Below are 142435 nucleotides of genomic sequence, written 5' to 3'. Positions count from 1 at the left end.
GGGAGGAAGACACTGGACAATAAGAGCTGCTACTGGAATTTCCAGGAAATTCTTCCTTAAGTGTGCTGAGAGGAAGGTAATGAGGAAAGTCTCTGGACATCTTTGTGTGCATCCTTGTCATTCTGTAGCGTTTTCCATCAGACACATTTCAGAGCTCCTCAGAATGGAAGTGTCATAATCTCCACATACCAAATGAGAAATCAAGGCACAAAGCTATGCAGGAGATGAGAAAAGACATCCAGGTCCCCCAAGACTTCAGTGCTTTGTCAACTACATTCTGTGTTGACCTTAAACTGTGTCTTGCTGTTATTCCACCCTTTCTCTCTTCAGTCTAGGGAAGTACTGGGGAGAAGGCAGTGAATTCATATCTTCTTTGTCACTGTCTTAAAACACATTTTATGAAATAACATTTATAACATTATAATAGTATTCTTTTAATTCTTGATATGAGTTTACGTTAGAGCTCTGTAGAAATAATTGATTAAATTTCAATTTATACTCAGAATGGTAAGTGACATGGTAGTAAATGTGCTCATTGATATCTAATTTGGTGTGGCTAATTTCCTCAATGCCAGCTAAATGCCTGGGTATTTCTTATCACATTAATGTATTATCTGAATCTTGTTGCACATTTGTTCAGTGATTCTGTAACTATGACTTAATTACATGGCAACTGAGCTTACACCCTGGCATGGAAGGATTGCTCCTCAGACAGCTTCCTCAGATAAACAATAGATAATTGCCACGTTCCTGATTTAATTAATGTAAATTATAAGATTATTTGAATGATCTTGGGTAAGACACAGGTCACTTCTCCAGTCACACTGAGCTCCCACAGCGCCCACAGTCCATCAGGAGGGGCTTTCTTCCAGCTCTACAGAAATTAGGGCTTTTGCATAAGAAAATACTGTCCCTCACTATGAGGGAATGGCACATGCATAGCAATGTTTAAAATTTTGCTCCTTGTGGTAAGAATTCCCTCTCCCCAAGCCTCAGAGGACGTGCAACACGATCCTGCTCTGTGTGACCCACGTAAAGCAAGTGGGAGTCAATATCTATTAACTTCCCTCTGTTCCATCTGTCAATACTTTGTCCTTAAAGCAGTTGTTTCCCCCTCCCTGTTGCACAGCTCATGACCAGAGGAAAAAAAGAACTTTTCTCACCTTCATCCCCCTACACTTTTTCCCATTAATACAGTCAAGTGAGCGCTGATTTCCAAAAACACCCGGGAAAGAGCAGACAAGCAGGAGGGGGACCATGGACACCCTTGCCCTCTGAGGGAACAACTCCAGGTGTGCCAAAAACTTGTGTGAGGATTCAGCTGTGGGTGTGTGGTGCAGCCCAGGAGCACTCAGAGGGCTGGCAGGAGCCGCCGTGCAGGGCTGATTCCTGGGACGGCGGAGGGAACGCGCCTGGAGTCGGAAATACCGGGAGAAAACCTGAGTGATCCTTCAAGATACTTGAGTGACGTTTCACAGCTCAAGTGAAATGCTCTCGTTAGGCCCTCTGGAGGAGAATTTGACATTTTCTGTGCCACCTGCAATATTAAAAGAAAATGCTGTTGGCTTCTGCATTGTCTCCTGAAAGGCACAGGGGCTGACAGAAATGTAATTAAATTACCTGCAGCATTCATCTGTTGTCATAGCAGCCCTTGCAATGAATATAACAATAATTTCATCTATAGCTTAGCTTGATGTAGCTTTGCCTGAACCAACCAGAAAACAGTTTTCTGTTCTGTATCTGACAGGGAGAGTTCAAGAGTTTCCATTTCAGTTCCACCAACACTGGTCTACAATGGTGTAAAATCACAGACTGTGCCTTTGCTGCACTTCTCCAAAATCAGACAGCACCCACTACCTGTGGGTGATCTTCTGGGGTTCAGAAGGTCAGATCAGATGATTTTATTTTTTTCTAGCCTTAAAAGTCCCAGAATCACTGCACCAATTTATATGCACGTAATAGAAGTGCAGTGCTGTGGTTTTCCCATCTTGATTGAGTCCACCAGGAAGTTCTGGCTGTGCTGTAAACATATGCCCTCGATTTTCCTGGAGCTGTGTTTGAGTTTGGATATGTGGAGCACGGGGAGGACACAGCAGTTTTGGCACTGATGGAGTGCACGGGAGACAGGGTAGAATTCATCTTTTTTTTTTTGCTTTAACTTGGCAAGAAGTACATTTCAAACTGAGAGGTTATTGATGGACCCAGGTGGCTCCAAGTGTCTCCTGACTGTCCTTTGTTACATGTGGAATGAGCTCCCTGGCTCAGTCCAATATCCCGTGGGTGAGTGATCCCTGTTGCTGTGCTTAGGGGACAGCAGACTGTCTCTGCCCAAAGGCTAAAGGATTGAATAATTCTGAACACCTGGATGATGTCTAATACCTAAAGGTGGATCATCCATTAAATCTAAGAAAGGCTAACGAGCAACTCCTAATTTTCACCACTTACCCTTCTTTGCATATGAAGGACTTTGTCATTGATTTATCACCACAAGGCATTTCAGAAAACCTCTTGCTGATATTCAATTTTATTTTACTTTTACTGCTATTTATCTACTACTTTCTTCTAGAAATGACTACTTTTCTGAATTAAACAGCCCCAGAATTCAGATATGTAGGAATATCTGAATATTTCAAGAGAACAATTAAAAACAAGTCAAGAATAGAAGAATATGATAAATGAGACATACGACATCTGCAAGAAATATGTGGCTCCACCTAATACACCTGGGAAATATCTCCTCCTTTTTGCTTCTATCCATTCCTGTTTGGGAGATTTAGGGAACCGAGGTTCGTCCTGTAATGACTTGTTTTTATCTCACACATTCAGGAATGCACAAGCTGAAGGGTGTTTAAATACCGTGTGAAAAAAGGGTGACTTGTGCATGGCCAAGATAAGCTGATTTGTAAGCTGAGTCTTGCCTGAGCCTGGTGTATGGAGTGTTCTTCCTTCGGGCATGCTCTGCTCAGAGCAGTGGAGTTTTCTCTCCCTGGAGCAACTGTGCATAATGACCTTCCCAGGCTAAACAGTTCTAAAAGGAGTTGTTGCAAATTGCTTATGCGTTGTCATTTTACTTCTCCATGTATGAACAGACCTAATAATACAGCCACGTGCACTGTACCTTTCCTCTGGTGCTCTCAAATGCTTTGCAGAGGTGCATAAAGAGCATTTATTGCTGTTTTTCAGATGAGGTCAGAGGGATGGCAGTAGCAGGAGAGCTGAGTCTCACACAGGGGTAGCAAGAGTCAGATGTGCCTTTGCTGTGCAGGATTGTACCAATTAGGGCTGTCTGAGATTTTGGTATGTATCAAATTAATATCAAAGGCAGGTCTTGCATCAGGTTATAGTCTGGAAATGTCCATCCCTTTGGACTGACCCAGAGGCAGGTAGAGAACCTCTGTATTCCTTGTGCTCGAGAGCAGGGGAGAAATGTCCCCGACCTCTGCTGTGCTCCCACCTGCAACTAAGAAAAAGCTAAAGTATTTTTCAGAAAGGCATTGGGAGATGAAGAATCCATCATTTTCCTCAGTGCTGTGTTCCCCTGCTTTTCCCCTCATTTTCTTGTGGCTTGAAATCTGGGAATCATAGTCATGGAACTCTCACACCCTCCTACTAAGGGAGAAAGTGAGCAGGAGGGATAGGCATGAGCACCCCTCTGTCCTTTGTCCCCTGCTTGAATTGTTGTTCATATACAAAACTTTCCTTTTTGGAGTTCAGATATGAGCTGGTTGTTGGACAACTCCAGTTCCCATTTGGGCCAAATATGGTTAATTCAGAGCTGTACATGATTTTGAGATGCTCTCAAGTGAGCTTGGATCTGGGCTTGCTGGCTGGGAAACCCTTCTGGGTGCCATCAGTCAGTGCCTACAGTAGAGGGCCATGAAACCCAACCTCTGGCACACAGGATTTGCTCTGAATTGTGTTGCAGAGGCTGCAGGAAATAATGAAAATATCGAGTGGCTCAGCTATCGTGGCCTGGCTCACCTACAGATGACTGATTTTCCTGTGATTCGCACGTTCCTTTGAAAAAGCTCCAGTTTATCCTTCAGAGAATATTACAGCTTTAAATCAATTAAATTTGACTTAAGTAACCTGCCCCTGAGAGGCACCAGCTCCAGTGGTTCCACAGCTTGCAGAAGCTGCTCTCAGTGGCTCCTGGGTTTGTGTCCTGTGGGGCTGCAACCACGATGCCTTGGAGCACCACCCTACGCCAGGGAATGTGGGGAAAGGAAAGAGCTGGCTTCCCACACCTCCTTCCCAGTCCCAAGATTCCTTGTCTATTTGGTTTATAACCTATTAGGGAGCACTGGAAACGGAGAGCAGATTTCAGGGTTTAACGAGAGGAGCTGCTGATGAAAATCAAGACCTGAGGAAGGATTGAATGCCACCAGTATTTCTTATCTGACACAAAAATGAGGTCGGTTGTGAAGGAGTAAATTAAAGAAAGACACGATTTTAAAGATCCAACAGTAAATATGCTGAAGGTCATGGGACATAACAAGTTAATAAACTCGACTGGATAATTTAATTCAGCACAAAGAATGCATCTGTGTGCACTGAATAGTAGGTAAGAGTTTGACATGACGAGATGGAAAAGCTTTGTTATCCTCTTGTCTTGCCAGGATTTGCTTCAATTACGCCAAAGAATGTTACTTCATTCTTGCCCTAATAACACTATAGAGGAAATTAAATTACTCATATATAACAAAAGTGAACTGATTTTGACATCTCTTCTAGGCAGACCTCCTGCTGTATTAGCTCCTAAGCACATTCTCCCTCACTTAAGGTCTCATGCATATGTATGATTATCACTCATAGTAAATATAAGCACTTTGTGAGAACTCAAATTAACTGCAGGATGTAATGGGGGTTGCCAAGGGTGGTTTTTATTGTTGACTGTAACATGAAATCCACAAAACAGGTGCAATAATGGATGGATTGTGAGGCGTGGAGAAATAATCCCATCACAGGGTGCTCTGACATCAGAAGACACAACAGCAAACCCACTGTCACTCAACCTTGGGTTACTTTTGTTATGTCTGTATTTAATTTCATTTTTAAAGGGACTTCTGGTTTAGCTTGAATTTTTTTCTTTATATTTTTATAACTCATTGATTGGTGAAAATAATTAAAGGCTGTAGAGCTAAGAAGGAATTAATTTTATTTTTAAGGCTGACAGACCTTAACCTTTGATTTTAACTGGATTCATAATTTTGGGTTGTCTCTGGTGCGACAGTTATTTCTTAAAGTTTGACTGGTTTTTCATTGCATTAGCTAGGCTTTGGAAAGTTTTTATATAGAAAATTTAGCCTCTAGAAATAAACCTCACAACCTGGAAACTAGGGTTGAGCCCTACAAGGCACAACTGTTGCATCAGTGATTGGCTCTTGCAGGCTCTCAATAGGAGGAAGGTGGCACATCCCAAACAACACAGCATTGAAAACAATGGAACCTTATTTTAAAAACCCACTGTTTCTTCCAGGCCTCTCCAAATGCAGCTTACAGCCTTTGAATCAGAATTCCAGACACCAAGAGTTATATAAGACACAGTTACAAAATAAATGAAATACAGAAACTAATAGAGAATGGAATTTCTGCTTAATTTACCCATCATCATTTTTGTTCCTAAAGCGAAATGATTCTGGCACGGAGACGAAGGGAAACACAGTGTTTTAATGGCACTTACAGCATCCCAGAGGACCATTCAAAGCAGCGAAAAAAACCTGATATGTCCTTAAAGACGGCAGATGGTTTCTTCAAGGTGAATAATTTTATTGTTTATTGCCTGCTCTGTGTACTGCGAGGAGTGACATTTAAGAAACTGCTCAAAGATGGTTTTTTCCAAAGCACAAAGCAAACATTTAGGAGCCAAATTATCCATACCAGTGACTGTGTCATCTCCAGAGCTTGGAGTTTGACTTAGAGGCACGTAATAGATTTAGGGCTGTGTGCTTTTAGAAAACATTGAATAGAGGTCAGATTTGGGCTTCTGCCCACGTCACTGTCTTTGCAGTGACCTCTGGAATGGGCTTAAAATCTAAAGAAGAGGGCTGTCAGTCCCTTTAGTGTCACTCACTGGAATCCAGCTTGGCTGAGGAAGCATTTTTAAAGGCTGTGACCAGGTCTTTGTCCATGGAGGGCGCAGTGGCTGAGCTGATGTGTGTGACACTGGCCTCTGTTGGGACAGGCATGATGGGCTCACTCAGGTGGGATGCTCCTTCCCAACTCTTGGAACGTGGTGGGGTACCCCAAAATGCATCCAGGTAAGTCCATCATCTGGGTTTAAATGGAAATAGGCCCTGAGATTCAGGTAGTGATAAAAAAATACCCAAAGCTTCAGAGAAAATGCCTGAACTGGAATGCTTTTACATGGCATATGAAAATACAACCTGTGAGGAAAAAGTGCTGCTCTAAAAGCAGGAGCCTTTTATCATACAACTTTTTTATTTTTTTAGGAGAATGAAATACCATTCACGAGCTTTCCTTATTCAAGACATTTCAAAGCTTCCAGATCTGACCAAAAAGACACTATAAAGTGTAATTACACCTGGAAAGTATCCTTAAATCTCCTGTAAGCTTGTGTTCAAAATTTCATCAGTAGTGAAGATATTAATACATTTATATTTGGCCAAACATTCCACTTCATTTTCAGGATTGGGTTGTTTAATTTTTATTCACTTTTCCTCTTCATATTCATACTCTCCCTTCAGACCCTGTCCCAACAGATATTTGTCACTTCTTCAGGGAGTATTAACACCAAATAGAAACTCAAGAGTGACTTTTTCCACAGGTAAAAAACTTACTGCTCATTAGTGCAAACAGGTTTGAGACTGCACCTCCCTGATGCTCAGTCCAAAGCTGTCTGCTGCCATGGCTCTGACCATTTGATCTCATACAGTTGGATTTGAAGCCTGTAAAGCAAGCACATGTTTTGTCAGGAAAAAAAACCCCACTACCTGAAGGAAGAAGAAAGAAAATATCAATTTATAAACCCTTTTGTTTGGCTTTGGGGCTTTTTTTTTCTTTCTTCTTCTTTTTTTTTTTTTTTTAACCAGTTATTTCTGGAAGGATGGTGAAAAGGTCACAGCAGAATTACAGGAGAAAGCTGTCCCTAGATCAGCTGTGCAAGCTGCTTTCAAAGCAACTTCTCGGGACAAAAAGATAGAACATAATCAAAGCAACAACTTTCCTTTGCTTTTACCTGAAAGGCCATGTAAAATTTCAGCCTTTAGAAGGATTGAGGGAGAGACAAGCCCTTGGATCAGGCAGAGCATCGCTCGGTACCTGCCTGTGACAGCTCCAGACTCCTCCTGTGTGCAACCACAGGGACTCACTTGGGGAGAGTGACTGTGTTGTTTGTTCCATTTGGAGACCACTGTTTTTAAATTTAGACCTGTCTTTTTGTTTTTCCAGCACAAAGAGAGAGTTTCTCTTGGAGCCAAAAGTCTGGAGCAATGGCCACATGCTCAGAGAAATCCGTGAGCTGTTAAATGAAGGAGCAGCAGCAGGAAGGCAGAGAAGACATGGGCTTTGGGGATATTGCTTTCCTTCTTGTGCTGGAGGTTTGGAGCAGGGGATTGGCAGCTGGAAATGAGTCAAGCAGAAGGTGGCCCTGCACAGCCTGATGGTGAAAATTAGTTGGGGAAACACTGTTACATCCAATAAGCAGACACAAAATCTAAGCCACAAGCGTCTCACCACAAGAGTTATGTGCAAATTAAAAGACGCTGAAGAGAGGAAACTTTGGACTCAAAGTCAAGAAACACTGTCAGGAATGGTTGGATTCCTGGGATCACTGGGCTGCTGCTGTGAGGGCAGGCTCAGCTCTTCCTTCACATCAATGCTGTCCTGCCCTGGCACTCAGCAGAGTGTGGAGTGTATGACCAAACCTGCCAAGGCATATTTGATTGTATAGTTGGCTTTTTTGTTTGTTTGTTTTTAATGTAAATTTCAGGGCTTTAGCAGTGAGAAAGGAAAGTAGCTGGGAACACTGTTTAGAGATATTAAAATATCGAAGAGAGAGAAAATTCCTTTCACATCACAAGAAGCTCTCCCAACTAGGGCTTTTAATATAATTAAGGATAAGAAGATTTTGGTGTGAGTGCCTGACTGGTGTGATTTAACAGGCTGCAGAAAAAGTAGCCGTGGAAGATAGCAGAATCCCATTGGATTATGGTGTAATTGTGTCTCGTCTCCCATCTGTCTCCCAGATTTGGGCTCCCATATCACAGGGGGAGGAAGGCAGCAGCTTTCCTTCATGGCTCATCTTTCAGATTTAGATGCTGGTCCTCAGCAGAGTTGTTAAACCAGGGCTCCCTTCACCTGAGCACGTATAGTCTAGAAAAGCACACGCTACCTTTGCCTTCTTTAAACCCTTAAAGACATTTTCCTGATTGATTACAGCTCTTGTGGTGTAGTTTTAGCACTGCGAATGAAGATTACATATGATTAGATAAGCAGTTTAAAAGCTCAGAGAGCTGGATAGTTGCATTTCTTAATTGTGCTCGCTCATTTATCCTTGTGCTGTATTTATGGTACAGTCCCTGAAACCTTAATAAAACTGAATAGCAAAGAAAAGCTCATTTCTTGAAAAAAACATGTACGTCACACTTTTAATGAGCTCAGTTTCTGTGACCCTGCACGAAGGGCTCTTGCTGTCACACAGGTGTGGGGCAAAGGTTCTGAGCTGCCTGTGTGCACCTGACCCTCTGGATGCAGCAGATGGATCAACTCAGAGAGGATCACAGGTGTAACTGGATAATTTAAACCGGCAATTTGAATCATCAAATCTGCTAATTTTTTTTTTTTAGACAGTTTCTAGTCTCAAAACACTAAAACCCACTAGTCTAAGCAGAAGCATGGCAGTCTGGCTTTAAATCCGAGGTTAAATCTTCATGTCCTCCCTCTGTGTGAAGGGAAGGGTGAAGTTTTATGCTTTGGTTTGTTCTCCTGGCTAAGACATCACACTAAACTGTAAAGAAAGACTCAGGTTTTGGCCTTGTACATACACATTTTTAAAGAAGTGGCAAATTAAAAGTAACAACTTGGGCATTTTGTGTTTGCTCTTTCAGCTGGGCACAATAAATCTTTACACAGAACTGTCGGAAATACTAAATCACTACAGAGCCTCTTGTCCTTGGTCTTCTCTGCAGCAACAATAGGATTTTAATAAACAATATCTTTGATTAGGTTCAGCAGAAAAGCCAAGGATAACGAGGTATTTGTTTCTGTCAGGGATTCAGCAAGAATCCTTGTAATTCACCTTGACTGCAAAAGCTCTTGCAGTCTCCAGCAAGACTTGATAATAGATTTTGGGTGTTGGTGAGAGGGGGTTTATCTGAGTCTCCACATTTGTACTGCTGGAAATTCACCTGTGTGGTGGCAAAGCCTTTTTTGATTTTTCCCTGGTATGTTGTAGAAAATACAGAAATAATATCCCACCCAAAGCCTGTGAGCTGTAAAATGAAAGCGTCCTTCTAAAAATGATGTCAGCTCACCATCAGTGCACTAAAGCAAAGCAGTGTAAGGGATGCCCATAATTCACAGGGTCACCCAGAGAGCTGTGATCCACCAGGGAAGGGCTACTGGAGGACTGTGGGTCCCTCTGTGCTGTATAGTGGCACAGCTGAGTGCTCAGCTCAAGGACTTGCTGTTTGCTCTCACAACACAACCCCAACAGCCACCTCATGCTGATGTCAAGGAATGACCAAAAAATACAAACAAGAGCTGGTTGATACTCAGCAGATGGCACAGAAGTCCTTATCTTGCTTTCAAATGGGCCTGGGGTGCAGAACAGCACTAATGTGGTGCCCAGATGTTGCTGCTGCCAAAGAAGAAACAGCTCTGGGTTTGTCAAAGCAAGAATAAATATGACACTGCAGCTTTTCAATATCATTACAAACTGGGACTATTTAGGCCCTTTGCCACAGAGTTTGCTTGGTTTGAGGTTGGCTTCCCACTGGATACTAATACTACAGAAGTCTCAAGCAGCTGATGTGAGTCAGTCTTCATCATGAAAAACATTCAGGTTGTAGGAGTGAGGGCAGGACCCAGGGCTGGGAATTCCTCTCCCAGCTGTGTGGGATCACTGTCTGCACAGCCTGGTGCTCACAGTGCACTGATTTTCCTGCTGCCAGGCCAGCCTCAACATCCCTGCTTGTTCCCCTGTCCTTTCACATGTAGATGTCAGATGGTGATTTAAGCCACGGATGTGAGGAGTTGTTGTATTCAAAGCTTCTTGCTAACTGCTCCAGAGTCTGATTCCCAAGGCTCGTGTGCAAAAGTTAAATACAGGGATACATCATGTACAGCAAGGCCATCCCCTCTGGAAAAAAAAGAATTCTTGTCTTAAATACAATGCTTGAGCCTGAGCAGAGAATATGATGATAATAAATGCTTGTTGTGATAGATGGAGTCATATTCTCAGAAGAAGGAACTCACCAAAAAATTAGCCAAGGAAAATCAGAGTTGATGGGCTGAACTGGCTTGATGAACAGTAATTATATATAGCCATCAATACAGATTTGCAAAAAAATGCACTTTGACTTAATTTTAAAGTTGCTTAATATTCCTGTGATATCTGCAAAAGGTTCCAAGACAGACTTCACACTGCTTTAAACATATTATTATTTATGTTCCAGGCACAGTGAAAAGGGATGGAATATGTGGCCAGTACTTAAAATGAAAGAAATGCCCAAAATGAAAGTGGGCAAAGAAAACTGAGAGCTTTTGTTTCAGAACAATGACTGTCCAACATTGGGATAATTAATTTCCCTTAGAGCAGCTTGTTATTTATCAAAGAGATTATACTTATGCAGATTTAACTATAGAAACATTATATTGTTGTAATTTCTCCAGTGTGATGCAGCTCTAATTACTCACTGCTGAGAGCATGAAAAGGAAATGAAAGATGAGCAGCAAGTTAATTTTTATTTTAGAAACAAAGATAAGTTTTAGAAGGAGAAAAACAGACCATTGCATATCAGACTGGAGACATTTCATGGAAACAGGAGCTGCAGTAGTTCCTAGGAGGATGTTGCCAGAGGTGGGACACAGCCTGGAAAGAGCTCGAGGTTATTTACACCCGTGACAGTGGGATGAAAGCAGCAGAGCCTGAAGTACATGCCACCAAGTGCAGGAGCTAATGCTCTGTGCTTCTGTCACCTGTTTCTTTGGATTTACCCTTAATCTGGCTCTATACATCAATTTTGACAAATCTTCAAAACTAAGGATGCTGTGGTGCCTATGGGGGTGTTTGGCTTAAGGCTGTTGGATCAAATGTGCTCCCAGGACACACCACTCAGGCACTTCAGACAGCAAACCCGTGTGCACAGGCTGCTCTTCGTCTGCCACTCCTCTGCTTTGTGTCTGGGGCTTATGCTCTACCCTTTAAGTGATCCAATAATTTTTCCCAGGCTGTGAAAGCCCTTTTCTGCCTCATTTTTCCTTTCCTTTCCAAGGCCTGATGCGACAGAGAGCTCAGTCAGTCCCTGCAGACACGTGAAGCTCCTGAACCCTCTGCGGGTCGGAGCAACAGTGCTCAGGGCAAACAAACTCTCAAGAGCTTCAATACATGTGGGGAACAGCTCAGACACTGCCTCCTGCCAAAGCACAGTCCCAAAGGCATGGGGGTGTGAGCAGGGAGCAGTGGGAGAGCTGCACATCTCCCACAAGAGATGCTGGAGCCTGTTTCCCTCCCGGTTCGCTCCCCCGGGATTGCAGGCACATCGCTGGTGTTCCTACAGCAAAACCCCGGAGCAGGAGGAGCAAACCAGAAAGTCTGACCCTGGAAAGCATCCCTGGTTGCAGCCTGGAGCTGCTCTGAAACACCCAGAGCTGGTGCTGCTGAGGCAGCCCTAAGGAGGGTTGTTCAAGCGCTGGCCATCGGGGGGTCACAGGGCACTGGCTGTTCCCTGCTTTGATGGGAAGTCGTGGCATATGATCATCAGGAATATCTTTAAACTGGGCACGAGAATGGAAACTTGCTATTCCTGGTGAACAGGACATCAAGGTTATGGTTCACACTGCAGTTTAACTCACTGTTCACCCACATAACACAGCCTGAAGCAGGAGCAGAGCCTGTAAGAATGTACAGATTTGGTATTTGAAGACACCAATGAGCCCATGTGGAAATCAAGCACAGTGCAGAATATTCCAACTGTGTCTCACATGAGCTGTAAGCCCTGTTGGACACTGCAGCCCTCTCCAGTGTCCCCAAATGATGCCAGTGTTGCCCAGCAGTGCTCAGTGCCCACCCCACTGTCACCAGTGCTACATGTGGGTTGCCTGGGTCAAGATTATGGGGCTGATGACTTTCCTCCAGTCCTGCCTGGACATCTGCATGGACTCAGACATTTCAGCAGTGTGCAGCCAGGAGGAGGGGTGAGTCTCTGTGTGCCAGCTCTTCCCAATTACCTGTTCTTCTTGAGCTCTAAGTGCAGAGACCCAGCCTGCTCCAGAGTCCATGGTCAGCTGGGTGCTCCCACCAGCTGGCAAATGACTCAGATATTGGCCAGAAATCTCTCCTGGCTCCAAACAGCCCTGCACTGGTGGGCCTGCCAATGCCAGAGCTGTGAGAGGCAGCTTTCCCAGGGAGTTGCTGCACAGTGCTGGTGTTTTGAGGTGCCGCTAATAGGTCAAGGATGTGGCTGCTGCACAAAGGCAGCTAATTAAATGTACAAATCCAATAAAAATAAACATGCCACTTTAATATGCAGGTCCTGCTGTTCCTAAAGATAACAGGATGTGAGGTGGTGGCTGTAGCTACCATGATAAGGGCAATAATTCCCCAAGAAAGCCTGAGGAACAAACAGCATCACCACCGAATCCTGCTCCAACCTGTGCTGCACTTGACTCCCTCAGGCTGCTGCCTTGGCTCTGGCTCTGTGGGCTGAGTGAAGACAGGCAGCATGTCCCTGGCCATTAGCTGTCCCTTGTCTTATTTCCTTTTGTTTTGCCTTCAGCACTGCTCTATTCACAGTGACGGATGGCTTTGCTCCGGAGGTGCAGCAGGACTGATGCTCCCACTGCTCCATCCTGTTGGCCACCACTGCTGTTACTCTCATTTACAAATGACAAGGGGATGGGGCATTGCAGACCCAGAAAGGGACCTGCAGAGCACCAGGTCTGCCTCTGCTTCACACCAGCCCTGCCTGCCCCAAAACCAGCCCTTGCCCACCCCAGCCTTGGCTGCCTGGGGAGGGGAGACAGCTGCCCTGGGCTTTGTCTGCCATGTTAGGAGTCAATACAGAGGAAATAATTCCTTAGAACTCAACACAGAGAAAAAAATACCATCAGCTGGGCTTTGACATTTGGGATTACTGTACCCAGTAAACAATTAAAAAAAAAAAAAAAAAAGCACAAAGTGGTAACTGCACCCAAAATGAAGTTTTTCAAACCAAAGGGATAAAATGCCACCTGTTGGGCTTTCTAACGCTCCAGCCCAAACTGTACCAAGCAGGATTGCTTAAGGAAAATAGCAAAAACGTTATCCTGATGGCAAAGGCGAGGATAAAGCAGGAAGGAGCAGAGCCCTGAAGATGTGCCTCCTCAATGACCAAAGCAATTTGAGCTGCAAACACGTGTCCCGCTCCTGGTTTCTGAATTCCAGGTCTGGGGGGGATTGACACAAACTATGACTTCCACCTTATTTTTTTTTTTGCAAACAAACTCCGTTTCTGAAGATGACCCCTTGTTGTTGCACAGTGAAGCACAGACCTGCCAGGTAGCAGTCTCAGTGTCCTGCAGAGCTGGCAGTGCAGCTGGTGCTCCACATGCTCTGCTGTTTGTTGTGGTCACTTGGACACTTGTGAGCCAAGAATAGCCCCAGCACTCGTCAGCAAGCTCACGGGGAAGCAAAGGCTGCTAAACCCCGTCAGCTAATCAGAATGAAGCCTCAGACACAATTAAAAAAAAAAATAAATAAGTAAACACTTTAAAAAGGAGACAGAGTACAGAGGCTGCCTGTGGGCAAGGCTGATGCTACAGAGTGTGAGTGCTGACTCATGGGCGTGTTGGCACAAATAAAAGGTCTGTCTTTGCCTTGCCTCCCAAGTCAGCTTGGACATTGCCTTTGCAGCTACAGGGTTAGTTAGCAAGGCTGCAGCATCAGGATCTATGAGCAAAGCCCCCCTGGGAGCACCGTGGGGTCATTTTGACTTTGGGCTGCAGCCATGCTCCTGCTTCAGCAACACCTGCATGGTTTAGGTGGGGTCACTGCTGGGGGGGTCAGAGGTACGTTGCTGGTACCCTGGGGCTTCACAGGCCCCCTTAAATAACAGGCACAGCCTGTACTTATTCCTGGCTCCTGGACAGACACCGACACTTCTGGCTGCACCCTGTCCCTGCAGCATCCACACTGCTGTCAGAGCCACCTTCATCACAGCCCCCTGCACATCCCATGCTTTGGCCAAGAGCTGTGCCAGGACAAGCCCCCAGCTCAGCAAACACTAAGGTGCAGCTCCCATAGGTATTTATTTGCCTTTCCACAGCCAAAGCCTCCTGTGTGTGGTCAGGTGGGATGGGGCTGAGCTGATATGTCAGCTGGGTGCATCTGGGGCTGCTGATGCAACAGCAAGGGACTGATGGCCTCACCCCTCAGATCTTCTCACTGCCTCGAGCATATAACAAACAGAAAGTAAAGCTACACTGGAATTTTTAAGCCCAATTAATTCAAGTGGCCAATAAACAAGCAAACGCCTGAGTAGTTTGTAAAAACCCTTCACAGCCTTTCTGCTCCACCATGGGTGAGCCATGAATCAGCAGCATTCTGAGCCTGCATGGTCACACACACAAATCTGGGGGACATGTCACACACCCTGAGCCAGCCCAGTGCTCCCAGGCTCCAGCTGTGTCCTTCAGCCCCTGACAGACAGACAGACAGACAGACAGACAGAGCTGGCTCAGCTTGCTGGTTTTTTTTGACACCCCCACAACTCAGGAGTGCTCCTGGGCTGCTCCTGGTGTCAGGGAGTGTGTTAAAAGCTCATTTACAGTTCTCAAAATAAAGTACCTGAATTCTCTTGTTGTTCACTTTGTCATCACGTTAATGTCACCAAATCCATCAGGAGGGTAAAAAAACCAACAAAAACAAACAAACAAACAAAAGGCAAAACAACACAGATCCTTTCCTGGGAATGGGAAAAACCCGTTCAGATACAGGAAGATGCCAAGTGTTCACGTTTACAGCACCTGAATCAAGTGCAGGGCATGAAATGGAGCACATCCACAGCACAGACAGAAATTAAACGGCGGATTGAATGCCATGATTCAATTCTCACCTAACAAGGGCTGTAACAAAGGCAGGAAAAGGAATTCCTTGACCCAGTTGTCATGACAATACTCTAGAAAAATACGTTCCACAGGACAAACCCTCACTGCCTCTGTGTGACTCGAGCTCACGTTTCTGCTCCTCTCTCCCCCATTAATGCAGCACTTTCTTCAGACCAGTTCCAGGATGGAACAATTACACTCAGCTGCTGGATGTGGAGACAGCAGATACCAACGGTGCAGTTTATAATGCAGTTGCTATAATTAGTTTTTGAAATGAGCACTGCATGGGGAACTCCTCAAGCCACATCATTATACATAAAATGGGCTAACTGCGACGTGGTCTCATTGTATTTCTTTTTTATTCACATTTGTCATTGCTAATGTGCTTGTTAAATAGTGACAAGTACAAATGTTCATAGCAGAAAAATTAAATGCAAATGTTATTGCCATGCTGAACAAAAGGGAAAAAAAAACAACAAAAAAACCCTGCTGGTTTGTTTTTTTTTTTTCACTTACCACTACTTCTGTGCTGGCCTTTGGAATTACACTATTAGGATCAGACTGTAGCATGTTCCTTGGAAAATGAACTTTGGCTAGAGTAAAACAATAGTTTTGGCCTTGTTCTAATTATATATTTTACATATGTATATACATATACACCTATATCTATATAAATATTATCTATATGTTATTATACATACATATTGCATTTATATTGATTTTATATATATAAAATAAAGAGAAAGGGGGAGAAGAAAGAAACAGAGTGTCTCCACTGTTCTGTGTCAACTTAATTTTAAGAGAAATTTAAGAACTAACTAGGCAGCAAGGGAAAAAAATACACACTTTCATCTATGAGCTAATATAATTCCCCTCATTGACTTTATAGCAAATATGTTACTAATATCTCTTCCAAACTACTGATAAACTTCACCAGTGTGTGATTTGGCTATTACTGGTAAATTTATTTCTGAAAACAAATAGAGGGAGGGAAAGAGAGAAAAAAAAGCAAAGTGGAAACACAAGAAAGGGCCCTGTGGGGTGATGGAGAGTTTGTCACAGAAAGAACAGGACTGAGGAGTCTCCAAGAGCAGAGTGTGGCCCAAAGTGTGTAGCAGGCACATTTTCTCCTTGGATCAGCATTTCAAGGGCAAAATGAGGCAGAAAGCCTCAGTGAGTTCAGTTCTGGAAGCGCACCTGACATTCATCTGAGGCAAAGCAGCAGCTTTAACACACAGATCCCCACACTGTGCTCAGAACAGTCCATTATCCTTTGCAAGATCCTTGCCCCTTCCCCGCTCGTTTATGAGCTGGTTTACACCCACCCAGAGGTCACCTTCCCTGCTGTCCCCTAACCCAGCAGCAAACAAATTGCTTTGGAAGAGGGGGCTGCATTTGAATCCTCACTTGACCCCCCAGGGCAGCCCTTGCTCACCAGCTCACCCCCTCTGCCTGCTCAGCACAGAGCAAACATCTTTCTAACCCAGCTCAGCTCAGCTGAGGGATGGGAAACCCACAGCCCCTCTTTCCTGAGCTCCTCTGTGCAAGCAGGGGCTGACTTGGCTGTTAAAATCCTTAACACTGGGGCAAAGAGTGCCTCCTCCTCCTCTTCCTCCTGTGCTTGCAAGGGAATTACCACCTCAGACATGAAGCAGCAAGGGAGGAGCAACATCAGCTGCTCCTGATTTCCACCCACATGCAAGAAGAAGTGAGGGTTCTAGGGCTGGGCAAACCTGTGAGCAGTGTCTGCACTGCCCTCACCCTCACCTTTTACTGTAAAGTTTGGCATAACCATAATTATTAATTGCTGGGAAAGGCATTGACTCTCTCAGCACATCGATGCAAGGTGTCACTGCACACAGTAAATGTCTGGGTTACAGAGGCAAGTACATGGAAAACTTTTGAACTAAGCAGATTTATTTCTGTTTGCACTAGACTAGACTGAAGCAACTTTTGGACAAAACACATGATATAAGCAAGCAGCAGGACTCCACGCTTTTTCCATCTCAAAATCCTGAGAGCCACTTAATTCCTGCTTAAGCCAGACCCACTCCCTGATGGAGTTTCATCACTGTGCTTTGGAGATAAGAGCAGATAGACCTCAGTTGATCTAAATATGTTCCATACAGTAAGCTGAAAGTTCAGAATAAAAATTAAACTGAGACCTAAACAAACAAACAAACAACCTAAAAAATAATCTTGCTCTTATCTAGGATGAGCTGAAACAACCTAGAGGAAAAATGATACCATGCAGTAGCAGTGTGGGGCTCTGTGAGGATGTTCTCATGATTTGGCAATACTCCCTGGGTTCCTTTCCTTGCTGTAAATGAGTCAGGAAGAGCAGTAACCTGAGAGCAAAGCCTTTGCTTCAAATCCAACCAGGACAGGGTTAATGTGGGAATGCTTTCCAAAGACACAGGAAGAAAAACCCACCAGGTTACAAGAGGTGATAACTTATTTCTCCAAGAAACCTCTGGTTTGACTAAGTACAAACTGCAAGACACGGAGTGCTGACCTGCTGCTCCTCAAGGTCTATTTACCATCTTCTGGTCCACCTGGGATGAGCATGAGCTGGCCTAGGATGGTACCCTTGATATTAAAAGTAAACAATTAATTAAATGTGCCTCTTGACATCCTCCAAACCTTGCTGATGATCTGAGGTGACCCAAGCCCACCTCTGCCAGCTCAGGGAATTAGTCATACAAGTGGTCATCAGGGATAGCAGGTTCCTGAAACCCTGCAATTTGCTGGCCATCAAATAGATGTGGATGGCTTGGCAGATCCAAAATTACAGTGCAAGTAGGAACTGAAAGTTTTACAGGGTAAATTATTATTGCCAGGGTTTTATGGAGAAAATAACCCTGTAGAATGTATTTTAAGGTAGTAGTTTAGACAGGAGCATGATAACATCGTAAACCATAAGAGGAAAACTTGAGGCATTTAAAAACATCAGAGGAAAAATGAGACTGAATTACTACTGCCTCTTCTTTCCTTGTCATTTGTTGTCTTAAATGATATGTGTGTGCCTGTGTGTGCATTTGTAAATATATCTCTCTCTTTAGATGGATTTTACAAATGGAACAACTCACAGAGTTGCTGTATTAAGGAGCAAAAATAAAAATCTATGAGTATTTGTAAACACCAGCCAGAGAGAACAGGTAAATAACCACATCCCTCCAGAAGATGAAGGATGCTGTCACACAGCCACAGACACGTCCAACTGCAGCCACCAGAGCCAGCAAACTCCCTTTGGATCCCTCCCACCCCTCCTCCCTTGTGCTTCAGAAGCCACCAGAGCCCTGCCAGAGCAGGCACATGCCCCAGAGAGTAGGTTTGGTTTGTTATGGGTCCTTCTGAGTTGTCCTTCCTGCGTCAGAGCTGTCTCCATAGTGAGCTGCAGGTGCCAGATCGGAGTTCAGGGTGTGCAGTGAGGTCAGGATGCACCAACTTGGTGGATTCTGCTGTCTCTGTGGAGCAACCCAAGTCCTCAGAGCACGTGGGCAGAGCCTGAGTTACCTTAAATTCACCCTAAATTGCCCAGCCCTGTGCCATCCCACACAGGGATGGCCCTGCCCCTGGAGCAGTGTTCCTAGAAAGTGGGAGAGGCAGGCCAGGGCTGTGAGATGTTCATTATGCATTTCAGCATCAGGCAGCCACGTGCTCCACTGAGCCAACAGGGGTTACACTCCATATGTCTTCCATTTATCATAATTGAATGTCATAAACAAATGTCCTCCAGAAAGGAACCAAACGTCAGCACTTCCTCAGCCTCAATAACCAGACACTCATGCTGTGCCAAGGATTTCTAAAGGAAAGCAGAAGAGAACTGCATGGAGAAAGGCAGCGGGATGGGAATCACCTCATCTTTCCGAGGTGGGAGCCTGGGAGGTGAAGGAGCAGCTTATTCTGGGAGCTGTTAGCTGAGCTCTCAGCTCTGCCTACTGGTATATCACTGAGAGTTGGTGTCTGATGAAAGAAGACATGAATGAAAGGCGTTTAAGCAACTTTCTAGGAAGGTTTTTCTCTCTTTTTCAAAAACATAGTGAGGATCACTCTGTTTTGAGACTCTAGTTAAACATTTTCACTGCAAATCACCGATGAAGTGGGAAGCTGATGAATGAAGTGTCTGATTGACACAGAGAGGCATAAAGTGATTTCACCCTTCAAGGAGCTCTCGCAGCTTTCCCCTGGAGTTCAGCTTTGTAACTTCTGGAAGTTCTGAATTACAAAATCCTGCGTGCTACTGCAGGATATGAGGACAAGGCAGAGCTGGGCATCTCCCAAGGATGTGAAGAGCTGTCCCCCATGGACAGGCTGGCTGTGCAGGATGCTCTCCCTGCATCCCATCCCCAGCAGGCCATGTGGGCAGCAGGAGCTGCATGGCACAAGGTGCCAGCCTGGGAGGGTGAAGCTGGAAAGGCTGCAAAACCCCCACATCCAGCTCACCATCCTCCTCCTCTGCCTCCTGCTAAATCCACAGCTCATGGGCTCTGTAAAGCACTGAGCAGCTTTCACAGTCTGGTCCCTCTCAGACTCACAAGCAAACCCCACTGACACGTCGTGGACTGGCTGTCACATATGTCACATGTAAATAAACACAGCACAGCTGGCTGCAGGCACAGTCTGAGAGCAGGCACTTCTAGGTGTATGAGAAAAATAGTTTCTTCACAGAGAACAGATTCCCAGGGGGTGTAAACCAGCCTGGATGCTGCTTTCAGTGGGACAATGCTGTTTTCTATCATTTCAAGATCTGTTCCAGACTATTTAGAAAGTGGGTCTCTGTTAAAGCAGCTCCCGGGGTATCTTCATGTCATAAAATCCCCTTCCTAGGAAATCATCAGCCAGGAGTATGAGTTATTTCAATGGCTACATCACTTCAGACAAAACCTCACCATCTGCTCTACCCTCTAATTACAAATGCAGAAAACATAATTCACAATCAAATCACATATAAAAGGAAAGAAAATGAGCAATTAAAATGCACATTCTGCCAGGCAAATCAACCTTCCCTTCCCAGCCACGCTGTACCCACCACTGCTCTGGCCTGTTACAGGCAGGGTCAGGATTAGTCCCGGACCACTGGAGACCCTGGTCCTGCTGGTTTCTCTGACAGCTGCCTTCCAGGCTTGATCTTCTTGTCTACTGGGAACTCTCTCCAGCTCTAGCCTGCTGCTGTACTTACTGGTGACTTGATAACCCTCAGGATCATTTTTTCTGAGGTAGAATTTTACCTTTCCAGTGTAGAGACATATCTTTGTTATTTCCTGCTCCCTGCCTCTATTCTGGAGTCCTCCTGGCTCACGAGTCAACACAAACTTGAGGGCTTGGGGGGAATAAGCAGGGATTGATGGTGGTGTGTTTGCCAGCCAACACCCCAGGCTGAATTCATCTCTAGTGCAGCGTGGCTGCACTTAGTGAAGTTATCATCCCCTCAGGAATGTGCTGAAATGTACATTAACATTCAGGCATCATTTATACTCTATAAGTAATTCAAGCCTACAGAGGCAATTTCTTGCATGTTCAAAATTCAGTCTCCTTCTCTAACATCAGCCACTTCAGAAGGGCTGAAATGCAGTTTTGAGGCCCGAGAGAAGGGGGGTCCTTGGAGAGGGATGTTCCACTGGGGAGAAGGATTTGACCACTGTGCCTTACTCTCACGTACCTGACCCACGAGACTGGACGACAGACAGCTCTGTCCATCAGTCTGTCCATCACTGATGCAGGGGCTTGTAGGAGCAGCCCATCAGGTCCATCCCAGAGGGATGGGGTCAGCTCTGCAGCAGTGCAGAGCAGGGGGAACAAAACTCTGCTCTATTAACGTCACTCAAGGAATTCAAAGCTCTGCATCTGACATGTCTACAGAGACCTTTCTCATGGCACATCCTCCCACTCCTGGCTTGGGTGAAGGAAAACCCTTTTGTGAGCCGGCACTGCAGTCTGATCCTCCCTTCTCTCCCTGCCCAAAGCCTGCACGAGGCTCGTGTTCATTTTTTGGCAACACTCAGGTTTCCATGTTGGGCCCCAAGGAACACACAGCGATGGTCCCTGCTGTACAGATGCCATACAATGGGAAAGGGATGGGGCTTAGCATGATAGACATGCAGCCAGCACTGCCAGCCCTGCTCTCTGATGGGAGAACCCCACCAAGTGCTGGGGCACTTTGCCATTGCAGGGGTTTGTCGAGCAAAACTCCAGCAACAAGAGGGCTGCTATGGACCCAGGCTGAGGGGGATTCCTGACTGGATCAGATTGCTAAATAATCTCTACTTTTCCTTCTAAAAACCTGCTCCAGGACCCTTCCTTCACTCCTCCCTTCAGAGCTGCTCTGTGAGATGCTCATTGGCACAGAGAGCATGAGGCTCTGATATTATTTCGGAAATGTTTCAGGGCTTCACAACAGTTTTACAATATCTTGCAGCAAAGTGGCAGATGGGATTCTGGACTAATCAATACACCAACAGAGCCAAGTGCCGGATCACTGAGCTGAGCTGAAAAAATAAACACTAAATCCAAAGAACACAAGAATACCATCGGTTCTGTAAAGCCAGATGATCTGTAACTTGTTCAGTGATAAATTCAGTTCCCAGCTTTGCAAGTCTGAACCGTGAGCTCAGCAGATGAAAGGAGGAGGCATCTCTCCTCCTGAACCAGTTGCTGTACCCGAGGAGGAGTCACAGCCCGGATTGCTGCTGTGGGGAATCAGAGCTGCAGCTCTTTTGTAAGGCTGAGCACAGGCAGCCCGAGCTGGGCCCTGGGCCTGGGCAGCTCCTGGTTCCCAACGCTGTGTTCACCTTCCCTGGCCTGAATCTCTTCTTGATGAACCAAAACCATACAATGCTGCATGAGAAGAGCTGGATGAAAGCAGCAAGCCAAGGGCCCTGCAGCTGGCTAGTGCATCACTCCAAAGGCAGCTCCACGGCCTCCTCCCTCAGAGCAAACTGGGCTGTTTCCATCACAGCTCTTTCTCAAGTGCCCTCAGAGCCACGACAAGACCTCAGCCAAAAGCCAAGGGTTACATCATTGTGTCTGGCAGATGGGAACTGGTGGCCAGGAGGCTGATCAGGCCATGGGGCAGCTTGCCATGAAGGGACAGGTGACCAGTTGCCTGGCTGCAAAACCTGGGATACGCAGCTCCATATGTGGGAGACGGGGCACAGGGGAAGTTAGCAGCCTTGGATTGGGCACTGACAGTCCCAGCTGCTCAAAATGTGCCCTGTGACCCCCTGCCTCTCTCCCCTTCACAGCTACACTATGAAAATCAGGATTGAGGGGGTCCCACGATGAATCCAGACAGCCAAAGAGCTCCTGCCATGGGAGAAGGAATCTGTCCTTCCCATTTTCTTAACAGCCTCTGTGCTAAGTCAATACCCATCACCTATTATCACACAAAAAAGCTTTTTTTTTTAAATAATTTAGAGATTTTAAAAGCCAAACAAAAGGCATGCAACAGGCTATAAATTCAAAGGAGATTTTTTAAGGTGCCAATCTGCAGCTGAACTCTAGTTATGGTTATTATACCTAAACAGACATAAAGCTCTAATGTGGATCAACACATTTTATCACAGTCATTCACTGAATACTGAGTCCATGCAGCTTAGCTATTACCTTTCTACAGCTCTGAAAGATTTACCATAGTTTCAGATTAATCTGGAATTTTATTATGTAGTTATTTTAATCTCACTTTATTTCATCACTGCTTGGAGTCCTATTATCAAAGTAAGATCCATTTAAGATATAGCAATGATGGATAGTGTTAGAACCAGCTAAAACAGAAACAGAATCCAAATCTGCTTTGCTATATGCAGAAAAAAACCTGAAGAGAGCCTTTATGAAGCATTATAGAGGGATAAAGGGGTAATTCTTACTGGGTGGCTGGGACGAGTATTTAACTGGGTGCCCCCCTCTCCTCATTATTTATCTGTATGAGCATCTCTCACCCATCATCAGATTGAAAGACAGAAGAGACCATGAGACAACCTTCTCTGAGCTCGTGGCTGAGTATCAGGCACTAACCTGATTTTTACATACTCTTTGCTGAGGTAAAGTACTTGTTCAGGCAGGACAAACTCACTCTGGAAGATCCCTCTCACCTCATTCTCTCCAAAACACTGAAGTGAGGCTGGGGCTCTTGGACTGCCAATCACCATGAAAACATGACTTTGACAAAAGACACCAGACTGACAGAGTGGGAGACTAACCACAGCCCCAGTTCAGAGCTAATGGTGTTGGCAGGGTCCCAGCACACCAGAACCAGCAGCTCGGGGACAGAAGAGCCAGCCAGGTACATTCTCTCCAGCGAGCAGAGCCTCTCTGGCAGATTTCCTGCATGATTTTGCCATAATGTTTTTGGAGATGGAATTACTGCTCAGGTTGAAGGATCTCTGAGACCAAGCCTGGCACTTGGGGCTGCAATCTTTGCCCTGTTGGGATGTTGTTCGGACATTCTCTGGTGGGTGCTTTGCAGCCCGGTTCCTCAGCGAGGAATTCAGGGGAGTGCTAAAGAGAGTCAAACGCTCTAAAGCACAGATTTACATATCATCTGCCGACACCTTTAAAACATATATCTAAATGCTATCCTGAATCAGAACATCTTTCTAAATTGGAACTGAAAATCTCTAGGGCACGGTTAAAAACGCAAGGATGAAACGCCACACGTGGCAACTTCGGGAAGAGCCAGGGGAAGGCTGTTCTCGCAGCAGGGCAGAGCAGCATCAGCCAGCTCAGCGCTCACTGCCAGGGGCTCAGACATCGCAGCGGGTGACACGCGGGTCACCCGGACCGCAGGAGGGCTGGGGTCCAGCTGCTCACAGCCTGTCAGTGCAGTGAGTGTGATCACAGCCTGTCAGCGCAGTGCTGGCAGGAAAGACTGGCACCGTTCACTCAAAGTGTGATCACCTCCCGCCCGACCGTCGAGGCACGCTGCTGCACACCTGAGACCCGACACGGCGGAGGGGAACGGAAGGACAATTGGCCCGGGAACACCCCGAGGCACTTCCCTGCAACCCCCCTGCACCCCAGCACAGCGGGCTGCTCCGCGATATCTGGTTTACCCTCTTCTCTTTTCATCATCCTCAGCCCTGCAAAGCCACCGTGCCCCTGGCACTGCGGGACCCCGTGGTGCTGGGACAGGCCCTTGGGCAGGGCCACCGCAGGTTCCATAACCCCCTCGGCGCTTTGGTTCGCTGCGGGGTTTGCTCTCCTACGTGGTCACACATCCCCGCCGGCGATGCTCCAGCCCGGGGGGCACCTGAATTCCCACGGGAGCTGCAGGAAGAGGTCGATTTAGATCGGATCTAGGGAAGCAGCCGGCAATAGAGCCGAGCCGCGGCAGCACAGCGGGCACAGCCGCCCGGTCTGCACCGTCCTCTAGTGGCCACCGGCCCCGGTTCACTGGTCCCAGGGCAGGGAGAGCGGGCAGAGCCCCCGGGCAGCCCCGGGGCAGAGCTGCCCGCAGCCCCCTCCTCCATCGCACTGTCCCCTCTTCTCCTCCACCTCCCCATCAAGGTAAGCCTGGGACTGTCATCCTTGCCAGAACGACCGCTGCAGCTGCCACACTAATCACCAGCAAGGCTGATCCTGCTCGGGATCTGCAGTTCTTGGCCATCAAGACTCTGTTTCAAATACCACAGCACGTGGTATCTCCCATCTCCAGCCGACATGACTAAAATGTAAATCCTCACTCAGTCTGCAGGAAACTGGTGTAGGCAAAGGGATGTGATTCATTTGCTTTGTATCTCAGAGCCCAACACTCTTTTTCCAAGAGCAACCCAAGAATGCACTTTGTCACTCAGCTAAATATTTGATAAAAGTTAAGCACACCCACCTGTGATTGATGCTTCTCCTCCCACACTCCAGCCTCAATCCGGGTAACTCGTGGCATTATTGAAGCATCAGTTATTTTTAGCACAAGCACAGCTCCATTAGCAGGCCTGCAGTCTGCTCCTTTTGACAAGGCTCACTCTGTGTGTTTATCAACAAAACAGGGATAAACAGCAGGACACAGAGTCTGCAGTTCTTAACTCTGTTAGGACAGAGCTGACGTTCACACCTCTGTGTGCACCATCAGCCAGAGCATCCTGTCTGCTGGGGTTTCTCTCTCTGGAAGAGGAAGTCTGGCACTGCAGCCCCTGAGGAACTCGTGGCCACTGCTGGCAGATACCCCCAGCTATGAAACACGGGGTGAGCTCCCTGGGTTCCACTGGGTGCTCGTGCCTGACAGAGAATGCTCCAGGTACCCAAGGAAAGTGGTCAGAGAGTTCAGGGTTGCTGCTGAGCGGGTGATGCTCTCACCTAACAGCTCAAATTCTGCTCCTCTCATACATACAGGATGGTGGCTTGGAAAATTACAGGAGGTCAAGACAGCTCTCTCTGAAACTGGCCACACACATTGCAGGTACCTTCCACGAGCTCTGAAGAGAAGTTTCCCTCTGTTTTTATCTCTTTTGGCTCTATCTACACAGCTCCAGAACTGCCTTTTTAGAGATGCAAGCATGGCCCAGGGAAAGGGCAAAGAAACTGCAGAAAAGCAATTCTTTTTATTAACAGGTCTCAAACTTCCTTCATAAACTACACAAAGATAGACTCTTGGCTTATTAATAGCGGTAAATCTCCAAGTCCAATAGGCTTCAGTTAATGAATATTGATTATGATAGCGCTGGAAAAGGCTGGTGTCAGTTGAACTGAGATCCTGTAGCCCTCTTTGCCTGAGCTGGGCTGTAAATTAACTGAGAGCTTGTTTGTTTTTCAAAATTAGGCAGTGGAAAACACAGGGGTTATGGCTGCACTGTAGCTTTCACTACCTCAGGGCTGTGAAACCACCTTGATGCACCTGGTCAGACCGGCTAAGCATTTTTTACTGTTTATTTAAGCACCTGGGAACCTGTGGACCTGATCCCTTTGGAGCCAAGACAGGATCCTGTACACTGAGAGGAGCTTACATGCAATCCAGAGGAGCAGGAATGGACTCCAAGGTGGTTAAAACAACAGGCAGGGGATGTGTGTCAAGTAGCTTCTAACACTCCCTTGAGACACCTGAATGTGTGGGGTGAAAAGTGAGTTATTTTACACACACAAGTCTCATTTCTTGGAGGAACACTGCCAGCCTGCAGCCAAGTGTACTTATGTTCCACTGTGCTGGAAGAGGACAGGTACAGAGCAGAGATCCTTTCACTTGAGGCAAGCAAATCTGCTTTTACTCAAGCAGACCTGCTGGTGTTTGTACCTTCCCACCAATTTACAGATGTAAATTTACACTTCCCTTTATCCCCCAGTGAGCATCTTAAAAGTAACAATCTAAGCTGATTAACACAAACACCACAGTCACCTCAACCTTTGACTGCCCAGATAAATCTCATCATGCTCTCAATGAGCAGCTCTATCTTTTCCAACCAGTCTGGGATGACTTTGAATGGCCTTTAAATGAATGGAAGCTTGGGAAAATAAACCAAGGGCAGTCCAAAGTCCACTGCAATAGAGACCTTATCACTATCCTCTGGTGGGGGACCGAGGCAGTGATGGGTGGGGAGGCTGGGGGGCTATGTCAACGTTTTCATAAAACTATCTTTTATGCTCACTGAAATAACCCAACAGCAACAAACCCCAGAACAGCCCTCTCCCTCCTCCCCACATCTGATAAAAATCAAATAATAACAGGAGTGACTTATGCACTCTCTGCCTGGTACTTCTATCTGGCCTTCCAGTTAATACACCCCATGATTAAAGCATCTATAATCTACAGTCTGTGGAGACCTGTAGAGCAGGAGCAGCAGCAGGTGTGCAGCCTGATAAGGGCTGTTCACTCTGTGCAGATGAAACTTTTAATATTTATAACTGCTGATTTTTTTCCTGATGCCTCCCTATTGAGGGGAAAGGGGTGAAAGTTTAAAGATAAAAGCTTGATGAAAGACCCGGTGGAATGTTTTTCCAAGGACAGGCAGGGGCTTAAAGCTATCTCCACCAAAGAGCTGGTTTAAGAATGCTGCTCAGGCAAGTGCAGCATCAGAGATGGGGGATGAAGTCTCTGGAAGACCTTCAAGGCTTGTCTAAAGTGCACCCAGGCTTCAAGCTGTAAGCTCCTCTGAGCTGTCTGGTTTGCTTGTCTGCACCAAGCACAGTGGGACTGTGCTGGGACTGCCAACCATCACCACAAAAATAATTAAGTCACTCCAGGTCAGCTGCACATGCTTCAAGTAAAGTGCTAAGAGCATTTCCAGCTCAGCACTGGAATATGCTGAGATCTGAAAACACACAGCGTCAGCCCAACCCTCTGTCTCAGCTGCTGTGGGCAGCACATGGGGCACTGGGAACGAACTGGAAAACATAAATTGCATCCTGCTCCAATCAATCACCATCTGCAGTGTGGTACTCAGGATCCATGGCTGGTAAAACACTGAGGATGCTGTTGCCTTTGCAGCTTTCCTCCTGGGAAAGCATCCATTTCCAGTGGCACCCCTTCTCCGGGTGTATGGATATTTTAGTCTGTGGTGATTTGGTGTCAGGGACACAAGGCTCTGCCCATGGGACAGCAGCAGGCCACATCAGAGGGATGCTGCTTTCCTGTACTCCCAACCAATTCAATCTGCCCCAGATGTAGGGTATCCCTGTTTGGTGCCAGGAGACCCCAGGATGACAGGCAGGCCCCCAGCTCACTCAGCCCTCTGGATACCTTGCTGACAGACTCTGCTTACCCTCTGTCCAGATTTAAGAACCCAACCAAACTCCCTCATTTTCAGCACCATGAGAGCCCAGACTTGCCCCATGCCCAAATGGTGTAATATTTGTGCATTCAAACCCCAACACTCCTGAGTGTATTATGACAGATATGAATGATACAGCCCACCAGTAACTACAGACAGATATACCTGGGCTAACCTGAGTAGAATCAAAATATGCAGAGAAAGGTATTCATTCATTTAAATATATTCATTTATTTCATCTGAAAGATGATACACTGACATACTTCTTTCAAAGCAAGCCATGTGGTCCTCATACCTATAGCAGAGCCCTTCAAAATGTTTACCAAACCCATACATACAACACACCCTGACAGAGGGAGATACATCTTAGAGCTGAAATACATGGCTTGGCTGAACCTGAACTGAGGTCTCTCAAGTTGAAAGCTACATCTCAATCATTCTGCCTTCCTACCTCAGATCCCAAAAGTCAAAGAAAAAAGAAAGGCAGGCTGGCCAGGGAGGAGGCAGGGTTGCCTTTTCGCCAGAGAACAAAGAGTGGGACTTCTAAAAAAAAAAAGAGAAAAAAATTCAATCCTCAAAAACACCCCACCTGAATTCAAAAGCACCAGAAAGAAAAAAAAAAAAGAAGAGGTAGAGCTCTGCAGTCTAAGGACACATTCCACTGTTTGGAAAGCATGAGGAAAACTGGCTGAAGAAAATGTGACACTTCAGTGTCTCCAAGACAGCTGCAGTTTTCCTTGACTTAAACAGAGTTCTCTGCCAGAAATTCGATTTCTTCGCCTCCACTTTCTTGACTCCTCCACAAAATATGATTTCAAGTTATACAAGCAAAGTTAAAATCTAAAGAGGTAAAATTAAGTTGCTGAAAACGAGTTTAAAAAAACAGTCCTGACTTTGTTAATAAGGAGTTTATCTCAAACTTAAAACCTGGGGGGGGGGGGGAGAAATCCTATCAGATGGAATTTCTGTGTGAAATCTGGAAGTATATGAAAAATCCAAATTAACAAAAGTACCCAGTGTCAGTGGACTAGTTAAAACTGGATACACACTGGCCAGAGCTCCTACAACACATGCAGGCTGCAAGCAAAACCACACCAAGCTGCTTATCATTCTGAAGCAAAACTCAAGGATTAGCCTCCCACTGCACATCAGCTGGCCTCCCTGGCTACAGCAGTCACCAGGATTATGCTCATTTCCAAAGCTCACGAGCATTTGGAATTAATCACAACCTTAGAGCATGAGATGGATGTACATGCAGGAACACCAGCACCACTCCACAGACGGAATTACTGAGCATCATCTGAGTTGTTTGACAAAGCAGAGCTTTCAGTGCCTCGAACATGGGAGTAGTAAGACAAGTGCAAGGAAGCTAAACACCCCTCTGAAGACTTGAGCTTAAAAATGCATATAAAAATATAATCAGAATATCATCAGGTGTTTACAGCTATGTGCTGAAGTCACTTGCTACAAACAGGTTGTCAGCTCTAGTATAAAAGCAACACATCTGAAAAATAAGAGTAGTCAGAGACTGCAGTTCCTCTCAGTGCCATGGAACAGCAGTGAGATGTCTGTCCATGCAGGCACCAGGCACAGCCAGCACCAGCAGCTCTGGGGGAAGGGCTGGAACCCCAGCCATGAACCAGTCCAGAAAAGCTTGCTCCCAGAAAAAATCCCTCCCAAATACCAAGTGGCAGCAGTTTGCAAGCGTGAGAAACGCAGGGAAGTCCATCCAGGGGTAGTGGCAAAGGTCACCGAGGAAGGCTGCACCTCTGCCAAGCAGTCCAGCTCCATCACAGGGAAGGATTGCAGAGCACATGGGAGCTCTGTGAGTGTCCCTAAGATCAGGGAGTTGCACAGGTGTGTTTGTAAGAGATGGCATCAATCTAAACTGAAGTGCTCTGCAAAAATATCATTTTTCTTCCCAAACAAACCTCGTACTTGCTCAAACTCCAGGGGCACATCGGTAGCCTTTTTCTTTACTTCTTTATCAAAAAGCTACAAAATAAAAAATAGAAAATGTTGTCAAAACTCAGTATAAGCTCTTCACCCTGATACCACTGTTCACTCTCACCTCTTAAAAGATCCAGCAAATAGGGCTTTTTAAAAAAGCCAGCCCTGTCACCACTGCTGCTCATGCTCTGTTATTTAGCACACATTTTCCTGGTTTTCCCTGGTTCTGGGTAACCAAAAGTCAGTTTAGCTCCCTCCCAGCAGCAAGGCAGATGAACAGGACATGGCTACTGTATCCAGAATCTCCTTCCACCTGGTTCCAGTCATTCCCAGAGGCACAGCAACATTACCTCATAACCTGAGAGCTCCAGGAGCCCTGATATGTCATCCTCCATCTCAGACAGTGACTGATTCAGGACAGCAGCTGCTTTGGCCACATCTGGGTGATAATGGTTCTGGAGAGACTGAAAAAGCAAGACAAATAGGAGATGGTCTATTAAGTACAGGGTAACACACATCCATCTGGAGTCCCACACAGGTGTCTGGCCCTTTGCTGGTCAGAGCTTAGTGAACATCCAACTGTGGCAGAGGCAAGTTCACTGTACTGTGCTACTACAGAGCTTCAAGAAATCCTGATTTCAGGCATCTTTCAAACACGTAGAAGGTCCCTCTCCCCTCCAAAGCAAATGAAAAGCCTGGTACATTTGCAGCTATTTAGACTGTTTGAGCTGTTAGCTGCCCACTTTTCAGCTGCATGGTCAGATGTGTGCTCACAAGCCACCTACTAAATAGCATGTACAACTTCTCCAGGGTATGGAATCATTTGCTAGGACAGAAAACGATGCAGACCAAAAGATCAGCCAGGAACTCAACTCATTTGCAGGACACATGTCAGTACGTTCTTTTGAGTGGAGCTGCCCACTGCCAACGTGTGTCAAGGAAGCAGCAGGGGTGGAAGAGACCCATACCAGATGCAGATGTTCATTTTTAGATGACATACCTGAATCTCCCAGAGGGAGCTCTCCAAAGCTCTGCTTTCAGATGGCTCCTCCTCCTCCATAATATATGGATCTTCTGACATATCTAAGAAAACAGGAGATACAGAGCTGATATATCCTGTGTGATGTGCACAAACCCAAAGGGAACACAAGAGGCCCAGAGCAGTGCTGCAGTCAGGATTGCTCTTTCCCAAGACATTTATTGTTCAGGAACAAGCTGGCACATTCCAACATGACCTGAGTTACCCCGGGCAGCACTACAGAACCATGTTACTTTTAGAGAGCATGGGGGGCATTTGTAATAGTCTTGAAATCACAGCAGCAGCCTGCTGACTTTCCCCAAACTCAAGGGATAGAGGGATCCTTCCAAACCTCTAAACTGGGATCTCCCTTCTTCCTCTACAGGAATCCTGCTCTTTATGCTGTCTAAAGGCATGACACAACACTCCCCTCTTACCTGCTGGCCCACCAGGTCTGTGCACCAGCACTCTGCAGGCGGGGTGTCTCCGGAAGAGGTTGCAGATGAAGGGAATGATCATGAGGAGGGACTCGGGAGGAGCCGTGAGGGCCAGCCGGGAGAGCCGCTTTATGAACGCTGCCACCAGGTACGCTGGCAAGTGACTGTGGGAGAACAAGCAGAGGGGAGCAGCTTGGTAAAGTCCTGGCAAGGGAAACAGCAGCTTCACCCCCCTCAAAACAGCGTGGCAGGGTAAAGATCAGTGAGGCTCTTCGGATTTTTTGGGCTATGGAGTAGCCCAAAATGGTTTCAAGCGGCAATACAGGGTCTTGTGCGCTCTCTGGAACAAATCTGGGGGCACTTACACTCAGTGCACGAATAACCTCAAATCACTCAGACTCTGTCCAGAACCATGGCACCACTCCAGGCACTGGCCAAGCACAGCTCCTGTACACAGCCATTCACATGGCAAACTTTATTCAGTCCTTTTATAAACTTTTGAGTGCTTGGCCAGGCAACCTTAATTATATTCTTCTAATGTCATTTTGCTGATTTAATTAATGCACAGACCACGGTGTTAAATTTATGTAATATTTCCAGGACTACAGCAAGCACTGCAGCTGCTAATGGGAACATAAAGCTGCTGTAATGTAAATGTGCAGGATAATTCTTTTTTTTTTTAATGGTAAAAATGCAAATTTCTAACAGCAATCAGCTCATCTAGGCGCCTTCTTCAGGTCAGAAGAACTGGGATGAAAGACGACAATTTTCAGCCACTCAGCCTTCAGCTCAATGGCTCACTACACAAGCAAAGCCACCCCACAGTTCTTGTCACTCTCTCCAAAGCACACCATGAATACAAGGGGTTGGATACTAAGTGCCTAGTGCTGAACTGTAAAGTGTTACTCTTGGTTTATTTTATAACAGATGATGGCAACTATATGACCAGCTGCTTATCTAGTTTCTTCCCTGTGTACAATGAACTGACAGCATCAAGACAGACTGTCAAACACTTTACATCTCAGTGTTCTGTGTCTGCAAAAGGCCATCAATTTATGAACAGCTTTATAATCTATAAAAAGCCTGTAAATTTTACTTTTCCATATTTGCAAAGACAAGACAGAGAATTCATCATTTTCAGCCATAGTGGAACACAGATCAAAATAAATCCATAAGCACTTGTAGCTCAAACTCTGGTAACTAACTGCAATTTTTCCTTTCTGAAACTCTATGGCTGCATGGCAAATCTCCAGAAATAGCACATGAAAAATTACACAACGCTACAATAACACTCTTGGATTCAGTTTTCTTGGTAAAAATGAACCTGATCCAGTAGGCACATTGAATACATTATATCCAGACATGTGGGGGACTGCTCAGAAACAGACTCTGGCCAACAGAAAAGCTGGAGGAAAATATGTGAGCAAACATAATGAAGATGTTACTTACGATGAAGACAAAAACAGATCAGTCAGATGGAAGAAGCGAGCTCGGTACTTCACGTGATATATGGAAGGGTCTAACAGACTGTACAGCTTTTTGTAAAAGTCAGGATACTCCCTGTTAAAAAACAGGCAAATACAACATCCATTAGTGGTGCACAGGGGGACTGCACCGTGTTTAAAGGTTTCTGTGCTTTCATTAATGAAAGACTACTCCAGATCACTGTTGTGCTCTGTTTAGCTCTCTTAGGTTTCTCTCTACAGTCCCCTGAAAACAAGCTGTAAGGTGAATTTATGGTTCTTGCAGTGCCCAGCCATTTTTGGGCTGTGAAGCCATGTCCACTGACTGCAAATGGTACAGGATCCAGTGAAAGGGACACCAAAGATACGGCTTCACTAAGTAATCAAATCAATGGAAATTGATTTTACAGTGCTGAGCAACCACAGTCTGCAGAAGAGGATATTTAGGCTCAGTTGTAAAAGGAGTCAAGACTATCAAAAGAGCTCAGCATCCAAACAGCTGAGCCTCTTGGGCAGAGTTTGGCTTTCTCACTGGGGAATTTCTAAGCCTGAAGGTGTGGTGAATCCATTTCAGTCCCTCTTACATAAAGATATAAATGCAAACCCCCATGTTCCTTTAAACAGTATGCTCTTTTTACTTACAAATTATGCTGATGAATCAGAATAAACAATCCATTTAGGGCTAGAAGACTGATTGCTCCACCTGTAAAGGAAGCAGGCAGGAATCAACACAATAAAAGCAATTAGAAAAAAAATCAGCTTCCAATCGTTTGTATAATAAAACCTTCCCAGAAGGAACACAAAGCTGAGTACCTGAAATTAGAGCCAGCGTGATGGCTGAAAGGTGAAACAATTTCATCTACAACCTTCCAGAGGCTCCCAAGTTTCTTACAGAGATTAAGCTGTAGTTTAGGAGAAAAATCTCCGAATGACTGAGACACAAAAATGTGTTCCTCTAAATCCCAAGCAAAGCCACACTGGGGAGGCAGAGGTCTCCTCAGAGAGGACATTTCTATAGGAATCTGTGCATCTTGTGTCTGGATGCAGCCCAGGTATCAGCAGTGCTGGCTGAACTCTATATTTAAAATAAATCAATTCAGTATTCTACTATTTCCAAAGTCTTAAATAAAATTTTCTTTATGCATAAGGGGCAACAACACTGACAAACACAGGTAAAATCATCTCACTTTCAGGGACAATGGAGTTCACCCTAATTCCTTTGCTACATCCCAGCCAAAAGCACATCTATTCTATCCTCTAGGTCGTGGTGCTGCATCCAGCAGAGTTTCCAAATCCATATGTCCCCTGCTGCAGGTATGTATGACAAAGGATAAAAGCCTGTTGTCACTCACCTATGCCATAGGCCACTGTCAGGAAGTCCATCATGAGAGTAGGTTCGTTCATGTAAGGCAGGACAGAGTCGTGCAGAATGACAAGAACCTTCTTGTAAAGGCCAGTGGGCAGCTGTGAAGGATGAAACAACACAGTGACACAATCACTGCAGGGAGAACTGAGAGTAACAGCGACCTGTGGCTCAAGAAAGCAAGGTACAAGCAAAAGGGAACGTGCCAGGACAATACAGAACTGCTTCCAGCAGCAGTTCCCAAATGGGAGAGTTTACAAGTGACACCTGACAACCAAGTGCATTCAAAGAGGCAAGTGCTCACAATTAACAGTGTCATCACAGCTCAGAAGGGAAAGTCACCACAAAAAGGGCTGTGGAAGCTTCAGCTAGTGCAGAAAAGTTGTTACACTGCAAGTCACCCTTATAAGCAGACAAGTTTAAGGTGGGGAATAAAGGCTGGGAGTAAAGAGAAGAAATGAACCATATACGAGGTCAGGTTTCTTGGCAGAATGATCCAACAGAAATGGTCACTGGGCTGCTCCCATCTGACACTGAAAGCACACTGTGGTCCACCAGGAGCTCCATGCAAGGATGGCCACAATTGCTAAGGATCAGCAATCCTTTAATTAAAGAGTAATACAGATCAGTGGCAGAAGCAACACTCACCTTGTGCTTCAAAAAAGTGAGCCACATTTTCTGAAACACCTGCCTGTGTGCCTTAAAAGAGAATTGCAAACAGTGAGTAAAACATGCTGGTGTAGATAAAGCTCTATTTTAAATAGATACAATTCCAATTCTAAAGCACCAAATGAACAGTTACCTGCAGCTTCGACATTTTCAATTCCTCACGATTTTCTAAGGACAAAGAGAAGACAGATGTTGAACTTGAAATGGATGTTCAAAAAATTAAGATCTGCCTTTTTTTCCTTAGCCCTTTGATAACCTAAAAATTTGGGCTTATGTCCTTGTCTTGATACAAGGCCATGACAGACCCCTCTGTAGATTGAGGAATGTGGATTTTTGATACTGCTCAGAATCATGGTGATCACAGAACCAGACATTCTTCATTAACAAACTTTACACAACGAAAAACTTAAATGTGATTTTCCTTTTCACCCACAGTTCGTCGTGTTGAGCTTACTAACCTTGCTTCACCATAAACTTGACCATGTCAGACTCTTTGTTTGGCATGTTAATGGGTGAAATGAGGGAAAACACGTTCTGCTGGTAAAAGGGCAGCGGCCTCTGAGAAAAAAAGCAAACATATAAACATATCAACCACTAGTGTCTTCCTGCTTCAGGCAAAAAATATACAGTCCAGAGCCACCTCTCCAGTAACAATTTGTTACCTCTTTTGTCTTTTGCATGACTTGTCCAATATTGGCAGTGACTGCCTTCATGACAAAGTACCGAACGTCATCATACTCCATGTACTCTTGGAAGCGAGAGATCAGGAGTGAAGCATCCTCATTTACAGGAAGCAAACCATCAACAACCACCTAACAAAGGGTTTGTAAAGGAAAGCACCGTGTCAGTCTCTTGCAGCACTGGAGCAGAGAGAGAGCTGAGGTGGCTGAGGGCACATGAAGCCATCAGGTCACTGACAGGAGGAACTTTTCAGTTCTGCAGCTTACCTTAAGGAGGTCAAAAGGAAAAGTCAAAGTCCCCTTCCACTCTATTTTGATCAATGGATACTGTGCCTCTAACTCAACAAACTTCATGAGGGTGCAGAGTGACAATTCCTTTTAAAAAAACAACACACAAAACCCCCACTTCAGTGAGGACACCAGGGGTCAGACCCAAAGGAGGTAACTTCAAAAGGAGAAAGAATGAACTAGGATGTTGTTCCCCGAGAAAGCGGCATGCCCGCAGGTGAGCAGAGGTGAGCTGGAACACAAGTGATGTCCTACAGCCCTGCCTGCCCTCCCACACCGAAATATCGGGCGATAATCGCCGGGGACCCCCCGTGCCAGCAGCGGGCTCAGGACCCACCTTGACCTGGAAGGCGTCGTGCCCCATCAGCTCGCCCAGGCAGCCCACGCAGTCCTGGTAGCGGTGCCTCATCCATATCTTGTACTTGTCCTCGGCGCTGTACCGATCTGCGGGTGGGACAGACACGCCTGAGGCTCGGGCAGGGCCCGCCGGCCCGGACACCCCCTGGGCAGCGCCCGCCCGGGCTCACCGGCCAGAGCGGCGTCCTGGGCGGGCAGCGGCCCCACGAACAGCTCCCGGCGCTCCAGCAGCGCCCCGAACAGCCGGCTGCAGGTCCTGGCGGCGCTCACGATGTCCTCCTCCTCCTCCTGGGCCTGGGGAAGAACAGCGTGTCTGAGCCGCGGCCGCGCTCCCCTCACAGCCCCGCTCCCCCCGCTCCCTTCCCGTCCCGTCCCGCACCGCCAGCGGCTCCAGGATCTCGAAGACGCGGTGGCGTTGGCGGCGGCTGCCCAGCACGGCCTCCAGGCTGCGAGGCGAGCGCGGCGGCCCTCGCCATGCTGAGGGTGCCGGGCCGGGAGGAGGAGGAGGAGCCGCGGCCGCTCCGCCCGCAGGCGGGGCCGGGGCCGGCCCGTCCTCCGCCCGCGGGCCCCTCCGTGAGCGGGAAACACCCGAGCCCCCCCTCCCTCCCCCGGTACAGAAGGGCAGGGCGAGGCTGCGGTATAAAAATGTACACTTTATTACACCTTCAGGTAGGATACAGCACTATTCCTTATCATCCTACTGGGTCGAGTACAAATGCTCATCACTTTATGTACAGGTTGACTTTCCTAACACGCTCTCCCGGGAGAAAGACACATCGAAAAGGAAAAAGTAAAATTGAAAGAAAAAAAAAAAGGGGGGGAACAAAAAAAGGTGACTTTTATCTTCATCGACTGACCTAAACAAGAAACGATCGCTTCTTTAGACACAAAATCGGACCAGCACAACGATGCACCCAACAGCTGGAACTGTTCCCCCCCACCGCCCCCCCACGACGTTCATGCACATAATAAAAGCTAAACACTTAAAAGTAAAACTGGGGCTAACTAAGCAATAGTTTTGGATGAGCAAGGCTATACTGTACACAGTGTCACTATCCATTACCACTGCAATTGCTTTGCATTTTAAACTACTCCACTGCCAGCAATCCCAGCTCTGTGGCTCGCCAAGGAGTTCATGGCACCGGTGGTTCGGCAGGGTCAGGAGAATACTACTGCATGCAAAAACAGCTTTAAAAAAAACCAAATGCCCTTGTATTTGCAGACCTGAGGGTCCAAGAAAAAAAAAATGATGCAGGACAAAAGAGGTATAAAATAAAAAAAAAAAAAAATCAGGAACGCTGCCTGAGCCAATGTTTACATTCGCGATGTAAACATCCTAACATTCTTAGGATAGGCTGTACCTATCCTAACACAGAGGAGCTGGTGGGTATTCTTTCCTGTTTAAGCCACGTGGATTGCCAGGTACCAACACGTGTGGACATACAGAGGTAAAAACAAAAGATATGCTTTTCTTGCCCTTAAAATCAGGCTGCCCTCCTAAAAGAGTAAAAAGATCACAGAATGGAAAAAATAATTTTAAAATCATCTCAGAAAAGGAATGTTGTAATTTTGTCTGGATTTTACACATTGAGCAGTCTTCTTGCCAAAGTAAAGTAAATCCCTTCAAGCCACCAAGAGCTTTTTGATTCCTCACTCAGTGCTGTTTGCAAAGTGTTTTTCATTGTAAGCAAGAAAAGTAAAGAAACCCCCCACAGTTCTATGCAGCTTTTTGCTTCTTTTTTTCTCCGTAACAATAAGGCAAACTGATTTGGAGGAAGAGGCCACGCTCTGTTCCCATCCAAAATACCCACCTGAAGTTACATTCATCGTTAGCTTTAGTAAAAGAATAGTACAAAAGTTAGATCTTACTCTTTACACAGTTGAAGAATTAAGTCTTAGATTTAATTTCACTATTCTCCCTTCCCCCAGCCCCCCACCCCCCGAGCTGAAAGCCGAGTAAAAAGTACTGAACATTTAAACATGTTGCAAGAGCAGAATGAAGCTGAGAGATTAAATTTTATCAGTTGGAGATTTTCCATGACAGAAGTCCCATGAGAAACAGCTACATCTGTTTAGCTGTAGCCACTGAACAATTCTTTTACAAAAAAAAAAAAAAAAAAAACAAACAATGGGCTACACTTCAATACACAACTACTATCAACACAGTATTTACTCAATTCATGCCTAAAATATCCATTATCTTAAAGTGAAATATGAGAGTGAGCACACAGGTTGGGTGATTCAATAAACTGTACACAAAACTACTAACAAACATTTTAAAAGACTTACAAAAATGGAGAATGAAACTTTTTTTTTTCCTTTTTAATTACATGTACTTACAGTTTTTCACATTTACTGGCTAAACTTTGCAGGGAGCACTTCAAATCTGTGTTAGGTCTTTCAGAGGAATTTACCTCTGGAATACCACGCAGCTTTTGTACTGATGGAAAATACTGTGCTGTATCAGCCACACTTGGTTCTTTGTGTGGCTTTGCTGTGGATACTGAGCACACACTGAACTACAGCAAAGAGCTGCATATTCCCATGGGTAGGTGTGGTAAGTTAACACAGATGGATTTTACTGACATTTATGGCATATCACCATTTCACTTTGGAGAAGCCGGGCAGAATTTAGACCTAAGTAATGTTTGTCTGGTTTGAATGAGCACAGAGAACACAGGCAGAACACATCTTGTACAGAGTGACACCTTTGAGTGCTAAACAGCTGCTAATACACTGAAGTTATATGAGTTTCCATGTTTAAATGTTCACCAGCAAGAAACCTTCTGCTACAAAAAAAGAATAAAAATAAAGGTGGTTTGTGTTCATTTGGATGTTTGGAGTAGCTTCTCACTTGTTTCAGCAAACGAGAAATGCTGTTTTCCCTGTTATTGCATTATTTCAACTTGGTTTAGTAGGTGCCTTCAATCTGACAGTCGGCGTCCTCATCTGTACTTTCGCCTGCTGGTTCTGGGCCTCGGGTGTTGCTGGTGTCTGGGCTGGGTTCTGTACACCTGGAGCCTGAACCTGGGGAGATGCTGTTGTCACCACTTGCTGCTGGATCAGTTTCTGCTGGACGACCTGAGCAGTAGCAGTTGTTGCAGGGATCACCTGAACCTGCTGTTGACCTGCTGTCGTCTGAGAAAGTGTCACAGTTTGGGGCTGAGCCTGTACCTGGACATGAGGATGACACGGCAATTACAAAAGAATGGTTTGGCATTAAACTGAGCATTCATTACATTTCTGCTCTACAGAGGGAATCCTACTCATTTAGGTATTTTCTCTCTTAACTGACAGACATCTTAAACAAAGCAGGAAGGCTGGGAGGGACTCTGGGAACATAGGCTCTGTGGGATCACTGAGAAACACCATTCTGTCACATTTTCTAGAGCCTTATAAATCAGAACTAAGAGCCAACATGCCTGTAACTCAGACCTCTGCAGTGCAAATCCAATGACATGCCCTCAGATACATTCAGAAGACAGATGGAAGGTATAGAAACCCTACTGCACATACAGGAAAATTTCTGTAATGCAGAAGTGGAAGTGGAGGAACAGGGAAACGATCAGAGGGACAGACAGAGGACCAAAGAGGTTAAAATGCTGACTCTGCACCCATATTGTGACAATAAATAAAGCCACTGAGGCTTCCCACCAGTCCCAGCCATTACCCTTTCAGACTACAGCTGCCAGTCTCTATTCCCAATTTAGGGTAGAACAGTGTGAACTCCATCCAGAAATCTAATTTTTGTAACTCCAGAGCAAGAGAGAAAAAAAAAAATCAACATCTCCTTGTTCAGAGGACAAGGTAATGAAAACTGAGCAGCTTCAGCTGCCTTTGTCAGATGCAGATGCATAACAAAGTTACAAGGGCTTCTCCAGGAGAAAAATTACCTCTTGACTGATCCAAAAGGAATCCAGTGGGAAGCACTAAAAATGCAGTAAAAAGAATGCCACATACACATCAAGACCATAGTTTTAAAAGTACTTATCATGGCCTAATCCTACTGCCACTGATGGCACCGGTGTGTGTGGGAGGGAAACTATTTGTCTTTTTACCACGGACTCCCACAGTCCCAGAGTTATGCCAACATTGATGACTTTTGAAAATGATCTAGGAGCTCTTACTGACTACAAAGGACAACTCAACTTGTGTTGACTGATGAGGTTTCTATGCCCTGCTGTCTCCCTTGCCCTTGAAGCATTCACATCTGAGGTGATTATTAGTCAGCTTATACCACTTTATCATCATTTTAAGATAAACAGTCACAGATTTTATTCTGCACTAAAACACTGCAAAATGAACTGTGAGAGATTAAGAGCTGACTGGCTCAGAGTTTTGTGCACTGAAGGCAATAACTTCATCCACCATCCAAAGTTAAATCATGCCTGTCAATCAACTGCCTGTTGCCAACGATCTGGATGACATTGTTCTGAACAGTGTTAATTAAACTGCCTGGTAATTAGGGGAGGGGAAACCAAACCATCTGACCTTCTCTTGCCCTAGTCCCGTCTGTTACCAGACCACATTTGGAACAGCTACCACACTGTTCTGACTTTTACAAAGCACTTGGCACAGCTTTGTGAACTGGAACAAAACAACTTGTAACCTTCAATTTGTCCTAATTTTTGTAGAAAAGGCTCAGATGGTGCTCATTAGTTCAGTTATTTGCTATTTTGACTATACACCACCAGAAACCAATTTTTAAAAATTTTTTTCAAACTCTAAAAAACATTTTTTAAAATCTGTTTTTTGTCTTATCTACGAATAAGTGATGAACAAACATTGCACCACCTACCAAAGTTTGAGACTAGAGAATATACAGCAGCTGACTCAGTATTGAAGACTCATTTTTATAGAATGGCACTTGCTGTATGCTTTGAAAATACTGCCTATGCCACACATAAGGTGAAAAACACAAACATTCCAAATAAATGAGCTTTCAGTAGGATCACGTTTTAGTGCTATGTTTGACAAGTGCAAAACCCACCTGTTGGGAAACTGAAACCATCTGCTGAATGTTGGCAACAGTAGCCTGTTGCTGGACCACTTGTGGGAGTTTTGCAACCTGTAGTGACATGAAATAAAGAAAGACTGGGTCAAAATAAAAAACTATTAAAAGAACAAAACTGGCAAAACTGCTACCAAGTGAAAACCCTTCCAAAGTCCTGTTCATGATAAGTTGTAGCTTGGCATTTAGAGTAAGATTGAATGTTTGTAAAACATTTGAGATCATTGAATTGAAGAACTTAACTAGGGGAGGAAGAGGAAAAGCCATATTTTCTATGGTTTCCTCCTATCTATAAAATTGAAGGAAGCACATGAGTTCTAATGGGTTACACTATCTGGGATATACTTTTGAAAGAGCAAGGCTTCCAATTTCTAGCCCCCTTCTTTTTCTCCTTGGTTAGACTGATTCGGTTATGCAGAAAAGAAAATAAGTGAACTGTCACCTACACTTGGCTGCCAGAAACAGGAAGAACTCTGGATGAATTTTCCCTAGTAAACACTGTATGGAATCCCTTGCTTAATAAAAAGGAGTGACTTAATTTTTTTTATTTCAAAAAGGAAAGGTGAACTTACAGCTCACAGTTCCTCTGACCTGCTTTAAGGGCACATATTCAGTACCAATGAATTTTATTAAAAAGTCAATTTAAATGAAAGTGTGACTAGAATTAATACGAGTGGGTGCTAAAATGCTACCTCACCTGTCATCTTTACAATTCTCCAGTTCACAGTACAGTTTATGGTGTAAACCTGTGTTACCTGTACCTGAATCTGGGCCTGCACTTGCTGAGTTCCACCTGGTTTCTGGGTTTGGGAAATTGGAGTTGTTAAGAACTGTGTTTTAATGGCAGGTTGTGTAGCATAAGTTACTTTTTGTTGTTGTGAAGTCTGCTGTTGGGTTTGGACCGTAACCTGCTGAGCATTTATCTGCAGAAGAGAAAAAAGAAAAGGCATCAATGACCACAAAAGATTTTAAAAAAACAGGTATGTAGCTAACAAGATTAATTACATTTATTTATTGGAAAAAAAAAAACCCTCCCAGGATTAGAAATAACAAAATGAGCACTAGATGAAAGCTTTCACCCATTCATACAAGTATTCAGAACTAATTAATGTATTTATTGAAAAGGTTCTCTCTTACACAGGGCATTCATACAATAATGCACTTCCAAAAAGCCACATTGAGATGGCCTTCTCATGATCATGATATTCTCATGGCACATGAGAACATGACATTTGAGGAAAAAGTATATTTTGCACAAATTGTATTGTAAGCAGTGAAAATCTCTGGGAATTTTCCACATGTGGTCATACTTGAAGTGACTAAAGGGAATCCTAATCTTTGTTTGGGGCATGAGAAATCAAACCAACCAACTACCTTACTGAAAAAATAATTAAGCACCTTACAAGGCACGTGAGAGCCCTTTCTCTCCAGATATACTGAAGATTCGTCCCTAGAAATCCTGACTGACTCTCTGGGAGTCTCCTCATCATCCAGAGCCAAAATTTCCCAGCCACAGAAGCATTGCATAACTTAATGGGAGAGCAAACAACTGTACCTTTTGCTGCACAGTAGCTTGTCCCTGTGCAACCTGGGGCTGGATCGCTTTCTGCTGCTGTGCTGCTTGATGGTGCTTGAGTTTTAGAAGCTGCTGGACATGAAGTGGCTGTGCAACTACTGTCTGGCCTCCTGAAAATTACAAAAATAATTAGAACTGTAAGAGTATTGCTTTGCTCCAGTAATCACAGCTTGCAAACAGAGATTCTGCTTTTTATAGGCTTATACATCTGCATAGCTTTGAGCACTAATAACCCACTGGTTTTAATGGGAATAAGACATATGGATTTTGACAATGGAGAAAATTTCTTATCTAAGGGCATGAGTAAGCTAACTTCATGTTCTAACAATAATCTTCCTCCTGGAAAAATTCTGTCTATACTATAGGAGACTTATGAAATACAATTCTTCTCATTTCCAATTTGCATTTTAAAAAAATTATAAAATCACCATGTCTTTATTTTTTAAATTCGATCTGTTCATCTACTGTCATATACAGATTTAAAAAAAAAAACCAATCACATCTGGCTAAAGAATCATGCCAACCTCCAGGTTAAATGGAGTAAGAATAACCCTCTTTTCCGAAACAAAGGGGCATGCAACCTCTACAACTTCAGTTTTGAGAAAGTGTGTGTCCCACAGAAAACATTACTTAAAACATTCCACTTTTAGAAAAGAGGGATTTAAAATTTTATTGTTCCAGCAAGCCTGTTCACATACCTGCTGCTTTCTGTGGCTGCCCGATGGCAACACTAATGCCTGCAACAGTAACAGGGAGTGTAGTGACTCCTGCTGATGACACAACAGCAGCTGGAACAGACACCACCGGAGGCTTTGCCAGAGCAACTTGGGCTGCTTGTGGAGTTTGGGCCTGGATCTGTCCTTGTGCTTGAAGCTGGGAAGCAGGAACACGAGTCTAAGCAGTAAGGAATGAAGATTATTGTACCAGCACAAAAATATTTGCTGCATATAACAGATCATAACAAAGTGACAGTTGTAAATGTTTCTAAATATCAGTACAGTAAGACAGCTCAGAGATGGTATCAGTGGGTAACTGCAATGCAAAGCTATTTACATTACAGTTGTCTCTTTTGTACTGCCTAAGCAACGCAAGGGGCACTTGTGTGTGTGAATGATCAGTACCCAGTTCATTTAAAGTCAGGTGTTTAAGGCTGTTTCTGCAAAGTCAAAGCCAACTTACCAGCCGAGCGACCTGCAGGTTGGTCACAGTGGTGCCCGTGAGCACCGCGCCGGGACGAGGGGCTGTCACTGCAGTGAGCTGCTGGGTTTGCTGCTGCTGCTGCACTTGCACTTGTGCTGTTTGCTGCTGTGCCCCTTGCTGTGTCTGCTGCCCTGCCTGCTGCTGGGGGAGCTGCAGCTTCTGCTTCTGCAACTTGATCAGCTGCTCCTGCAAAAATCAAACACTTCCATCATTTTCAAATGTTTACATTAGAGGAAAAAAATGCAGAGGAATCCAAAGCTTAAAAGGAGAAACATTTTATACCAGACTATAGTTAAGACCAAGGAGCTAAGAAAGTAACTCCTTTACACAATGGCTTGCTAGTGAGTAACAATAAGTGCTTTACATCCTGCCCTAGTGGTACTGTGGAAAGGGCTGTCAGACTCACTGCCTGCATGCAATTTTAGTAGGTGAAATTTTAAGAGAGAAATACATTTCACTCTAGCCCAAGAGAACAGGATACAACACACACTGCTAATGATGCTTACAGGAACAATGAGAGCAATGTGCCCCGTTACTTCAGAAGCATTTCCTCACCTGTGACAATTTCCCTACGGTTTTTATTTGAGCTGGAGATTGGGCTTGTGCCTGAGCCTGGATCTGTGGGACCTGCACCTGAGCAGCCTGCTGCTGCTGCTGCCTCAGAAGCTGGAAGTGAGCAGGGGTGATGGTTTTGCCAGACAGCTGGACTGTTGGTGTAGCTGTGAATAAAGAAAAAGCAAAATGCTCTGAAGAAAGCTTTTCAACATTCCATTTAATTCACTGATTTCACCCAAAAAGTCAAGCTGTTAAAATGCATATTTTTCTGCTCCAGCACACTTTGTGGACTTACTACAAATAACAACACATTAGCATAAAAATGATGTGAAAGCAGAGTAAATAATAAAATACATGTGCCTTTCTTCAAAATGGTTTTTAGTCGAGACAGTCAATTCTAACATTTTACTGCTAGACTGTTAATAATCTTTTTAAATTGCAATGCCTAGGGGCTCAGCTGCTGTCCACTGCAACACTTTATCCAGAAACACCTGAGAAAAATGTAATCTGAGCACCGACAATAAAGCAAGTTAAAAATCACAGCCCTGTTTGTGTTCCGGACCTTCAATATTGTGGGACTGTGGTGATCTAACAACACACAGAAACTCTGGGGTCCTTTAGGTACCCTTGGAAAAAGTCCTTTGAACACATGATTGTTACCTGGTGTAACTTGAGTGACCAAGGACCTGGTCTGGGCCTGCACAGGCGTGAGGTTGGTGGTCACCACGGCGGAGGCGGTCACCGAGGTCACTGCCCGCACGCCCTGGGTGGAGGCGATGGTCACCAGCTCGCTGGAGGCGGCGGGCGCTGCCGCCGCTCTCTGCTGCGTGTGAACCACCTGGGCGGTGGCAGTGCCCCCCGAGGTCTGCAAAGGAACACACCTGGCATTGCCCACGGTCTCCAGGGCCTCACAGAAAGCTAGGGAACTTTCTGGAAACAGACCGTACAATTTTATAAACAAACACAGAACAAAAAAGCCCCAAATCCTTCTTATACTTTGATCAGTAGCTGGGTGAATCTTTTTCAAACAGGTTGGTCACCAAACACTTCACTACATTACAGAAATTTGATTTGAATACCTTTCAATATTTTGCTTTATCTTCCAGAGTCCTAAACCATTAAAATAATAATAATAAAGATCATAATTAACAAAGCATAAAACAGTTACAGTCTGAAAATGATCATGACATAATACATTGCTTTTAACAGCACTCATCTATAAACTGTTTTTAATGGTATTAAGTATTTTTTTCTGATAAAGTCTTCCAGTGTGTTCTGATGCTTTGGTAAGGGAGAAGGGTTGGATACAGAACCCCTTGAAATTTGCAAGAAGCAGAATTTCTGACAACGTGGAAAGCTAAAGAAGAAAACAGATATGCTGATAAATCAAGCAACCAAAATCAGCCCAGGGACACAACTAGACACGATCTACTCACAGTCAATGTTCCAGGTATAACAGGTGAAGCCAGACGTTTATTGATGGGCTGAAAGGTGGCAGCAGGGACCCCAGCAACGGTGTTCACGATGACATTTCCACTCACTGTAGCTGAAAGCAAGCCAGGATTAAATGTGAGGTTCTGAAAACGAAAACCCAAATGTCCCAGTATCTCCAGTGCCCCATTATCAAGCCTCCTTACCAGTCTGGATGCTCGTGCCCGTAACTGCTGTTTTGATGGTGCCCGCCTAATCAGAAGACAATTAAAGTAACAGTTCAGAAAAACCACAGAAAAAACCTGAACACAGCTCTCACTCTAACCATGCTGTTTAACACAATGTTGTAGTCCAGAAGTGACAAAATAAGAAAAATGCAACAGAACACACAGATATTTCTGCAGTTGTTCGTTGATTCTACAGATCAACAACAGCTAATACACAGATTAGGATTCTGCCACACTAACAAGCAGTTCCAGACCAGTCAAGTGTGTGGCAAATACTGGTCACTTGACATCCCTGTTGCAGAAAAAGGGAGCAACATCTTACTCTGGCACACCACAGACAACCCCTCACACAGGAACATCACTAAGCACTAGATGCATAGCAATACTTATGGGTCAGAACCCATCCTCTGTGTCTTCCTGCAAAAGCTGTAGTATTCTTGCCCTTTAACAAGCAAAATAAAACCACCACTGCCTGCACACATTAGTGGGAAAACTGGATTGGCTCTAAAAACAAAAGCCTCAGACCAGTCATCAGATTCATTAAAACAAGATTCTAGATTTAAGGAAGACATGGAAAATTTGCACGAATTTGCAGTAAAACCACCATGGTATATCCTGTAGGATGCAACACTCCACTTGCCTTGCAAAAGTTAATAAAGTTGTGGTTTTTAAGCTCCTTTAACAGAGTGTTTCTTACAGCTATATTCTCTTTATTCTCCAAGTTCTCTGTATGAATACTTTTCACTGACTGTGTAAATGTATTCGCTCAGACTTCCTTAAATTAAACTGGAAAAGGAAAAAAACTTTGCATGGTGTTTTTCCACCTTAGAATGCCAACACCTATAGCTACAGTGGCACAAACAGCCTTCATAAAGGAGGAAAACAGAACATATCCAGGGGAAAAAAGCAAGAAATACCTTTTATCTCACTATACTGACCGAAAATTCTCACTTTCCAGAGAAAATCCAACACAAATATGGCACACACAGAAGAGCTGAAGCTACTACATCAGAGACACCAAGCTCTCCCTTTCTTACCAATACTGTTGTGTTGGCCACAGTAGTGACTGCAGTCTGCACCACTGCCTGTGGCTGCTGAACTACCTGTGCCTGTGGCTGTGGCTGAGGCTGGGCCTGTGCCTGCTGCACCGTGGGCTGCTGTGCTGGCTGCTGCCCCGCCTGCTGCTGCTGGGGCTGGGGGCCTGTCTGCTGCTGGGCCCTCTGCTGCTCAGCCAGCGCCTGGAAAGCAAAGAGGAGCTTCAGTTCCCAAGCATGTAACAAGCAGGATGTGTTTTTTTTAAAAAAAGCAAAATAAAGCAACAAACAAAACCCCTTTAATTCTAACCACAAAATCCCTCTAATTCTAACCACATATTACATGTGTGTGTGCAGAGACAGCTCACAAATCTGCCTTCACTCTCCAAGTCCAGGTTACATGACCCGACTAGTTTCAAACCACAAGCTATACTCATGGTTATAGGCTTAGAGCATAGCACAGCAAGCAACTTACCACCCACAAACAAGGACAAGTAGCTCTTCCTGAATAATATAAGAAAGGAGGCTACAGAATGGTCAAGAACAAAACAAGATGTTTACATGTTTTTAATATCTTTTCCCAAAAGATGTTCCTTGTTGTTTAATGAGCCTAAGTGTGACAGCAGGCCCGAGGAAAGGTCCCACTTTAGGCCTTGGATATCTAAACCCCAGTATGTGAAGCAATTTGCAGCTGTTCATAACATCTACTGTATTGCCAAACTTGTCCCAGAAGGCACCTTTGCTCATATCTCCTCTTCTGTCTAATGTTTTAATGACTTCAGTCCCATGTGCAGCTGAGATGGAGCCCATACCTTTTTCTCTTTGGCAATACGTTCTGCTCGGAGGGATGCGACTTGAATTGGAGGAAGTGGCTTATCATAGTTGATTCCACTACAAACAATGATAAGGCAAAGCACACAACAGTTAAAAATAACTGAAACTTAAAAAGCAAAGGAAAGACAGCACTTTTAGACAATTCATAACTCTTGTAAGACGGGGAGTGCCCACCTTTCTGCAAGCACCGATGCGTGCTTTGGATTCTTCTGGAAAGGATTCATGCCAAGCCTGAAATTGAGCAAAACCATGTTACTGGAGACAGAAAAAGCTTAAAACCAGGACTTAATTTCACACTTTTTAGCATATGACACTGCAATTTTGGAGAAGTTTTCATGATACTCCCATCAGTACTGAAGCCTGCATACAGACACACATTTTAAGAAGTACTCAGAAAATACTCTAAATAAATGCAGAAAAAGTGCAGGAAGATACTTAGAAAAGAATGTGCTATTAAACAGCATAGACACTAAAAGTTTACAACTCAGGCAAATGGATATAAAGAAGATTTAAATAAAAACAGCTCAGTGCTGTGCTGCTCTTAACGAGAAAGAGCAAATTCTTGCAGTGAGTAAAGTCTAACCCAAACACATTGGAGGTGTCCAGTAACACAGGACACAGGGAGAGAGATCAAGAACAGAGAAACAGAGTGTAGAATAACTCTTGGTTGTGAGAGCAGTTCTGAGCACAGTTTCCAGGAGACCTGTGGTAGCAGGGAGATCAAATGATCCCAGGTAAACTTACAGAGGTTTGATGGGTGGACTTCTTTTCCCTGCAATCATTTTCATCATCTCAAAATGGTTAGTATAGAGTTGCGTGTGGGTTGCACCCTCGTCTTGAGCATAGATCTGATTGGTACGAAGTGGGCGGCTGTTTTTAGTCTAAAAAAAAGAAAACAAACCAACTTTCAATTGCAAACACACCCACATGGCATTTTGTCTATGTATAAACACAGGGTGCGCTTGTAGATTATTTAAAAACGTACTCCAACATATCTAGCACAGACTGGTTTCTGCCTCGTGTCACTGATAACTTACTGTTACACAAAACTCTACGGGAAATGTATAAAGAAAGAGCAAAATAAGGAGCAGTTCTCACGGTCACACTGGCATCAGCACTTGGGGACATACAAAATGGCAAACTCTAATTTGAAAAAGAATCTTTGCTTTAGTTTAGATTTTGCAAGTTTAATTCAGTACCCAAACCAAGAGCCCATTAGTTTATAGTTATGCACAGCGCACACATAAGATAATAAAACAAAACCATCACTGCACTGCTCTCCCAACAAAGCTATGTTAACATCCACACACCATGCCACTCTAACATTTGGATTCTCCTAAGCAGAAATTGCCAGTCAGGGACAAACCTCCTTATCACTCAGAGAATGGGACTACAGCAGAAGTTCCAGATTCTCTGCCCAGCTCTGTCACTAAATTGCTGTGTGGTTTGGAAGAAGGTGTTCAAGTCACGGAATTGATTTTTGTTTCTGTAGCATCCTATCATCCTCATTTACTAAAAGGTGTTTCAGGCATCAAATTCACTATATATTTGTAATCCACTTAGACTCTAGTATGAAGTTTATTCTTAAGATCCTAAGTACCATCAGGATAAGTTACATGGTGGTTGTTAGGTGGAAAAATACCCACTACAGTTTAAGTGAAATCACAAACTTCTTGCGTGATCTAAAATTTATCTATCAAATCCAAAAGCTGAAGTCTGGTGTCAATCCACTGTATCAACAAAGAAAGGAAAAATAAATTTGGAATTTTAATTGATGTTTCAGAACTCAAGTAACACTCAACATGGATCTCATATGAATTATCTGCCCACCTCCATTGCTGCTAAATACCACAGTGTCTAGATTTGATTTTGAAAGAATACCAATGCACACCTTATAAATACTTTTTGTCTTCTTTTTAGGATTAGCTTCGTACATTAGCTGTAAAATAAGAAGGAAAGTTAGATGATCTTTTGTGGAAGATTTTGTTCAGGTGCTTTTTCTTTTCAAAGAAATCACATAAAATAAGTGGAAATCCTGATGAGAATAATTTAAAAAAATCTTTTAAAAGTTATTTATTTACACTGTTGAAACGTTTAACCAAAAAAAAAAAAACAACACAAGTGTTTATGGAGATAAGGAAAAAAAACTCTACGAACTTAAGGTAAAAAATAGAGACGCATCACTCTGTGTAAACTCACCTTTCCTTCTTCCCGTGGAATAATGACATTTTCGTATCTGTTCCGGCACTGCTTTGGGGAGCGATAGACTCTGCTGCACGAGTTGACAACGTCACTCACAAGGTCCCAGTTGGGAGTGTGTGCTGGCGACACAACAGCAAGATTTAAAGGAAGCTCCAGCAGCTGCTTCACTGCCTGCAACAGATAAAGATGACAAATGGTTACCATCTTCCAAACCTACCCTTATCTGCATGTCCACACACCATTACCACAATGAGACAGATAGCTCAGGGCTAAGGCTCTGTGTTCACCTGCATTGACAGAGAATAAATAAACATAAAGTGCTATTATGCAGATTGATGTGCAAGGAAACCTTTGGAGACTGGTATGAGAGAGACAGAGAGCTGCCATTCAAGTGCTGCCCTCCTCTGAAGAGTGAGGAGAACCTTAGATGTGTTATCCTGTGTCCAGCCAGCACAACTACTCTGAAATGTAACAGTAAGTGGTTTCTAAAACAAAAAAGGCCTTAATCACACATTTTGTAGTTTAACCTTAAATTCCTCCTTAAAGGAACACAAACAGGCAATCTGTCTATGTCAGCAAAATGCCAAACTAGCCATTAAGAATTAGAAATAACCTTGAAGAAATAAAGTACAGGAATAACAACATAATAACAACAGAAACTGCTGGTATCATCTGACCTGCAGAAGTGCCCAGTCTTCGCTGATCAACCACTCTGGATTATCCTGTCCAGCCTCAGTAGCTGGTTTGACAAGTGTTGGCAAAGGCTTTGCAAACTGTGTCTGTTGTTTCAACAAGATGTTCTTCTTTTGCTCTTTGCCCTCTCGGCGCATTTTCAACATTCCCGGAGTTGCTCGATCAAAAAGCGAACGAGGTGGAATAACTGTCTCTCCATGACGTTGCTTCTTCTTCCTACCTGCAGCTAAGACATAAAATAAAACATTACTGGCAAATAGATATTGCCGTTCTTTGATTCCTCTACTTACAGCTGCAAAATGTTCCTACGTGTACAGAGCATTCCACGCTGCCTCTGAAAAGCTTAGTGAGCTACTAAACAGAGCCTGGTATAAAGTAAGACCAGCCTTGTCATAATTCACATAGTAGAATGTCTGTTTTCTAAAACTGTCTTTAAGGACATCTATGTGACTAAAAAGAAGACACATCATAAGAATGGGGCCTTCCAGTGATTCTGTTGCTTCAAGGCCACGGTGAGACAAGAAATTCATCTCTTCAAACCTGCAAATTTGATGTTTACTGGAATAGACATGGAGAAGAGATGAAAAATCCCATTTTTTTTAACTTTCAGCAGTACATCTCAGAACAGTTTTGAGCAAACACTTACCAGATGGATCTGTTTTGTGTCGTTTACGCTCCTTCCTGACATACACTGGAGGCAATTTTGATTCTGGAATAGGGGTGGTGTCATACATCAGGCACATAACAGAATCTATGTAGATATCATTGTCATCCTGTGGTGGAGTGGGAGGAGTCCAAAGCTGTACAGAACAAAACATGTAAGTACTGCAATATTAAATCTCCACTGATCTTTATGCTTCAAGAAAATAAAAAGCCTGTTTAGGTTGCCTGGTGTTATTTTTACTTACCGGCATAATTTCAGTTTGTCCATCTGGACCTTCATAGACATATTCCTACACAGCAAAAAGAGAACACAATTCAAATGATCCAACTGAACCTTGAAGGGAAAAAATATTCTCAGAATAACTGTTAAGAAATACACTTTTAAGAAAAACAAGACTAATCAGGAATTACTTTGTGGTATGCATCCTCCCGAGTGTAGGTTAGAAGTTCCTCTTCATCCTCCCAAAGCATTTTTTGCTCTTTTTCCTTTAACTCCTTCATATGCTGGATTTCCCAAGCTTTCTTTGCACTTTTCAGTTCCATCTAGATGAAAGTAAGACTCCTTAGAAACTATGCAGCAACAGACACTGGATTAGAAGCCATCAATTTGTATTTTTATGGATAAACTCCTTGAACTTTGACATTTTCAGGCATAGAAATCATATAGCAATTTCTTAACACATACTTTCACAATCATTTAGAAGATACTTCTTGTCTCCGTTGAGGGTTTTTAAACCATCAAAATAAAGCCATCAGAGAACTTCAGTTAAACAGTGAAGACAACCAGAACACAGGCTCACTGAAATTAATTCCCCTGTTACAGATGGAGTACAACAAATATTTGCTGAGCCAGGCTGAATGCAATTCCCATTTTATAAAAAAGAAATTAAGAACTGACACCTGGTTAAAACCAGAGAATCCCAAAATAATGAGCTCTCTGTAAGACATTATGCTCTTCATAAAGCACAGGGAGAAAAGATCACAGAAGTGCCAACAATATATTCCACATCATTGACAAAACTTTCATTTCATACTGAAAATATAATAAATGTTGTTCAGTGGCAGAACAACATGGAAAAGATTGGTTGTTTTACCTCATTCAACCGTGGCTCATTGTCCTCAACTGAACCGTGGAAGAGCTCTAGATAATTCAAAGCATACCTCTCAATTGGAGTCAGCTGAGAGAACATATCAAGGGGGAAAAATGTTAGTTTTAGGATAATAAAAGAATTGTTATCCAAAGTATCAAAGCTCTCCTTAAAACTCATCTCCCTCTCTGATGCTTAAAATCTTAAATCAGTAGGAGATCTCCCATTCACTTCATGAGAGTATCAATCCCATAGACAACAAAGTTGCTTTAAGGCCAGACTGCAAAGAAATCGAAATATTTGAACTACACATTACTTTTTAACCAGATATTCATAGAGAGTCATGGTACCTGATCCACAACAGCAACTAACTCCTGCAGCTGTGAGGGCTCTTCATAGTATTTTGTCTCGTAGAGCTCTGAGATTAAAGGTTCAATGCTTGACTCGGATCCTATTTCTCGTATGTGATCATTTGACTCCTCATCCTCTCGTTCAATACTGTTGAGGGCCTTTCAGAAGGACATAATTCAAAAATAATTAAGACTTCAAAAACGTGGAAAGAAATTCCATAGGAAGTTCACTGAAATGCAACACAAATTTCTGGAGTCCCCAGAAAGTATAAAACTCATCTGTGGGCTTCTGGAAGCTTTGCCACAAGGAGAATGACAAAACAATGTACAACTACCAGAAAAAGAGACTGACAGAATTTACATAAATAAAATGAGATTAGACAGCTGTTTAATACTAATGTTGCACATCTGTATTTTTAATGTATGTGTTAATAATTACCTCTATGAAAGGTCTTGCAACTTTAGGTGAAATATTTTCTGCTGGAGATGGCTCTTGAGAAAGTACTACAAATTCTTCTGCTTTCACTCTAAATCCAGAATCCTCCATAGGAGAATGAACCTCAAACAATTCCTGAATTGTTTGCTTCATAAATAGAAGGGAAAAAAAGAAAAATAAATTCAGCTTTTGGGAGCATTCTATTTTTTAATATATTGGCAGTGCCAGGCAGGATGGACTGGCTTCATCAGTGCAGTCACTGTCTTATGCATCTTCAGAGCAGCAGCTGAGAACCTATCTCTCTAAATGCCCAAACTTTATATTTCATATTTTTAAAGCTGTTGAAACCTTCATCCCCACAAGCTCTGCAGAATTTTGCAGCAGGGTGAAGAAATCAGAATATATTAAGTCACAGAGGTGATGTCTGTGCATCACTATGCAAGTAACGGAACAAAAGCAGATGGACAGTATTTGAGAGAATGTGGCCCAAACACTGAGAGTTCAAGCAATCATGAAATCCAATATGCTTGCTATTTAATTCTAGCCCAAACAGACTTCTACTAAACTGTTACTAAACACTCCAGCACAGATGCTTGAATTTATTAAACACTGCAACACAGGTGTTTCAATGTATTCTGAATATTAACTTACCTGTGTTAAAAAGGCCATTGAATAGTCAGTTCCCTGAGCAGCTACTTCTCTGATCAAGTCCTTTGTGCCGTTTTTCAAAAGTTTCTCTTCTACAGAATTACCACTGACAAGCCTAAGAAAAAAGGAAAAAGTATAGCAATCTGATAAGTCATTTCCAAATCAGCTTTCAGAAACAAAAAGATAAATTGTCCTTAGACAGTAACACAGGACTCTTAAAATGTAGAATTTGTGGGTTTTTTTTTAGTTCTGGTACAGACCCAGAAAAAACCACACTACTACCTCCACTGTAAAACTTTCTTTTACTAATTCATGTAATAAAAAAAAAAAAAATCAACAACATAAAGGATCTCACTTGAAAAATTCCATGTAGACTAAGAGACAAAACCCATGCAGGTATTTGGTGTTAAACCTCATACACATTTTCCCATGATATCCTGGCATCTTTTATATTGAAGTCAGGTGAAGTTTTCACATGGTTTCCACTTTATTCCTAATCATACAGGGCAGCACTACCTGGAGTAACCTTACATTAAAGCATGTTAAAGAGCAGACGTTGATTGCAACCATTACCTGTATATATGGATATCTTTACATCTCCCAATTCTGTCACACCACTCCTGAGCTTTTGCATCCATCACTGGGTTTAAATCATTGTCATAGAACACAACAGTGTCTGCCTCAACAAGATTGACTCCAGTGGAACGACTGTGAGAGGAAAGGATGGCACAGAAAATGCGCTTGTCTCTGTTGAAAATTTTCATCAGCTCCTACAAAAATGGAATCAAAGCAAGGAGTAAATAAACACATACACAAAAGAAAATACCAAACAAAATTCACTATAGCCCAATAAAAAACAAAGTTTTTTATTGAAAACTTGGAACAAATCCAAGTGTTTCAAACTGAATAAGGAATTAGGCAGATTTCCTTCCCCTGTTGTAGTGTATAAAAGCCTGAGCAGCAAGTATTGCTGTACCAGTGGCCAACTGTTAGAGCACACTTACCTGCCGTTGTTCCTGGTTAGCATATTCATCAATCCTCACAAACGTGAGGAAATGGAAATTCAGGAACAACTCCAGTATGTCCAACATCAGAATCATCTGCGACAAAATCAGCACACGGCGCCCTTCGGATTTCAACTTCTGAAGCAAGACAGCAAGAGCTTCTAATTTTCCTATAATTCAAACAGAAAAAACAATCGTGGTTTTACACAGGAATTCCACTGCTGTGACACAGGAAATTACTGAAATATTGTCAGCAAATGCCCTCCTTTACCTGAGTCATACTGCACCAGTCGGAGGTCGGGGAACTGCAGCAAGTGAGGAGTTGTCAGCTTTTGCAACTGATGCAAGTGTGGAGCTGCCTTCTGCCTCAGGCTGTGCTTGAGGAGTTTCAGTCTGTGACTATAGGAAGGAGGAGGATTTGCTACATATAAACATGGGGGAGCAGCAACTGCAGCTGGCAACACGAAGAGAGCCCTGTGAAAAGCATCAAAAGAAGGGAATACCAATTTAAAAAGCTACACACAAAATTATCATTTATAATCACAGATGCAGCAATAATTTTCAGCCTGTCAAATGCTATCCACTACACGTTGGTCTTGGCTAAACTAGTTTGTGCCTGCATCTCTGGATCTTAACTCTTGTTAATTGGCTCCAAGAGGTATCTATTCACAAGTAAATCCAAAGTGTACAAATGTAAGCTTAAGTATGGTCAGTTGAATCTGGTTTTGAAATTAGGAATGAGACACTGAAAACTCTTTATTATAAAGATCCTGAATGAAACAGAAGTGACTGTCATTTTTATGTCCATGCTGAACATCATTTACTGCTAAATAAGTCAGTCTAAACCAAACAAGCTCACGAACAGAAACACAGGTTCTTTGAAAAAGTGTTTTAGAAATAACTAGACATGGTAAAGGCTTATAAGGCAGAGTCCCACCTGTCAACAACATCCTTTAGAGATTCTTGTTGCTGAACCAAGCTCAGGATCATTTCTTGCAAAGGGTTACTTGTTCCTCCGGAGGCACTTGAAGAAAGGCAACAGTTGACGAAGCCAGCCCACCTCCAGCTGTTGCCTTCACTGGGAGCCAGCTGGGAGGGCTTCCTTTCCCCAGCCAAAGAGCAAACACTCAGCACGTCTCTGCCGTACACCGGGGCCCGCGAGCAACGGCGCTCGTTGCCAGAAAATATCCTGTCCAGGCGCTCCTTCAGAAGCCGGTTCTTCTCCTCAAACGTCTCCTTTGCCAGGAAAAGTTGGAAAAAAAACACATTTGCTGCTCATCACAATCACTGAGGAATATGAGTTCCTTCAGAAGGAAGCTATGAGGGTCAGAGTGCTGTGTGCTTTATACCACCAGCATCTCACTTTGTAACTGCTACTAAGACCAATCACAAAAGGTATAAATTTCAGACAAAATTTGCAGACTGCAGCTGAATTCAATTCACATTAGAGAGTCAATTCTATCTCAGTTTAGTATCTTCTCATTTTTTTGAAGTACATTTTCATAGCTTTCGAAATAAAACAAAATTAATCATTAATAATTTCAATTAACACATTAATTGATAAGGTGCAGGTCCTTGCACAGTTTGATATATACTTGATGTTCCCTGATGCTTTATAAGTTGCTTGAGTATCTTTTCTAAAAACTTGTTAAGATTAGAAATCTATTAAAATTTACCCGTCTTTGTGTTCAAAACACATAGAAAATCTCATGATTCCTTAATTTATGCATTGCAACATAATTACAATATATTACAGTTAAAAGAACCTGTCTGCTATCACAGCACAAGAAAGCTGTCAGATGCTTTTATACACCAGAATTTATTTTAAACTATGGATTACGGATGAAAATGCATCAGATCTGTCAATCTGAAACACTGACAAAAGTTGGGGTTTTTTTTACCTGCTTGGTAATTATCAAAGTTCCTAATTAATTCCAGTTTTGTAAATTATAGCTTCCAACTATTACATGGACTTAGTATTGACTCTGAAAAGTTGTGTTTCCATAAGAAAATAGAAATGGAGTACCTGTGACTGTCCATGTGTAGGTGCTGGTTTTAACACTGCTCCCATGTCACCAGATGGCAAATTGGCAACTGCAGCTCTACCTGGAATACAAACTGAGGATAAACCTTGTGTTTATATATTTATTCTTCTGAAGATTGCTCTACTTTATTATTTGCAATAAGTAGACATTTCATAGCTATGACATCATCACTGCAGACAAATTTTTAGTCTAAATGTCCATTGGGTATTGCAAATCTGTACTTTGTTAAACATCAGATATCTGACAGGTATTTACACTGATTGTTTTCACAGAAATCCAGGATAGAGCAATGAAATTTTACTTTGCTTTGTACAAAGACCTGCTGCATTTGTACTTGAATCAAAATGTCATGTATAGTGCAATATGTATTAACATTTAGAAGTCATACTCTAATTCAGGAAAAGATTGTTGTAATTTATCTTAAACAAATCATCTAAGATTTTTCAGAAAACATATCAATTCAGTGTATCTACAAATTGATAAAACTATACAATGCAATCTCAGTAGCATTCTACACATTAATATATTGAAATGGAACAGAAAACAGTCTGTTTGAGGGAATGGTTTATATCCACAAAAAATTACAGCAGATGGCCACTTCCAGTGAATGATCTCCTAGTGTTGTATTTAAATTTATATAATTTAAAAATCTGCTGTTCTGTTGCATTAATTTCTCTATTATTTTTGATCAACATCTTGGCTGTGTTTTTAAACAAAGAACTGAGCACATTTGCAGCAAGGTGCCAAACACCTAAGCAACACTTGCAGAGGGAAAAGGAAAACTGTAGCTTGATCAACTAGAGAAGATAATTAGATAAAAGCAAAATCAATGTGGAAAAATGGAGAGAATTGTTGGACATTCTCTCTCAGTATAGAAAATAATCACCCTTGACTTTTCACTGCAAAAATTAGCAAAGTATTTCAAATTCACTTCTTCCCACTAAACTTTGACCTAAAGCAAAACTGGCAAATAAAAATACATCTATAATAAAATTGCAAGCTCTCCCAAGTTTGTACTAAAAATTATCTAAAATCTCCAGTACCCATCATGCACAAATGAGAAGGATTTGCCTCACAGTTTACCTCCTTCTGAACTCCAGTTACGGAATTATGATCTGTAACAATTTGGAGTTATATATCAATGTGATTTTAGTAATTGAATATTTAGACAGAGACAGTTCTTCAGGCTGGAAAACCCACCTTGTTGTGTCACTGCTGTGGAAGTTGGGACACCTGTCTGATGCTGGTTTCCTAAAGCATTCAGAGCATTCTGCACAGTTCCTGCTTGGGACACTGTCTGCATGACAACTGGGCCCTGAGGTCTCAGGTACTGCTGGCCAGGTGCTGACACAATCTGAAGGACACTTCCTGCATGGGAGAATTTTAAAACACATTAGGTTGGATAGAGTGGAAAATAATAAATAGTTTTCTCTAGCAAAACCTATTCCTCTTGCAAACTGATCATTGCTGCTTCAAACTATGTTGAATTTTCCCAGACAAGTTCACTGCACTAATCTGCCACAACATCCAGTAAGAGGGAAACACCCAAGTCTTCATAGTTAATGAGGGGTTTCTTGTCATAGGGATATTATTCTAATCTAGGTGCTTATACAGAATTTAGACAAAATCCAATCAACCAAAAAATCTTCACTTAATATTCCCTCTATTTATTTTGTTGGCCACACAGAATCAAGATATCTAGGTTCTCCTGAATTCCACCAGCAAGAGAAATTTGAGGGTAAAATGTATTGTAGGTAGAGCATTCAGGTCAGGGCAATAGTTGGGTCAAAACTCAGAAGCACATCAACCTTGAAGTATTATTTACACCATTTCAGAACAAATCAAGAATGTCCTCAGTTTTGTCTGTTTCTGTTCACCAGGGAGTTTACATCAAATAATGGTTCACCTTACTGTAGCTGCATTGCATGGATATGAAAACAAATTAAATAATAAAATTTTGGAAAACAATACAGAAAAAGAAAGTACCCATGTCTTTCATTTGATAGGCACTAATTTTTCAAACCAGAGGGATCTCGGCATCCCTGTCTCACACAGAAAATAGGAAGAGCAGAGCAGTACAAGCAGCAGGGATGGAAAAATCTCCTTAACATACAGCAATAAGGAACATGTTGCCCATATCAAAACATGAGCATCCTAAACAATGGAAAACTCCCTGTTTTGAAATAAGTACCTTGTAACTGCAGGGGCTGCCCTGCAGTGAGCTGGCGAAGTTGACTGTGTGACAAAGTGAACTTGTTCCCTTGGAACTGCAGCGTTACCGGGGTCTCTGGCTGAGCGATCCTGCCTTGTGCTCCTGCTATAGAAGCCAGCTGGGCTATTTTTACTACCTCACCACCTGTTAAGGGGGGAAACAGGCATTAAAAAAAAACCCAAAGTGGGAGGCGAGTGGTTCAGTATTCACAATTCTACGCTTTGGTTAGTAAACTGGTGCTGAAGCGCCTTCCATGCATAATTATACTTAGTGCATCAAAAGTGTCATATAAAAGTTAAGCAGGTATTGCTTTCTATATTTGTTGGACAAACTGGAAAGAAGCTGATTGTTTAAAGGGTAAGAACATCGACATTTTAGAAATTACCACTTCCATTAGCAAAAAAAAGTTAAGGGCTACCTGAAAACTCATGTGACACTTTGTAACAGAACGAGTAAAGACATTAAAGTGATTTTCACTGCCTTTTCAAGAGCATGAAGGAAGGTTTAAGGAAGAAATTAAAATAATCACACGTGGCACTGTAAATACACATTTGAAATGGCCTCAAATTTGCAATGAAACATAATTTATATTAAGCGATCTGCATTTAGACAAACCAAAAAGCTTTAAAGTGACAAGGGACAAAGCTTTTTGTGATTTAAATGCAGAAAGGTTAGAGGGATTTAAGCAATAAGTTTTATGATATATCGAGAAAATACTGGTGTGAAAATTCAGCTTTTGTAAAGGCAGTGCATTACCCCAGAGATAAAATTAATACAATCAGTGCTCAGTACTCTCTACACATGCTAATAGGCAGTGCACATACAACCTTAAAGCAAAGCCTCATCGCTTTTCTCTGCCTAACAGTTGCGACGTTCCTCTCCGCGAGAGAGGCCTTTAGCAGATGGATTAGTGTTTAACATGAAAGGAATAATTAGGATAGAGCTAAAACATTTGGTCTGAAGGAAGTCTTGCCAGCAGAAGAAACATGCAGAAATAGGAGATTAAGTTGACACCGCTAATGTATGTCCACAGCAATTCTATTGTTTCTTATCCAATTTTCGATTTTCCTTGGTCATAAAGCAACGTACTGAGCAAGGCTAATCAGAAGAGTGAAAAAAAAACAACGATTCTGTACACATCTTAGGGTGCCTAGTAACTTAACCTCATTGTAGTACAAAGGTGGGAGAAACCTTGAAAGGGGAGGCCACTTACTAGGCAACCGTGCCTGGGCCTGAGAGGTGAGAACCAGCCTCTGAGGCAGCACACTCTGTTGGATGGTGTGCGGGGGGGGCTGTGGCTGGGCCTGGCCTGGCTGAGGGGCCGGCGCAGAGGTCTGGCCCCGCGGTTTCACAGGGTTGGCTGTGCTAGTTGCTGTGGTGAAGGTCGCTGCGGGCTGGTGTCTTGGAGCACTGGTGGAAGCCTGAGTTGTCTGAAACTGTGCTGCTGCGGCTGCAATCAATAAGGGTTGTTTGTGCAAGCTGTTAGAGGTTTTAACTCCGCTCTTTTTAAACAACCTGCATTAAAAAGAAACCTTCCAACAGGATATTAAAACGGCTACAGGAACGGTTTGTCCTTACAGACTGGGATTTCTAGCCACACCTTTTATTCCATCCTATTTTTATAACATTATCTATTTGGAAAGCATTGTTTAAAGGCTAAACAAATATATAAAAGCACTGTAAATTCCCATCTTTGACAGAACACTAGACGCCCTGGGGGTTTAAATACCAACTGTGCCATATTTACTCCATATGCTAACAGGTTACACAAAGCTTAGTTTTGCATTACACTGGCAGATCATACCGTAGAAACTAGTGGGGAAATTTACTGGCAATTAGTCTGTTGGTATTTTTAAGCCATTAGTATTCTAGACCATTAAGCTAGAGGGAAAAGGAATTCTATTAAACAGACTAACTTGTATCTGCCTAGGCAGAGGTGCAGGTGACCAAGGCAGCACTAACTCCCTTACCTTGGTTTGAGGACACCGTGGCTATGGGTGATCTGCCTCGCACTTGTCCCTGCTGAGTCACCGTCGCTGTGGTCACCGTGCGCTGGACTTGAGTGCTTGGGAAAACCACAGTCCTGCCCTCGGGCTTCTGACCGTACTGAACGGGCTGGAACAGCCTGGAAAGGAAATGAAACCTCAAAGTCTATGGGAAGATCACAGTTTGGTCTTTAAAAATAAACTCCGTCCCCCCGAGGAAAGTATAAACTGAGCGTGTCAGATGCAAATCTCCTTCTTGCTAACGGCTGAAGCTGGTGAGACTCTCCACTCCAGCAACTTCCTGAGTGGACATCCTAGAGAGATTTTGCTAAGTCCAAGAAGGAGAACTTTCATTGCCATGCACCCAGTTTAAGGCAGGATGCATCAGAATTACAGCAAACAGTTTAAAGAGGCTGAGTCAATATCTGGAAAAAGAACAGGGCTCTCATATTATTTCCAGAGACATTAACATGCTGCAGGTCACCAGGCAGCTCTTCTGCATCAGAAAAACAGTTCCACCTTACTCTGAGATCACTACTTGATTAGGAGAGAAATACTCTTCAAAAATTTACTGCTACAAAACTCTATATATCTCTTACATAACACTGCAAGCAAAGCTAGCACTGTAGGTCCAAATTAGTCTTGAATTATCTCCATGTTAATTTTGCAAAACAACACTCAGTTGGCATAAACAAGGTCCCCAAGAACAAAACTCATCTGCTGGTGAAGTAAAAACTATGGGAAATCCATCAACAAGCTTCCAATGGAATGGTATGCCTCAAAAAACTATTAAAACAGAATCCTTATTTTCAAGGGTAAACAAGAAAGCAAGAGAATAATAAAACCCAAAGTCAAGCCTGAGGTTTTGTGTGGATCCCATCAGCAGAGATGCAGACAGAACTCTGTAAAGCAACAGAAGTACCTTTTCCTGCTGTAATTCCAGCTTAAAAGGAGTGCAGGAGTACATACCTGCTTGGTTTGAGCTTCACTGGGGTGGGCCTAGCTGGCGGTGGAGGGGAGCTGTAGATTTCTTCAATCAACTTTCTAGTAACCTTTTGTTTTGGCAACATTTGTGCTTCATAACGAGTCATTTTGTTTTCCATTCCAATGAGATCAAAAAGAGACAGGTCTGATTCCTAGAGATATTGTAAAAATAAGGTTTGTTTTATGTGATGACCCAAACAGTTAAGTCCTCTTCATGTTCTCTGCGGAATTACATTTCTATATATTTATTTTTAACTTGAAATAAATGGTGTAAGTTTAAAAAGTAAACTATTAATTATTAGCCAAAACTGTCTAGAAACCTTGGAAATGTATCTTAAATTGACAATCCCATTTCAAGCACTAGAAGAACTGAAATCATTAGCCAGTTACAGAAATCAAAGCAAGGCACATTTAAGAATTCTTCATATATCATAAATTCCAAAGAATTAAGTAGAACTCTTAGGTGTTTGTTAATTATCAAGCTCTAATGCCAAACTATAATTTAGGAGTAGGAAAATATGAAGGATGGAAATAAAATCAAACAAAAAACTTCAGCTGCTCCATCACTCACAGTTCTCTCTAATGCAATTATTTCCTTTGATCATCTCAAAGAAGGGGATAACTTGTTTAACAATAATAGAAATAGTGGTACTTCAAATGCTTTGACAGAAATGTACTAATTTAGTCACTGAAACAGAGCATTTACTCTCATGTGAAAAAGAGAAAGTCTTGCTTTCCTTTAGCTACTGAAAGCAAAAAGAAAATTACAGAATGCCATAAACAAGCACTGTGCTACCCAGAGTGTTTTCAGCATTGCAAAATTCCTGCAAACATGAAAGCAAAGCTAATTTCTCTTTGACCAAGTCGTTAATGAAAAAATACTGTTTACAAACAACTTGAAAAGCTCAAACCACTATTACAAAAGAAGGAGATGCAGCAAGTACTCACCTTCCAAATATCCCTTTCCAGGGCACTCAGTACCAGAGATGCTGTTCTGTATTCCAGTGTTTCTGATACATAAGAGGTGCTTGAAAGCCGGGGGTTAATCAGATCAGGGTGATTACAAATCCGCTGCAGCTGCATCAGGACATGCAGGACACTGATGAAGTGTCCACTTTTGAGGGCTTCTTGGGTTCTATCAATTAAATTATACAGAAATACATTGATTTATGTACACTTTTTATGGAGGTGTCCCTAAATCAGCAAGGTGAGAATGTGCAATGCAGTATGTTAGGCAAAAGTCTTAAAACAAGTTTAGATTTTACCTAGATTTTTCTAGAGCATTTTAAGCAGCACTGTACCAAAAGTAGATTTGGAAACATGAAACTTAAGGACCAGTGCTGCCTTACAAATACAACCTATGCAGCTCCCTATCCTCTACCTGCTTTGTTTCTGTTTCATACCTGCACCTATCAATTGCCACCTGGGTGGGTGTGAGGAAAAACACTTAGGGCTTTAAAAAAAACAAAGAACCACTCATTAGAGACAAGTATCAAAACAAAATAGCAGCAAACCTTACCATTACAACTCGATTTTTAGGTTTTATCATAAGGCCATAGCACCACTTGGCCTGTAATTCTAGTTTACAATGCAATCACGTTCTAGTCCCTGGTCAGAATGGAAAATGTCAGAAGAGCGCTAAAACACTTCCGAGCGCGACAATTTATTTACTCGCTTAAGCAATAAAAGTGACAGCATTTTTTATTTAGTGTTTTAACCCCTTACCCTGGTTGCAATATGACATCTTCATACATGGCTTTCTGTCGGTTGGACAGGCGGCACTTCAGCACGTGCTCGTATTTCTTCGTCAGCTGCTTCTCGACATCTCTCTTTGATCTTCGCAAAATAAAGGGCTGAATCATCTGAAACATTTCATGATTGAGGGGGGAGAAAAAAATTCTCACTTCAAAGATGCAATTTTACAACAGGAAGTTAAACTTATTCACACCCAAGGGATTTGATGTGATAAACTGCATATGCTATATACGATCATGCTGTTGTGCACACAGTTGTATATATTAATTTGTTCTTTAATTTCTGCATGTCATGCTTCAAAATCTGAGCCCTGCATTATTTAAAAAAAAAAAATCTTTATACTCTTGTGGTAGCAGAACCGTCTGCTTTCAGCAAGATTTTCTCTCTGAATTGAAAAAGGTATTAAGGAAGGACAGAAATTTTGAGCTGAACTACATATTTTTATTCCCCTCCCTCCCCAACAGTTTAACTACTGTAATAGGACAGATGAGAAAAAATGACAACATACTCTGTGTAACCTGATGACTAGTTTATGGCAATAATCCTGGTTCTCCTCATTAGGTGCTTTTACTGGAAAATCTAGGTAAGGTCTGGAAATTCCTGGAATCAGAAAATGGACCATCGTCCACAGCTCCATCAGTGTGTTGTGCAAAGGAGTGTCTATCAGAAGCAGACGATGCTGGCTGTAAATTAAAGAAGATTTTTAATTGACACAGCATTTAGTGACTATCATTATGAAAAGGACACCAATGTTCATATTGTTATGAAAAGGACACTGATTACTGTAGTTTTATGTTTCTAAGATACACAGCAGAATTAACTAGAGTTAATAAAATTAAACCTAGGATAAATTATCTTGTTAATCTTGAATATACCACCAAAACAGCTTCCTCATTGCAGAGCATCAGCACATATAAGGGGATCTGTTTCAGAGCACAGAGTATCAGCAAAGAAGAATTATAATGTTATGATAGTGGAAACAAAAACATCCCGAGCATGCCTCTGAATCCTGATTGTTTCAAATAAAGGCACCTCTCTATAGGTGCTCGTTGCACAGGAATTCGGGCAGATGAAGTCAACAGGGGTCTCTTTTTATCAGTTTTCTGTTAAGAACTGTGTGACAAGAAAAGAGAAAAACCCACTGCCAGCAGGAAAACAATTCTCTGCTCCATACCTGCGGAGACTGAACAGTGCCTCCCAGTGCTTCTCAGTCATGTTCTTTATTTGTTGCATCTCATCTACTATTAAGTATTTCCATCGCATTTTCATAAATGCTGGGTGGCCTTTGAACAGCTGTTTGTAGGAAGTGATGCACACATTGAAGCTGTTGGGTTCTGTCCATTCCTACGGAAAAGGAAAGAGAGGATGAGACAGGAAAGTTAAGGCAGAACTCTCGAATATCTTCCAACCCATTTTCTTCTCTAAGAACAGAAAGACACTATGACCCAACACATTCTAAGAGAAAGTCTTGGTCTTTGGATTATAGTCAGTTCAGAAAGCAGGTGAACTATTGCATGTTTTGCTCAATGCCAAGGGGTTCCAAAAATGCCTTTGAAAACCTAGAACTATGAGGTGTGAATGTCTCTGTAAACCAGCTTATAGTGTTAAAGACTTCTCATATTGCATCACCATGTAAGGAATACACAGATAAATGCAAGGTCTTCAACACTTGAAGAGTTGCAAAATACCTGTCTTTTTGCCCTAAGTTCCCTTTGGCTCCCAAAGTAGAGAAGTATTTTCAAGCCCGGGCACCAGCGTTTCAATTCCAGCTCCCATTTCAATATGTTACAGCTCCGTACAACAACAAGGTGAGGGCCCCAGTTCCCTGCAGAAGGGAAACATAGCAGTTAACACTAGAAACAGACTGCTTACAATTCATGTGATTCATATTCTCCCTTGATTTTAAAAGTGCAGTGCACTAAATTCATCACTAAAAATGAGATCCACTAACAACAAATAGAGGTATTTTAATGACTAATCTATTCCTGGGCATTAAACAATTTGTAAGGCTTTTCTATAGTAGTAAGAATTTGGAAGAATTCAGAAGAATTTTGTCCCCTAGAAAGTAACAGCAGATTGATCAAACTCTACTTGATTAGATGGCACCCCTATGTCACACTATGTAACAAAGTTTTTCTGACGTAATCTCACTCTGAGCATGAACTAAAGACTGATATGGTTCACCAGAAGAAAAAGTGACCCTAGGTTACAATTCACAAAGATAATGCTGGCCCAGTACCTGTCTAAAATTGTTAGGCAAATGAACTTACCTTCATTACAAGCCAAGTGGGCAAAAAAGGCAATAATTTGCACCGTTTTCCCAAGCCCAGCCTCATCTGCCAGGATGCCATTGAGATTCTTCCTGTACAGCTTTGCTAGCCAATCAAGCCCAATCTTCTGATATTCTCTGAGAGAGCCATATAGCAGTGATGGAGTGTTGTATTTTACCTGTAATATTAATGATTTGATATTTTTTTCTGAGTTAAATCCACAGAGCGTGGTATCAGGCATAATCATTCTATAGTTTGATAACGAGAAAAAAAATTACTGTAATTTGTTGCTAAAAATCTGCAAAATTATGGAAAAAAGCATACTTTATGTAAACATAAGCACACACACAGTGGCAGAAAACAGGGATTCTTACTGCTGTTGTTATCCTGGAACTGCCTTTAGGTAACAGCATCTCTGCTGCAGCAGCAACCTCTGCTATGTCTCGCATGTGCTTCTTGGGAGGACTTGATCTGTCTATGCCCTTGTACTGGTCAATGCTGAGAAGGGAGTCTATGAGCACAACTTCCTTCTGAGGGCTCTCCCTGTCAGAGAGATGGTCTTCCATTTCTAGGAGAGAGAAAAATTACATTGGCATCTAAAAATAAACTTGAGTAGAAGTTACACAAAGGAACTGAGAGGATTAGAATTCAGACAGGAAGAAAGAAAAGGAGGCAGCTAACTTTTAAAAACAATTCTGTAATTTTCAAGCTAGTCAAGATAAAATTAAAATAGTCTAAGCTCATAATCATATACGTGTTCTGGACATTCACACTAGCTAGGCTAACAACCATTAGCTTTTCACAGCTTCTAGGGAGGTTCTCTTATACTACTTAAAACCTATCCTCAAATATGTAGTTCTATCATCATGTTAGCACAGAACAGATGTTTAATTATAGCTACCTACAGAGTGTACTGTTCCTGAGAATCACACACATCTTGACTTTAAGACAGGCAAACACTACCCTCTTGTCATGAACTGAGAAATTTTAATTGTGACTCACTCAATGTACGTTCTCCCCTAGAACAAAATGTCTTTTCACAGAGACCTGGAGAGTCAAGCAACTTATTTCACCTTGTAAATCAGCACAACTTCTTCTGAAAAAAAATTAACTTACCTTCCTCACTGCTATCCTCTTCACTGTCAGGCTTTGGCTGGGGCCAGTGAAAATTTTCTGCAAAGGCACCTTCATACATCTTTACCAAATCTTCCAGAGGCAATTCAGCTGAAGGTCATTAAAGGATGCAGGCTTATAAATATCAAAACTTGGAACAATTGATACCAATGATTTTAATCTCATTGCATTCTTCACAATTGTATAAAGGTAGTTCTCTAATCAGAAGTCAATTTAAAAGGTAATTACTAGGTGGATGATGGCAGTATTTATTTAATAACCTTGATTAGAGAGAACACTTGGCATTACACCAAGCAGTTTGCTCTCCCAGTTTGCTTTTTACTGTATTACAAACCCACCCTACAACCCTTAGTAAACCCCTAGCTGGGCAGGTAGGGACATCAAATCCAGCTGAGTGGCTGGAAGACAATTCAAGACTTCAGAGCTTCAAAACTGAGTTGTCCCTCAGCCCTTCTGAACAGCAGCTCCACAATCCCTTGTCTGATCTGTTGAAGTAGGAATGAGCATGATGGCAGTGGCCAGTCAATCAGCAAACATCCTCATTAGGAACTTGGCTGACTGGCCAAGAGTTGTAATCCCTCCAACTGGCCAGTTTGCTGCAGCCACTAAGCTGCCAAACAGACCAAACAAACGGATTTGGAAACTGCATATTAACTGCCAGGAGGACTCGGCTTAATGGGAAGCTTGTCTCTAAAAGCAGGGCTTTCATCATGGTAAGTGACACCATCCCTATGGGATGCCTTGCACACATCAAGCTCAGCACAGCAGTTATGCTGCTAATGAAAGAGAGCTGCCAGCCAGAGCACTGTCCCTAAAAGCCCCCTACCTTCATGTATTTATACCCCCCCAAGATCAGCACTTCAGTGCCCTTTCAGACCACAAAACCCTTCTGAGATACTCAAGACAGCTGATGATAAAATGTTCATCTGATGCAATCCTGGTTTTAAGTGTTTATCATGCTCTCCTAGAACTTAGGTTGAGAGTCTTGCTGTAAGGTTTCCATGCAGTGCTTCGGTGGAGAAATACTTTTTCTCAAGCCACCTTGTGTGATAACTGGTTAAGTACATGGACTGTTTTACAAAGTACAGATGTCCATCATCATCCCATAAATGACCTGCTGCAGCTTTCCAAACAGAAAAAAATAAATACTGGCTACATAGGACTGAACATCTGAACACACTCAATTTCTCACCCATAATCCTCTTTACAAATATAATTGCTACACGTTTTCACCTGCTGTTTCAGAGCCCACCACAAAAAATCAAGCCACACACGTACCTTCTTTGGCTAGAGTAGACAATTCAGTTTGATGGTTTATGTTTCCTTCTTTAGCTTCTTGTTCTTCAATTGTTTCTTCTTCATCTTCAACTGCAAGAAAAACAAATGCAAATCTTGGCATTCAAATTACACAATAATTCAGGAGGTCTGTAATTATATACCCCTGAAGTGTACTCGTATAGAACATTATAAGTCAGTAGGATTTAAAAACAATGAAACAGGTATGGAAAAGAAAATCTCAAACCAACTATATGTAAAATGTAAAAGGCAAGTGAAAAGGAGAGAAGCACTTCTGCCTCAGGACAGAAGGTAGTTCAGTGTTGATTAACAATGTTCACCAGGGGCAGGTTATTCTGTAGCTTTAAACAGGGGATTGTCTTTGTCAGAAACACAACACAGTTGTCATCACAAGAAAGGACCTAAAGTAGATGGATATTTCAGTCTGAAATCCTCAAAAGAAGTTTAAGACCACTAGTAAGGTTTGATAAATGAAGGAATGAGGACAGAAGGAGCTAAAATCCACCAAAACCAATGGCAGTGTATTTTCAGGGAAACTTCAATTTTTCACTGAAGCTCTTCTAAGGACAATTTAATATCTAATTGACTATCTCGTCTCCCCATGAAATAGATGAAGGTTGGTATTTGGTTTGTGAAAAGCACTGTAGCCATGCAGTAACAGATTGAAAATCTGTGGTTTTAATACACAATTTATGTATTATGCTATGGATGTCCAATTTTGGGAAGCGACTTACCTTCCTCATCAGTCAAAGATGTGCTTGCCTTTCTTTTCCTTCCAGATGATGAACCCCCCTAGCATTAAATAATTAAAATATTTAAAATCATAGACAAGAAATAGAAGCAGGGGGGTTTGTTTGTCTTTTAAAGAAAGCAAAAAATGCCTTGCAGCCACAACAGCATTTGCTGATTGACCCCTAACACCTCTTAGCACTTTCCAGGTCACACAAAAACAGAAACACTGCTTCTGTATTGAAGGGAGTGTGTAATCAGCCACTTCCAGTGTTTGTGGGTAAATTATTCAGGCCTAGTTGTGCTACAGAGCCATAGTACACTCTTTTTCTTTAAAACATTATTGAGCCACAGAACTTTCACTCAGATTGGAACCAAGGACTAAATTTTTTCACTAGTCAATAGGAAAGGGATATGGCACAGGCCTACAATGGTCTCAGCTGTCCAGTACACTCTCTGGAATAGTTTAGCCTCTGCAAATCAGCTCTCACAGCCAGTGCTGGGCCACAGTCTGGCTGACAACACATGCTAAAGCCTGTTCCTAACAGGAAATTCAGATGCAGGCATTCTGCTTGGTGAAAGGGGAATATTTCAGCATGTGGGCATCAGCTGTGCCATGACAGATGGCTGAGGGCCTCAGAACAATTCCTTGTCCATTTTTTTTCCAACTGCACAGACATAGCCAAGGAGCCCTTGCACACATTTCATCTACAGCAAAAGATATCTAACTTTCATTCAATCTGGTCCATTCTGTAACATGTACCTCCATCTCTCAGCAGATGAATCTTCACTGAACACCTGAAAACACTTTTTTCATGCCCCATAAAGTCTATCCCTGGTTGTAGTAGATGATACTCCTGCCCAAGTATGGCAACTAATTTGTACACCTTTTTTGGTTTTCAATCTTTGAATGATTCAAAGCCACTAAAGACCTGGATCAATCACAATCCACTTCCCTGTTAAAAGCTGGGGTTCCTAACTAGAAAAAAAAATAGTTTTGTGCTTGAGACTGTGTGTTTGTCAGTAAGTACAGTGAAATCTGCTTATCATCATCATGTATTAAAAAAAAAAATCACCTTTACCAGAACTGTTTCACATATGTAGCATCACTTAAATTAATTTGATGGTTTTTTTAAGAAACAGAAGGACTTACCATTTCACTTTCTTTCTCCAAAAAAAGGTCTTCTGCAGCCTTTGTATCCTTACCTGGAAAATTATTATACTTCATGTATGCATTAATCACTTAGCAATTTTACATTTTTTACATGAACTTTTAAATGCATTCAACATAAAACACAGGAATTATTAAAAAAATCTAGCACACAAACATAAAACCCCCATAACTCATCATTCAAATCTATTCACAACCTTTATTAGCAACTCACAATTCTATCACCAACAAGCTTAACCCGCACTGAGTGAAATTTTATAAAACAACAGCATCAGTATTTGGACTGTATTTCTTATGAAAATGGAATACAATTACCTTTCCTTGAAATTCTCTTTAAATTCAAAGCTTTTTTCCTTTTCTCTTGAAATTCAATTTGCAGTTTTATTTCAACAACCTGAAACATAAACCAGGACTAGTAAAGCACTTACATTTCATAAATAAATTACTGAGGATGAAAAAAACCAGCACAACTTGCACAAGTCTGAGTAAGTTGGTACTTTACCTGCTCAATGTTAGACCAGAAATATTCTATTTCTCTGGCAATGGATGCAGCAATTCGCCTCAGTTTGTTCTGTTCTTCCCTTTTAGCTCGCTCTTCATTAAGTTTCTTTTCTTCATGATAACGAGCCACAGTTCTTACCATCTAAAATACCATGAGATACTGAATTAGGTTATCTCAAAATACCTATCACTGCATTCCTTAACATTAGAGTGGTTATCAGCAGCCAGATATTGACCATAGCTTTACACACGTAGCACTTACCTCCAATATTTCTAATTCTTACCATGCCAGTAAAGCAACAGACATGAAACCCAAATGAAAGAAAGAAAATACAAGACCTATAACCAAGCAATCAAGTAGAAAACTCTTAATTCACTCTCTCAAAACAAAAATTACAAAAAACCCTACTGAAAGCAGCAGCAAACACACAAAACTGTTTGTTCAGACAGCACATATGAAGTCACAGAAAACACACCACAAAATGTCAGAGACCAAAGCTAAAATGAGTTCAAAAAGAGTGTACATACATGAGTGAAAGATCAGTCAATGGCTGTTAAGACTGACTTGATTGCAACTTTAGCTCAGGAGGCCCCTAAAACATTGACTTCCAGAAGTCTGAAGCACAGTGCCAGGGGAAGGATCATTTCATATTTGCCCCTCCTGTTTCTCCTATTTTTAAAAACCTACCATTGGCCACAAATGGAAATCCAGATTTAAATTATATGCAAATATACAGATATTTATTGTACAAAAGGATACACCTATTTCAATACTTTGCTTTGAGTTTCCATCATTTCAGAATATACAGTACAAAACATGGCAATTTAAACCTTCAGTTGCTCTCTTCATTATCCTAAACTGGTCACAAATGTATCAAAACAAAGTGCCACATTGCTGGAATCCATAGAAAACTCTTGTTTGTTCTAAACAAACAGATTTTAGATATTTCATCTCACACCATCACAATTTCCATTCCATCACTGTATTCCCACTGTGCTGCTCTCTTCCCCTATGGAAACAGTTCTCTACCACGTTTCCACTGCTGTCTTTAATCTTATTTTTTTTCTGAGATTAGGAAAGAAGAATTAGACAGACAACCCAGTGGAAGTCATTTACAAAATTCTGCATTTACTCCTGAGTGAGAGCACATAACTAATTTGTGAGAGACATGATAGCTCTACTTTTTAAATGTGACCCAGCCAACATATTGAGTGGGTCCCCAAACAATCTATTTGATTTCCAGAGGAATAAAATCCATAAAATCCTTAACTATTACTTGCATCCACAATCCATACAATTATCTAGTCTTTTTCAAATGCTACAATATCCAAAGCTGACAACAAGGTTTCCCATTTGAGTTAAAAACTGGTGCCTCATCTTCCCATCACTTCCATCTGCAGGAAAAGATACTTAAATAGCTTTGCCACCAAGCTGAGTGGTACCAACATTGGTTGTTCTCAGTTAAAGAACGTTTTTCAAGTACCTTCTTAGCAGTTGCCATCTTCCACTTCCTCTCTTGGGCAAAATCAGTTGCCATCCACTGCATTTCTTCCAGCAAATAATCCCAGTGAGATTTTGGTCTTGGAGCCTCCTGGAGTTTAGGCAGTCGCCTCGGGGACCACAAACCTTCCTTTCTCAGTTCTGCTATTCGCTGATGGATTTGATTTTCCTTAAAAAGAAGTACAGGTAGTTACAATGAAGCTGCAGAATGCACCTTAAGTAGCAGAACCACAGAAAAATAGTAATTGCTCCCACTTCATTAAATTAATGGACTAAATTCAACTTACATATAAAGAGAATCATAGCACTTGGACCTGTATTACAAGAGGCATTGTGTTAAGTAACAGGATAAAAAAGGTCTAGTGGACAGCACAAAAAAAATTGTAAGACATATGCAAACTGCAATCAAAAAATCTTTTTTTTTAAATAAACTGGAACTGCATATGTATTTATCCACAGAAGATAAATATATCTTCATTATTAATACTGCTTGATTTTGTGAAAAAAGAAACAAGGTTCCTGTTGAATAAGCAAAACAACACCTCCAGTTAATTATAAAAATAAGTAAGGTTGCAGTCACCTCCAATGAGTAGATAGAACCAACAGAAAGAACATAACAACAGTATGAAGACCAGGAGGTTGTCTTCAACTTCTCTGAATGCCCACAAAAACAAAACTCAGCATGTAAAGCGGTCTGAAAAAAAACCCCAACCACCCTCTGCCACAAAACCCAGCCATTTTCGTAACTCAAAACACATCACTCATGTTAATTGTTACTGTGTGTTAACTGTCCATGAGTTTTGGGGAAAAACTAAGAATATCTTACCAGCTTTACTTGCTCAGCAAGCTTGTCTTGAGAGTTCTCCTGCGGTACCGCTGCTGCATTCTGAGCTGGACTTTGTGTTTTAGGGGCTGCTGCTGCCACTGCCAAGCCTGGGGGTTTGGATGCAATAGGAGACAGGGACTTGTTCGTGGCTGGAGAGGTCCTGTTTGTTTGCACTGGGTATGGAGAAGGGGGTGTTGTGCCTGAGACCGTTGCTGGCGCCGTGGATGAGGTAGGTGGGGCCGTGTTTGCCGTGAGACGCTGAGAAGTCTGAGCAGCATCTGCAGATGGTCGTGTCAGAGTCACAGTCTGCCCAAGAAACACACTGGATGAGTTTAGGATTTGACACTTGGTCTACATTACAGCAGAACATATTTAACTGAATAAAAAATGTACACCTGCAGTTTTATAAGGAAAGGATTTAAGTGTCCAGTAGAATTAAAAAATGAAGATAACATCCTTAGATTTTACAGGACATTGAAACAAACATCTTTTCACCCAATAAAATTCCCATACCTGTTGCTGTGCTGTAGCTTGTGGCTGCGACACTTGGCTTGGTGTCTGTCCTTGCACGTGGATTGCTGGTGGCACCTGCTGCTGGAGTGGTGCTGGAAGCGGAGCGGCCGTCAGGGGCACGCTTTGAGGCTGGATCTTCACCTGAATCTGAGGCTGAGCCGGAGACTCCACGATCTGTGGCTGCTGCTGTGAGAGCTGCAGGGTGGCTGGCAGGGATGTCATGGGCACGTTGGTGGGCTGCAGCCTCCCTGGCAGCTGGGGGGGTGGTGTGTGCAGGCTGGCCGCGTTCTGCACCGGAGGGCCCTTGGAGGGGTCGTACTGCTGCTGGCTCTGCTTCTGCCCCGTCAGCTGCACAGTCTGAGGAGTGGGAGGCATTCCACCTACAAGGCAAGAGGAAACACAGCACAGATGAGACCAAAATGTCCAATTCTCTCTACTGATATAAAGAGGAAATCAACTGCAAATAAGAGCGTTTTGTTACTTACTTTGCCACAAGACACCATCACTTGAAAATACCACATCACAATCACAAAATAAATCACCATTACAATAAACAAAGAAGGACTTCATGCACAGGACTGTAACTAAAATTTGGAGCACAGTAACTATACAAGAGCATGTCATTATAGGTCTTCTAAATCTCGTGTACTCAAAAAAAAAAAAAACAACTGGTGAACTAAAGGAATTTAACCTAAAACAACAGCATCAAGTCTAAATACTACTTAGTTCTCAATGCATTCACTCTAACACATATTCTAAAGCTTGGCATGACTAATGAATAAAAATTTTTCATGGTGTTCAAATTAGGTGGTTTCCTTTTTATAAGTCATTTGGCTCAGTTCCAGAATTCTCAGATTAGCCATTTTGCATCAGCACCTGTGACGTATTTCCATGCCCACATGCACATCTGGAGCCCGTCACTCAGCTCCTTGAACAAACCAGGCATTGCATACCAAGGATTAATTTACATGGAGAAGTGTGTGGTGGGACTAGGATCTTGGAAGGCCGGAAGCCCAAGTTTCTAGTCCCATCACTAACATCTCCTTGTTAAATTAATGTGCAATTGGCATGTGGTGACACAGTACCTTGTGCCGTTGGCATTAGCTGTTGAAGAGGAACTCCTGAAGCCACACCCGGGTGCTGAAAAACCATCCCATGACGGCCCACTTCAATTCGTGGTCTCTTAGACGAATCTGTGATATTCAAATTCCATTTATGGCATGGTACAATGGAATGGATTCAGTTTTACAAAGCAAACTACTACACATGATTCCGACATCAGCTCAGAAAGCTACAACTACTAATACATGTGTAGCATTTATGAAGAACATGCTCCGAGGGCAGTCAAGTCCCTCTGACTTCAAGTTGGCCATCTCCAATCTTCTCAGCCAGAACAATCAACCTAACAAAGTCTCCATGCCTGCCAAATCCAGGCCTATGTACTGTGAGTGGAGTGCACTCTTCACACAGCACCATTCACAGTAGATAGTCCTAAGGATCTGGCAATTCCCGAGGTGAGGCAAAACTGGATTTCAAGAGCTACAGAACAGTGGGCTCCATTCACTGTTTGGAAAAAGGAAAGAATCAGAGTGAAACTGTGCCTGTGGAACCTACCTGCTGGTGCAAGGGCCTGCTGCTGTCTCTTAAAAGCTTCGATCTCTATGGTGCTGACAGTCCCCGTTCCTGCAGTCCCTGTATGCGTTTGCTACGGGGAAGAGAAAACAAACCACACAAGTTCAATCTGTAGATGGTCTGACACCAGGGTATAATTTACAAAGGGATCTAAAGAGGCCAGCACAGAACAAATCCTTCAGAACAGCTGTAGGAAAGGAAACACGACTCATTCAATATCTGCTATCAGGTTTTAGATGTCCACAATGCACAGATACTCTTCGTTGAGGTTAGATTTTAAAATGGGAACTAAACTGATGAAGTTGGTTATATATAATACACACTTACATTTTGTTAAAAGTGACACCAAACCCAGGAAAATGGTATATGCAAAAAAAACCCAAATTTGCCCAGTATTCTTTATTACTTTTTTTTTAATAAATGGAAATTTTCATTAGTGTATTACCTCTGTATGAAACATCAGTAACACACAAATTAACCCTCATCCAGAAAACAATTTAAGTTTATTGAGTCTCTCTCACACTCAGGATAGAGTTCTGTGAGAGTTATCCTTGAAATATTTCAGGAAAAATTGCTGAAGCTCAGAAGATGGAATAAAAGAACCTCAGCTAAGTTACACAAGTTCCAATTCCAGTTTTCCAGATGCTAGACTTGTACCTGTTTGCACAGCTGGCAAAATGAATACCATGAATAAAGTCAATGAGGAGGAACAATATTGCCATAAGGGTAAGGTGACATCAGAGCTCACCAGAAATTACTATTAATTTTATCTGAGCATAAACAGCACACAGACTATGAACTGACAAGCCTGGAAGAGCACCACTGATATTGAGATGCAAAAGGAATCACCGGGATCTGATCCAGCAAGTTTTGAATTTAGCTTCAGTAAGATTACACAGTGCATTCAAACTTCATTTTTAAATCATTACATTTAATATTGGTAATGATGGCACAAATATATCCTAGAGAACCATTTCAGTGGCAAACACAGGTGGCAGCTTACATGCAGGATCACTGAAGCAAACAAGTTTGGGTATATGACAATTTTGTGCTCTTTGAATCCTCAGCATACTGGCAAGTACTTATTAATGTCCCTCAGTGTTTGTGCAAGTCCAATTCCTTTCAGTGAGTTTCCAAGTCATACTTTTAAATTCTCCTCAATATTTTGCCACACTATACCCAATATTCTACTATGAAACTTAATATGAGATAAGTAAGGGTTACCCCAAAAAATGTCTTAAGAGATTCCATCAGAGAACACAAACTTTATGTATGACAGTCTCTAGGTCCTAGGAAATGAGCTAATTTAGCACTCTAGATCTCAAAGCATAATTTTTTGATGATGAGAGTCTTTGTCATGTCGAGGTACAGAAAGGGTTTACAAATGTTGTGAAAATTTTTTATGACAACATAGCAAAGAGTAATTTCCTGTAAGAATCTTCTAGTTTATTTACAGGTATTCTCTTCTCTAATTTTTAATAGAAATTTTACCAATGTAAATTAAACCTACAGAAGCAAACACCAGTCTATATTAAAATAAACTACAGCAGTCACATCCTGCATCTTCAGTGCTTCATCAAATGGTATTAACAGCCATAGACAACGTCACCTAAAATGACTGTGTTTCAAACACTCCTTGAGCTGAATATATCTCATGGCACTCAGACACAATCAATAGATATGAATTAATAACATTTAATCTCTTTGCTGCTGTGAGGGCATTTGTGGCCACTCCAGGGATACAGCTACAGCCTTAAAATGTAAATTTTGGTTTTAAGAATCTCTGACTCATATTCGTCCCTAATGGTCATGGTTCACTGCCATCTCACACTCAATGGGATTAAGTTTTCAAATATTTATCTTCTCACAAGGCTGACATGCAGCATATTTCAAGTCCAACAGCCAGTGTCTGGCAGAGCATCCTACACTTGGACATTTATAGAACTTTCAAAACACGTCACAAGAACTTATTTTGTATAATGCTACTGAATTAACTAACAAATTCAGTTTATGTCCCATTTGCATCAAATGCTTTCTGGGACACCAGTTTAAGAAAGTACATTCTCCAAACTCCCCTTCAAATGCCATTTATCTCACCTGCACTCTCACTCTGGATGATCACATACTCCCAGTTTCAGGCTCTATCTCTACTTTAGGATGTTTGACTGGCATTTTCTTAAGAATATGCCTCCCAGCTGTCTGCATTATCACCATGTAATTTAGGGCAGACACTTCAAAGAGCAGAGATGTTACGCCTTTATAAATTGCAGTCACATACCATACCACTAGTATTAGACTAAAACTGTCCCAGCTTTAATTAAAATACTGTAGCTCTCCAGAGGTCATGATTATGCAGCACAGCCACAATAATCACTCTGAGTGCTGCACTTATGCACTCAGATTTGAATGGTGATGCTGATTGGGACACATTACTTCTCTATAAACAGTTGCAAAGAGAAAGACTGATGGAAAGAGATGCTACTTTCTGTTGGTAGTTTGTGCTGAAAGGTCATTATTGCACAGTTTTGTAGGTTTTTAGCATGAACCAGTTCCTCTGAAACTGGTCTGAAATGGGCCAATACTTCCAGGACTAGTTCACCACTGCTGTAGCTACAGCGTGATGATAACCCTAATCACTACAATAAATAACCTGATGTAATATTACATGTTTTAAACTTAGATGAAGCCTGACTACCTAAGGAGACTTGGAAGATGTGTCAATACTGGCCATAAGGAAGAGCTCTCAGTGCAAGTCCCTTCACTACACGACTCCTTTGTACACCAGCACAGGGAACATGCCTTTGGTTACACACAGGAACACAACCCATTTCATATTTCACTGAACCCTCCTTTTTCCAAAGCCTAGATACAGGCAGTACAGACTGGATAGCTGAGTTAGGGTATATTACTTCTCAGGGTATATAAACAATGGTGTCTGGGTAACACAGAGTTGTAGGCAGCTGCACGCACCCATGCTAGCCTGAACTTAAAAGTTGCATCATCACTGATCCATAAAAATTTGCACTGATTATCACATTTATTTCTTCACTTTCTTCAGCATTCCCTCATAAGAAAAAAAAATCATTAAAAAGAACTTATATAGCAAAAAAAGACCTTCTGTTTCTTCTTCGCAACGTTTACGGCAGAGCTAATGGAAAGCAGTTAATTAGGTAAAACAAATTGTGTCAGAGGGTTAGTATTGTTGTTTAAAACATTTCAGGGAAGGCAAATCCAAAACCTTCTGTAGCCACACTCAAAACCTTTAATACGTAAGGGGAAAAAAAAAGAAAAGAAATTTAGAAGAAATCCACAATTACAATGCCACAGACAAAGAATCCATATTATCACTACGCAGAGTGCACAAATGAACCAAATGCATTAGGGAAACAAAAGACAAACAAACCAAAGTGAAAACATTCAAGCTGAAAGTTAATGAAATAAGCCAGCAACCTGGAGACAAAGCTTTAACTTCCTCAAGGCTTCAGTTATACTGATGCATTTGAAGACTGCAAAGGTTTTTTCGTTTTGTTTAGATGATAAGGGATGGGCTTTTGGGAAAATTCTAATTCATCTAAGAAATATCAAATCTGAATGAAGAAAAAAAATCTGGGATGAAACTACATTTTAGAACCATTGAAAAGTACCTGAAATGGTTGCTGCTGGGATGAAAAAGCAGCAGAAACATTTGGAGGAAGCTGGGTTGCTATAGCGACAGGAGTACCAGTCTGCCCATCCTTTCCTGTCACAACCTTTACCTGAGAGAAATATTTTGGGAAAAAAAAAAGAAGGGAGAATCATTTTCTTTTTAAAAGTTTTTCTTCTTTTTTTTCTTTTTTTTTTTAACTGTTCAACACACTCCTTTGGTACTGATGGCACCTCAGTGAAGAGGGGATAATAACTAAACCACCATCAGTGCAGCTTGGTTTGAGCACAGCCCGTTTTTAGAGTTCTGTCTTACTTTTAATAGCAGAACAGAGCACAGCCTTGACTGTTTGTAGTGACCTCTCGTCACTGGAAACCTTTTCTTCAATGCAGTTAACATAAAAGTGTGTTTTAAATTTAATGATTGCTGCTGCTAACGGACAACAAATTAGCATGACAGACAGTTTGAACGTAAGAGAGCTTCAACATTTATTTAAGCAATGAGCACAGCCACCATTCGCTCTCCCCTCCGGTTCCCAAAGAGATCAACCTTTCCAGGCAAGGGATGAAGCGTTGCTTTAGCAGAAAGTGATAAAGAGAGGGGAGGGGGAAATTAAACAGAAGACGACAAAAAAAAAATACAAAGAAAGAACATACTCAAAAGATGTAATACTGCAGAAGGATTCATCACTTGAAAACACTCAAAGACTTTTGCTGTTGCGTTTTGCAGAATTCTCCAGCAGTTACAGGGACAAGTGGCTTCCACAAACAAAAGAGGATCTACCACGAGAAGGCAGTGAAGTACAGCAAACTCCAAACACCGAGAGGTAGAGCTCAGCTGATCTAAAGTGTAGCAGCACCACTGGCTTCAATGAACCTGGACAATTCACACCCACTAAAGAGCCCTCAAAATGTGCAGACGGGAGTTAAAAATACCTGGTATTTCAGCTGACAAACACGCAACCCAACAAGAACACCTAAACAATTTGACAAAACACAAACCAGGTGAAAAAAAAATACTGAATATCCACTGCCAATAAATTACAGTAACAGGCTAGCTTTTATGTTACTATATATAGGGAAAAATTATTCCTTCAAAATTATCAATAACTACCACAAGCAGAAATATATTTTTCCTAATCAGGAAGTTTAGACAACAAAGCAATGAATAAATTAAACTTCAGCTATTAAACTGTTAAAATTTCCCACTAATTCCAACTGAAGATATGACTGCTAATGAGTCACACCTAACAGTCATCAACTTTCACTTGAGGCACTCATTACTAACAGATATTCAAAGCAATACAAGTTTCTTTACATAACAGGTTTGCTTCTTCTACAGACTGGCAGCTCTATACCCATAGAAATTTTCACAAATTTTAAAAGGTATTTCTGAGTGCCAAGTGATGCAGGGGCATCACTTCTATCTGCCCTGCTGCAACCACTTGCCATGTAGGCTCATGGGCAGGCTCTGCACCACCCACAGGGTGCTGGGGGTCAGCAGCTGCACAAACAGGTACAAACGTGCAGGAAAAGCTGCAGAGCACCTTTCTGTGGCAAGCTTGTTTCAAGTCCTTTGACATTAATAAACAATGGATTCAAGTTAGTTCCTAATTTAAGCACTTGTTAATGACCAGTCTGTAAGTGCTGGTTGTTCAATGGTTCAGACCTGCACAGAGCTCCAGGGTAGCCTCAGTAACCTGATGCACGACCATGGACCCTTACACATTATGATTCACATGTTCTCTCTGATTAATTAGATTAATTCAGATTTTTTTGTTGCCACAGAAACACGGAGCTTCAGTAACACCTATCTAACCACAGTCACATGAGTCAAATACAGGTTAACCTCTTGTAATTCTTTCTGCTTGTTCTTTTTTGGTTTGTGTAAGCCTAGTAAGTGAAATTTAAATGACAATTCCCAGTCATGTCCTCTCTGACAGTTTAAATCAGCTTCCACACTAATACTATCTTTATTAGTGTGCTACTAATCAGGACAATGAAAGCTCCTTTCACCTCTCTACTCTTTTCTTTCAAATACATATATCTAACAGCACACTCAAACTAACCCATCGACCCGCACTACCTAGCAGAACTGCATTCTCTCAGGCCACCTATTAAATGAAAAACTGCCATACTTCATCAAGTAAAAATGATTTTTCAGGTCCTGTCACACTCTTTAATACTCCACAATTAAGATGCTACGACTTCATTTACGATTTTATTCCAAAAACGTTAACTGACAGATTTCTTACCTCATCATTGATGACCTCGGATTGTTCTTCTTCTTCTTCCTCCTCTAGATCCAAGTCATTTTGCCTCAGGTATGCTTGGAGTGGAACACAATGTTTCTTCTTGAAAGCTAAAAAGTCCATCATATTCCCTTGAAGATGTTGCAGGAAAAACAGTTCAATCAAACATTCCTTAAAAGTTTCCTTAAGAATTTCCATCTGCTTATGGTGATGATCCAAACACAGTTTCCTCATTTGAGCAGTCTCTTGGTTGGCAGGAGGAATCTCCTCCAACTTTTTGGGTTGTTTTTTCACTGCTGTATTAGCTGTTGGAGTAAGAGGAAGACTCGACAGCCCCTGTGACACAGTGGCCCGTGAAGGACTTGTGGGAGGAGGAGGTGATGTCATCCCAAACGCACCAGGTCCTCCAACTCCCGCTATCAATCCACCAGAAGTCCTGTCAAATCCAATGGGTCTACCCAGCTGCTGCCCTTGAAGCACTTGCTGCTGCTGTTGCATAAGCTGCCCTTGGATAATATTGCTGATTTGGGGTGGCAAGCTGGTCGTCGTAATGTGGCCCGGGCTAGTCAAGGACTGCATGTTGGCCCCGCTGGCCACGGGGCTCTGAGGGCCCAGATGGTGGATGGTGCCCCCAGACTGCGAGTGGGGCTGCGACAGCCGGCGCTCCCTCACCGTCGCCGGCGCCCCGGAGGATGGAAGCTGTACTTGTGCAGCAGCTCCTTGAGCAATCTGTGCAATTCCCGGTCCTTCCTGGTACACGAAGTGTCCCCCGTTGGAAGGGCTCAAGCTGATTTGTCTCACGAGCACACTGGCGTCCACAAATCCCCTCGTAGGGCTCTGGCTGCACATTCCCAGGCCAGGGCCCGGAGTGCCAGCCCGGACGTTGGGCAGCGTCTGCACCGGCACGGGGTTGGGCTGCGTGGGGCTCTGGGACTGCACTTGCTGGGGCAGCGGGGAAGTAACCTGGATGTAGGATGGGGATCCATGCTCGAACCGCCTCTGCTGGGGGCTGAACTGGAAGCTCGGGGACGTGGGGTTGGGCAGTGGCAGCGGGGTCAGGGTTATCTGCTGGTTTCCCGAGGCCACGGGGCCCACGTTCTGCAGAGTGATGTTCACATTCTGCCCTGCCACCGGGCTCCGGCTCATGATGAACTGCTGGATTTGGTAGCTGGGGGACTGGGGGGCAGATGGACTTGCAGAGGGTGCAAAAGAAGCTGCGGGGGACTGGGGTAGATTGGCCTGTTGTTCTTCTCCCTCACTGCCTGTGAAGGACCTGGACCTCTGGAGCTGGCGCTGGGCATTCTGAGGACCATTACCATGGTGCATTCTCACTGATCTAGGGGTTTACAGTACACTCTAAAGAAATACACAAAAGCAGAAATTCAGGGAAGGTAAAATCACTTCTGTAGCTGAAACTATCTAGTTACCATTAGAAAGACTACCTTACAGCAAGAACTTCTCTTATCCTGGTTTGCCAGTTACTTAAAATGTTTCAAATTATCCAAAACCCTCAGCACAACTAAAGCTCACTTAAATCCCTCATACATGTCTCTAGTTAACAAAGTGCTATTGAATAGTTATGATATAGAATATATTATAACTATAGCATCATCATAACTATGGAATATCATAACTAAAGAATGATATGTTCCCCTTAGCTAGTTAGAATGACTTCAAATAAATAAATAAAAAAAACAACAAAGAAAACTTTTTCCCTTTTCGTGGAACTTCAAGAATCAAGTCTCCAACATAAATACATCTACTCTTTTTTTTTTTGCTTATTATTCCCAATCTTTCAGTGCTTTTAACTCTTAATGCAAAGTTCTTGTAAACATAATTGTTTACAACATATAGTTCATTGCTTCAACGGTAACTAAAAATATAAAAATGGACCAACTATTCAACTCAAAAAATGCATCATGAATAAACTCCCTACCAAATCATCCGGATGCTTGAAAAAGTACTGTACTTGATGCTTAACTCTGCCTTCTCTTTCCCCCAGAACACTTAAGAGATTAAAATTAACCAAACCTGCAATTCTTTTAAAATGCTGTTTATTCGGTCAAGCTACCCAAAACCCCAAAAAAAAAAAGTTCTGGCTTTCTATTTCAACCACAGACAAACAAAAATCCCACAGACAAGCGCAGACAGGCAGATTCAGGCTGGGAGTCGCACAGCAGTGACTAGCAGAAAAATGAAAGCTGGTAATTTTTATTTTTTTTTTAAATCGAAGTCTCTCTCGCATTTTGAAAGCAACAGTTTCGTTTTTGGTATTTCAGCACAAACACACACATAAACAAGCGTGCTGCCTCTGCGTTCCTAACTCCGAGTTGTTTGCAAGTGGCAACAGGCAGCAGCACCGCGGAACTACTGGGAAGCACTGCTGGGAAGTGCGGGATGCAGCGGGAGCTGCCCGTCCTGCCTCCCCGCTGCCCAGGCACGGAACACATCACACCTCTCCGCTCCCCTGTGTCCTGGGCTGTCTGCACAATCTGCTCAAGCCCTGGGGATGGAGATACTCCCTTCCTTGCCGCGGGAAAGTGCCGGCTGCCCGGGAAGGTGCAGCACGGCAGCGCTGTCACACAGCTGACAGCAGGGACAGAAGGGGTCGAGAGCTCGGGACCTCCCGTGACAGGGGCTCATCCCGGTGGGTCCCGCTCTCCTGCCCAAGTGCTCATCCCGGTGGCTTCTCGCCTCTCCCGCTCCCCGGAGCTCAAATCCGAGCGAGCTCCGTCCGCAGAGCGGGAAGGAAAAAAAAAAAAAAAATTCCACTCCTTACAGGCCCTTTTTCCACGAGATTTAACAACAGCGCAATTCTTGGCGGTGTTGTGGCTCTTTCGCAGCGCCGACACCAAATAATTAAGATTCAAACGATACCAACCTACCGCCAGCAACAAGCTCCCATTATTCTAATTACTCGTACCTCGACAACACTCACGGCTCCAGCGAAAACATCTAATTAATTACAGGCCGATAAGGGGAGGTCCCGGAGCAGAGAATCGCCTTTTGTGTGTTATGTTGTTGCGCGGAGCGGGCCGCGCCCGGCCCCGGCGGCGAGCACCGCCCCGCCGCCGCCACCGCTCCCCCCGCCGCGCCCGGCCCTGCCCGCGCCCCCCCCTCGCGGCGCCCCCGAGGGCTCGGAGGGCGGAATCGGGGGAGGCTGTGGGGAACCCGTACGGCCGCGCCGAGGCCCCGCGGGCCTCCACTCACCGCACTCCCCGCGGCCCGGACAGGACGCTGCGGGCGGGGCCGCCCCCACCAGCGCCCCCGCCAACTACACGGAGGCGGGCCCGCCGCGCGCTGCGCACGGCCGCCCACCGCACCGCCCGCGCATGCACCGCGCCCGCTGCGCCTGCGCAGAGGGAGGGTGTGAGGGAGGGCTCTTGTCGCCCGCCCCCTTGCGTGTGTCGCGATAGGAACGAGAGTCGGCGACAGGACGGACAAACTCGTGTTTATTGACAGCGGAGGGGGAAGTAACGTCTGTGCGGGCAGGGCTGTCCTTCAGGATTTGGTGTAAAAGTCCACAACACCTGCGAGCTCCAGAGAAGGGCGACGAGGCTGGTGAGGGGACTGGAGCACAAGTGCTGTGAGGAGAGGCTGGCCTGAGGGAGCTGGGGGGGCTCAGCCTGCAGAGGAGGAGGCTCGGGGGAGACCTCCTCGCTCTCTACAACTCCCTGACAGGAGGGGGGAGCCAGGTGGGGGTCCGGCTCTGCTCCCAGGGAACCAGCAGTAGGACAAGAGGGCACAGTCTGTGCCAGAGGAGGTTTAGGTTGGACATCAGGAAGAAGTTCTTCATAGAGAGAGTGATCAGACATTGGAATGGGCTGCCCAAGGAGTCACCATCCCTGTTTAAGAAGAGACTGGATGTGGCACTCAGTGCCATGGTCCAGTTCACAAGGTGGTGTTGGCTCAAAGGTTGGACTCGATGATCTCAGAGGTCTTTTCCAACTTCGTTGATTCTGTAATTCAGTGATTCTGTGAGCTCACGGGACTTCCACTAGCTCAGAACTTGCTCCACTGTTTGTTCCTCTTCTTGTTGCTGGCTAGGTTGTTGCTCCTGCATCTGAGGACCTATTTGTTCTTCACTCAAGGCCTAAGGCAACAGAAAGACGTGGAAGGAGGGATCACAGGAGGCCTCTTTGTAATTGTTTTAATTCTGAGTAGATAAACCCCACAGTTGCTACTCTGAATTCATGTAAAGATTTATCCTGAAATTAATTCCTAGTTGTCTCTAAACCAATAATTGCAATCAAAAAAGTCTGACTTGACAAAAAAAAATTATTATATACGTCAGGGTTGGCTGCTTCTGACATTGCTGAAATGCTCCAAAAATGAAACAAATGGAATTCACCTGGAAAAACTGAACAGACCTTTTCCTGCACTGTCGAAGGCTCTGCACGGGTGGAAACAACTCCAGATATTGGTAGGAGCTTGTCATAGTTCTCTGCACTGAAAGTAAATGAAGTAGCTTAAGGTAACTGAATTTTGTGCAACTGTTTTAATATTCATGACGTTTTAACTGAAATAATTTTAAAATTCTGGAAGAGGAATCTGCAGTTAAGATCTGACACAGCTGGGGATTAGCAGGGAACTCCAGGCAGTTCTTTACCTGGAAATATGGCAGCTACACTGTCAGACCAGAGCAAAGAGTTGAAAGCCTGGGCTGACCCTCCTGGTGCATCCCATGGAGCAATACTGAAGCACTTCAAGCTTCTCTTTACATCAGCACAAGCAGAGGTTTGATTCTTTGACACTAACTCAAGGCTAAAAGTCAGCACAGAGTTTTTGACAAGAGAAAGGCCCCTGTGAAACACCTCTGTGCTTAAAAAAAAAAAATTCACCAATCAGGCCACCAAAGGGATTTACTGTTAAATCTGGGGAAAAATACTGACAGTAGAATTAAACTTACAAAAACCTCTTTGAGGAACTTCTTTTTCTAGTAGTCATTGTCACCAACTCAAAGTGATTCATATAGATTTGGGTACGCTCAGAATCCCAGTCCTTAGTATAGGCTTGGCTAACACAAAGGGGATAACCACCTGTGTTCTGGAACAAATAAAAATTCAAGGCATAGGTACCAAAAATAAGTAATCATGAGTGCTCTGTCTCAAAAATCATAGTTAACAGTAGTCTTGACTGAAGACTTGCCCCTTAAAAGTTAAAATAAACAGCTCCCCTTCCTTCTTTTTAATGTACTGATAATGCAAAATGATACATCCAAGGTCATGCTGTCATAGCACTGAGGAAATTCATATTTCTAAGTAAAAAACCCTAAGTCTTCACAATGCAAAGCACATTTCAATTGAAACTCACCTTTCCCTCTGGACCTGCAAAGGCTCTCATGTAACGACTTTGGCATTGCTTTGGGGAGCGATAAACATAGTTGGAGGAGTTAACGACATCGCTGACAAAGTCCCAGTTTGCTGTCTGTGCTGGTGACACAACAGCCAGGTTTAAAGGAGGTGTCCGAGACTGCTCCATGGCCTGAGGGGCAGAGGGAAATCCCATCTGTGAAATGTTTCAATTAAACCCTCTTCTTGTGTGCACAAACAATTCCTGTATGAAGCAAGGTCTACGGGTGCTGTAATAAACTCGCAAGTAAAAACTTTCTGAAGTCAATAAAAACTTAAGTACCATCTTACTTTTAACAGTGCCATGTCTTCAGCAATCAGCCATGCAGGGCCATCCTGCCCAGTGTCTGCAGCTAAGCTGGTGAGAGCTGACAAAGGCCTTGCAAAACACGTTTTCTGTGGTACCCTGGGCAGGGCCTTCTGAGCTTGGCTCTTCTGCCGTGTTTTCATTATTCTTGGAGTCACTTGATCAAACAGTGAAGGTGGAGGAACAACCATCCTCCTGTGGCAACGCTTCTTTCTCTGCCCTGAAACTAATTGGCAAAAGTTTTATTATCTCCAGTGAGAAAGGAACTTTGTGCACCAAGATCATGACAGAAAACTGACTGCTGCAAAACACCTGATTAATGATAAGCCTTTTGCAGGTCCCTTCAACCCATGGTGCCCTAGGACAGTATTTGACTTGATCAATCACTTTTAAATAACTTCTCTCTTCACTAGTAAAACAAGCTTAAAAACAGATCAAATGGAGGAAGAGGGGTCTCACTGCTTTACTCCAGCTCATTTAATTCACTTGTATTCCTATTTCTAATTTGCCAGGACAACAGCACATTTTCACATCTCACTCCCCCTGCTCACTCTACAGTCAATCATTTCATCTGAACTCTGTCCATCTTACCTGAGGTAACAGTACATGCATGTCTACATTTGTAAACACAAAGAGATTCTTGCAGAAGGGTTTTCATACTATTTCACACAAAAATGTTACCACGCCCTCCCGTGCGATTCTGAATCCAAACTTACATGACAGCTCCGATCTCTGCTGCTTCCACGCCTTCCTGACAAACACAGGGGGAAGCTCAGACTCTGGAATCGGGGTGCTGCTGTACATCAGGCACAGGACAGAGTCAGTGTAGACATCAGCATGATTCTCAGGTACAACAAAGGGAGTCCAAAGCTTAAAAACAAAAAAAATCCACCCCAACATCAGCAACAGCAAAAAACTCCCCAATCAAACAAAAACCACCAACCCACAACCCACGGTCTGCCAAGAAATAAAGTGTTTTAGGTAAGGTTTCCTTCATATGAAATAAGACCTACTGACTTACAGGCATTATTTCTGTTTCTCCATCTGGTCCTTCACTGACAAATTCCTGTATGAGAAACAATTTTTGATAGCTCATACATTATCCAGCCCAGAGCCCAGCATTTACAAACATAACCTTTTTCACAATAACTACAATTTAAAAATGACAGTAGAGAAAAAGAAATATTTTAAGGAATGACTCTCAATTTTCAGCATATTTCTCAGTCTCTTCCTTCAGTTATTATTACCTTGATACATAACTGTGAACTTCCAACTGAAGGCAACCTACCAACCCACAGAATTTACAGAATTAAAACTGCTCACAGAGTGACAGCTTTCATTTCAAGAGCACAATAATTGTGCAAAGACTCAAGCCCAGTGCAATACAAACCCAACAGACATAAAGACGTGGTTCATAGTGACAATAAGTAAACTTCTTGGAAAAGCAGAGGTTGGAGACTGATGTTACCGTGTTATAAGCGTCCTGTCTGGTATAGGTTAAGAGTTCTTCTCTCACTTCCTGCTGAAATTTTTGTTCTGCCTTTTCCAGCTCCTTGGCATGCTGATATTCCCATTTTATATTTGCAATTTTCAACTCCTTTTAGGAAGAAAATTTGTACATTTTAAAATATTACTATTTTTCACACTAAATATGCTAACAGCAGTAAATTGCCACTGATTTGAGTCTCACCTTTCACAGGCTAACAGTCATAGCAAAGTTAGTTAAAATGAGATTTTATTCTTGGGTAAGGCCCTCATAGCAGTAAAGAGAAAGGGAAATATGTCTCCCTTTTAATTAGGAACCAGTGTGTTTTCAGACCACAGTCACTTAGAGCAAAATTTCAGTGCTCATAACAAAACAAAACAAAAAATTCTGACAGCAGTTAGAGTTTTATATTTTGTTGTTATTAGTACTCAGAAAATGAAATATAGTTACTTATCTCGTTGGCTTTCTGGCTCTTTTGATCATCCAAAGTATGACACAATTCCAAGAAATTTAATGCATACTTTTCAATTGGGTTAAGCTGTTAAGAAAAAAAAAAAACATTTTGACACATTGGTAGTTCTTTAGCTTTTGAATTGGAAACATGTAAATAACAACAAGCAGAAAACAGCCCAAGCAATAAATATATTTACTTTGGTTGCAAATAAAGGTACCACAAGATATATAAGGACAAAAAAACATGATTAGAACATGACTAGTTCTAACTTATCTGCTCCCATCCCAATGGTACCACTGAAAATAGGCTCCAAGTATTGGCTTCCATTTTCCTAACTGGAAAAAAAAAAGAGAATCCCACCCAAGTTGTTACAAACACTCTTGACTGGTCATTAGTGAGCAGGCTTGGGTCCTGCACAAGTAGTCAAAGGGAAAAAGAGACAATCCAAATCTGACAGAACTTAAGGAATGCTGTGAATAGTCATTTAATGGTTAAGAAGAAACAGTTCCTAGTCTTTGTAAGAAAAATCACAAGTATCTGCAAAGCACAGGGCTGTAAACTGGTTTTATATCACTTTATATATCATGAAGTGCACTTAGTCCAATATACTTTACAATCCTCAGGAGAACATTTGGTGACTTAAGTGCTTTGGTACATGACCTATCAACAAGCTCAAATTACCTCCCAGGAGCATTTCAATATTTCAGTTTGCACAGAACTCTTCAATGTAAATAGATTGGAAGTAAGATACTTCATGAAAGCCACTTGGTTGTTGCACAGGAAATTCCAAATATTTCTGAAGGTTTCCATAAAACAAGAGAAGTCACCATACCTGACCCACCAAGCTAGCCAGCTGTTCTAACTGAGAAGGAACCATGGTGTTTCTTGAATCATACAGCTCTGAATCTGTGTCATTTCTTAGCTCAGACAGTGTCTCTTCTGTAAACTTTCTAGAATCCTCATTTCCACATTCAGAGCAAAGAACCTTATGGAAACATGTTTTCAAGTATTCAATAAGACAGTGTATGATGTCAAAAATTATTTCAACATCCTAAAATCGAGTTTAGAAAGGTCAGATTACAGATATATTTGACAGCTTTTGCTACAGCAGATGTTGTTTTTGATTGATTAAAACAATGTCAATAATAGAGTAAAATTGCCATTGGAACAACTTTTATTTCTACATAGTTATCTTCCTATTTTCTATATGAGCTAAAAATTCAGGATCTCTACTGACTTTAACACATATCACTGGCTCCCAAACAAGTATAGAAATAAATATAGAACTACCCATTCAAAATTCTGATCTAGAAAAACACTTTTTTTTAATGTATCATTAAGTAACTGCTCACATTCTTAATGTTACAGTACCTGAGATAAAAAGTCTGTTGAACAATCGTCCCCCTGAGCAGCCAGTTCTTGAACCAAATGTTTAATACCTTTTTTCAACAGCCTCTCTTCAACAGAATTACCACTTACAAGCCTGTAAAACAAAACAAAATGCTGTTGCCTATAAAACAGTGATCCTCTGTGAAACCCAACTGTTTCATGTCTCATGCTCCACAATGAGCACCAACACTCATTTAGAGTCCATCAGGTGCTTTCATAGGAAGTTCTGCATTTGACTCTTAGTTTTTTAGAGGAAAGCTTTCTTTATACACCTGATTTCATATTTTCAGAACACCGTGTTCTTTTAAGCTCTTGTTTTCGAAATGAGCAATAAACAGATTGTCTTCTATACATCTGGATTTAACAAAAAATACAAGAGCAGGGTATTTGCTGAGACTGTCTGCACTGCACACCCACCTGGCCTGTGGTAAGGTGAGCAAGAGCTCCCCTGTGCTCTCAGCACAGCCTTCCAAGGAAAGAAACTGTCACTTGAGAGAAGCTTTCAAATACATCTTCCAACAACACAAAAATCAGCATCTCATCGCCAGTGGATTTGAAATCCAGTGATAGATCAAGTAAGGCATTTCTTGTTTATCAGGAGCTGAAAACACCCATATTTGTTTTGACTGTCCCAACACAGAAGTCCAGATGGTTTGTAAGATGAAAGTGGGAGGGAAAGACAGGAACAGAAGAAACACTAAGGAAAAGGACAGAATTTTCATTTTTCCCTCTAGTCTGAAGGGGAGATGTATGATATAATCTTTAAAAGGATCTTAAAAGACCAAATTACTTGAACTAGTTTCACCCAAAATCATCTTCCCTCTATTTTCAATTTTAAAACACCAATGCTATTTCTTAGCATAAGTCACCTGTATATGTGGATATCTCTGCCTCTTGCAATTTTAGCACACCATTCCTCAGCCTCTGTGTCCACCAGCAGATCCAAATCAGTGTCATAGAAGACAACAGTGTTCACATCTATGTGACTGACACCTGTGGAAGGAGTGTGGGAAGAAAGGATAGCACAGAAGATCCTCTTGTCTTGGTTGAAGTTTTTTATGGATTCCTAAAATGGGGAAAATAAGCAGCTTAATTAGGAATTCACATTAATTAAGAATAAATTTCCGCACAAACTTTTTTAACAAAATGAGAAGATTGGAAAAATTGCTTTCTTATAACTTCCCCAACCTACATTAAGCATGCAAACGTTTTAAGGGATCTGACTGCCCACATTACAGATCCACACAATTCAAAATTAATTTGTCTGCCATTAAAACTATTAATTTATGGTCCAGTCAGCCAGATAAAAATCTAAAGATCTATTACAGTAATCACATTATGTCCTCTGACTAAGCACACCTGAGTTATTATATCCTGTACGTGCTTCCTCATTTTTTTTGTCTGTTGACTAAATTGAATCCCTTCTTTTGTGCTGCCTTGTGTTGCTTTAGGGCAAAGTATTCTTTAATATAGCATCTGACAGAAAGCATAATGATACAATTTGAAATAAAAAATGATAATAATTTAACTATATTGTTAATGTTTGCTCAAACTGTAGGCCCCAGAAGATACAGAGAATCTTACTGGGGAGGGAAATGAGCATACTTTCAATTTATCCTCAGGCAATGCCAGGGCACTCTACAAAAAATAAAAGCCCCTGGAGTAAGGCTGAGGAAGTGCCAACATAAAAACAGCAACTACACTTCAAGTACTAACAATGCAAATAGCTACAGATAATGAAAGCAAAAGCAGTTAATCAAAATGCTATTGTGAACTAAAACATCTGCATTTCAAGCACAAATTACTCATAAACATAGGACAACTAGTGCCATACTTCTTGGAAACACCCTGGATGCCTCATCAAATAGTAATATGACTGATATATTTCATATATAATTACATATTTGTGCTCCAGCTACATACATAATTTGCTTCAATAAGCAAGGGAATTATGCAAATGAATTTTGCAAATGTATTAGGCTTCCCTTTAGCATTTTCCCTCCCACTATGAGCATCTATTAACTATTAGCCTGAGTAAGAGATCCTCTTACCAGATAATGCCAGCTGTGAGCACCACTCTCACCGACTCGTACGTACGTGAGGAGATGGAGGTCCAGGAAAAGCTCCAGGATATCAAGCATTGCAATCATCTGTGCCCATATCAGCACACGCTCTCCTCTTGCTTTCAGCTTCCGAAGCAAGACAGCCAGAGCTTCCATCTTGCCTGTTCATGAAACAAGAACCTGCAGGTCCCACTCGACCATTAGAGAAAGCCCAGGTAGAGCCAGGGGGAGGTTTTTAATACCTGAGTCCCACTGCACCAGTCGGGGATCTGGAAACTGCACAAAACGAGGCCTTGCTGTCTGCTGCACTGAGTGGGAGTAGGGAAGGAGCTGTTCCTTCAGATTAGACTTCAAGAGCTTCATTCCATGGGTACATGTGTGAGGAGGATGGGTCACATACAAACGTGGAGGAGCGACAGCTACAGCTGGCAACACACACAGGTCTCTGTAAAACAACCCAAAACTTTATGATAGTAATTCTTAACTGCTTGGGCTATTAACGACTCAAAAACAGTCATAAAGAAGATGTTTGCATAGAAACATAAAGCACCTGGCTAAGGGCAACTGAAAGTAAATCAGTGTGTCAAGTTTTATGTTAGCATCAAGTAAATGCTAAAAAACACTCGAGGAAATTACCACAATCCATAAGGTTATCAAGATAAGTTTACTACACCTCCTACTTTTTTTGTCAGTATTAACACAACAAATACAAGATAAGTCAAAGTAGAATTGCTACATGACTAATGACAATTGCCATGGAACTATTTAAGATCTTAAAATGATCTAAAATTACACATCTGGGATACAAATAGATTCAGCATAAAGGAATTTAGCCTGCAAAAAGGATAAAACAGGGCACCTTATTTATCACTTTTGGCATTTTACAGTACTTCACATACCCTGTGTTGGAGGGTAGCATACACCAATCAAATCCATGCACAGACTGCAGATGAATTTGTCTCAATTACCTCATAATAAGATCCTTCAGGGCTATCTGTTGCTGCTTCACTGTCAGAATGAGTACCTGCAGTGGATCCTTCAGAACCTCTGCAGTACTGGGATAGGGAAGGCAATCTGCAAAGCCAGCCCAGCACCACTTGTTAATCCTGGCAGAAAAGTGCTGAGAGATTTTTCTTTCACTGATCCAAGAGCAAGTTTCCAACAGGTCTCTGCCATACAGGGGGGTTCTGGAACAATGATGCTCATTCCAAGAATATATTTTGTCCAGGCGTTCCTTTAGTTGTCTTTTTTCTTCTAGGATACCCTTTAAATTCAAAATTCTTTTCTGAATCTATTTTGACCAGATAAAGCTTATGCAAGAAAAAAAAAAAGAAATTTATGCAAAACAAAGTAGAAAATAAGGATCATTCAGATAATACAAAAGTTGTGTGAATGACTGAAAGGAGAAGAGAGCAGGAGAAAAGCTGATAATTAGTATTTGTGATACAGGGACAGATGTTAGGTTTGGTATTGTAATGCAAAATAAATCTGCTTTCCTACTCTATGCCTACTGGCAAAAATGTAATGGGACTTTCAAGCAACTATTGGAGAGTCCACAAGTACAGATGGATCAGACTGGGAAATTACAATATTCTAAATGTTTTAAATATTAAAGCTTTGACTATTTCACACACATGAATCTTGTAAACTATATATTCTTCATGATCAAGTGCATATTTTGATATAAAGAGTTAGCACACTACCTGAGTTGGACACGAAAGTGTAGATGCTGATTTAGGTTTAGTACTCAGGTCATCCACTGTCTCATTAATAAATTCATTTGTTTTTCCAGGAAAGCAGCAAGACAAGAAAAAAATAATTTCACAGACACATGATATTACAGCATGAAGATAATTATAGATTCTAGAATTTTGATTTCTAAATGGTTAAAAAGTTAAAAAAAAAAAAGATTTTAAAAAAAGATAAATACGTGAATTGAATCATGTAGCACCTTACCTTGATGCTTCAGAGACTGTCTGTCAATAAGTTGACAGAATTGACTGTAGGACACAGTAAACATTTTCCCTCTAAACTGTAGTGTTACAGGCTTCTCTGCCTCAGCCATCCTCTCTTGTGCTCCAGCTGTGGAAGCCATGAGTAAAGTTTTGCTGGCTGTGAAGACAAAAGAGGTACAAAGGTAAAAAGAAGAATTTCCTCACTGTACACTGCAGGATTTCAATGCTTATCCCATCCACACAGTGTGGGACACTGGATTGCTATTGAAGGGCAACTTGACTCCAGACATAACTCTTACACTGCACTTAACTGCAAACAGACTGGATCTCCCTCTAATACTGCCAATTTTGGGGTGAAAACTAACCACAGAATAAGAGATCTTTTGCTGCACAATTCATTTTTAGCAATGAAAGACAACAAACACAACTGCCAGTGAAATTTCCAGTGTTTGCACAATAGTATTGTTCTGTTTATGAAGGACAAATAGATTATAAGGGATTTTATTTTGATTTTGTGAGGAAAGTCCTGTTAGAAACCTGCTAATGGAACTTGATACACAAACACATGGAGTGCAACCTCATTTCTTTCCCATATTCAAACAATATTTAAAAAAAAAGAAGAGAGCAAACCAGAAAGCAATGGTTTATTTTACATACAACACACCTTTCCTATGCTGACTGTTTGAAAACAGGGCAAGGGGTTGTAGTCTTTGTGTTTTCTCATGATGATCTGCCATAACTGCTGCTGTGTCCACTGTCTGCTGCACCTGAGACCTTGAGAAGTCTTTAGTCCTACCCTCAGGTTTCTGTCCATACTGCACTGGTGTAAATAACCTAAAAATTAACAGATGATCTTTCTACACATTCAACAAAACATACATGAGGAAGCTGTTAATCCATTCATCCCAATACAAAAATCAAGCTCAAAGGCAAATACTTATTTTGAGTCAGTAATCTGAGCTTGAAGAGGCACCCAGATGCAGAGCATAGGGCAGGAGGGATTCTGCTTCCCTCAACATGGAGAAGAAACACAATATATGTAAAATGCAAATGCTCTGAGGCTCCAGTCATCACTGAAAGATTACATGGAAGGGGCATGACAGAGCTTCCATATCCTTTAATCATCTTTGGAGGCTGGACACAGCAAGAGAGCTCCCAAAAAGGGTCAAACTTCTTAATGGAGCAAAGCCTTAACTATGGGTATGGGTTTAAAACCACTGCAGTTGCAAAAGCTGACTTCACAGTAACTGTTTAGTGTGTGCTGCTTCCAGGAAACCAAAGATGTCTAAATAGGAAAAGAACGAGTTCTTATTCTGCTTCACATATATATTTCAGCTATTCCTTCCAATTCTTTAATTTCATTAACTGTCAATGCTCCCTTCTGGCAGAATGGCCTAATAAAACTAGTGCAGGACATCCTCACTGTCACCTGTCACAGCCACATGTCACACAAGCTGTCTTGGGCTTCACTAACCTTACTCTGCTTTTATCAGGTTAATTTATTGTAAAATTTAAGGCTACATTGCTCTACAGCAAAATTACATTTGCTCCAAGACTCAAAAATGAACCCTCCCAACTGCTCTTCACAGAGTCATCAGCAATAAACAAATAAGCTCAAAATTTAACAGAATATCTTTTCCTCCCCCAGGAAAAAAAATTAAAAATTCTTTAAGTGCTTTGCGAGTACATCTTAGATTTAAAATTAACTAGAAGATTTAATTATTCTGTTTAGGAAACTCTACTGCAGAAGTCACTTCCCCTGTTTGATCAAAACCACAAGAGACTTCAACTCTATTGAGTGTGTCAGAAAAGATCAAGACTGAGCCTTCACAAATGAAAAGAACTATTAAGTGGTAAATATCACTCTGCTTTCCCTCAGAAGGCTGGCACACAGTGATCAGTCTGTAAACAAAAGATACCAAGAGAAAAAAATAATTCTGATTTAATCTCCTCAGCCCTCATAAATATTACTCATTTCCACCTGTTACTTAAAATAAATCAATCAACAAACAAATAAATAAATCACCAGAACACCACATACCTGTTTGGTTTGAGCTTCACTGGCTCAAGTCTGGGTGTTGAAGGGGTACAATAGATCTCTTCAATAAGCTTTCTAGTTACCTTCAGTTTTGGCAGTATTTGTGCCTCATAGCAAGTAATTTGGTTTTCCATCCCAATCACATCGAAGAGAGACTGGTCTGCATGCTTAAGTTATTAAAAAAAAAAAGACAAAAAAAACCACAAAGTGAAGAAATATTTTACTACCATTCAGTTGCAGTTAAAAAAAATAATGGTAATAATTCCCCATTATCTGAGAATGACTGAAAAGCTCACAGCTGATGGCAGAGCTGAAGTGAAACCTGGAAGAGCCAAGTGTCATGTGACTGTCCAGAGAGCAGCTGCTGTTACTTTAAAAGGTTTCAACAACCTACACCATGAAAATGGAGCATTATGCTCATGTTACCAGGAGTCAAAAACAGGGCAGCACCCTCGAATTACAATCCTTTGTAGAACTGGTGTTTCTGACCCCCCATTCCCACCCTGACACATTAACCCCATTTCCTTCACAGCCTTTGATGCTCACCCTGTCCCCCCACCCCCAAATGATTTTTACAACAGGCTTAAAGAAGAAACTATTTGAATTTCCCAGGACACACAGTGCTACTTTTTTTAGCTTTGTCCAGTCTCTCTTAAGCCTCTAATATTGCTGAAATCACTAGCAAAAAAAAAAAAAAAAAAAATGATGAAGTCCCTTGCAATGGAATTTTAACAAACAGACAACAGTTAAAGCAAAACTGGAACCTGATACAGCTTCTCATCTCCAGGGCTGTTCACAGCTTAACTATGCCTTTACTGCTCCTCAGGTCATGATAAGCAGTTCAGGTTAAATGGGAAATTTCAGGAAAAACAGAAAACATTACAAAATAGTCTCACTTTTTTTGACAAGGATAGCAAATTCCCAGCATACCTACTAAGTTCAGTACTAGCACAAAGTCAATGGTTATTATTTATAATAAATCTTAGCAGTTGCTCCTAAAAATAAATGAATTAGCAGTTCAGATTTTGCACTTTAATTGGGCCCTGAATTACGTGTAAGAAATTTTATGTCCTGTGCCACCGGCTCTCTCGGTCAAATCAAGTCAAGCACAGGAGAATTACTTTCCTCCTCACCTTCCAAAGGTCCCATCCCACTGCATCCAGCACTGGAGAGGCAGTTGTGAGCTGCAGCCTGTCCAACACACAGGAGGAGCGTGGACGGCGAGGACTGAGCAGGTCAGGGTGATCACACACCCTCAGCAGCTGTGTCAGAACCTGGAGGATGCTGGCAAAGTGCCCACTTCTAAGACATTCTTGAGCCCTGTTATTTAAAGTGAAAATGTATTTTAAATGACCTTTTAAAAACGGTGCTTTTTAGGAGCTCGGGTCTCTCTGCACACTCAAATTGTTGTTCTGAATTAATCTGAGAACACCAAGTTATCACATTTTGAAAAGTACGAGTTTAAAGATGCAGCCTTCCGTTCCTCCAGTTTCTCTCACATTCACACAGACTGTTAATAATTTACACAAGATATTCTGACTTTAAAAGTCACATTATCATAAAAGGGATTTTCTCAAATAGGCACTCTATTTCCAATGGAAATGACACTGGATAATATATGAAACACATATTGTCAATATTAAGGCCTTTTATTAACACCTGAATAAATATCACTTTAAATTATCAAATTCACCGGAAAATACAAGCTAGATGTATCAGAAAATCAATGTAACATATAATCTAGAATATTCAGTTCCTAAATAACTTTAGAACTAAATTTAAACAAAAACTGTGACACATGGTCAATTGCTATAAATATTTTGCCCCATAATCTGCAAACACTCTTTGCTTATTTATGCTTCTTTTCACCTTGCAAAACATCTATATAAAAATAAACAAACAGAGGATGAAGAAATGGCTGAATGCAATTACCACTTGGTGTGGAACAGCCTGCACAGCACCACGATTATGCCAATGTGCTTTAATCTTTACTTTTGCCCATGACTCACTCAGAATTAACACACTAGCAAACAAGCTCTCTTGTAACTGGAAGAGTTCCTCACTTTATGACTGAACAACTAAGAACTACTCAACAGCTGTACCTTGGCTGAGACAGGATGTCTTTATACATCCCCTTCTGTCGGTGAGAGAGAGCACAGGTGAGCACGTGCTCATATTTCCTGGGCAGCCGCTTCTCCACGTGAATTTTGGACCTCTGCAAAATAAATGACTGCACCACCTAAAAGAATACAGAACAGTCATTTCCTAATTGTATTTTCTCAGAGAAAGAGGTACTAGGAATAAGATACTGTCCTCAGGAGAGACATACTCTGTGCAGTCTCACTGCAACTCTCTGGTAATGCTCTTTGTTCTCCTCCACAGATGCTGCCTTCATGGAATCCACAGAGGATTGGGAAGTCTCTGGAATCAGGAAACAGGCAATGGCCCACAGATCTTTTAATGAAGTAGGCAGAGGCTTATTCATCAAGAGTAAGCGATGGTGACTGCAAACAACGAAGGTAACAATTAAGGTAAGATCTATTTCATAACTTAAATTACATCACAGAAAGAAAAACTTAAAAACTTGCAGTTAGAAGCACTGAAGTTATTTCAGAACCGACAGACAAAAAACAAAAAGAAAAATGTGAATGAATGCTTCAGACCTCTGGAGATGGAATATTGCATCCCAGTGCTTCTCTGTCAGATCATTCCCATTCTGCCTCTCATCTAAAACCAGGTACCTCCACTGTACTTTCATGAATGCTTCACAGTCTTGCAAGAATTGCTTGCAGGAAGCAATACAGACATTGAAGTTGCTGGGGTCAGACCATTCCTGCAACACAAAACCACAGAAATCCTAAAGGCTTTTTTGATGGCTTTCAGAGCAAAGATTATTGTTTCCTCTTCTGGGATTAAAATAGATTATCTTGCACTTTATCCCAGGGCAGTTCTTCAAAGGTTTCAAAATCCCAAAAGGCAAGAGAATGCTCAGTTTAACCCTCTGATTGTGATGTCTGAAACATTATTAAAAGTGTATTTAATAGGACTTCTGTTTTCCTTAAAGAAGAATAAACTTTTCCTACAAAACACAGTAGGCCTGAAGTTTTTAACCACAGTGGTATACCCAAAACTCAGGCTGATATTCTCTTTCTGTGTGATGCTTATGCTGCCCAGTACATGTGTAAATGAAATGAAGTTCCACAATACCTGCCCAGTTTCAAAAAGTTCTCCTGGGTTCCCAAGATACAGAAGAATTTTCAAAGCAGGACACCAGCGTTTCAGTTCAACCTCCCACTTCAGCACATTACAGTTTTGTGAGACAACAAGAATTGGACCCCAGTTACCTACAGAGATAAAAGATAAAGCAGGATTGGAAATGACTGTTTACCATTTCAGAGATTACAAGGAAAGGCAATAATGTATATAGACAACATACACATGCACCAACAATTATAGGAATTGTGTATACTTTTAAAAAAAAAATATTCCAGGTACATTTCTTTAAATTACATATATTAAAAGCAATTTTTTTTTCATCTTACTGAAAACATTCATTAATGAACTGTTAAAAATATAGAAGTATAAAATATTTATAATATTTCATACCTTCATTACATGCGAGATGTGCAAAAAAAGCAACAACTTGCACTGTTTTTCCAAGCCCAGCTTCATCAGCCAGAATGCCATTGAGATTCATCTTGTACAGCTTTGCCAACCACTCCAGCCCAGTTTTCTGATAATTTCTAAGTGTTCCATGTAGCAAGGACGGGGTATCCCATTTTACAGCTGTCGTGGGTAACAATGCTCCTGCAGCAGCAGCAATGCCTGCTAAATCTGCCATGGATTTCTCCACAGTAGATGTGAGAAGATCTGGAATCACCACCTCCTTCTGAAGGCTTTTGCTCTTATTTGAAGAGTCTCTTTTTTCTGCACAAAATAATAAAATCAGAGTGCTGCCGTATCTGAGATGAATAATTCATTAACAGATTTGATACCATTTGCAGCTAATCCAGGGTCTGAAGAACACAGGAATTCTTCAGTACAATAACACTGTTTAAGTGTCTCAGACTTCATAAAGAAGGGCAAGCTGAGGTGGGACACAGGTGGACACACAATAGTTTCAGTGAATTCAGTCTCATGCATGGTCTGCAAGGGACATAAAACTGAACTCTTGACACAAACAAGAGTTCAGCAACAAAAAGCCTTTACAGTGTGTTAAGAGCTTTAGTGACCCACAGGAAGTTAGTGAGATGGAGAATGGAGATATTTATGACTCAAATCTAGGAACAAAATACCAGCTCCTAAACATCTTTCTGGGTAACCTTATACTCCTACCAGTATACAAGAGGAAAAAAAAAAAAGTCATGCAAAAAACCAACCAACCAACCAGAAAACCTCCCATGTTCTTATTACCTTTTTTTGAGACATTCTGCAAGTTTAATGCTTTTTTCCTCCTCTCTTCTAACTCTACTTGCAGTTTTAAATCTACCACCTAAAATGGAGGGAGAGTGGGGTGGAGGGAAAGAAGGAGAAGGAAATGACAAACATGAACACATTTACCTTCAAATACACCTGTGGAATAATTAACAGTTCTTCAACAGCAAGACAGGCATCAGACACTGCTACAATGCAGAGCCCTCAAATCCAAAACCAGCGTTTGGAACTGGCCATGAGTCATCCTTGTAACACGCAAGAGGTACCCAAGAATAACTCACATCAACACTTAAATGTCCACTGTGAGCCAACTGCACTGTGATCAGTGAGGCTCTCTCCTTCCTGACATATAAGGCCTGAAATTATTCATGCAACCATAACATGCAGCTGTCTTTACCAACAGATAATATTCACCCTGGGGCTGAGCAAAGCTCAGCTGTAAGATTCTCGCTGTTATGGTCCAATAGGTTTTTATTCAGTACAACATCAGATTTATTTTTTTTTTATTACATTTACCTGTTTAATGGTGGACCAGAAGTGTTCAATTTCTCTGGCAGTAAAAGCAGCAACAGCCCTCAGTTGCTTCTCTTCTCTTTTCTTGCATCTTTCCTTATGAAGTATCACATCTTCGTGGTGACGAGCTACACTTAAAATCAGCTGAATAAAGCCATGAAATTATTTTATGTTTTTACTCTGCTCTATCTAAAAAGCATATTTCTAGAGAAAGAAAATAATTACAATCCCTTTAAGAGTACTGTTTAAAGTTTACAAACACAGTGGAGAGGCAACCCAAACCTCACACATCCTCCCTTTCCACGTCCTAACCATGAAAATGCTGCCTATTCTCCCCCCTCTTTTCTGGTTGAAAATAGCAAATCCACATTACCCTCCTGGCAGTTGTTATCTTCCATCTCCTTTCTTGAACAAAGTCAGTTGCCATCCACTGCATTTCTTCCAAAAGATAATCATGGTGTGATTTGTGCCGTGGGGCCTCATGGAGTTTGGGCAGACGCTTCAGAGACCATAAACCTTCTTTCCTCAGTGCTGTTATTCGCTGCAGAATTTCATTTTCCTTCGAGTAAACATAATTAAACTCATGTTTCCTACTGCACAACACGAAAACAAGACAGAGACACTGTGAAAAACGGTACATGGATAACCAACAGAAATTATTATCCAATCCCTGGGAACATTCTACAGTGTTTGAAGTTGCACTTTGTTAAAAGATAATGAATAATGCATTTTGTGCAGATTTATGTAAAGTCTCTGAAGGACTTTATAAGGCAGCAGTATGATGAAAAATCAGTAGAGAAGCTTGGGATGCAGTGGTACTCAGTCTTGAGAACTTTTATGTTTTTCCTCCTAAAATATAGTACCTCTAGATCTCATCAGAAGTGCAGGGCTGATTCAGTGAGAAATTTCACAGAATTTAAATACCCTGCCAGATGGCACATGGACAGAACTCTCTGAGAAGTTCATATAAAAAGATATTTAGCTTCTGGCATTTTTATTAACACATGTAAGCATCCTGCAACTGCTGGCAAGCAAGCACAAGCAGAGCTAATTTTCTTTGTGATTCCTCCCCCCTTATTCTAAACAGGCTGCATAAAAAGTTAAAATAATGGATTCTGTTTAATTAAACCTCCTTCTAGGATTTCATTACAAGAACAAATGCTCTCTTCCCTAGAGAACATGCCTGATTCCTTCTCATTCCTTCTCTTTCTTCAGGAAAAATCATTTGTGTCTGCAGCACTAATTAAAACCAAATGAGAGACACAGGTATCTGCAGAGCACTCTAAATTTAAATGAACACAAAGTTTTACTGTAAAGAAAGATTTATACCCAGCTGTGCTATACCATGGCTATATGAAGAAAATTATCAGGCTTGGCAAAGTCATCTGCATAAACTACTGAAATTATTTGCTCCTTTCTCCCCACGTTGGAGTAATAAATTCTGCCATCCACAAAGTCTGCACACAAAACACAAAGGTCAACACTGCCAGGGCACAGGGAGGGGTAAACACGCTGTTCCCTCTTGCTGCACCTATAATTCACTTACCTGCAGCCTTCCACACACACCTGGCACTTATTTTGAGGAATGCAATGCATTTGATCCAACAAAAATGAAAATCCAGCACAACAATACTTAAACTGAGAGTTGGGCAGACATTGCAAATGATATAAATGAACAGATATGTTCTTCACAGAAGTAAAAGTTCAAGGGAAAGTAAAGTGCCAAAAATTAATCTTAGACTTCTAATGAGACAGATTTCCCATTCTGATTCTGAGGATACTCTCTTCCCAGCTTCAGACTATTTAATGGTGCAGAGCAGATGACAACAGCAATTCTAATGCACAAAAACCAGCCTTCAAAGCCACATACAACATAATATGCAAATCTGACACCTGTTGTGGTGAGGGAACTGGAGCTGGGACCACAGCCACATGCTTCTTACCCCAGCCTGCTGGTTGTACCTGCTGAGGAAGAGCTGGGTTCCTGCTGTGTGGAGCAGGGAAGGAATTATGCAAACTTGGCAAGTTTGGTCCATTTTGCTGTTGGTCTCCCTCCTGGCTAATCTGCTGAGCCACTTGAGGAACAGGAGGCATTCCACCTGCAGAGAGACTTATAAAAACTGGAATTTCAGTAAATAAAATAGTGAAATGACAAAACAGTACCGAAGAAAGTGGCAACACAGGCTGTTACATGGCTGGTCAAATCAACTTCCCACCATACCCCAATACAACTGCCTGCCTGAAAGCTCTGAAGGTGTGAATCAATCAGAATGCCAGCCCAGGATGTACTTACTTGTTTTTCAACCTGACAACACCGAGATCTTTGTTAACAACATCCTACAGAAGGCTGGCAACTACACAACCAATCACTATCAGGGTATCAAATGACCAAAAGGGAAAAATTTCATGCAAAAACATTAATTAAGGAAAGCAACAAATTAGGCTCAGAGGGTGCAAATTTAAACCCAATGCATGGAAAATGAGATGTGCAGCACTCACTAAGATTTCCAAGATTTTCTCCAGAGGGTTTTTAAAAAGTGTAATAATTGGTATTAGATATAATGTTACAATTACAGAAAAGCTCATTAAAGCAATTATCTTTAATTACAAAGCTTAAAACTTAAATTTAATCGTAAATCGTTAATATATGTACTAAATGTACCATCATTATTTTAAAGACTGTGACTTTTTTTTTAAACTTTTGTCAGAACTAATTAGATGTCTCTGTGAAGAGCTATTTTTGAAATGAAATAAAGTTAACCTAACAAAGTATCTCATTATCAGTAAAGCAGTGCATTGGACTAACACTCCCAAAGCTCCATCCACACTTATGTCTGATTTAACTTCTACATTATTTTGCTATGAAATGGTTTTTATGATCACAGAATTGCTTCCTGCCCAACTATAAAGGGAGTTGATCTCAATGGTCACTGACCTTTTAACTCACATTAATCACTTGAATTCTATTGTCCCAGCAGATTTATCCAACTGCTTTACTTCTGGCAGTCAGACACGGAGGGTTCCCGCAGCTCATCCTGGGTGTGTTTGTACTTTGAAGACAACTCAGGAGGGTCAACAGGTGCTTTAGTTTCTGTCCACCCTCGGACTCGTGATGACCAACCCCGCAGTCAGCGCAGGGACAGAGAGGGGCCGGTGCTGTCACACACAGGGGAGGCGACAGAACCTGCAACAACAGGCTGGAGTCACTCGTGCCTTTTACAGACCTTCGGTTTCAGAGAGCAGCGAGGCGGGATGGTTCACCCTGTAAGGACATCATGGACCGCACAGCACTCCCGTGAACCCAGCGGGCTGTAAATGCTGCCTGGGGAACGCGGTACCGCCCGCGCCGGCTGAGCTCCAGTGCAGAGCCGAGGGATCTGACTGGACAAGGGATCTCACCCGACAAGGGATCTGACCGTGCAAGGGCCGCGCATCACCAGCCCTGCCCTGCCCGCCTGCGCCTTTCCCGGCAGGAACATCCCGAAGGACCCGCACGGCGGAGCTGCGGGTGCCCCGGGGAGGACGGAGGGAGTTTGTTCATCGCCCTCCATCTCCCAGAAGAGAGGGAAGGGGCTCTGAGGCGGAGCTGGGCAGCACCGGGGAGCCCACCTCGGGACTGCCCGCCTCCCCTGCGGACCCCCGGCCCCTCCGCGCACCACCAGCCGTGTCCGCACCGCCCCGCACCCGGGCCGCCACCGCGGACCCCGCCGGGTTCCCGCCCCGCACACGCTGACAATCCCCGCACACCCTGTACCACCCCCGCACTGACCCGCACACCCTACCACCCCCGCTGACCCCGCACACCCTGACCCCGCACACCCTGTACCACCCCCGCACACCCCGACTGACCCTAACCCTGTACCACCCGCACACCCCTGACTGACCCCGCATACCCTGACTGACCCCCCATACCCTGTACCACCCCCGCACACCCCACTGACCCCGCACACCCTGTACCACCCCCGCACACGCTGACAATCCCCGCACACCTGTACCACCCCGCACACCCTGACTGACCCGACACCTGTACCACCTGCACACCCTGACTGACCCCGCACACCCTGTACCACCCCCGCACCCCCTGTGCCATCCCCGCTCCCATCGGGTTCCCCCGCCCCGCCCCTCGGCGGCCCCGCCCCTCCGGGCGCTCGGCGATACCATTCCCCTTTCACGAGGGGGTGAGGGGGGGGCGTCCTTCTATTTTTATTTTTATTTTTGTTATTTGTTTTCTGCAAAGGCTAGCAACAGAAGTCCCCATTTATCTCAACTGCGATCCATGTCACAGTTTTGGGACCTTCATGTATGCAAATAAAGGTAATTTTTTTTTCCGATTGAAAGGCATAGAAAGATGGAGCTGTGGATAGAAGATAATGCAGAGCGGATCAACAGTATGGACTAGCGAGGGATATAAAGGGAAATCCGGGCAGAGCTCCTCTCCAGAGCACTTTTACACACTTGCTCTCATCGAGCAAGGCTTTCATGATAACATAGAAAGCTCTGAGTAAAAACCCAGATAAAATAAACAAGAAAATCCTTTTTTAAAGGAGAGCTGTGCTCTGGGGAATAAAAAAAAAAAAAAAAAAAGGAAAAAAAACCAAATCAAAACAAGAAACAAAACAAACAAAAGAAATTGCAAACCAAAATAATTATTCCAGTAGGAGCCATAAAATTAAAGGCTTTGGCCAGAAACCACTAAATGAAGGAACAAAGGGTTGACTCCTCATTTTCAGTGACACAGACTCAGCCAGGGAAGTGGATCAAGCACTTGTAACAAAATTCGAATGCTTGAAGAGTCTTGTTCCAACCCTTCAGTGGTATTCCACAGGCTGGGAGGGCAGGAGAGCTGCTGCTGCTGCTGTTGTTTCTTCCACCACCTCCACGGAGAGTTGGAAACAAGAATGAGAAGTTAAACCGCAGCTGGGGAAAGGAGCACGAACCCCAGAGTATGCAGATCCCCAAAACACAGGAAATTAAACATGGATTCCCAAAGGATGGCAGTGCTCAGACTTGTGCTTCCCATACTGTTGCAGATGTTCCTCTGTTCTGGGCAGCTTGATGGGGACGAAGAGTTCACACACTCCAAGGGATCACAGGCTTGATTAAAGCCCAGAGGAATTCAGCACCACTTCTTTCACACCTGTTCAACTCTGAATCTGAGACAGCTCTAAAGGATTTCTGGGTTTAGGGGAAACTAAACCAGCAGCACCACCTTTAGTGATCACCACAGAAAATGCTAATTTATGGCTGCACCCTTTGAACTGCAGTGCTAACAATGGACACCTTCCCCTCACATCTCAACACAGGTGTGTGAATACAGGCAATAAATACAGGCAGTAAAGGCCCAACTGCACCAGGAACTGTGGATCTGTATCCCTGGATCTGCCCAAGGACAAGGGCAACACTGGCAAGATAACATCTCCCACAGAAAAGGTCCCATCTTGGAATGTATGGATCAGTCCACGTTCCAAAATGAACCCTCTCCCTGAATAAGGAATAATTTCTTTTAGGCTCATGCAGCTCTAGAAAACACAGAATATATGTTTCAATAGCAAAGGGTTCACAGCAGTCAACATGATCATGAGTTCCTAACCCATGCATGTTATTCCACAGGAAAATCATGGATGCCATGGAAAATAAAAGCTTAATGGTGTTTAGAGATTCAGTAAAGGTGAATGATTAAAAAAAAAAAAACAATCAAAAGCTCATGGAATCATAACTTCATAATAAAAAAAGAGTATATTAAAATGATCTGCCCCATCTTTATGTAGAAGTTATACATATTTAAAATACTATTTTCCAAGTAAACATAATAAAACCATTATTCAAATAGCAATTATGATATCCTGCATTTCAAGATTCTTTTAGAAAGCTTCTTTCTCCTTGAACTGTTTTCAAGTATATCAGTCAGGTGAATTGGTCAGTGGTATAAAAAGCTTCTGTTTTTCTGCTGCACTGTCTTCCCCACCCAGATTCTCCTGGGCATCCAGTTCTCATTCTGCAAGCACACAAACTCCTGCTTTACTGGATTCCTGGATTTTGAAAGGCCACTTTTTTTGTAGACAAAGGGAACTTTAAGCAGCAAGGGTTCCACATCCAGCCACGCTGGCTCAGTCAGAATCATCACCACAACCATCACTGCCTTCGAGATCGCTGCTGTTCTGTAAAGCAAAAGGGAAAATGGTCTGTCAGGACTGCATTTACATCTACAGACTGACCTAAATCAAAGACATTGACTTTCAACTTCTCCAAAAGTATAAGAAAATAGTCTTAGACCCATCTACTGTAATAAACATCTGTGGTGGTAAATTATGCTTCTTGTAGCAAAAAGAGATGTACATTGGAACACACTCACCAGCAGAAGAAATTTCTTCTCACATTTACAACTCCATGATTACAACCTGAGTGTGTGGGAAACTCAAAGGTGGGATAATAGTGTGAAATGTTGACATTTAAAATAAATGCAGGTGAGATAAGTGGTTTTTTATGCAAGTCCCTCAAAACCCAAATTTGTTACAAAAGGTCTAAAGCCAGATTTGAGAATTTTATTTGCTACAGGGTTTATGTCTGACCTGTATTACAGATATGCAAGGGCTCACTAACACTACTAAAACAGTCAAGCCAGTTGTACAAAGTAGTATTAGGGAAATACTACAAATGTTGGCAACTCACAAGGAAACTGAAGTCAGAGTTCTTAACTGGGAGCCAGTCCTGCAGGACCAGGTGCAATAAATGTGGGGGGTTTATGTATTTTGAAGCAAGTATTTTAACTGATATGACTGACAACAAAGGATTTTATAAAGAAAAGCTAACATGACTGTATGCCTGTAGTTACTCCTTTTTTCCTTCACCACCAATTGCTGAAAACAAACCTCAAATCCCATGAATTTAACATTGACAGTTTAATATCCTACTACAAACCAAATTCTGAGACACTGAGACAGTTGACTTCATAACAGCAAGCACAGCTCATTGAAGTGCAAACAGCCTGCAAAATCTCAGAGGATCTGTCATATCATCCCTTATTTATCCCTCTGCAGACAGCTTGTGCTGACTGTGATGCCAAAACCCTTCCTGGTTGAGTTTATCTGCAGTGAGCAGACCTGCCTCCCCCAGGAATACTTCAGAGACTGGGAATCTGTCAGCACCAAGTCCTGCCAACACCAAAACCAACACCCTGAGCCTGGTAAGGACCCTCTGCACCACTTGGTCTCTTTGGGTCCTATTTAACCAAAAATTCCTTTTTGTTAAAAATGTATTCTATGCCTTTGTTTTATTGCACCTTACAGTTGTCAGCAGCTCCTGTTGTCAGAAATCCAAATCCACAATATTCCATTTACTCAGTAGTTGTTCTGATGGCCCATTTTGAGCTCATTTACTTGAAAAAGCTGGTCCTAAATTTCCCTGATTCCAAAACATAGTAAACATGGAATTACAAAAAATGAGAATTAACCCCAAAATCAGAGAATGCCAAAAGACACCAGGTATGAAACCTGGTCTCCAAAACAGTTTCACAACAGCAAAGGCTGGCAATGCCCATCATCTCTGTTGTCAGTTTATGATTCTGCAAACTGCCTGTGCTTGAAGCATTCCTTCCTCCCTCCTCCACTGCCACGTGTAAAGCCCTGTGAAAACAACACTTTGTGCAGTGCATTCAATTGTCATCCAGTGCACAAAGACAGAAAAGATAATACACATTTCACGTGCCAGATGACTGTCATCTTCCAGGGCATATTCATGGAAAACAAAAATGTTACCAGGGGAAAAGACATTTCAACTTGACAGCTTCCATTTGATAAAATAATGGCTTCAATCATTACCTTTGAATTTTTGTTGTTGGCTTGCATCTCAACAGCAGATGAGTTGAAGTCGTGAATGGGGAGGGTGCTGAGCCAGTTTGCCATGGATTTCTCCTCCCTTTCCGTGTTGATGATGGTAGGGTAGATGTACTGCTCTTTGAAAACAGCAATCTTCTCCTCCTCCTCTGCCCACTCCAGCGGCTCGTGCAGCCCGTCGTTCCCAAAGCGCCTGTTGTACTTTTCAAAGTGCACTCTTTCCAAAACCAGCCCGAGCCCCGGGGCTTTGGGCACATCCACCTTCTCCTCTCCCCAGCTGCGCTCCAGGATGGACTCAGCAGCATAACCCTTCACGATGGCTATCACCAGCCCGATCATCTTCCTGATCTGGTGCATCATGAAGCTCTGACCTTTCACTTTGATCACTGCAAACTCCATGTTCTCCCTGACAAAGGGCTCTCCACAGTACATCTCCATGATGTACCTCCTGGCACTGGGGTCCCTGGGGCCCTTCTGGGACGTGAAGTTGTGGAAGTTGTGTGTTCCTTTATAGCACGAGAGCAGTTTGTTGACCCTGTCGAGGGTCTCTTTGTCCAGCCTATAAACCTCTTCTTGCACAGCATGGTCCTTGTGGGCAAAGGCAAATGTTGGCAGCATGTAAGAGTAGGTTCTGGCATCACATTTGTTCTTGGAGTTGAATCCCCCAGTGACTCTCTTCAGGCCTGTTTTTAAAAGTGGCATTAGGATTTTGAATCAGTTGGTTACAAACTGACTGTGATCTCACTCCTACCAACATGGATAATTTTTAAATGAAGTACAAAAAAAAAAGACAGATTTATTTTTGAAGACCCTAATTTCAAGCTAAATGAAACATGTTAAAACTAAACCACTTGTAAATAAAATTATAATGGAAAGGGAGAGACCTTCTGCAGGAGAAAGCTTCTCTTTGAAAACATTTTCCCTGACCATCCCAGTGTCCTTACCCAGAATTCTGATGTGAGAAGGAAGATGATTATTGATCTTTTCTAAGATGTCATCTATCAGCCTGACCTTCAGCGACACAATCTGTCCAGCTGCAGACACACCCTATAAAAACCATAAAACACACAAACCCACACAATTATGTACCATGGAAGCTCTGAGACAGCACCTGCAGAACTGAAATAGCTGAAGAACAAGTTTATTTCTTTTTCTCCCTGGTCCTTTCAGGCTGAAGCGAGGCAAAGGCAAGGCCACAGGCAGAAATCCAAGACAGAATACTCTAAGAAGACCTGCTGGTGCTGCACAGCCACACAGCACCTGAGCAACCTCAGAGAGCAGAACACTGCCCTCCTTCTGTGACATCCCACTGTGTTTCACTGCTATTGAGTACAGCACCAACTGAAAAGCAATTATATACACAACTCATATATGGACTCTAGCTCAGATGTAGAACCCCACTGTGGAGAATTAGGAACAGCTGAGGTGCAGCTAAACTCTCAAGCACCACATCAGCCAGGCAGCCACAGTGAGCAGCAGCAGCTTGGGAGGCTTAAGGGGGTGAAAATGGCAGAAACACAAAGTTTAGGTAAGAAGCAGCAGCTTCACAAACACCATCTAATCAATATTCTGCGTTTTCTAAATATTTGGTTGTATTTAAGAGTGGATGAAAGGAGAATTTTCAAGCAAAACTGACCGTGAACAGCATTTGCTACTGGGTGGCACTCCAGACTTTACCAGTCCATCCCAGTAGCACTGGTGTGTGTAAAGAGCAGAGTTTATGGGAGCACAGCCCCTGACCAAGGTACCTTATCTGTTCGAGCACACCGCTGGAAAGACATCTTCTTCATATCCTCCCCGTGGTTCTCTGGGATGCAGCCTGACTGAACGAGGGCAGACACTAAGTCATCTTCAATTGTCTTGAACTGGGAAGATCCCATGTTTCTCTAAAACAGGATATTTAGTAAAAATAAGAAACGGAACAAACAGGAATGATCGGATAACTGAAGACGATAATTGAAAAAATCTGTTAATCAAACACTGTTGTCAAATTCTTTAAACACATTCCCTTCACAGCCCTGCTGTTCTCTAACAAAACTAACTATACCAGAGAGTGTTAATAAAACATCATTCTGATTTAGCTGTTACTGTTATTACAAGTAAAGAATGATTTCTAATTTCTCTGTGCAATAGTTCTGGAGTTTTTTGACGACTCCTTCAACTACATGAAACAGCACAAATGAAACACACTCCAAGTGCCTGCAAGTTAACAGCTGCTGCTCCAAACCCAGCCTGTGCAAATTCTATTTCTAGAAATTAGATTGGGTTCTTTTGCTCAGTTCACCTGAGTTGCTGCAGAATGCAGCGTGTGGTTTTCTCCAGTGACTTCTGTGTGCCACTCTCAGATGAGCTTTAACAGAAATGCACAACTGCACTGGTGTGTGAAGCTGCAGAGCTCACCCTCACAGGCCACTTTGAGTTACAAGAGCAGCACAGCTCACGGGCACCACCCCTAAGCACAAGGTTTACTGCTGCTGAACAAACCCACTTGGTTGCATAAGCATGAAAGGCTCCGGCCCTGTGTGCAATCTTATCAGTTATCCCGAGGAGCTTTTCAAGGATTCCCCAAGCGCATGGAGCTTGCAGTACGCGGAGGGGAGCAGCAGATGGAGCAGCATCACCCTCTCGCTGCCATCACTGTGCCACAGACCCTGCTGTGACAAAGCACCGACCCTTTCCTGCCACATGCCAACACAAAAGCCTTGCAACAGTTTTCCTGTTTCTAAACTCCTACGAGCCCCCCCTCATCAGAGTGCACCAGGAAAAGGAGAGCTTAAAACGTCTTCAAGCGCAGATTATCTTTTCAGAAGTGCAAGAGACAGCAACAGAGACGCAAATTTGTTTCATTCAAATACACAGCTCAGTTGTCTGGAATCTGCACGCTGTGAAACACATTTAGGTCTAACCCAAAAGAAACTTAGCCCAGCTGCTCTGAGATGTAAAGCTTCAGCCAGAAGCTGGAGCACTGGCGAGAAGGGGACCACCAGACAGCACCAAAGGTTTTGTCAGAACTGCAGTGCCCGTGCTTCCAGTGTCCTCAGGAGCCTTGTCTACAGCAGTTTATAAAAGATCTTCTGCTGCTGACCTATATTAAAGGCAAACTCACTGGAATCACCAAATACCAGAGATGCACCACCGACTGTTTTAAATCGAATTGCTACCAAGCCATTTGCATCCAGGCATACGCTGTTCCTGCCCCAGCTTTTCACGCTGCAACTGCTTCCCTACCCAGTAACTAAACCTAACAGACTTTAAAGAAAAAAGCAGCCCAAGCTGCTTAGCCAAACCACGTACCTGCATCCCATGGTAGCCCTTCCCTGAATACGCCATCAGCAGCACAATCTTCCTCTTGGGCGACTTCTTACCCTGATCCTCCGCACCCTCCTCATCCGCACCTCCCTTCAACCTTTTGTTTTGATGCCCGTTCTCTTCCAGCCTCTCAGCCACCTCAGCGCCGCTGTTCAGCCTCTTTGTCTGGCCGGCGACCGCTGCCCTCGGACCCTCAGCCATGGCACGAACCTGCGGGGACACAACAGCGGCGGGGCTGCGGTGAGAGCGCCGGCGGGGCACACCGGGGGACGGCCCAGCCGGGGGCTGGAAGGAAGGGCGCGCACCCGCTCCCCCCGGCCGCGTCGCCATCCCCGGGAGGAGCAGGGAGCCCGCTGGGGAGGCCGGCGGGGTGAGGGGGCGCGGGACGAGGCGGCGCCGCCGGCCCGGCCCCAGCGCAGGGCAGGGCCCGGCAGTACCCACGGTGCGCCACCGCCAGCACGGCCGCGGGGCGGAGAGGCCGCGGCTCACAACGCGCAGCGCCCAGCGCAGCATCGCCCTGGGCTGTGAGGGCCGCGAGGGGCCTCGAAGGCGCGAGGCGTGAGGGCAGCGCAGCCCCGAACCCGCGGCCCGGCCCCTCCCGGGGTCACTTACGCGGCCGGCGGGGACACGTGCGCCGGGTACGGCGGCCGCGCGCGACACGGCGCGGCGCGCGCGCGGTGCGGGAGCCGCCCTCGGGGAGCGGCCGTGAGGGGAGCGCGGCCCGGGCAGGGATCCGCGTCAGCCCCGGCATTCCCGTCCTGAGGGGAGCGCGGCCCGGGCAGGGATCCGCGTCAGCCCCGGCATTCCCGTCCTGCACCCAAGGCTGTGGATGTTCCCGGTGACCCCGGTGGGGGGGGGCATTGCCCCGCTCAGTCCCGCCTCCCGCACACGGGCTCGGGGGCCAACGCACCGTGAAAGTGTTAAACCCGGGAAAAGCAGGGGAAAAGGGCAGACTAACAGATGCATTCCCGTGGTAAATGGTAGCTGGTATAAGTAAACCAGCCCATTTTTTTTTCCCCCACACGCGGGGAAAGGAGCGCTGGCAGCATTGTGGTCACAGTGAGGGGAGGACAAGCGGGAGGAAACAGTTCCACGTGGCACACAGGTCTGCAGGAAAAGCTCACGGTTCCCTTCCCAGAGGGATGTCACTTTGCTCCCCACCTCTCCCATTTCCACAGAGGGATGTCACTTTGCTCCCTGTCTTTCCCTGTTCCACAGAGGGATGTCACTTTGCTCCCTGTCTTTCCCTGTTCCACAGAGGGATGTCCCATTGCTTCCCACCCCTCCCTTTTCCACACACTTTCTGCTTGTGCCAGTGTCAAGCACGGGCACCTCCTGCTCCGTTTTCCCTCGGGTTTCCATTACTCAAGCGATCCTCATGCTCCTGTCTGGTGCAGCAAGTTTTATCCGCAGCGATTCACCTCACCTGGAGGCTGAGTACAACAGGAGCCCTTATCAGGCCACAGCACGTACCTCCTGAAAAGCCAAATGCACCCAGAGTTGTTTTGTTGTGCTACAAGCTCCAGCGCTCCACAGGATGGAGCTGCCCAGAGAGGACAGGGGTTCCTTGGCACGCTGCGAGATCAGCGTAAGAGGGCTCCGTTTATCCATTCGGATGGAACATGGAAGGGCTGGCGCTTCCAAGCAGGCCGGATTATCAAACACAGCTTGTTATTTCGGCTAATAAGGGGAAGAAATGCAGCACGTCCCTTTTTTTTTCTGAACTGACACTTGTGAGATATTTCAGGAGCGGCGTGGGGGCAAAGGGAAGATTTGTCACAGGGTCCCAGCTGCACTTTGTTTGGAGAAGTGATAATAGACGGCCTGTCACGGCGCAGCGCTGCTGCCAAGGGAAACGGGAATACAAATTCCTCTATCACTGCAACCAGGGTGTCTGAATCTTTTTTTGCCTCATTTCCTTAGGAAGTGGAGCTTATGCAATCGTGCTGCCTGTCCACTGCATCGCTTCTTCCTCCTCCCCTGCCCTGATTTCTGAATTTGGCTCATTTCAGTTAAATCTGGGAGAGGGAAGAAGACCCCAGATGATACAAAAAACAGTGATGGGACAAGAGAAAGACTTACATGGATATTCCATGAGGGAAAAAGCTTTGGTATCCCAACTCCTTTCCTGTTCCAAGAGTAGCCAAGAAGCTTCAAAACAGGCAGCATGGGCTATGCTCTCAACTTGCCATGGTGTATCCTGCCTCTTGCTTTTTAACTTATCTATTTTATCTTTAAGCATCCATATATAACTTATCTATTTTATCTTTAAGCGTCTCTATATAATTTTTCTATTTTATCTTTAAGCATCTCTATATAATTTATCTCTTTTATCTTGCCACCAAAGGCAAGGAGAAATTGAAGTGAGTTGCCAGAGCTGCTGGAGTGTTCTGTGGGAGCCATGGAATCAGCCTTGTCAAAGCTCTCTAGGAACCACCCAGTGCATCTGGGGGCTCACAGACAATTAACCTTTGTTGAAGGGGGAGCAGAACGGCTGCAGGATGGGGGATCGGGCATGGTCATGTGCTAATTTAATTTTCATAGCGATGTCGGTGTCACTCCTCACTCCAGACTGTGCGGCCGCCTGCAGATGGGGCTCTGGCAACGCGAACGGCCGCCTCCTGCCTTGTCCTGGGAGCATCCACAGCCTTGGCTCCATGGCTGCTCCCCATCAGGGCACCTCTGGCGTGGCTCCCACTCCTCCCAGCCCGGGGACACTCCAGGCTGTCCCCTCCGGCCGGCAGAGCAGCCTGTTCCTGCTCTGCTGTGACAATGGTACCCCGGCAACCTTCTCATCCTCCTCCCCGAGGCCTCCTTTGAGAAATGACATGTTTATTTCAAGAGGGATTGCCTTAAATTCACTGAGAAATATTGTTTTAAATCAATACAAAAAGCTCTGAGGGAACATCGTGTTTTGAAGGACACTTTCTTCCAATCGTTTGCAGTTAGAGGGAAGAAAAAGTCTGCTAAACTGATCTTTAATGAGGCTTTGCTGCACAGCACTAGAAGTTCAGGAGATACCAAATGTAATTAAAAGGCATTTACCTCTCTGTTGGGAACTGGAGACAAGCTGCACTGCAAGGGACGAGGAGCACCTTAGTCTGCAGTTCCATATCGGGCCGTTAGCTGGAAACAAGCACACGGGAGAATACAAAGGAAAAGCGGTGAAAACTCTTTCAGCTGTGGAGAATGTTCCTGTTTGGGACCAAGTCAAGTGTTCTTTCCTCCACCAGGTGTTCCCAGTGTAACACAGGCCAGTCCTTTCCCACTTGGAAGTGAGTGGACTGCCTAAACAAGATGTGAATTGGGAGTTCAGCACCATTTCACTTGTGTTTCAAGGTTACCTGCAGCAGGAACCTGAGCACTCCTGTAATTCCCCACCACAGTGCACTCATGACCCCTGTGCTGATGTAAGGAAATACTCACACACAGCAGGTGCTGAGAAGAAGCCGAAGACACAAAGCCCACGTGCTGCAGGTCTGCAGTGTGTTACCTCATGCTCTGGACTTTGGAATGGCTTTTTGGGAGCTGACTTTTCTTGCACCACAGCTTTGGATCTGAGCCATGTTGTGGACACACAGAGGCACGTTTTACAACATGAGTGGTGGCTGGGTCCAACTCCCAGGGAGCTCTAGCAGTAGTGTCTGGGTCTCAGCAAGGGATCCTGAAGGATAATTGTGTATATTACCATCTGTCCATGGTAAGGGAAAAGTCTGTGTTTGACATTTGCGTCAGCTCTGTCTCAGAAATACACTGTTTAACGTGTTTTCTGAAAGCACTCAAATCCCTTGCCAGGTTTCGGCTCCCAGGAGGGGGGTGGTTGTGCCTCTATTGTCCCTAAAAATGCTGTTTTTAGAAAGAAATGTCCCAGGGAAGTTTGTATCCCCGCACTACGTGCCATTCCTCACCCAGGGAATGGCACCCATCCTCGGCGCTACATTTATGGTAATAAAGTTAAATAAATCCAACCGCTAGTGTTGGGAGAGCATCGATTCCTGCCCTGCAGCGGGTTGTCTCCCTGCACTCAGCCCCTTGTCCTCCCTCAGCCATCACACCTTCCCCAGCCATTCCCCTGCTCAGCACCCCAGTGTGCCACTGCAGAGGAGGGATGGCAGGTTGAACACCACAGAGCTGGGATGTGCTGGGAAGGAGTTAACTCCTCACGAAATGAAGCCTTACAAGAGCTGGAAGCAGAGCACTTGGTCTTTGTATCGCTGTGGTTCAACACACACCCACTCCTTTCTACTTCCTTGATGTCACCAAGTCACCTCTGATCTTTCAGAGTTGAATGAGCATGTTTTCACTGACGTACTTACCAACAACTAAATATAAAACACGGGAACGGAGCCAAATGCCCTGGAAGAATTGCTCGGGTTTGTTTTCTCCTAAAATCAACAGCAGCATAACGTCACAGTCAACATCTAGAAAGTTGTGCAATTTTCACCGGTGCTTTTGAACTGTTCAGGCCCCATGGCTTTCACAAGAGCCTGTTTATTTCTGTTGTTTAAGTCTTCCCAGCTAGCACTTTCCCCCTTTGCTCTGCTGCCTGTGACAGAGTCCTATGGATTCAGCAGAGTATTCTCTGTCCACACAGGCATGTGACACACTACAGTGTTTTCACCTGAACCTTTAGAATTCTTCATGGGCAGCTTCAAAAGAAACCCTCTCCCTTAACCTCAGCATCAGAAACTGTTATATATCTATATGTGTATGTATCTATATGTGTATATATGTGTATATATCTATATGTCTATCTATATATATACACACATGTATATACACACACACACACACACATATATATATTCACATATATTATACATATATTTTCTTTACCACAATCCCATGCTGCAGGGAACAGGCACACACAAAGTTTTTCCACAAAAGGGAGCTTTACATGTTAAAAAACCCCACAAACAAACCCCTCCACCAAACCCCCATGAAGGCAAAGACCCAAGTGTGCTGAGCTGTCAAACTTTAGGCAGCACCAGCATTTGTAACTGTCCAGCTCTGACCAGCTTTCCAAGGGCTGCTGTGGGGTCTTGCCCAGGTTGTACCACCACGTCTTCACCACACAGCAGTGCAGGTTCTCAGAGCTGTCCCCAGCACTGATGCTGCTCCAGGGACAAGGGATCAGATGTCCCTGGGTGACTCAGGGTCAACAGGTGCCCGGAGCCTGCGTTTCCAGGCAGGACCGTTCTCACAGAGCGACTGCCCGGGGTGGGAAAGGCAGGGGCAGGAAACAAGAGGTTATAAACAGGGCAGAGCAAGAAAAAACAATTCCAGCTCAGGGTAAGTTATGATTTTGAAATAAGGTCTTTCCTTACAAAAACACGACACTGTCCAGTAACTGTGTGGGGCGATGCCACGTCACGCCGGGGCTGCTGGGCAGGACTCTCCCTGGAGATGCTCCTGGCCAACAATAACACACAGTCCAGCAAGGGGGGTTTGGGAAGTGTTTGGTGGAATTACAGTATTTGGATCTCGAAAGTGGAAGGACTGGACTAATTTATTCAGCACCTCTCCCACATCCCAGATGCAGGGCTTAGGTTTTCATCCTGGAGTGTTCTGATCCAGACAGAGCAGGGACTGCAACCAATCTCTCACCATCCTCCTTTCCCTTCTCCCACCTTCAGTGACTTTTTCCAGAGCTAAGTGGGCAGGAGAAAACTAAGCCATGTGCCTGCTCTGTTCAAATAACAAACTGCAGTGAGTACAGTAAATATTTAATTCAGTAAAATATTTAATTATAATTAAAAATACCCAAATCTTATCACAATACTCACACTTCATCTTTAAGCCCCTTTTCCAGCAACAAGCTTTCTGACTCTAATAATTTTAAAAATTATTAATGGAGTTTAAAATAATACGTAATTATTAGGTCTTGTAAAACCACCACCCCAAACCCACACTCCATTCTCACCCTTCACATGGCCATCAAACACCCCTGTGTCCAGAGTGCTCTGCACAGGGGTGGGAAATAATAAATATTACTGAGAAAGCAACACCCAGAAAGGTGCTTTCCAAATTCAAAGGCTTGCACCTTCAGGCAAGGTGGATTTTCTGCCTCAAGCCTTCACCTGCTGTGAAAAGGGGGCAACAGCCCTTCCTCTGCCCGAAAAGTCAAGGCTGGGAGAACCAAACACATTAAAGACCTCGCCCAGATATTGCACTAACTGGAAATATAAAGTACTGAAAACAGGCCACTAACAATTTCAAATCAATTTTATTTTCTTAAACTGGTGTTGTACAATTTAAAGCCAAAAAAAAAAAAAAAAAGTCACACAAAACACAAATAAAAAATGTTGACAAAGTATCAAGCATTACCTTAGAAAGAACATCATCATACGCTCTCACAAACCTGAAGGTACGTGTTTTATTAGACTGAGGTTTCTTGAAATCTATTAAAGACGCCAGACACAAACGCTGCAACAGCAACAAAGCCATGACAATAGCAGGTGGACTACACTAGCAACTTCAACAATGGTTGGGGGTTGGTTTTTGGGGTGTTTTCTTTCTCTTTTTTTTTTTCTTTTTTTTGCATACCTTATTGTCTACAAAGCAATAAATATTTTTCACCTAAAAAGTTGGTTTCACGCTACATGCACTTAGATAAAAAAGAAAGTCACTAAAGTGATGGCAAAATAAATCACCTGTTGGATTTGTTTTTCTGTTTTTCTTTTTCTTTTTTTTTTTTTTATCTCCCCTATTTTGGGGGTTATTTTGTGTGGGTTTTTTGTCTTTTTTTTTGTTGTTTGTTTGTTTTGTGTTTTTTTTTTTAATTCAAGCACAGTGGCTAAGTTTCAAGTATTGAGAGAAAACATATATATACACGTTTGTGTTTGTGTGTGTATCTCTACCCATGCACACACATACACACACACAGCCTTGTATGTATATACACAAACACATACATATATATTGGTTGTAGGTCTGTAAACCACAATTTTTTTTTTTTTTGGAGCAATATATACTTGTATACATTGAATGTGGACAATTTTTTGATACATTCAAGTAATTAAGTACAGCTGGAAGGTTAGTGCTGAGCTTGCCACACACACACACGCGGGTCACTGGGGCACGGCAGGGACGTGGATCCCGGGATGTGCCTCTCCCTGGCAGGGAGCCCCTGGGGGCTTTGCCAGGAGGGTCTGGGGTGTGCAGCAGGAGTTGGTATTGCAGAGTCAGTCCTGGCTTGGCGCTGCCTCCCGGTGCTCCCGCCTGCAGCGCAGCCCTTTGCAGATCTGGCCAAAGCCTTTCAGCAGCAGTCTGGGTCTCCTTGGCGTTTCTGTCCACAGGCTGGGGAGGGTTGATTGGTTGGTTGGTTTTGTCTTGTCTTCTTTCCTTTCTCTTTTTTTTTCCCAGGCACAAGCACAAACGGCCACAGAAGCAGCAGACTGTGGACGTACGGGGTCACAGCGGCCAAATACTGAAGCATTTGTGAAAGCTACACTTAAAACCTCCCTGGTCGGGGCAATTGGAAATATTTTTAAAAATTTCTTTCTTGGCATTTCTGCTCTGTGAACAGAAACACCCGTGTTGCAATTGGAAATACTTTAAAATTTCTTTACTGGCATTTCTGCTCTGCGAACAGAAACACCCCGTGTTGCCAAACACGGCGCCAGCTCCAAAACCAATGAAGTTGCTCCTGAAACCCTTGCAAAGTATCACAATGAACGTGCCAACATGGAGAGGGGGAAAAAAAAAGCAACGAGGACCTAACCACTGTGTGCAAAAATATGTTTTAGATCCCCAAAAACTAAGCCTGAGGTTTCGAGTTGCTTTCGAAGATACTTTTTCTGCCCAGCTCTAACAAAATACTGCCACGACTCAGGTCTGACACACTCATGCTCTCACAGACAGATGGGAGGCAGGCAGCTCTCCTCTCACACACATGCTCACAGCACCCGAAGCCTCAACTCGAGCCACTCACACCCACAGTCTCAATTTGGCTGCAGAGTCTCCTTGAAAGAAATGCTGAACATAAAACTGAACGCTACAAGATTTCTTTATAAAAAAAAAACCCCAACAACAACAACGAAGCAGCAAATAAAACTTCTTAAAAAAACGCATTTCCAAGTGTAAGTGTGTGGGATCTTAACGCCTGTTCTTCAGCTCTTAAAAAGCACGGAGCTTTGTATCGACTGTCCTTAAAAGAACATTTAAATAAAAAACAAAACAAATCTTGGTACTGCCAGACTGCAAGTCAGCTTTGCCTGGTGAGGAGGAGGAACAGCACAGGCTCTGCAGTGCTCTTTGCCTCACACTCACGAGATACAGTACAGTTAAATACGTACAGTTACACACAAACCATATCAATATCAATATATATTCACTCTCAGGAATACATATTAATATACGCACACACGTAGTGCAATAAAACAACCAGGAAGCAAGGAAAGGAATAAAAAGAACAGCATTCCTAACAGTCGTGATGTTCCTGGGTTGTTGTGTGATGCAAAGTCAACTTCTCCAAGTTCCCATAGTGTGTAAAGTGCTCCTTTGATTCACAAAGCTAGTGTTTTCAGTCTGGGGGGGCTCCAGGAAGGGGTTATTGAGCCAACAGCTGAAAGCAGGACAGCGCCAGTGCTTCCTCCTGGTAGGGACGAGCTCAACAGCCAGGAGTCTTTCACATTGATCCCACTGGGCTTGGGGACCAAGGCAGGAACGGAGTCATTTTGGCTTCTTAAGAACACAGGAGCGTCGCGCTGTCTGTCGTGCACAGTCCCTTTCCCTGTGTCGGTCGCCCATCCAGGCAGGCAGAGGTGGAGCCCACACAGCAGCCACGGGATTTGCTTCCCAGCAGCAGCAGCACGTCCTCTGCCTCGCTCAGCAAGTCTGTGGAGGTGGGAGCTCCTTCGGCGACGCTCAGGCGAGAGGAGCCGACTCCGTCCTCTCTGCCATGCAGGAAGCACTCCAAGGCATGAACACAATGAGAAGGGACAAAGGAGAGAGTGGAGGGGAGCCTCCGTTGCCAGGAAGCTTGAAGATGCCTGGCTCTCAGCTGGGAAGGGGGAAGTACACAAACTGGCCTTTATTTCTGAATGACACCCTCCAACATTAACTGAAGCCAGCAGTTTCAGCACATCCATTGCCTGCAATGGACACAGCACTGGAATACCCTGTTCTTAAGCAAGAGGGGTAGGCAGCAGTCTTATCCTTCAACATGCTGGGAAGAAGCAGACTTCTATCTTTCATCCCCTCTGACAACGAGGGAGACCTTCCCACATTGGCCATGTCTTCACCCAGGCCCTCGGGCAGGGAATTATTTGTGCTTGCTGCCGCCACACGTCCCCACAAAGGAATCCGAGTCTGTGGAACAACTTCCCAAAACGTCCAAATACAAAACAGTGAGCAGTTCATCCTCCAGGTCTCCTACTGCCACAGTTCGTTTCCCAGCACAGCAGCAGGCTGTTGGGAACAAAGCAATCAGCTGGGGCGAGGTGTGTGAGGAACAACACCACTGAAATCAGGCACAGAACCCCGACAGCAGCGCCGACAGCCTGCGCTCGATGCACAGCTTACCTGGGGGCAAGAAACAACAGCAATGAACTTCTCATCTTTCTTGCAAAATAAAGACCACCAAGCCATGCTGGAGATTGAACAAAAACTAAAAAACAAGCAGCAGAATTTCAGCAAATCTAAGCAGCACTTTGGGAATCGTTACCAGGTACTGATTAGGCCAGTGAAGAGCTGGCCACAAACATCCTGCTGGGAAGGGACAGGTCGAAGCGTTGAACAGCCAAGAGATCCAGCAGTGAAAGCTGGGAGGCAGCAGCTCTGACAGAGGTACCAAGATGTTATAAAGAACCACCATCTGCCAGGAACAATTTATTTACTTCCAGTTATTGGAGCGGTTTTTGCCAGCAGGCAACATGACTCAGGGTCTCCAATGCCATTTGCCAAGGCTTACACTGAGAGATGGGTTCTCATCATCTGAGCCCAAGACTCTTTCAGGAGCTAAATGTTTGGTGGAATTCATGCCTCTCACAGGAACACTTGCTGTGTTTCTAGGTTCATCATTTTATGTTTCAGAAATATGTAATCATATACCTGAGATCTAAAATGAAATGCACACCTACTTCTGCCTACCAGAGAACAGTTCAATGAGGAAGCTGGAACATGGCAAAACAGGTAATATCAGGATAGTAAGTGGTAAAACAGGGAATATCAGGATAACAAGTGGGAAAAGAAATCTATTAGATGCATTAACGGTATCTCTGGATCAAAAGATGGGATTTAGGTCTGGTAAGAAACAGTACAATAGAAACTATCTAGTATTCCCTATTCACTTCCCCTCCAGTACCACACACCACCTGCCCATTTCCCTTTGCTCTCCTTCAGTGAGCCTCATGTCAGCTGTGGAAGTTGGTGATAATTAACAGACTGATTGCCTGTGAGCCAGAAGTCTCTCCTCTCATTACCCATCCCAGTGCTCTGCCTCCACGGACGGCTCCAGCGCCCTGGACCAGGCCCGAGGCAGGGCAGCAGAGGGGAGGGACACAAGGGCTGCCAGCTGTGGCCTCCCCCTGCAGCCACAGGGACACCACTGGGGCTGCTGCAGGTGGGCTGGGATGGCTGTGGTGGAGCAGAGCCCAGGCTGAGCCAAGCTGCTCCCACAGACAATCCCGGCTATCCCTGTCCCCTGTGCCTGCCTCCCACAGGGACAGATGACAGAGGTGATTAAACCCCAGCCATAAGGGCAGGGAAAGTGTGCTCAGAGCAGCGAGGTGAGTCCTTTCCCCTGCACATGGAGTGCAGTGCTGTGGAGCCTGGGGCAGTGCAGAGTAACCCCCCTCAGGACACAGGGAGAGCGGGAGAGACGAGACAGCTCGGAGCAGCCGCCTCCAGGGAGGGGAAGCCCAACGGGAGCACACAGGTAAGAGCTCAGCTTTCACTGCTACAGCACTTGCTGATGAGAAAAATACGTGTCTGCTGCTTTCTCAGCCAGGCCTGGGGAACCAGGCAGGAGAGCAGCCCTGACTCAAAGATGTGCTGGAAGGAGCCCTGGCTGTGCCGACCGGACATCCCTGCCCGGCAGCCGCTAAAGCTTCACGTTCCCAAGGGCTCTGTGCAATCAGAAGGGTGGTTCCAGCTGGGAACCAAACCCAGGCCCCTGCTGGTGCCAAACCACTTCCTTCAGCGAGTTCTTTCACACATCAAAAGTTCCAACAAAGCACTGGCAATCGTTCTGCATGGGAAGCTCCCAAAATAGGGCTCAGAACAGGGACCTGCACTTGTAACAGTTTTCCTGCTGGAAAAGCAGGAAGCCAGGCTACAAGGAGCTGTAACAAGCCAAGAGATCTCTGCTATGTCCACCAAGATGCAGCCAAAGAAAAAAAAAGGATGCTGGCAACTAAAATGTCTGATCCATGCAGCTAAAAAAACCCACATGTTCTAGTTGGAGGAAAAAAAAAAGTAATTGAGCACTCACATTTACTGATGTTTTCTATGTCTCCCTGTTCAGTGATGATGTTCAGGAGCCCCTCCATCAGCAGCAGAGCCTTGTGGTACCTCTGTGCACAGTCCTCTCTGTGGTGGAACATCTCATCCAGGGCTGCAGACTGCACCTGCAGGCAACAACCCAGCAGCAAGAGGTTACTCCCAGAGCACACCCAGCTTTCCCAGTATGGTCCCTCAGCTGGGAGAACACCCCCCCTTGCCCAGCCTCCAGAGGCTGCACACAGCATCACGAGGGAAACCCCCTGCAAAGGCCACCAGCAGGATCCATAATGCCCAACAGTGGTCCATGCTGACCCTGTCCCCAGGCATGGTGTGGTTTGTACCATTTGCACAGCGTAGCTGAAGATGAGCTTCTCTGCAGTGATGCTGTTGATCCGATCCATGAGCTTCTGTTTGTCCAAGAAGAACCTCTGGAGTCTCACGTTGAGGCAGTGGCAGGATGATACACTGGATTTATAAAGCTCATTCAGCTTCTTCACAACTAGAGCAAAGGAAAGAAATGCTTTAGGCACTACTTCCAGCTCTCCCTGTGCCTCCCCATCTCCACATGCAGGACCTCAAGCGATTAACTGAGAGACAACAGGGTTATGTTAAAGCCAAGAGACTGGCAGGAAAGTCCTGCACCAAGAGGGTCCTTTCCCTTTCCTCTGTCACCTTCACCAGTTCCAAGCCTGCACATGGCAACACCTACACACGTCTGGTTCACCTGAGGCCAGGTCTATTTTTGTTTCCTTCAGCTGTCACAAGGCAGGGAACAGTTTGCACCACCCAGGATGTCTCACACACCACCAGAAGCCGCAGATACGGAGCTTCTGCTACTTGATGGGTGATGACACGCTGTGAGGGAGTACGTGACTCCCATGTGGGAGCAGTGTGGATGAGCAGCACTGACTAAGCAAGGGAATCTCTCTTGGGACTCTGCTGTCCCAGAAAGAAAAAACATGGATGCCTGAGAAATGCCACCTCCTCCCCCTGAACCACGGCAGCTAGTGGTTATGGAACAGAGAATCAGGAATCAAATATGATTCTGAGGGATTAAATAACAATCCAAAACAGCAAGTGGTGCCACAGGCTGAGTCTCCCTGGCTGCATGGCATGATCTACACAGAGTACTGAACACAAACTCCCACCAACATCTGATGAGTACTAACTCCTACACTGCACATTTGCTAATCCCCACGCTGCATGAAACAAGACAAGCCAGCCTTGCCCAATTCCTACACACTGAAGGGCAAATTACACTACACATCTAGAAGCTGCAATCTGCTCTGAAAAGGAGTGATTTATTTGGGTTATGACAACCTTCCTGTTAGTCTGAACTTGTGGAAGATGTGCAGCTAAACCTGGTGTATCTTCCTCCACACTGCTTGCTACAACATATGTGTGCTTATCATATGTGGCTGGTGGGTCAAGTACTTCAAGTGCTTCAAAAAGCTCCCTCAGGAACATTACAGTGGGAGTTTTAAAATTATTTTTTCTAATCACCAAATCACAGCCAGCTCTCACCAGAGCCAGTCAGATGCAAATTTAAGGCTGTAACACCAGCAAAGAAGTGACTCTGGCATTACCAGTACTTCACTTCCTGTGTTTTTGTTTCACTTGAAAAATCATCACTGCCAGGACAGGTCTTAATTTGCCAAGTAAGCACTTCCTAGGACATGCACTGTGTAATTAAGCTGGGCTTACGTCAGGTACAAATAAGCACCTGAGATAGAGATATGAGGAATCAGATAAGATACATCCCCCCCTCACTAATTAGTGCTGAAGATTCTCACAGGGGCATGACAAGAGCTCTGAGACAGAAAGAGAGGAACATTCTCAGCATGAATAAAGAAGATCTGAGTGTGCCAAGGGACAATCACAAATGACCCCCCATACCAGCGGGGGGTTCACGCTCCCTCCACTCCCTCCACCCCTCTGTGATGCTTCCATTCCAGGTGAGTTGCACTGTGAGCCCAGGGCCCCTTACCTTGCTTGACAGTGGAGGAGAGGCACAGCTTGCCAGCTTTGATCTGCTCTATGGCCATCTGCAGCCCCGAGGACAGGAGCTCTGCCACTTTCAGGTACAGCACGAGCTGCTCTGCATAGCTGCAAAGGAAGCACACTGCAATGCAGACAGGTGGCTGGGACAGCAGTCAGTGTCCCCAGGCACTGCTGCTGCCTAAGGATATGTGGGGAGGGAGGGAGTGACAGAGGAGCTGGGCAGCTCTGCCCGTCCTTACCTCCACTCCCGGCTCAGGAGGCTGATCTGGTCGGCCACCACGCTCTCCTGGAGCTGGTACTCAGAGGTCACTGAGGTGCCCATCTCACTGGAGCTGCCCTTCAGGGCTGCAATCTCCATCACGTAGTGCACAAAGGCCAGGGTGAAGCGGAGGCTGCGCAGGATGTCCGTGTGCTCCTGCTGTTGAAGGGATGCCGAGGTGGGGGTTAGAGGGAAAGCTGGCATGCCAGGGAGGGCTGCCCACCTGAGCTGTGCCAGCAACTCACCCCAGCTTACAGACACAACACCTGACCCCCCAAACCCTGCTTACACCTCTGCTTTGGGCAGGGACAGCCAAACTCAGCCTCGAGCCTGTACCCGCACCAGCTCCTATTCCACAGTAACAGCAGCAAGCAACAGCCCCAGGCCAGAAATTTCTGGGCAGCTCCCTGGAGAAACTGGTGAGACTTACTCTAAAATTACAAGCCAGGAAGGGGGAGAGACCATCTGCACCATGGGCCCAGCTCTTGTTCCCACCACAGCAATGCCAGTGTGGATTTCATGAGAGGACAACCTCTTACGCCACAGAAAACTGCAACCAAGGTGTCTCCCACCCTACATCCCAGCCCTCACTCTGCCCTGGCCTTTATACCCTCCCAGTTCAGCACAGTGAGTCCTGGGTGAGGTCCTCTGAGGAGACAGCAAGGGCAACCTTTTATCTGCAGCTCCTGTCCAGCCAGTGAGGGAAGTGTTCACACCAAGTGCTATGGTCATTTCAGAGCAGTTTTTCCTCAGCTATTACAGATCAAAGGGGATTATCCCATTTCTGGGAAGCTGCATTGCTTAAGTCACTGCAAACATTTCTGGGAAGTTAGCATTTGTGGAAAAATGGAATGCTTGTGGGTCTGCAAAGTGAACTGCTGCCTGGATCAGATGCAACTCCGTTGTTAGTCCTCTCTGTTGAGAAGTGGGTAACCTGCTTGAGCTTCAGAGATTCACTGGCTTAGTTCTCTCAAAGGGGGCTGGTAAGGATGTTTCCTACATGAATTTATCAGTTCTAAGAGTTTTAGTTTTTCATTTACTGGCTCAGGGACTTGGCTGCTAAGGCAGCTTTGACTATCTGAGTTATGAATCTCTCCTCCCACTGACTTGCTACCTGGACAGTCCAGTATGGTAAGGAAGTGTTATCTCCATCTTCCTCTATTTTCTTTAAAAGCACAGGAGGAACTTGGAGATTAAGTAATTACCAAGTCATACAAGAAGTTTGTGGCAGAGCAGGAAACTGCTGAGATCCTGCAGGTCTCAGCCTCCTATCTCTAACCATCACACAGTCCTTCCTCTCTGCCTACAGAGGCAGCTTCTGGTAACTATGCTGGCACTCATGGCCTCATTTGGCATCACGAGTCTTCCCTTACAATAAAGAGTAGCCATCTCTTTATTGTGTTTTAAACTAAATCCCAGCCTTCAATTTGCCTTGTCTGCACCTAATGAAACTTTTACAAAAGATGAAAGAACCACCCATCTAAATGCAAAAGCTCTGCTTGAGACAAACAGGGGCACTTAAATAGTAAGACTTCAGTGCCCTGAAAGATCAGCAGAAATCAGAAAACCTGCCAGGTTTGCATTCTGGCCAACTCCACAGAGCACAAGAGGGTCTTGAAATCTGCTGTGAAGGCTTTGTGACATGCAAAAGGATTACTGTGCTCAGCAGAAATGTCAACTGAAGCCAAATGACTCACTGCAGACATAGAAGCTGCTATTCCAAGATCAAGTTGACACTTCCTTAGGACACTTCTCTTCAGACCAGTGTCCAAAGTGGTGGCAGCTGGAAGGGCCCCAAACTTCTGGGACCTCACAAAGGTAGGATGTTCAGTTAAATTTGTGAACACATCACTGCTGGAAGCTTTAGCCCTGTGGCTTTACAGGTAATGAAGCAAACAAATGCAATTCGATGCATAATTGACAGAAAAAAATGAGCTAAATAAAATCTGAAGTAGAAGAGCAAACCCACATCCTTCAAACAATGTGTGCATATCTCTGTGGGCATCTAGAAGTTTTCAGCAACACCAGCAAGTGTCAGACACAAAGAGCCTTCCCCAGTCCCAGACAGCCCAAGGAGGTATCACAAGCAGAGCCCAAAGCGTGAGTGAATCTGCCTCCCACCTCCTCTGCAAATGGGCAGCCTGACCTACATTTCAAATATATCTCAGCTATAACAGCATTTGCTCTGCTTCAGCCTGCAGAGAAGGGAAGCCTGGCAGCCTTTCAGCTCCACAATCTGGTTCAGCTGTTCTGGTGCAGAACACGGTGTTCCCCTCGCCCCCATTAGGAACAGAAATGTCAGGTTTACTTTGTTTTCAGATCCTTTCAGCAGAGACCATATCACTGCCTGACTTCCCAAGTGCACCAGGAGGGCTCCTGATACACTAAGCTACTCATGTTCTCAGGTCAGCTATTACTGATGTTGAGCCTTTAAAAAGGAAAAGGCTCAAAGCAGGCAGGTTTCCTTCAGAGCACATCAGATAACCGATGCTTCTGACCTGCAATTTCAGCTTTGGAAATGGTGAATTTTAACCCCAGCCATGGGCTGTCTCATAGAGCAAACAGTTTGGTAGCAGGCTCAAAAGCCTCTGTGCTAAATATGCCCAGGGCTTTCTGAGCACTGCACTGCCCTTGCTCTCTGGAAGCCAGTTTACTCCACCTTTGGGGGCAAACTCTTCGGCTGTAAACATGGAGTTGTCTGGATTTGCTTTGCTTTTATTCCCCTGTCCCTTGCCCCTAACCAGCCCCTGGGATATACCCACCTCCATGAGCGTCTCTTCAGGCAACTCTGGTGCCTCAAATGTCACAGCCCCTTCCAGGTTGGCGGTGATGGGATCGGCAAACGCGAACCGGAGGCTCGAGGGACCTTCCAGAGCCTCCCCAGCAGCTCCCACTGCCAAGTGCCTGCCGCTGAAGGAGCCTCCAGAACTGAGGGAGCTGGAAGACCCCACTGAGAAGAAAAACAGACAAAGGAATTACTGAAGGTATTAACAGCCGGCCAGGTAGGTATTCCTCACCCAGGAGAGAGAGGACAAGTCTGTAGGATTCAGGATCCTGGATCTCATAGGAGCCAGCAAGAGGTACTTTGGGGGAAGATGCAAGGACTCTGGATGCAGGATAACCACTCCCCACCATAAGCTCCTTAGTGACTCAGCAGACCAGCTTACAAGCTCAAGTAGATTTAAAGCACCTTCCAGAATGACGGTCATTTATGGAGACAATTCAGAAGAACTTTTTTTATTCTCTTTTTGTTTAAACCCTTTCCGAATCCTGCTACAAGAACTTGGGCTGGTTTTTATCATACACTGACAGAGCCAAGTTCCCCATCAGGGAGCAGCATGGTTTGAATCCTGGGTCCCTGATTTTTTGCTTTCACTGTCACTGAATGAGCACCTCTGATAAGTGATGGATTTTAGAACATCCTGCATGCAAGCCAGGAGAGCTTTCCATCACATGCCCTGCCCTTCTGCTTCCCCCTCTTTACAAACAGGAAGCTGGACACAAAATCAGTGACTTCAGCTGAGCCAAGACCCTAACCCTGTAAGTACAGTGTCCATCAGACAATTCCTTCACCCTCAGATTTTCCTGTTCTTGACCATTGAATCCACCCTAAGAGCACAAAGGAGTTTTTGTCTCAAAGTATTCATAACGCATTCACCACTTCCAGAGGGCTTCCCATCCCTGACACACTGCCACAGAGGGAAATATTCTGTCTGATGGGGGGATGCCAATCTGATCCTTTGGAGGAAGATGTTTCTCTTCTACCCACGAATTTCATTTACTGCCTTACCATGCCTTCAAAAGGTTCAGCAATGTAATAATGCACAACTGATCTGCAGAGAGGCACAGCCTCTCTGTGTTGGCAGCAATGCTTCAAAGCCAAGTGGCTCATCAAAGACAGGCAGAGTATTTCCAGATCTCTCAGAGAGAGGAGAGGACCTACAATATCACAGTCTGGATGCCCTGTAATTCCAAGAGGCTGTTTGCAGAAATTGTTACGATGACTCATGGAAAGGCTCTGCCTTTAGAACTGTCAAGAGATCTTACTCATGGCTTGTCCAAGCACTTGGGGTGAAGAGTTTTGGCTTGCAAACCTCCCCTTTCCACCATTAACTTCGTGCATTAACTATAACATAAGGAGTTACTGCACAGGCCTAATTAACAAAGCTTGTCCAACAGCATTGCTTTGGCTGCCCTGACCTAATGCTGTGTGTGTTGCAGGTTCACTGTTCAACAGCCTTCTCTTCCAGGCATCCCATCTGAGATCCCAACTGCTGGGCAGACCTTTAAGCATTCAAGTATCAACCTGCTAAAAACTGGTGCTTGGACCTGCTTCCAGATTGCTTTTATCCCTGCAGAAGTAGTTCAGGAACTCTGAATCCTCTATCCATAACACTGCAGTAGTAGCTGGAGGCTGCAGCCAGGACAGCCATTGTGTTACAGGCCCCTCACATGCTTTTTTAAGTCTCAAAGCTCACCCTCCAAACAGATGAGACAAAGAAAGGATTGTGGTCCCAACTTTCCAGGCAATCAGATGTGAGTGGTTTTAGTTAGGATGCAAGTTATACACAGGAACTGAGCCCACATGTCCCCCCATCCCAGTCAAGCAGCTTATTCATGGTCACATCCAAACCCTCCCTGCAGTAATAGAGAACAACAGAGTCAACTGCATTCAAATGAGGAACAGCCAAGACAAGAACCCAAACAAGCCAAATATGCAAATAAAAGTGTCCAAATATTTTCTTAAACTGAACATAGACTCCAACTCCCAGACACACTATCCCAAAAGGGCCAATTACCACAGCCTCAAATGAGGCTGACGAGACCAGAGTTCTGGCATCTTACAAGAAGTATCTGTCAAGCAGGAGTGCAGTTCCCCATCTCCTACCTAGGCAGCTCAGAGCATAAGTAACACCACTAATAATTTGGCACACAGAGCCATCCTGGCTCTTTTCTAACAGTTCTTGTGCACTGAAATTGGGCATGGATAGTCACACTCATCTTTTATAGCTCATCCAAAAGCCACGGGGAAAACAATCAGAACACACCACAATCTTTACATTTGTTGACCTCACAGCAACAGTGAACAGCTGCAGCACTATTCCTGAAGCAGAGAGCAATAAAGTAAAAGTTTGTCTCTGACAGTACTGGAAAACCACTACCTGGCACTAATGCCAGTGCAAACAATGGGTTGGCAGGAGCCAGCACAAGAACCTCAAAGGTACTGAGACCAGTTGAGCTCTACAGATTGCTCTGAGCAGCCCTCTGCCATCACCAGTGCCCGGCAGCAATGAATTCAACACGTCTCTCTGCCCCCAGGCATTCCCACTGGAACAGGCAGGTAGGTAATCGGCCCTTTACCTGAAAACATCCTGGTCCTCGTGGTCTGTGGGGGGGTTGTTCCACTGGGAGGGGATCCAACAGTAAAAATCACTGGGGATGGGCTGGCAGAGCCCCCAGCCCGGGCACCAGAGTGCAGGGTCCCTCCGTAAGCACCTGAGGGAGCTGGGGAGACAGTTGAAAGGTGCAGACTGGCATTACAGGAAAGTCACTCAGAGCACCGCGTGCCTCGCCCAGCGGTTTGTGTTCCTGCACACTCTTGGAGACAGTGGTCACCAGCACAGGCCAGTGCTCCCCGTGGAGGCACACCCAGGAACAGAGGCCAGGCTGGCACAGACCACAGGACAGGAGCCTGGGCAGTGTCACACACTGCTGCAGCTGCTCTCCCCTCCTCGCTGCCTGACCTGCACGCCCAGGAACACCCACCCTTGCAGAGCCATTCATACTCCAGCTGCCTGGCAGAAAGTCCCCACTTCCACATGTTACCACATTCAGAAAGGGCCAGAAGAGGAAGCCCTGCCTACAAAAATCACACCACTAGCCAGCAATTACACAGCACACACAGCCCACAGACCTCCGAGCGCTCGGCAAAAGAAAGCAAACACCACGGCACTGCTCACACACGGCACTCGCTGCCCGTGCCAAGGGACACCAGCAAAGCAGCCTCCTGTTTGCAGGAGGTGTGGAGGCAAACTGTTCACCCCAGCCCAGGACACCCTGCCAGATCTGCCTGGCCTCCCCACCTACCTGCAATTTCCATTGGCTTCTCATTGTTCAGGCTGTCGCTGCTGCCAGCTTCCGAGATCTGTGCCCCGAAGGCTGCCTTCAGAAGCAGGTCAGTGAGCCTGCCTGTGCTCAGAGATCTAAAAAGAGGACATACAACAGGATGCAGAGTCAACAGGTGCAAGATGTCAGCTAACTTCCACTTCTTTGTGCCATTCCTGGTCCACAGCCACTTAACGCTACACAGCAAACAGTCTGGAGCTGAACTAACCACTCTTCCTCTTTCAACAGAGCATCTGAAGCACCTCCTGCTACTTGCAGAAAGCAGACAACTACTGTGACTAACTGCAGTAATGCAAGTCCTCACTACAAATTACTACAACACGATTTGGTTTGGATGTAAGACACACAAATTTGTATCAGAGGACTCCTCCAGATCACTGGAAGAAGCTGCAGTGTGCAGAGGGGCATGTAAGAAAAACTTAACACCAACACCTCAGTGGCTCTGTATCCTGCAGTGCTCCTGACAGGCAGCACATGGCTTTCAAACAGGTCTCTCTCCTGAAGACCTGTGCTCACTGTACAATGGAAGAGAAACACCCAGAACAGCCTCTCACTCATGACAGGTCCAGGCTCCACAGAGATCAAAGCAAGCATGTGAATAACTGCAGGGATCTGGTAACAAAATCCTGCAGTCAGTCTTTAACTTTAAAAAACCCAGGCCATGGCCCGCCCCTTTAGAGGAAGACTTTTAAAATCTGCATTGTATCTGCCTGCAATCCAAGGGTGCTAGCAGGTCACTACAGAATATTTACAGATGCTTCATTCCAACTTCAACATTAGCTGGGGTTTGAAATTTGCCCCATCCGTCCTGTATTGGGGAGTGAGGCACCACTGTATGAAGTGAAGCAGATTACAGCTCACCTGCCCTTGATCTCTTCCACAGGCCTCAATCCCAACCCAGTCTGCTGGCAGTGGAAGTGACCCATCTCCTTCAGATCTGGCAAGGTCTTGTTCCGTGTCGGAGTCATCATGACTCCCTGATGGGCCAAGAGGGTGAGGAGATTCTGGGAACTTGGGGTTTTGGGAAACTCAAATGGGGACACAGCCTAAAAAGAACAGAGAAAACAGAGATCTGTCTTTAAAATGAAGGAGGAAGGTTCCCCTTGGCCTCCATTTGTTTATCAAAATCAAATGGAACATTCAACAACATGCCTGAAATAAAGGTAGAAATCCCACCGCATTTATTTGTCCCTAATCCCAGAAAGACTAAAACAAAAGGACCATGAACTGCTGAAAATTAGTTGCAGCCCAACACAAGCAGAGAAAATGCTGTCAGGGTGCCAGCTTTGTGTGAGGCACAGGGCTGTCACCTGCTCGCCCGTCTGCCGGCTCTGCTGGGGATTCCTGCCGGACACTCGCTGGCGTCAGAGCCGGGTCACAGCGTCCAGAGCACCCAGACACCACTGGCACTGATGTGCTCCTGCTAACCAGGGCAGCTCCTTCCCACTGCCTGCCCTAAACCCCAGGCTCTGCTCAGCTGCTGAGCACTGCTGCCAAGTGAGAGCTGTCCACTGAGAACTAGGACACCACCCCATTTCACACAGATCACTAAACAGCCCTCAAAGGATAGAGAACGAGTGGGGATAAATCCAGGTCAGAGTTATCTGATCATGCAGCAGTTCATCCCCAAATAACCCAGAGGATCAAGCTGTGAGAAGCCCAAAAGCAGACTCCTGGGCATACCTTTGTGGGGGAGCCCATTATTGTTGGCAAAGGGCTTCTCTGCATGAACTCGGAGAGCTTCGGTGAGGATCGGAGCTGCCGGCAGTGCTGCAAGCCATGAATCTGCAGAGGCTGGCTGACTGGGGTATGACCAAAGTGAGCAACAAGAGGATCAGAGTGCTGCTTGGTTATCTTCTGCCTGCAGGAATGCAAATCCGACAGGTTGGGAGCACTGTGGAGCCGGGAGCCCATCCCTCGAGGAGATTGTTCAGGCGCCGAGGAACCTGGAGGGCCCAGAGTGACAAAACACATCGGTGTCTGGTTCTAACACACAAAGCCAGCCTGATCCCAGCATCCATGGCTCAGACATCTAGAGATCAAAACCTTCAGTGGATAGCTAAGGATGGCACTGAGCAGTGCCACAGCACTGCCAGGCTTGATAAGGTTTTGAGTGTACAGGATGAGATATGAACATCAGGGAAATAAAAGTGCAGCTTCTTTCCTTCATTGCCACCCTTACAGGGACAGAGACCTGTCAGAGCTCAGCAGCAAGGAAACTACACATCAAGCAGGCCCCTTGGCATTGGGGGTGTTGGGGGTTTTGAGATGCTTTTCCTTCATTCAACCCATTGACTTCCAAGTCCTACGTCTGAGTTTTTGTGACACAGGGTCTGTCAGCATTGGAAGATGCTGGCTGACAGAATGTGAATGGATCAACCCCAGCTCCTCCCAGCACATAGAAATCCTGGCTGGCCAAGTATCCAGAGAAGCTGCTGAAGCAACATACCCAGCCTTGAATGCCCTGAGACTACAGTTCTTATCCATTGGAGTAACAAAGGAAGGTAAGGACCAACATACCAGCAACAGGAATACGGCTTCTCACTTCTGCTCCAAGAGAAGATGGGATAACAGTCTGGCTGGGCTGCTCTGGGATTGTTCCAACTGTGAGTGAACACAATAAAAAAAAGTTCAATCAGTATTAAGTTTCCATAGGCAAGAGCAGCACTATCCACCACCTGTTTAAAGAAAGATACCAGTTATCTCTTCCATCTTCTCGGCCCTAGCTGTGTAGTGAAAATATCCTCAACTCCAGTAAAAGGAGGAAAAAAACCCTCTGTCTAGTATTAGTTTTGCAGTGATATTAATTCAGAGGAAAAGCATGTGAATATTCTGCATTTCCCCACCAGCAGAGCCTAATAAATACAGGATTGGAGACACTAGGAAAATAGAATAGCTTGTTATATCAGTCTGTTCTGTACAAAAACTAGCAAATTGCATCAGTTGCACACTGGGGTTTTTCTTATCCCTTTCTACTTGAATTGCTTGTTAGCATCTGGATCAGGCTACCAGATAGTCAGTCAAAACTTTTCAGCCTGAACAGTGAAGTTCAAGCCCTTCCACTGCTGGCCAGAATTTTGCTTTGACAATAATTGGCTGAAATTTTATCTCACCCCAACCCGAGCCAGTAAAAAGATACTTTGCACTTACAGAAGCCCTCTTCTGAGGGCAGCAAAATGTTTGATGCAGGCACCAAAGCAAAGCTTGCCTCTCCTGGGGCTAACAGGTATTTTTCTTTCCACTTTACTGAGGCCAAGACACTTGCCAAATAATCTGTTGAGAAGAACCACAGGAGAACACACCAATCTGAACCCCCTATTATCTGGCAGCTACATCTGGTTAAAAACCCCCCTCTTTGCAGGAAAGAGGCACGTGATTTTATCAGGACAGCAATGTGCCCATTGACATCTTACCTTGTGGTGATGGCATAAAGGGCTTGGCACCGCCAAAGGAGAGCTTTTTAGAGCTGGGCACTGATCCATGCTCTCCAGGATAAGGAGGGGAAGCACCAGTCTTGGGAAAACCGAGAGGACTCGTACTGCTGGACCTCCGGACTGTACCAGACCTTACAGGGAACAAGGGCAGCACACACGTTACTCCAGATGCCAGTACAGCAGGGAAAGGAGAACAGCATCACCAAACACACACAGCTACTTCCACAAAAGCAGAGCTACATCACTGTTTACCCTGGATCAAAATCCCACTCTTCCAGGACTGCACCAATACAGATTAAGCTGCTAATCTTTGCTCTCGAGAATTTCAATCCAAATAAATGAAGAGGAAGAACGAGGTTAGCTTAGCTGTAAGCAGGAGAGGAGTCATTTTTCCAAGTCACTTTTAGATGCTTTCAGGTATTTACAATGATCCTGAACATGACAGTTTCCTATCTTGCCATGTCCAAGACATTAATTTTAGGCAGTGGCTTCAGAACACTGTGAGAAGGCTTTATTTAAGTGCCCCTCCTGTGCTGAGCCACTCACCCTTCAGTCAGAGCAGCCTTCAGGCAGGAAGCTCTGTGAGCAGTGGCTGCACGATGCCAAGGTAAGCTGTGCCAAGGCCCTGCTCTGCAACAGAGCTTGGACTCAAACCAGAAGCTACAGAGCAAAACAGAGCAGTGTGTGGCTGTCAGATCTGAACCACTTCAGAACCACCCAGAGGAATTAGTTTTTTGGGCTGGACAGTCAGAATTGCCTGGACTCCAAATGCCTTCAACTCCTAGTGAAGCTTCACCTCAGGGAGTTAAAATTAATTTGTACAGCCCACACATGCAGGATCCTTGAGTATTACTCAGCTGCTAAAATGAAAGAGAAGAGGAAACTAGTGGGAAAGTGAGTACAGCCACACCATCAGTCTGGAGAGACATGGGATTATTGCATATTAATTCATTATTTCTCAATATGTTAATGTTTGCACGATCACTAGAACACACAACCTAAACTGAAATGCCATTCTGCCTCTGCAGGCTCCCTCACCAAGATTCCCATTACACTCCTCTATATGAGAACACAGTCTTTTCATCAAATCCTTCATCCTAGTCTCAGTTTGGAAACATTTTCTCCTCTTGTTAAAAGAACATTAGTCTCAGCCAGTAGGTGGTTTTCTGGCCAGGAATCAATGAATATGCTGAAAAAAATCCCTCTGTGCTCGAGCCACTGCAAGATGCTATCACCAAAGTATCCTGCCTCCTCTCCCAGGGATGCTGCATTTAGCTGTCCATAGGTACCTGAGCAGAGGAACAAAGGCATATGGGTTTCAGCAGTGCCAGGAGGGCTACACTACCCAGGAATGGCAGAGTCATCCAGATGAGCTGTCAGTACAACTACTCAACAACACTCTTAGATGTATATTTCACTTTATGCCACATTTCAGAAAATAAATAAATCATATATTCAAAAAAAATCTATTTCAGTAGTTGATATATAAGAATTTGATCTGCCAACCCCCCTGCCTCTATTCAGTGTGTTACCACATTTTGCAGCCAGGTGAATCCATGCTATAGTCACATGCTTGGAAAAAAGGAAATACTTTAAAATTTTAACCTAAAAATCACTCCTCTTCAGGTTGCTCCAGATTCAGAGGCCTAATGCTCATCAAGTGCCTGGCCCTGAAGCAAAATGAATACACAAAAAAGAAAGGCGAGAAGATACCGAGATATTCAGTGGCAGAAAGTATTGCCCTCCCATGTTTTTAACTCTCCAGAACATGAGCCATGCAGAAACCTCAATATTACCTATCAGGAACTTGCAGAAAAAACCACCAGCTGACTGCTGCTGCTGAAAGATGTGGAATGTCAAATGCCACCCTAGGAGACACAGGATAAGCAAGCAAGTAGACAAGCAGGACAGGTGATGTGGCCAGAAGTAGGTATACATAATTAGCACCTCAACAAGCCACATATCTGTCCACAAACATGCCACCTTACACAGGCACACTCCAGCCAGTCAGGTGACAGTGGGACACGGGAGCAGCACGTCAAGGTTTGCTTTGCAATCAAATGACTTGGCAAACATGACGAGGCACTTGGTGGCAATGGCCTGTTTGATACCCCTGGTGGAAAAGTGGAATCACATACTAGATGCCTGATGAAGTTTTCTCCTGCCATTCCTGAAGGGTGTCTACTCAATCTGTTGATTAGAGGAAGTGATGGAGAGAGATAACTATGGCATCCTGGGGCAGAAAAGACATGACGCCAGAGATTTTGAGAAGATGTTAAAAGCAGATTGTGAATCACCCTGATTGGGTCCATTCCTCGAGTTCCTCTGCAGGGATGATGCTAATCTCAACATTACACAGTGGTGACTAAAAGGAGCAAAACATGGCAGTTTGATCCCTGACTGTGGCTGCAGGCAGTGAACCTGAGCTCAGCAGCCTGTCACCAGGTCTGGGGTCGGCATGGCACCTTCTCCAGAGCTCTCACTTTATACCTCACAGGGATTAAGAGGACTCTTGTGAGTTCCAACACCAACAGAGTCCACAAGTTCTGCTGTAAAAAACACGAGGCACTAAGGAAACAGGAAGGAGTTTACCACAAAACCTGCCACACTCAAAGAAGTGAATATAAAATAGAATTAAACTAACACTGCCACAAACCAATCCCTCTGCTGATCCCCGATTAATATCAGCATATTGTGTCTCTACTTCTGGGTCCACTTTGAATAAGCCTTATCCTGAATTAGGCTGGCTGAAGCCCAAACTTAGGCTGATGCAGGTATTACCCTACTTCTGAAATCTAAACTTTAACTAATCCAGATACCAACGCAGCTCATCCCAGAAAAGACATGACACCTCCTAGACACTTCTTTTTGAATGCCCCCGCAGTACAAGCTCCTTAAGATCCTCTATGGGTCTCCTTCCAACCAGCCTACAACCTGGGCTGCTGCTGCCAGCCCAGATTTCAAACCTATAAGAACCAGAAATCATGTGTGAGAAGAGACAGAAGACCTACATGTCATTAGCACTGAACTCAGAAGGTCAGCTGTGTGCTGAAGGCTGGCATCTGGGTCCTCCTGACGGCCTTCAGAAAACATGCTCTGCCTCACAGGCACAAATTGCTCATGGCTTAGTCAGTCCTGGCTGCACAACCACGTTAATATGCAACACATCACCTATGGCATGACTGGCTACAGGAACCAATTAAGGTACAGTCAGGTAGGTTTTGAAGCCCCATCCATTTTAGTTGTTTATCTCAAATTTTCCTTTTATAAAGGAACCTGCCAGATGGATGGTTCTCTCTGCTTGGACACCCAATCCATGGGTGGCATGGGAAAAGCTGTCAGGCTCAAAGGGGCTCGGCAGTCACTCAAAGTTGACAGGAGCTTTCTCACATATAAGCACACAGACAAAATCTACAGTACATGGTAAGAAATAAATCCCAACACTGCTACAAAAATACCCCAGAACACATCACACTGGCTCCTGACAGCAATGGGGAGAGCCCACCACGGAGAGAAATCCATAGAGGTACAGAGAGCAGACTGTAGAGCAGTTTGTTTACAGAGCCCAAGCTGTAATGCAAGAGCCCCTGCACTGGTGCCACCCCTCCTGGCAGCCCCAGCACTTACCGGGGAGAGCTGTATGGGTTGGGAGACTGCAGGTTCTGCTCGATCCGACGGTAGTTGTGGATTTGTGTCGGGACCGGAATGGGCACCGAGTGTCCGTACTTGCTGCTGGAAAACTGACCTGGCCGGCTGGTGGAAGGAGACACACAAAGAAAAACTTCTGTGAGGGCTGGGCCTCCCACCAGGTAATTGGAGATTTTATCTTCATACAGCAACTGTACAAAGGGAGCGTCCCCTGGGCTGTGCTCGGGCTGTGGGTTTGTGCTGGGAGGTGATTCAAAGTCCTATCAAAGGGAAGTGGCACCACACACCTCCTAAAAACAGGCACCTCTCTTCCAGCACGATTCCCACCCACAGACTGGGTTAAAACATACACCCAGGCACACCACTCCCTCCAGGAAAACCAGAGCCCTGCTATTTCAGGCCGTGACTGGCCTAGTTTCCAACAGCTCAGATCCGGAGTCGAGGAGCACAGCACTGAGCAGGGGCTGAACATCCGTGGCTCACCAGGACACCAGCACAGACACTGCTGACAGGAGCTACTTGTGATTGATTCGTGCAGAGGCACCACTGCAGCCACTGCAGACTCTGGGGAAGTCTCACAGCACGAAGAGAATGCAGTGGTGCAAATCAGAGTATTTGCAAGGAGAAGGCAACTCAAGAGAAAATAAATTTCAGGGACAGGATATCTGTGTACCCATCACAGTCAGACAGAATATCATACAAAAAAATGGGACAGGCCCATTCTGCAAACTTCAGGCTTCTTCCCAGGTCCATCCAAGCAGGTGAATCAGCTCCCATCTGACATCTGTTCCCCCAGGTGATGGTTTCCCCCGTCACTCTTTGCCTGTACACCAGGCTACACACGGACCCTGCTGTACAAAACTCATGCAAACACCACATTTAACTAAGCAGCTGCCTAAAGTCTTCTTCCAAAGGCTGCAGAATTCTAGGATTAATTGCCATGGCAATGCTATTTACAACTGCCAACACCAATTGGGGGGATGTTGAACAATTACAGAAAGATCTTATTGGTAGTGAAGGCTTCTGCAGTCTCCCTTGCTGTCAGTCGAGGACACACGCCCGGGTCTGCCCCTGAGAAGCTGGAAGCATGGCTCCTTTGGGCCCAATAAATAGCCTTGATTCTTCATTGACACACAATAAAACAAAGGCATTCCAGGTTTCCAATTGCTCAGCAGAAAGGTGAGGCTCTGGTGTCTCTGTCTTCCATCAGTGTGAGACATGGTGTCACGGCAGACAAAAAGCAAACAGAGCTTTCACCAAGAAGTCTGAGGGTTCGTGTCAAACCTCGTACATCCCCTGACTTTGAACATACATTTCAAACACTGTCTTTTCCATCTGGTCAAAATCCTTTAGAGGAAAACAAGCTCCTGGGTGAAAGGATCCTTTCCCCAAGAGTTATATCAAGCCCTCATTTTCTTCACAAGGTGTAAGTTGCAAAAGGAAATGACCCAAATGAGGTGACATACACTAAACCCACCAACTGGCCTCCAGCCTTAAAGAATACAACTGACCATAAACTTGCAAAGTCCAAGAGATAAAGCTGGGACAAGGAGTTTAATTACTTGGCAGTAATTAAAAGCTCTTTCAAAACAGTATTAAATCCATAGCTGTGGGGTACATCCAAGGAATTACCTTTCATTAGACTTAATAATTATCTTCAAGGAAGCATTTAAAAAAAGAATTAAAAAAAAATCAACTATCAGCATATTTTAATTCTGCCTAGTCCTTAATCTCTTAGGTAAGAGCAAGGAGAGTTGTCCTAGAGTGTACCATGACATCCTGAGGAAAACCTGGCCACTCTGAAACAGCCTTTGCTTTCTGTCCCACTTGGACTGCAGCCAGCATTGCTTGCTAGCCTGGAGCCACACACAAGGGAGAACTGCTGCTTCTGAGTGAGCAAAGAGAGAGGGAAAACCAGGAATCCTCTGTGCCAGTGGAGCCAAGTGCTGAACCAAGAGGTCTTATGGCATCTATACAAGGAAGAGCACTAAAACCCAGGGAGGGCACACCTGGGTGGCACCAGTTCCAAGCACTTCCAGGGGACAGGTCAAAGGCCATGGTTTATCCTCTGGATTCAGAGTGACTGCTCCAGTGTCTCATTACTGATATCTTATTCCCCATCCTGGACGGAGTAGGAAGGAACTTTGCAGTGTTTCTTCAAAGCAGATAGAAAAGTGGGAAGTAGCACTAGAGGGTCTGGCATCTGCTCCACAGAAGCTGTTGGGAATGAGTAGGAAAGACAGCGAGAGCAGCAACATGTTTAGATCAAAGCCACTGGCATTGACTTGCCACCTTGTGATCCAGTGGAGGACGATGGGGCCACTCTGGTGACCAGTGAGAAGTAGGCAGCATTTGTAGTCAACTTCCATGAATTTCCACTCACTGCTGTCCAGAAGCAAGACCAAATCCTTTAACAAAGACTGATCTCCAGAATGCAAAGGAATCAGTTAAGGAATAAGCTGTTAAAAAGCTTAGCAGGTGATGGCATAAGAAGCCTCATGCAATTAAACTCCACACTGTGGTACGCGCTTGGCAATTAATCTGATCACGTCAGCGAGCCTCTGAGCTATATTATTCTCTGTTAAATTTGTATGCTTTGAGGCTATGTTTTGTCATTTTCTGGGCTCGGTTAATGTGACAAATGTGTTCAACACACAGCCTGGGACTGTATTTTCTTCTTTAAAAAGACTTTAGGGTCATCCACCTCCCAGTGTGAAAATCCCCTTCAACCATCCTCCCCTGACAGGTGCCATATTGACAGAACAGAAGATGAAAGCTGTCCTGCTTCCCTGGCAGGCAAGAAC

General features: G+C 43.8%; 5 protein-coding genes and 1 non-coding gene across 18 annotated transcripts in view; all 6 read right to left on the bottom strand.

Moving 5' to 3' along the window:
* Window positions 1-29591: 29591 nt before the first annotated feature.
* NOC4L (nucleolar complex associated 4 homolog) lies at window positions 29592-36663 on the bottom strand. Its single transcript, XM_018076475.2, is given in 16 exon segments — window positions 29592-29957; window positions 30263-30376; window positions 30913-30995; window positions 31368-31531; window positions 32817-32927; window positions 33473-33533; window positions 34183-34294; window positions 34842-34892; window positions 34996-35030; window positions 35321-35420; window positions 35525-35674; window positions 35810-35917; window positions 36168-36274; window positions 36358-36481; window positions 36567-36635; window positions 36637-36663. Coding segments are annotated over 16 exon segments (1533 nt in total). The 3' UTR covers window positions 29592-29840.
* A 1627-nt stretch (window positions 36664-38290) lies between these two features.
* On the bottom strand, window positions 38291-84600 carry LOC103754869 (E1A-binding protein p400). 13 transcript variants are annotated; one of them, XM_018076360.2, is made up of 55 exons: window positions 84511-84600; window positions 81591-82943; window positions 79338-79448; window positions 75676-75766; window positions 75147-75254; window positions 74062-74441; window positions 73549-73854; window positions 72706-72891; window positions 71223-71363; window positions 71036-71114; window positions 70703-70755; window positions 69555-69612; window positions 68803-68892; window positions 67507-67614; window positions 66765-66958; window positions 66391-66568; window positions 65809-65945; window positions 65295-65464; window positions 64629-64803; window positions 64091-64227; window positions 63314-63500; window positions 62351-62517; window positions 61367-61521; window positions 60610-60846; window positions 59376-59540; window positions 58385-58552; window positions 57166-57257; window positions 56077-56375; window positions 55411-55613; window positions 55140-55309; window positions 54709-54905; window positions 54139-54250; window positions 53491-53634; window positions 53052-53210; window positions 52708-52791; window positions 52025-52156; window positions 51859-51903; window positions 51597-51750; window positions 50935-51176; window positions 50255-50428; window positions 49947-49994; window positions 48800-48936; window positions 48230-48286; window positions 48034-48112; window positions 47225-47425; window positions 46167-46212; window positions 45966-46075; window positions 45190-45394; window positions 44530-44693; window positions 43954-44160; window positions 43473-43668; window positions 42754-42884; window positions 41954-42121; window positions 41178-41255; window positions 38291-39361 (listed from the first exon to the last, which is right to left on the bottom strand). In XM_018076360.2, the coding sequence occupies exons 2-55, from the start codon at window positions 82911-82913 to the stop codon at window positions 39089-39091; spliced, it is 9411 nt and encodes a 3136-aa protein (XP_017931849.2). In that variant the 5' UTR covers window positions 82914-82943; window positions 84511-84600; the 3' UTR covers window positions 38291-39088. The 13 variants fall into 13 exon arrangements, with proteins under 13 accessions (XP_017931849.2, XP_017931850.2, XP_017931851.2 ...); XM_018076361.2 differs by having other exon boundaries at window positions 41960-42121; XM_018076362.2 differs by having other exon boundaries at window positions 41960-42121; window positions 43473-43647.
* Window positions 84601-85398: 798 nt separating this feature from the next.
* Window positions 85399-105000, bottom strand: LOC108640354 (E1A-binding protein p400-like). Its single transcript, XM_029961151.1, has 31 exons — window positions 104513-105000; window positions 103540-103676; window positions 101951-102170; window positions 101581-101721; window positions 101044-101122; window positions 100237-100557; window positions 99838-99974; window positions 99294-99463; window positions 98960-99134; window positions 98733-98869; window positions 97764-97950; window positions 96634-96797; window positions 95257-95426; window positions 94594-94749; window positions 94341-94414; window positions 93606-93901; window positions 92880-93082; window positions 92626-92798; window positions 91444-91640; window positions 90557-90668; window positions 90018-90170; window positions 89186-89269; window positions 88714-88842; window positions 88267-88311; window positions 87962-88115; window positions 87230-87471; window positions 86901-87071; window positions 86497-86633; window positions 86197-86408; window positions 85939-86036; window positions 85399-85680 (listed from the first exon to the last, which is right to left on the bottom strand). Exons 2-31 carry the CDS (start codon window positions 103611-103613, stop codon window positions 85585-85587), a joined length of 4707 nt encoding a protein of 1568 aa, XP_029817011.1. The 5' UTR covers window positions 103614-103676; window positions 104513-105000; the 3' UTR covers window positions 85399-85584.
* Window positions 92113-92251, bottom strand: LOC112841181. The gene has a single exon (XR_003212803.1). It is a non-coding gene; the product is annotated as a small nucleolar RNA SNORA49 (small nucleolar RNA).
* Window positions 105001-107089: 2089 nt separating the features above from the next.
* PUS1 (pseudouridine synthase 1) lies at window positions 107090-113345 on the bottom strand. Its single transcript, XM_029961160.1, has 6 exons — window positions 113331-113345; window positions 112704-112928; window positions 111158-111295; window positions 110354-110456; window positions 109395-110092; window positions 107090-107735 (listed from the first exon to the last, which is right to left on the bottom strand). Exons 2-6 carry the CDS (start codon window positions 112917-112919, stop codon window positions 107685-107687), a joined length of 1206 nt encoding a protein of 401 aa, XP_029817020.1. The 5' UTR covers window positions 112920-112928; window positions 113331-113345; the 3' UTR covers window positions 107090-107684.
* Window positions 113346-119250: 5905 nt separating this feature from the next.
* Window positions 119251-142435, bottom strand: part of ULK1 (unc-51 like autophagy activating kinase 1) — a gene marked incomplete at its 5' end in the record, with an annotated part of 77453 nt that continues 54268 nt past the window's right edge. The window contains 13 exons of the mRNA XM_029961220.1: window positions 119251-122243; window positions 124153-124288; window positions 124505-124662; window positions 126151-126269; window positions 126404-126582; window positions 129186-129373; window positions 131785-131928; window positions 132511-132626; window positions 133411-133595; window positions 134233-134495; window positions 135070-135153; window positions 135963-136114; window positions 139611-139736. Of these exons, the coding sequence (XP_029817080.1) occupies window positions 122188-122243; window positions 124153-124288; window positions 124505-124662; window positions 126151-126269; window positions 126404-126582; window positions 129186-129373; window positions 131785-131928; window positions 132511-132626; window positions 133411-133595; window positions 134233-134495; window positions 135070-135153; window positions 135963-136114; window positions 139611-139736 (1906 nt within the window). The remainder of the gene's footprint in view (window positions 122244-124152; window positions 124289-124504; window positions 124663-126150; window positions 126270-126403; window positions 126583-129185; window positions 129374-131784; window positions 131929-132510; window positions 132627-133410; window positions 133596-134232; window positions 134496-135069; window positions 135154-135962; window positions 136115-139610; window positions 139737-142435) is intronic.

The sequence above is a fragment of the Manacus vitellinus genome, unplaced genomic scaffold (assembly GCF_001715985.3).
Source record: "Manacus vitellinus isolate BGI_N305 unplaced genomic scaffold, ASM171598v3 scaffold_31_pilon, whole genome shotgun sequence".
In the NCBI taxonomy this organism is placed as follows: domain Eukaryota; kingdom Metazoa; phylum Chordata; class Aves; order Passeriformes; family Pipridae; genus Manacus; species Manacus vitellinus.
The sequence above is the reverse complement of the archived record's forward strand: the minus strand, read 5'-3'. Positions and strand labels throughout refer to the sequence as shown.

Coding starts and splice junctions, on each gene's coding strand:
- LOC108640354 (XM_029961151.1), bottom strand. CDS start 103,613: ATGGACCAAACTTGCCAAGTTTGCATAATTCCTTCCCTGCTCCACACA. Junction 90,669..91,443: donor AGAGATATCCACATATACAG/GTGACTTATGCT, acceptor TTTGTTTTACAG/GCTTGTAAGTGGTAATTCTG. Junction 90,171..90,556: donor CAACAGACTTTTTATCTCAG/GTACTGTAACAT, acceptor TGTTTCCATAAG/GTTCTTTGCTCTGAATGTGG.
- LOC103754869 (XM_018076360.2), bottom strand. CDS start 82,913: ATGCACCATGGTAATGGTCCTCAGAATGCCCAGCGCCAGCTCCAGAGG. Junction 74,442..75,146: donor GCTAATGCCAACGGCACAAG/GTACTGTGTCAC, acceptor CTTGCCTTGTAG/GTGGAATGCCTCCCACTCCT. Junction 55,310..55,410: donor ACTGGTGCAGTATGACTCAG/GTAAAGGAGGGC, acceptor TTTGAATTATAG/GAAAATTAGAAGCTCTTGCT.
- PUS1 (XM_029961160.1), bottom strand. CDS start 112,919: ATGGCTGAGGGTCCGAGGGCAGCGGTCGCCGGCCAGACAAAGAGGCTG. Junction 111,296..112,703: donor AGGGCTACCATGGGATGCAG/GTACGTGGTTTG, acceptor ATCCTGTTTTAG/AGAAACATGGGATCTTCCCA. Junction 110,093..110,353: donor TTCTCACATCAGAATTCTGG/GTAAGGACACTG, acceptor TTTTAAAAACAG/GCCTGAAGAGAGTCACTGGG.